Genomic DNA, 144,179 nt, shown 5'->3' with positions numbered 1-144,179 from the left:
ATAGGTATTTGTTCTTTTCTTTGTTTTGCTAAAGAAAGCATGCAATTCACTCCACAAAGACAAATTTCATCTTAAAGCAAAATAAATGCAAATTTGCTACATAGGTTCTCTAATGAGTAAGAGAGTAAGCAACATCTTAAACCGTAATTTAACAAAATATACATATACATACATATATTTACATAAAACTGATGATTTTTTTATGAGCTCTCTCAAAAGGCAAAATGCCTAATATTAAATAAATATATGTTAAGTCCCACTGGATACATAGTAATGTACTCTGTATGTCTCTTTTTTTAAATTAATTTTATTTAGTTATTTTTCAAGTACAGTTTTTTGTCTATTTTTCCCATCCCAGCCTCCCCCGTCCCTTGCTCCCCACCTCCCTCCCATTTCCACCCCCCTTAGTTCTCGTCCCTGTGTCCTTCCTATGTGTTCCTCCAAATCCCTCCCCCTTTTTCCCCTTAACTTCCCTTCCTTCTCCCCTCTGGTCACTATCCCCTTGTTCTCTATTTCAGTGTCTTTGGTTTTTTTTTTCTGCTTGCTTGTTTGTTTTGTTGTTTAGCTTCCTGTTAAAGGTGAGATCATATGGTATTTGTCTGTATGTCTCTTTTAATTTCAAGCAAATCTTCATCATTTTCTGCTCCATTACATCCCCGCTTTGTACTATGGCTTGTCTTGAACATCTTAAACAAATACAAAGCACAAAAAATTACAAATTAGAAAGAGTTTGGGTGTGCCACAAATTGGTTTGCAGTGCCTTTGGAGGAAAGGTTGTTGAGGTTCTATCACAACTTTTTAAATACTTTTAGAACATTATAATTAAATGTCCAGAAATGCAGCCTTGTTGGAAGTCATGTGTCTGAATTGATCTTTACCTTTGGTTTCCTCAACCTGACGTTACTGCTTCGTATTTTTTGTTCAGATAACTGACAGCTGCTACCTGTAGATACTCTGATCTATAAAGATTTCATCTTTTTCCCAGCTTCATTGAGGAATAACTGGTAAATAGAATTGTATATATTTAAAGTGTACAACATGATAATTGATATATATATATACATGATGAAATGATTCCCAAGACCAAGTTAATTAGTACATGCTTCACTTCATAGTTAACATTTTATTTGTAGTCAGCATATTTCAGATCTACTTTCAACAAATTTCAAATATACCATACTGTATTATTAACTATAGTCAGCACACTATAAATTAGATCTCAGAACTTATTCTTTTTACACCTACTTTTTTTGTATCTTTGACCTACAAAAGTTTGTATCCTTTGACCTAAATTTCCCTATACTTCCCCATCTCTCCAACCCTTGGCAACCACCATTCTACTTTGTTTCATGAGAGCAACTGTTTTTTTTTTAATCTCATATTTAAGTAATGTCATACAGTATTGTTCTTTGTTGTCTGGTTCAGTTCACTTAGCGTATGCTCTGCAGGTCTATCCATGTTTCCACAAATGGCAGAACTTCCTTATTCTTTAACACTAAATAATAATTCCATTACATTCCTTGACACCATATTTTATTTATCCATCCTTTCAGAGACAAGTAGGTTGTTCTGTATCTTGCCTACTGTGACTAATGGCACAATACATATGGGAGTACAGATATGTCTTTGATGTACTGATTTCATTTTCTTTGGATATATATCTGGGAGTGGGAATTCTGAATCATACAGTATATCTATTTTCACATTCTTAAGGACCTTTTTAGTGGTTTCCATAGTGGCTGTTCCACTAATCATCCCTAGCTACAGTGTGCAAGGGTTCTTTTTTTTCTAGATCCTGGCCAACCTTTGTTATTTCTTGCCTTTTTTGATCCATCTTAACAGGTATGAGGTGACATTTCACTGTGTTTTCATCTGCATTTGTCTGATGATTGGTGATACTGAGCACCTTTTCACAAACCTATTGGCCATTTGTATGCCCTCTTTAAAAAAAGCCTATTCAGCCCTTCGTTCATTCTTTAATGGGATCATTTGGAGGATCCAAAGTTACTGTCATCCGCTATCTTTGTTGCAGATGCATGTCAGTCTCTAGTTGCCTCTCATTCATTGAATATTTTAATCATCTCCTGGAGAGTATCCTTCTCTTAGCCACTAACTCGGTGTTGTGTTTGATGATTTCAATACCCATGCAACACTTGGTCACTTGGCTCATTGACTACCCACCCACTGGGTGGTGTTCCTGGACCATAATTTTGAACTAAAGTAATCTATGTAATGTTTCCCAATTATGTCCTATGTTATCCAGTTTCAGAAGATTCACCTAAGCTCTTTTTCCTGTTATGGAACACCATCCTCTTTCATCTCTCTGGAAAACTACTCCTTATCAACAATCGCCTGCCATAAATGTCATTTTTCATGCAGCCTTTGTTGATCATCAATTTGGCTGTGAAATCTTCTTTCTGCAAATCTTGTGTAATTCTTATGATATTTACTTTTAGTTCCCTTTTTTCCATATTTGTACCATATCCCCTATGTCTTATACAGGTGTTTGTTGTTATTATAAGCCCTTAGAAGAGCAAGGACTGCTTCTTACCCATGGTGGAATTATTAATTAGTATAACACAGCCGATTTCCTATGTTCAACAATTCTTGTTTAATTGAAGAATTACAACTTTTTCATGATTGTTAACAGATGAAATGATTTAATCTCAATGAGTTACTGTTTTCCTTAAAGTATATAGAATTACACAAAGGGCTAGAGTAGCATCATTTTGGATTCTGAGTACCTACAACAATGATTTTATATTCAAATAATTTTCATTGGGTGAATATTTTTTCTATTTCTGTAAGTCAATATCCTATGCATTAAATATTTAAAGCAAGACATCCCAACTCAAGAAGCAAACAACTTACAAAAGTCTGAGGACAATAATCCTGAGCAGGTCTCTAAAATTGTAATTCAAAATGATGACTCATCATAAGAATCATATTTAGAACATTTTAAAAGTAGGAATCCCTGAGCCCCATCCATTCATAGTAATTAGAACCTCTGCATGTGAAACCAGCCATCTGAATAATTTATAACCTGACAGTGGGATAATTTTGAAAACACTTCTTGTAGGCAACATGGCTGAGAGCAGGTTTCATCTCTTCCTAGTAGATATGACCTTTCTATTCCAACCACAGTGATTATACATGATATATTTTTTAAAATCTGAGTGTTTGTAATGTTTGCACTGAATAATCAATTGCAAAATATAATTGGACAACCTGTAGGTTTCAATAATAATTACAGGTAGGTACAGGAAATGTGGGTAAGTCAATGTGAACAAACTTCACTTAAAATAGATTTGTATAAATTTATAATGTAATTTTTTCATGTGAAAAAAGTTTCTAATTTAGTGTTTTTCTTAAGATTTCTTGAATACAAAAAGACTAGGAAGTGTTCATATGTACTTGATATTGTCTGTTTTTGGCTCATCATGTATGATTGTGTCGCATGAATAGGTTCAAGGCCAGCAAAGAGAATCTAGCAGTGTAAAAGTACTATGACAGCCAGAAAGATTACTTAAGGTCTTACAAGGTAATCAGTTGAAGTTTCTGTTTGTCAATTTTTGGGTTAAATGCAGTGGAATAATAACAACTTTTACTTAGCTAATTCATATCTCCTCCATTATCAGAAAAAATGAGCAGCCACACCTTGTTCTCAGAAAAAGACTTAGTAACTGAGAACTAGAGTTTGAAATGTCAAGTTATATTTTTCATATTAAAATAAAAAACATTAAGCAAGGGACGAAAGCACTAGACATTGTTGAGTCAAGTGCACTAGCTGTATTATTGAATGGCTATGGGAAAAACAAAAGTTGTCCTTTTAAATATACTGCTTTTAAACACTGACAATAATTTTGTTGAAAAAGTAATTAACAAAAAAATAATTAAAGGCAAAGGTGAACCCTTGCTTTAAGAGTGTTAGGCATAAGAAGCTCTGAGCTCTAAAGACAGAATACAAACTATTCACAAGAATAATTTGAGTATCAAAGCACCATTGCAGGCCCTCAAGAGAAAAAAAATGGATGCTACGCTAGCCATTTATGTTCTAAAAGAGAAGGCAGAAATAAAAGGTAAATATTTTTATTAAACATCTATTATATAGTTCTTCTCTAATCTAAGAAGACTTCTCTGTGGGCTTTTGTAACCATAAGAAATTTTAAGAAAAAGAGAAAATTTGGTTGGGTTTGGATAATAAATTGAGAGCTAATAGGCATGGGAAAGCTTTCTAGGAAGGGTTCTGAAGCAGTATACACCAGTTTTTTCAATCATAAGACTTTGGGTCCATTGAGAGGCATGTGATATTTGCAAGCCAGTTAACCTTTATAAACCTTAGGTTTCTCATCTGAAAAAGAGGGGAAATACTAATACCTGTGTATCTCTTATGATTATAGAAAACATAAAATGAAATAATGCGTATAGAAGTGCACTGGAAACTGCAAATAGCCATGAATGCACTTCGGGTGCCTTTTAGGTGGGAAGATGATGTGAGAAAGATCCAAATGCCCCTCTGAGTTTGATACACAGAGGGAGGAGTGCAGACAGTAAGCAAGCTAACTTGGTTGAAGTGGAAGACTTATTGGGATTAACGTGAAGTCAAGTTACATAATTAGGGTCAACTGATTCTGCTAGCGATCTTCAAAATCTGTTTGGAGTTATTTTAGCAGGCATTGAGGAGAAAAAAGGCAAGTCAAAGCTGATTTTTTTTCCTGCCAAAGCTACACAGATGAATCAAAGGAGGAGAAACCAATCAAATAGTGAATAACTGTAACATTTCAGAAATGATTTGACAGCAATGGGTGCTAGAATACTGGCTATCATAATGGAAAAGAAGGGTTGCATTTCTTGGCTTTATGATGATAGAATTAACTTGGCAGAGTAGCTGACTTGTTGATAAAGCGAGATGTTCCAAGAGGTACCTAGATTTCATATTGTTGCTGGCCATGAGCGGAAATGGAATATAAGAAAATAAAATTACTTGAAATACTTAAAGGAGTCAAGAGCCAAAGAGGCAAGAAAAGAACAAGGAGAACTGGCAAAATGACAACTTTTTAATCACATTCAGATACTTAGAGAAATGAATGTAAAATTTGGGTAAAATAGAAGTACAATTTTAAGTCATGACTATAAAGTTGATATGGAAATGCTAAGAAACATTTATGTATTTGTATAAGAGAAAGAGACATAGATATACCTATGTATAAGGGAGTTAATGAGAATAAGAACGCATAATAAATGGATGAAAGATGAGAAATTGGGCAAGAGGTAAAAATCACTATTCTCCCAGTTATTTTAGTAATTTAATTTTTTATAATATTAAAATGAAGTGATATCATTTTCTCTTTTATTTCAGAGGTATAGAATACCCAATGTTTGCTTTAAGAATTCTATATTTTGCAACAAAATTTTAAAAAATTAATCATACCTACAAAATGACAAAGTTTGAAGAAACTTCATGAGAATCTACCCTAATTCTTCCATTTTACAGTTGAAATAAGATATGGACACATTAAGGAAATAGAATATTCAAATAATTCATAGCTTTAGAGTAAGACTGGCTTTTAACAATAGTTTCTATGTTGGATTCTTTGATTCTCAGCCACCTTATCTATAATGGGGGTAATTATAATACCTACTTGATAGAGTAGTTAAGATGATTGAATAATTTAATGTATATAGTGCATTCAACATAGTGCTTGACCCAGAGCAACTGCTCAATAAATGTTAATGTTATTACTGTTATTATTTTCAACCTCATTATTACCAATACCATCATCATCACCATCATCATCATCATCCTTGTTTTTTGTTTGTTTGTTTGTTTGTTTGTTTGTTTGTTTTCATCATCCTTGTTTTAAGGACTAGTCAGAGGCAATACTCAAACCCAGGCTTCATGAGTCCTAGCTTAGTATTTTTTCACTTTCATTTCAAGGTACTCCACAGAATTTCAACTGAATGGTACTGAACAGGACTATGGTTTGAAAAATGCCTTTTTGGGGGTATCTCTGTTAATGATGGACATTCTGCTTCAGCAAACATCACCATATAGATACTTTCCAGAACCTAACCCTTACCACAGTCAGGATGAGTGCTCTGATCAAAAGGCAGTAATAACTCTCCATCACAACTACAAATCACAATATTACAGAACTGAAATAATTAAATACACAAATATTTGGAGACAGATTGGAGTTGACATTTTTCATAAGTCTGGCTGTCTATGGAAAAACTACTCTAATTCTTTCACATTCTTCGTAACCAACAGTGATGAATTCTATTTGCACAGGATTATACAATTTTTAGAAAAGCCTTCAGTCACATCTTTCCATTTGGTTTTCACACATTGTTCTATAGCACAAAGAGCAGATATTATTATTATTATTATTATTCTATAGGTGAGAACAATAAAGCTACAGACTGACTTGCTTGGGATAACTTTACCAGTTGGTAAGTTAGCAGTTGAGTCTTCACTCAAAACCAGAAAATTTGCCTCCAAGTGCATATGTGCTCTTCCTACTGCAGAGAGCACACTCCCCCGATCTTCATTTCTATATATATAAACAATTATTTATACGACTAGTGAACATTGATTTTTATTTTCATATTGCATTCAAGTACATAAAAGTTGCCAAGTGAATACTTAGAGTAAATGAAGTGCACTAGCAGCCTGTGAAATAGTAGATCTATAGAAATATCCGTCTCCTCTTCTGGAGGGTCGGTTGCATTCCTGCTGAAGAGAATTAGATACCTGCGAAGATGGAGATAAGAATCTTTCCCTAAGGCCTGGAAGCATATGTAGTAAAGTTTTTTTTCCAGTGTGGGGGGTGATGTGTGAAATACAACAGAGCAAGAAGCAAGCAAGCAATGGTCATCTTTCTAAGTTGTTATCAAGACTTCTGTGCAACATCTGATTCTGCAATCTGTCATTGCCCAAAGCCAAGAAATGAAGAAACAGTGGGAGTCAAACCCTTTGTAGAAAGCAGTGGAGTTGTTAGGCGCTTTGTTCCCTTCTTTCTGCCAAATGAGATGGGTCTCTGGCAGCAACACTTTGAATAAATCGTGAAAACAGTTCTAAGGGCCAAGAAATTACTTCATAAGGGAGAGAGAGAGAGATGGAGGCACTGGATCCCTGGAGCAATCAATTTATGTGCTGCGGTATGAGATTTGATTATCTTTATCTCATTTGTATAACTTCAAATGCTATTGTTCACCTTTTAACCTGATGATCTGTCTCTCTGTATTGGTTATGAGTTCAATTTCTCCCAAGTAATTCAGTATGCATTTGATCTACACTTCTTAAGAATATTATCCTCTCTTATGTTAAGTAGTATTGTCTTTCATTTTTTAATGTTTCAATTCTGATTCATGTTTCAATATCAGGCTAAAATAATCTCAACAGGTTATAGTGGAAAAGATGTTGAATTTGACGTAGGGAGATCTGAACTGAGATTCAGGCTTTGTCATTAGTTAATTGTACAGCATCCATAAAGCCGTGTCTCCCCCCGGAGCTCAGTTTTGTCCTTTGTTCAGAAAAGTGTTTTAATTTCTAAGGACAGAATATATTCTATAATTCTGTGACTTTCTGACTTCCAAAGAATCCACAACATTGCCTTTGTTGCCAGACACCAAGGTGCTCATATTCGGTACCTACAGCTAAAGCCATGTTTTAACCCAAAGTATTCTAATCCAGGTGAATTAAATACAAAGAAACAAAATGCGTGAAGATTTTATGAATATTGTGTTCATATCTTGCTTTAGTTCACAACATAAAAGAATATACAAAATAATATGGAAACAGAAAAATACTAAAAAATTTAAATGAGGAAATTGTGAGGTGATCAAGGCCATGAGGTAAGATAGACCAGAGCTGCGCAGGTGGACATGATGTGATACTGTTGTCCACACTGACCTTCACGTTTGTCTGCACACTTTGTTTTCCTGTGCTTAAATATAACAGAAGTTTGTGTGAAGTCGTAAAATTACAGTATTTATTATTTTCAAGATTGTATTTTTTCAAATATTTGTGGGGTTTTTTCTTTCAAAATATCCCAACCAGAAGAAGCCCTGACACACACCCTACCTCCTAGGTCCCAGATTATATTTGAGGCACTCAGGGCTGGGCGATTCTATATGTCTTAGGAAAATCGTTATTCTCTCTAATTTTTAATGTGTATATATCTGATCCATACTGCAAGAGGTTTTAAATTCAAGGTCTGAATCTTTATTGAAATGGTTTTCAAATATATAACTCCCAGGAGTACCTTACTATATGATTCTTTTGACTGCACTGTCAACGCAGAAGACACAAATCAAGTACAAGCTTGATGACCATCTGGTGGGAATCTTACAGAGGGTGTTCATGCTTTGGGTAGAGTCTGGCTTCTTTTCATAAAAGCTGGTGAAAACTGGGTGTGGACTTCAACCCTGTGGACTAGTTCTGAAGCACAAGACATAATCCAGGAGGCCTGGCTGGATCAGATTTGTTTTGCAGAGCACTAGACAGCAGATGTAAACCAAAGACCAAGCACTGGTATTATCGCACAGATTGTTGGTCACTATCAGAGGAATATTATTAGATGGAGGATCCAGGAAACAAATGTAAAGCCAGAGACAGGAAATAAGGCCAAAAGTCAGAAGCTAAAAAGATGGTGAGCAGGCCAGAAATCCAAAAGGTGGCATGTAGTGAAATGTTTATGATGCTGCTATCTTGCCTATGAATAAATGAAGTCATTCTGTTGGGACCTTTATAAAAATTATTTTGGATGTTGAATGGTAGGTTGATTGGTCCACTTGAAGAAAAATCAGGCTGGATACTTAACCACCACAGCTGTCCAGTAGGAAAGACAAAAATGTCCAACCCTCCTAAAATATTCTGGACCCTCTGTGAAACCAATTTAGCACCATTGTTCTGATAGAATAAAACTAATAGGCTTCTCAGATCACTCAATAATTTAACTGTACAATATCTAGAGAAGAGTCATGTTTTTGTCAGTTTCGGGGGGTAGACAATTCGCCATGGCTCTCTTTCATTTTTCTACTTCTTGTGAGCAGAGGCATTTTCTGTCACTTTCCCAGACTATCTTTATAAGGATGTTTGTAAAATGAAGAGCCTTGAAAGATAAAGAGAGCATTTCCCACCAAAGCAAAAAGCAGGCTCGCCGACTCTCTGTATAATAAAAAGTGTGTTTATGGTTCCTATCTACTGTAACAGATTCAGATTGCCCAACCTCAGGACCCCTCTCCTTCCGTACCACGCCTCTGCATGGGCGGGTGTGCGCTCTCTTTGCACTGGGGTGTCAAGGGCAGTATAAGAAAGTGTTCTGGCTGATAATATGGTCAGCTTTTTTTCCCTTTTTTTTTCTTGAGGCAAGAATCTTGTGTCTTCTGCCAACATCTATGAAAATGCAACAAGATAACATTTTTAGCTTGTAAAAAGAATATAAAATCTCAAATAAAATAAAAAATAATTTAAAAATATCGTACTTGTAAAAGAGCTACCTTAAGAGAGACTCACCTCTGTTTACTGCGTCAGAGTAAGAAGTGATACTTTACCACTGGCTTGGGAAAACTTAAAGGCTGGACAAACCATTGTATGTACATCATGCCGTGTTTAAATTATATCCTGGGTACCAAAAATTTTAGCTTTATATAACTTTATTAAGGAGCCTATGCATACCTATTAAAAGTAAAGCCATTAGTACCTAAAGATACATTAAGTACATTGTCTATCCTAAGTGATAAGATATATCCCATTCCCCTAAATAGGGCATAAAGTGTTGATAACGCTTAATTGATAAACTGTAACTTTGAGTTTCACTTCAGTTAACCTTCGTCTCTGCTCCAATTCACACTTAGTTTATATTTGTATCTTCAGGATATTTAGTACATCTGCCAATCTCAAATGGTTATAATTTTTAATTGAATGGTGTCTGCATAGTTTGTTCAGTTATCACTTCCATAATATTTAATTTTTTCCAGGCCAGCACTGTAAGCCTTTCATGAAAAACTGTAGGAAATATGAATTATATCTACATGGTATTCTTTATAGAGCCACCTTGGGATGTTTTAATTCATTTTTTAATGTTACCTTCATTATATTTGGATTAGGGCAGTCATCCTAAAATATAGTTTGAGAAAGATGCTGATAGAATGAAGGATCTTAATGTGTAAATATAAGAGAAGAAACAAAATGTGGAGACTTAAGTTGAATTTCAGTCAAAGGGGTAAAGAGATCAGTAAATTCCAGAGAAGCCCCCCGATGGGAGGAAATAGAAGAAGCACTGGGAGGTGACCCGAGGCGGCACGCTAGTGTACCCTGAGCGGACTCCGTTTTACCACTTTAATGTTCCGAACAACTCAGTCAATACAAAGGCACCACCCTATTCACTTCAACAAATCCTTGCCAACACTCAGTAAGTTTCCGTTTAAACACATCACAAAGATGTTTACATTCAGTAGGGAAATTTGAGAATTTCCAGCAGGATATGCAAAAATTGAGCCTGGAAGTTTGTGGTCAAACAAGTCCTCCTACTCACAAGCAAAGGCAATACTGCTTTAAAGAACAAAAGGTATTCGATGGGGACCAAAGGCCTAAGAGGTTTCAGAGATGATGGGAAATAGTGCACCCGCCCCAACTAATACATACTATGAACTAAGCTCTCTTTCTGGCCACACCAAATTGGCCAAAACCAGGTTTGTGTGCTTATTTGACTTGGTGTCACAAAAAAGAGAAATTGTTTATTTCAGTAAGTACACACTGGAATTCATGGTTTTGGTCTTTCCAGGACTGCCTGATAGGACCCTGGGTAAGCAGGATTCTTATTTCTATTGATAGGAGTCTTCCCATAGTTTACCTGGGTATATCTTAAACTGTAATTTTTCTTTTAGTTTATAATTTTTATGTTCCACTATTTATGCATTAAAAGTCATTGATCACCTACTGTATTTACAGCATTTCACTCAGCACAGAATAGCAAATGATGAACAAAACAAAATCCTTGCCCTAAAGGAACTTAAAGTGGGCAGTTATCTTTGGAAACAGACCATCACAGAAGCAAACACATATTGCCACTCTAACAAAAATATTTAGGTTGTTAGCTGGTTTAACTGGCTATATGTATTAAGTGATTTGACCTATCAGAATAAAAGACATTTTATAAATATGAGTATATACACAAACATACATATATATATAATTGTTACTATGCCTTTGCAAAGTTGAAAGTGAAGCAAAATTGCAAGTGGCTAGGCTCATTCTTATCATTATTTTTTTAAATTGTAAGGTATTAGAAGCATAAAAACTAGCTTGAGTTAAAAAAATAACAATAGTAACTTTGGTTTTTCTAGAACCACTATAATCCCCATTCTCTAGCCATGCATCCAGCACTTGGACTTGGTCACTGTTTTCTGCCTGTGTTAAGGAGCTGCTACATCACTCTCATCTTATTGTGAGTTCACTGCCATCATGAGTTGCTTTTTTAAAAAAACTGATGCAAAGAAAGTAATTTAAGGAAAGTTTCAGATAACATGGCCAGGATAGAGATAATGCAGGTGTTGAAAATCCATCCTAGAATCAGACAGTCATCTGATTTGTTTATAGTTGGGGTTCATCTTTATGACAGCCATCTCTGTTGTCATACACAGGATAATGATCACATTGACATGTGGAGCCATAGACAAACTGCCACTAAGAAATCTGCCAAATGTCAAATGTCAAAAATGTCCATGCTTAACCTGCCTGAGGTCAAATAACCCATAGTGTTTATTCATACTTTCAGTTTACAGGATTCATTTATAAAAACATCATGTTGTATTGGTCTAATAACTGTTCTGAGACTTTATTGCCAATAATATCCCTTCTTATCTTGGTAGCCTGGCTAGTAATGGCACATGGAGTGAGATGGATGGGTTGACACTGACCAAATGTCTCCGTAGATGACCAGGACAGGACCAAGTATCAAGGACATTTTGGACAGGACCAAATTTTCACTGATCAGAAAACCTCCAAAATACATCAGTGCAACAAACCAACCCACTTCCTTCTTAACACCCAAGAAATATAAAGAAAATTATATATTTGTGAAAATTGTGGCCCCTAAAATTTTCTGATCTCTGGCTTCACTTGGGTCTACAGTGTATCACGTGGCCCCATTCTTGCCTCTCCCTCATGTTGGCTCATATTTTCCCACTTTTCCTGAGGCTCTGTGCTCTGCCCCATCCGCTGTAGTCCCACCAGATGATGTCTTCCAAATGACCTCCCTGCCATGTTTTTAGTTGTACAGTCACAGTGAGCTTCCTAAAATGTGATCTTTCCCTCCATTTGCTTTGTTGATGTTCTAGAAAAGCAGTGATCATTGCTTTCCAGGACTATTGCAACTTTCTAACTGATTTATCTGCCTACAGTCTTGCCTTCCTCCATCATCTGCCCTCTTAATATACAACATTATTCATCCACTCTAATCCTACTTTCATATGCTGGTAACTCCCAAACCCACATCTCCTGTCCTGACTGATCTCCTAAACTACACATCCATAATTACAACTACCTTCTCAATATCCCCAAATGGAGATTCAGCAGACTCCATGTGATTAACATGCCAGAAACTGATTTTTTTAATTTCCTGCCCTGCAATCTACTCTCCCCTGCACTGTTATTGAATTAATAGTGCAAGTTAGAATCTGTTACTTATTGTAAGCCCTTTCCTCTTACTCATTTGTCTCCTGCAAACATCACATATAATTTATTGCAAAGCATTGTTACTATACCTCCCAAATATCTCTTGAATCCTTTCTCTTCTCTGTAATCCTCTCACTAATGTACAAGTCTTCATCATTTGGGGTTAGAAACATGAACGTAGCCTACTAATTCTCTTTGTTTACTCAACCTCAATCCCCATCAATGCACCTGCCCTAATGGCACCAGAGCAATAATTTTAATACACACATACACACTTCAGTATAAAAAGGCCAGAAGTCTCTGATAAATCTCACTATTTACCATGTAAAAATCTGAAAAGATGACATAACACTGGGAATTAAGACTAACAATAATACAAGAATTGAATAAGCATCTGGAAAAAATACCCACTAATGAAAAGTAGCTGGCACTGCTCACCCTAAAAAAGGAGGAAGGAATATATATTTGATGATCACCTACCATGTGTCAAGTAATCTATCTAGTAGGTACTTTAGGTAGGAAACTAATTCATCACAGCTCACTGGATAAGAAGTGAACCATCCAGAGGGAGTCCCTATACATCCCTCCTGTTAGGTGCAGGTTACTGAAGCAGGCAAAGGGCTTTTTTCCTCCCAAGACCCTATGTGGACCTTCCTTCTACATCTGGTCTAATCCAACAAACCCTAAGCAACTAGGAAGAATGGAGTGTGAACACAATAGTAATGACATGATTATCTCCAGAAGGTATACGTATTACGAATTGAGTCAGTACAGGTACAGGTAGAAACAACATTTGTGGAAGCAAGGTACATTGAAGATTATAGTGTTTAATATATTTATGTACTCAAAATGGCATCCAGCAAACAGTGGGATGTAGAAGTAACACTAGGTTAATAGTTGCAGATAATGAAAACTGAGAAAAAACTCTGTGTCAACCCACCATTTTAGCCAAAAATTTAAGAAGTAGACTTAACCATCACTAAAATAAACACACTCTAAAACCAAAGGGTAACACATACATGCAGTGTTTTAGTAAAACCCAACAGTGAATAAGTAAAAAAATAGGAAAGAAAGCTGGATCTCTGAGAAAAAAATCAAAAGTAATGTCACCTGTGAAAGGTTACATTGAATGTAAGGACCAATGGCAGAAAGAGAACTTTAAAAAACTAAATATGAAATGTAGGTATTTTAAGTAGGACACAAGAAAGTAGAGCATTTGTGAAACATAAGAAAAAGCCACAAGAGTCAGATGAAAATCCAGCAGAATCACAAAGACATAGATAGATTTAAGATAAGAAAGTTTTTATTTCTTGAGCTAAAATGCAATAACAGAATTAAAATCCACATTGCAAGACTTAAATGGTGATTTTCACACTGTGAGAAATCAAACCAATGATGCAGTGAGTGGTCATACCTGAAATATTCTCCCATGATATTATGGGGAAAGAAAAAATCTAAATAATGACTATGTAGGTTAGGTAGAAAATACTTAAATATACAACAACAGTAAATATTTACAAAACATTTTTCAAAGGACTTTACATACATTCTACCCTCTAATTCTCTCAAAAATGTATTCTCATATATAGAGATATAGAAACTGTGGGAAAATGGCTAGCTTAAGTCACACAGCTAGAAGGGAGACAAAAAATTACAACCGAGGTCATTTAACATCAAAAATTACAACCAAGTTCATGTAACATATACAGTTACTCACTCTCATCTCCTATTTCTCATTGTTCAACTTTTTCCTCACCAGGTAACTTGCCTGAACTTCTGACATGAATTATTCATCTCATCTGAAGAGCCTCTGAGACAAACCGATCTCACGCCCAAACCTCACTGCTCATCTGAATGCAGAACCCTTGGTAGGGGACAGAACTGGTATGCATTTAGTTGAGTTGAGCCCAATTTAGAGACTGCTGCAGGTCTGCCTTCATCAGGTACAATAAAGCCTGAGTTTCTTCCAAGAGAACGTGAGTGAGACTTGGGATGAGGTAGCTTCACAGTGTGATGGCCAAAGAGCTGCACTGAGCAAGTGTCCAAGACACCAGGAAGCAGAGGGGCCACATAAATGTGGGAGGCTGTATGAATGTTTAGTCTACCACGATACATTAAATTATGTAAATACACTAGTTACAGGATTTAAAATAAATAACTAAACAAATAGATGTTATTAATATATATATATTACCTTCAGTAATAAGTAAATAAAGAAACTAAAATGTTTAGCCCTGGCTGGTGTAGCTCAGTGGATTGAGCGCAGGCCTGTGAACCAGAGGATCGTGGTTTAATTCCCAGTCAGGGCACATGCCTGGGTTGCAAGCCAGTTCCCTGCAGGCCAGTTCCCAGCAGGGGACACATGGGAGGCAACCATACATTGATGTTTCTCTCCCTCTCTTCTTCCCTTCTAAAGATAAATAAATAAATAAATATTAAAAAAAAACTAAAATGTTTTTAAAGTATTTTCATTCTACTACTAAACAACTATTGAAATTAAAACTAGAATGCTAACTTTCCAAATTCCTAGACAAGTAAAACAAAAATATAGTTCATATTAGAAATAAAAGGAGACTCTAAAGAAGGACAAAAATAGAAAAGCATAAAACAAAATACTAAAAAAGAACTATCATGTATTTAAATTATACTAAATGGTTAACTCCCCTATTACAAGACAATGATACATAGTGTTAAATCAAACAAACTAATATCCAAATATTTATTGGCAAAAACTCCTCAGCAATTCTGAGACATCTTAGTGTAGAAACTAAGATATTACCTTCATTTAATGCAAAGTATTTCCAGCTGTAAATAGAAAGAAAGTCCAAAAATGCATAGAGTTTGTGCATCAAACCTGACACTCAGAGCTGAGCAGTTTGGAAGTCTGCATCTAAATGCTTCATAAAATCATTTTAATAGCATTGAAGTTACCCATAGTAATAGATACATGACCCCATTTCTGTGTTTTCTAGCATGAAAAAAAGTTTTATTTTTCTAAATCATGAAAACAACAGTGGCATTGAAATATTTGATGGGGTGAGCAGAGGAAATGTGGAGGAAAAATATGAATCCTTAAGCTAATGGTAAAGCTCTGATTTACTTCTCTACTTTTATATGTATTGTTAGAAAACTTGGTACAATATTGAAGTATAAAGACAAGAGAAATTACTAGCAGTAATTCAGATAAAACTTTCAAGAGAGTTCATTATGATTGAGATAAGTTCTTTATTTCTGTGCCTCTGCCCCAACCAAAAACTTTTTGGTCTCTCCAAAACTTTTTTATATTTTCTTCATTGTTATAAATAAAACCTCAGGGTTTTTCCCTCTCTACTCCAAGGACATTTAATGGGTTTTCCAAAGTCATATCTACATGTTTGAGAGAATTATTACAGTATAGAAATGTGTACATGCCTTCAAAGTCCTTACCATTAATCCTTAGGAAATTGTGCAGTTAAAAGGAAAGATGTTTGTATGATTTTTTTCTCTTCATTTCTATCCTTGATATGAACTGGATCCAGAAACATATAAAATATGAAGAATAAAAAACACACCCAAGATAAAAGCAGCAGTGACTACCAAAAGGCTTTTCATGGCTCTAAGTATTCATTTTAGCAGCTTCAAAAATATTTGAATTGGCTATACATAATCGCATCAATTCATAAGTTAATCCATACTTTCCAGCCATTAAAAGAATAAGAAATAAGTTAATAAAAATTAAAGAAGGGAGGAAGGAAGGAAGGAAGGAAGGAAGGAAGGAAGGAAGGAAGGAAGGAAGGAAGGAGGGAAATCTAAAATTCTGAAATACTGAGAGTGGTCAACTCTATGATAACCTCGTAAAATGTGTGTCTGCTTTATTAATATTGCCATATTTGTTATACTTTACCACCACTTACATAATTATCAATAGCATATAGAGCCAACCTGAAATTGAAGAGAAAAGAATGATACCAACCACATTATAAGAGTACATTGTAAGCCAACAGATCCTTAGTAGAGTCAAAATATTCCTCTGTAACTTAAAGACACATCTCAAACTGTGAAAGAAATTATCAAAGCAGATATAGAAAGTAACTCTCAAAATCATAGATAATGTTATCACTACTATGAAATGCTATTCAGAGTTTTATTATAAAGGATATAATTGTTTTCTTTTCTGTCACATCAGTAGTTTGATTTTATATGAAAAATCTTCATTTTGCAATGAAGACCATAGAAATTAACCTGGAAGATAAGTTATTACAAGTCCTCTATAGTCTGTGTTTTTGTTAGGTATTTCACACTCCATACTGCTCATATGAATGGTATTTAAAAAAGAAGAAGAAACCCAACTTGAACAGAGCATAAACCCAAGGGACAGAACTAAATTATAGACTACCATGAACTCCTACCAGAACTCATCCTTGCTGATGACACTTATCTCTAACACCATATTTCTATTTGGCCTTTAACATCAACCTTTTGATACTTTCTCACTCTGTGGTTAGTCTATAACCCTCTCTGCTGCATCACAACTAGGAATAAATTTCAGGTATATTTTTAGGTGGGATAATCTTCTCACTCCTGTCATCACAGTAGTCCTGAGGAGGCACAAAGGGATGAGAGGAGACAAAAATTAAACAACCTGTCTAGATCTCTGCCTTCACCTTGAACTGAGCTGGGAGGTGAGGAGGCTTGCACCCAAGTGGAAGAGATTCAACATAGGGTACAAGATAAAACACTCCCCCCACGCTCACTGGTAAAGGCACATATATTCTTGGCATGGTAGTATGACATGATAGTATGGACATGATGATGTACAAGGCCTTCCAGTCCCAAAGTCTCAACCCCACCACTTGACATTATATTATTAGAGGTCTATGCCTTCGTGATTATCAATGAAGTGGATCCTACAGTGTAAGCAGATACCCAAGAGGAATGAAATGGCAGCTACTTGAAGGCAGAAATACAGAAAAGCTGAAATATGGGATGAAAATTTTGTGATGAAAAAGGCTACTGAGAGGGTAGGCAACTATAAATAAAACAATAAAATAAACAAATTCTATATATGTCACTCTCCCTCGATAAAGTTCCAGGCCCTTATTAAGGAAAGGGAGCAATAAGAATCAAAGCAAATAAAATATGTATCGGGTACCTAGCATGTAACTACATTGTAGCTGCGGGCTATAAGAAATAAAATGTAAAAAGAAAAGTAGAAATGTAAGAAAAAGATATAATAACAGAAATCAAAGTTACGACAATAACTAAGAGACTGCAAAGCAAATTCCAAATACACACCTTGGACAAAATGTGAGAATTTTCAATTCCATGTTCAGCCCTATCTGTAGACTTCATCCCATTGTTGATAGGATTATAAACTGGTGTCTGATGAGAAAAATCTCAGCTACTCCTCATCTCTGAGGGCTACATTTACAGGTGACTAACTGTGTTCAAATGTTTTTAAAATATTGAAAATTTACGTCTCCTGGAGAACAAAACCGAAGTCGTATGATTTCTTTGAAATAAATATATAAAACACAAAAGAAAAAGATATACAAAATATTGAGCTGGCCAAGAAGTCCATTATGTTTTTTTCCATAAACTAAAAGATATTTTTAAAATTTTCATCAATAACTTTGTTAATTTGGATATTTTGAGTGTGTTGGCTCTCTCCTGTGCAGTAAAACGTTGATTGTTCTCAATGTCTTGCTTTGATCTCTGTCAACTTCAGCTGATCTCCCTGACCATGGATCATCCTCATCCAGCAAGAAATCTCCAGCATGAAACTTCACAAACCCCTTTCGACATGTTCCATCAGTCACAGCACCTTCTCCACAGAGTGCACAATTCCTTTTGTGTTTCAGTTGCATTTTTATTTTTCTTGAAATAATAAAGTATAATATGCCAAAATGTTGTGTACTTTCTTCCATCTTTAATATTAAAATGACTATGCAAAAATTCACCAAATTTGATAAGTGTTTTTAAGTGCACGCTGATGTGACATTAAAGCAGATAATTGTGACAGTTGTCATAATACAATCTAACCAAATTGTTCTGAATTAAATTAAAGACAACTGAGTGCTTCTATAGCCATCTTATGGAATAAAACAAATGAACATTTTGGCCAACCCAATATTTTTTCCTCTCTCAATTCCTAGAGTGAAAACTTCCTGAAACAATTCCTCACAAACACAGCAGCTGTCTCAGCATTCAAGTGTGAAGCCTGAACTTTTGCAATGGGTGATACCAAAAAAGACTCCATGTCTCCTTAAACAACTTTTTAAAAATCAGGTTCTTTTTCAATAGCTTTTTTTATCCACTGTCAGCAAATTTTTGTTGATCATCTCCACTGAGCAAACCAATTAGCTTTAAATAAAGAATGTGAAGTTTTGATCACTTGATCCCTTTATTCAAGGAGCTTGAGGATTGTGGAAGAGGTTAAGACATGACCAGAAAACACCTATAATGCAAGTCAGAAAATAGTAATGCCAAAAGAAAAACTAAAGCAAAATGCTAGGAAATTTCAGAGGAAGCAGAAATCATTCCCACCACATTGGGGGGGGACAGGTAGTTTTTCATGGAGAACACAGCAGCTGCATCAGGTTGGTAGAAGCTGAAGAAATTCCAAGGGAAAGAACTAGTTCAATGAAAGTAGCAAATGTGGAAAAAAAACAGGATGTTTATGAGGAAAGACATGTAGTCTTTCAGTATGTAGTCATGCAGTCTTTCAGTTCTGTATGTTCAGTATATTAAAAATGAAATGCTAGACTTCCATGGTTTTCTAGGAGTTAGTTGCTTATATTCAGATTTTCAAGACACATTTTTGTACAAACTATAGGCTATCTTCTGTTGAAATAATATCCTTAAATTTACATCTGGGACCTTCTAGCTCAACCCTCTATTTTAACAGAATTGAAAACCTGAATTTGGAAGAGGATAAATGACATTTCCAAGTCCATAAAGCTAAATTAATGGCAGCACTGATACCCATGTCAAAGTGTATTATTCCAGTCTTGGAGGAAGGATTTTCCCTGGTCCTTGAATACTCTCTTTACTCCATACCCTACCTGTCACTCTCTTCCCATTCATGCCAAATTATGCATTGGTTCAGAGGCTAGTCCCAGCAATCTGAACAAGGAAGAGAGTATTGTCTGTGTAAGAGGCTAATTGGTCCACACAGAGAATTAGCCTCTACCTTGGCTTCATTCACTGCAGGGTCCAACAGAAAATCCTTACTGGACCCTTATTAAAAGATTCACGACAATGTTTTGGCCAAGGAAAGGAATTTCTAAAAAAAGAACCAATAAACTATGAAACGCCCTCAAAAAATTAAAAATGGAATTGTCTTTCAACCCAGAGATTTCAAATATACCCTAAGAATCCCAAAACAACAGTTTAAAAGAACTTATGCACCCCAATGTTCATGGCAGCATTATTTTCAATAGCCAAGTGCTGGAAACAGCCTAAGTACCCATCAGCAAAGGAGGAGATCAAAAACCTGTGGTACATTTACACAATGGAATACTACACAGCAGAAAAAAAGAATGAACTCTTACCTTTCATGACAGCATGGATGGAACTGAACAACATTATGCTAAGTGAAATAAGCCAGGTGGTGAAAGACAAATACCATATGATCTCATTTATGAGAGGAGTCTAATGAACAAAATAAAGTAATAAGCAAAAAAGAACCAGAGACATGGAAACGTGGAGCAAACTGACAACAGCTTGAAAGGAGGGTATAGGAAGATAATGGTGGAAAGAAAAGGAAGGGACTATCAAAGAACATGTATGAATGACCCAAGACATGGACAACGGTGAGGGGACTGACTGTGGGAGCAGAGGTTGGCTAGGAGGGCAAAGAGGGAAAAACTGGGATAACTGTAATAGAATATCAAGATTTTTTAAAAAAGAAAATATTTTTTAAAAGAAGAACCAATAGCAGTTGAAATGCATTAATCATAACTTTCTTCGATTTGACTCCCTCTAGAGTATGTTAGAGGAAAATACTTGATTCACTGAATTATTTTTAATACATATTTTAAAACATGTAAAGTACTTGGCTATAATACTCCCCCTCCCCTGCAAAATCTACCAGTTTTCTTTTGTAAAAAAAAAAGCAAAATCAATTTAGATTTTCTTAACTTTCTTAATGAACAGAGCTGAATGTTTCTATTGAGTAAACTGCAAAGTTATATCTCTAACTCATTCACCTAGGGATATCAGGACCAGAGATCTCTAAAATCAAGTCATTAAATATTGGTTTTGTGACTTAAAGTACCCAAATTCCAAATTCCAAATAACTTTAGTGTGAGGCAGATAGTGTTTTTTAAGAAGCTAGTATTTAATAAATGCTATCAAATCAAATGAACTGATCACAAAGCCTTCATTTATACAATTTAAAGTTCACTAACAAATTCAATTAATTTCAGCTTTTTACATATATAATGACCATACATTCATTTGTAAATGTGCATATGCATTGTAAAATGCCCTTTATGGTAAGATATGCATGCATTAGTTCCATATTGCAAAAAAAACAAAATCAGGGACTTGTTTAATTCTCCTAGAATTTTAACATTTGAATATATTTGAGAGATTTCTTCCACATGTTTTGCATTCTCAATCTCAGGTAGATTTATTCAACATGATAGTTTTCTCAAGGTCACTGAAGTATTAAGTACCACCCATCGATAATAATAGAAATATTGATTAAATCCCTCATAGGAATAATACTCATGCTAGGAGAATCAAGCTGCATCAGAGTTTTATCCTTTCCCATTCTAGCAGAAAACCTGTATAAAGTATGTGTAAATACACACTTTATAAATGTATATATGTGTACATACACAGGTATAGACATAGTTCTGGATGTAGATATATATTTCTGTGAGCTCTGTTAGTGAGCTTCTGTGCGTCTATGTTAGGTAGACATTATTACAGTGTTATTAGCACCTACCCCCTCAAAATTTAAATAATGTATATATAGAAACTTGGAAATAATATGGAAGAAGAAACCATGAATTACTTGAAAATACCTTAACACTTATCTGCTTTTATGCAGGAAATCTACTGTACAGAGAAACACATTCCATTTTAGACAGCCCTCACGGTCCAAAATGTATGTCATTCTTTTTCGGTAATGTCCCTCCCAGTTAAGAAAGCTCTCATTACTCTTTGGGTCCCAGCTATTAGTTGATTAGTAAAGTACTTTGGCTTGTCTATTAATATTAATAATTAACTTGATTGATTAATATCTTCAAGGGTCAGCAGTAAGTCATGCTGGTGGGAACCTGTAACAGACTGGTTATTTATTTGATCACTATGGTGCATTAAGAGTTCATTTTGACTTCCTTGAATTCTGTAAAGCAGAGAATTGCTCACTTTCTGTAAGATTATCACAAGTTGCAAAATGCAGTGAGTAATCCTTCTTATATTGTATTACATAGTTGTGGGATGATTCCTGATGTCAATAGACCATTTCCCATTCCCCAGACTGGACTCACTTGACTTTCAGTTTATTTAACTGACACCCTTGTTTGAAATTCTGGGTGCTTCTTATCCCTTTGAGTCACACACAGCGTCTGGGAACCTCTGCTCTGGCACTTTTAGCACCTCATTAATTACTAACTGTGGCAAAGTCCTGCTGTTTTGCAACTCCTCTGCCTTTGTTGGGAAATCACAACTGCTTGCTAGAATGAGAAGGCAGGACAATAGTTATCTGCCAAATGTCCAGTTTGGGTGCATATTACAAAGACTCCTTATCTTAGGGTCTTGTAATTTTCCTAGGTACTCAAACTTGATAAGATAATACATTGTGTTTCTAAAGTATCTTTAAGTTTAACACCAGGGCAACCCAGGAAACATTTGCATTCAGCTAATATTCAGAGAAGTCAGATCATTGTTAAAGTTGTAAGCGAGAACAGGTGATGAGATAGAAGACCCTCTCCTAGTCCACACAGACATCTTTCAGATGAAGAGCCCAAAACAAAATAGCCAAAGGCAAACAGCACTCTCAACCTCTTCATCCTTAGTGCTTACTGTCTGAAGCTCCCATTTGGCTCTCAATACGTGCTCTGCTCCACTGTTGTTTATTTTTTCTGCATACAAGTTCTGACCCACCCCTTCAATGAATTTTAAGCCTCATGTATACAAGTGTGTATATATGTATACATAATATTTTTATGTATTATCATTAGCAACTAGCAGAATACTCCACATATTTCCATATGTAGATGTTTAAAATACATGTTATTTTTCTACTATGAAATATACAAAATAAAAGTACAAGTCATTCTATAAATCAGTGCAAGGTCTTGAGTAACTGCTAACATAATTTGATAAAGAATCAATATGTTAAACCAATCTGATGACCAATGTCAACATGGCAGATATAGTGAACAGATGCAGTAAGTCTAATCCGCACCAGTATAGAAATGTGTCGTTGTCCTTCCTAGTACATTTACTAATAAAGAGATTAAACACTTTTGAAATCAGTATTCCTCCATCTGAGGGGTTAAATAAGAGTAAAAGGAATCTAAAGGATAGCTTCCCACAATCCTGAAGAATACCCATTCATTCCTTTCATATCGAACCCTAAGATTCTCAATCAAGTTAACTATTCAGATTTGCTTTCCATCTTCCTCTGAAGTTTTTAGTTATCTTTGGTTATCTGAACAGTTACCTTTCACACCAGCTCTTGCCCAAACAAAGATTTAAAACTGTTGACAATCATTCACTGATCCAGGTGGGTGCAGCACCTGATAAAGGAATGCAGACTGATTGGAGTTCCACTTCCACTTTGACTCCATCAGATATTTTAAACCTCTGTCTCATCCCATAGTCCCTCCTTTCCACGTGTCCCTCCCTTCTCTGTGAGTCTACATCCTCTTGTCACCTGGTAATAGGATATAGGGCCACTGAGACAAAAATAAGCTCCCACAAGGTCACTAGATGAAAGGGCTGGGACATCATGGGATTAGCAGTATTTCCTAGGCTTCCCTGTTAACAAAGGGCATCTGGGTTGCATGTTAGATGTGTAAATGAATAGGTGTCTCACCTGGAAATTAATTTCTGATCCGGTGGGTTATAAACCAAGACTGGAATCTATTTTGTTAACAAATGCTCTAAGTGGGTCATATCTTTACGTACATTCAGGAAAGAGTAGAGTAGTGTGTTCAGCCACAATGGTATACCAGAACCTCCTGAGTCATGTTTAAATCATACAGATGCCCAAACACCAAGAGATTCTGAGTTACTTGTGTTGAAATAGTCTATTGAGCAGTATATTAAAAGCTCCTTTAAATTATTAGTATATCATTGAAGCAGCTTCTCAAGCTTTTATGTGCATGCATATCACCTAGAAGAATGGTTAGGATGATTCAGTAGATAGTGATTCATCGGGTCAAGGTCAGGGCGCTGGCATCTGCATTTCTAAGAAGATGTTCTCAGGGATACTGCTCTGTGGACCCCATGAGAGCAAAAAGGCCAGTTTAACTGATATCTTTGAGAATGGAGCCAAAGCTAGAGCTAGGGCTTCCTCCCTCATCTTCCCTCTCCATCTCTCTCTGCCACACACACACACACACACACACACACACACACACACAACTTATTTATATATTTTAGATTCCAGTGGTGAGTGAGATGAATAGCACGGAAGACTGAGAATAACATGCAAACCTACATAGATGAAAGAATTGTCAGGTTGACAACATGCCATGGTGCCTTGCATGGAGCCTGGAACGTGAGCTCTCAGGAATTGCGGTTGGATGTGGATCTGGACATTCTAAAGGGGCACATGAACAAAATGGGCCATTCACTTGGTCTCAAAGAAGTGAGGGGAAAATTCAAGCCTAGATGTTTCCTTTGAACAATAGTAATAACTTCAATACCTGCCCTGCCTATTAAATATGCCCCAAAATCTGGCTTAACACTCAGGTATTCGAAGACTGAACTAACCTAGTTCTGCTCACTTTTGTGTATTCTGAAGAGTAACTATTGTTATGGATGAAAAATATAGAGTATAACATTTTCATTGTAGATATATTTCCTTACATCTCCTTCATGACTAAATTATGAGTTCCTGGAGAACCATGCCTTTCAATGCTTTGTTGTTACTCTCACAACATTTAAAGAATGTATGCCCATTGCCCACATAATAGACACTCAGCATGATCCTTAACTGACAGCATAGAAGCAGAATCCAAGAAGCATGTATACACAGCAGTAATTTGAAAATAAATGAGTAAATTTCTGCAGTATTAGTATAGGGTAATACATGGAATGAATATGTTGTCTTATTTATTTGAGAACATCAAAGTTCTTTTCCTTTAAGAATGACTAAAAAAAAGAAAAGAAAGCTATGGCACTGACCAGTGCGGTTCAGTTGCTTGGGTGTGTCCCACAAGGCAGAAGGTCACTGGTTTGATTCACAGTCAGGGCACGTGCTTGGGTTGTGGATTCTGTCCCCATCTGAGGAATGTACAACTCTCATTGATGTTTCTAACTCTCTCTAAAAATAAGTAAGTAAAATCTTAAAAGAAAAAAAGCCATGGCCACTTGTATGGCAAGTTCATATTCAAGATCCCTATTATAAAAGTAAATGTGGGCTTCAGTTAAGAATATGTATACAGAATATTAGATCTCCCTTCTAGTGTATTTGGAATTCACCTGACCCTGGACTTTGCAAATACATATATATGAAAGTCAATGGAAAATTATTAAAAGAACCAGAATTAAAGTATTCAACTCAAAGAAATGAGTAAATTCATGATTATTTTAAACTATATAAAGGGTTCTTCTTTTGAAAATGGTAATGATGATTAAATATAATGCCCATAGAAAGGAGTTAAAGGGATATTGAATAGATGTGAATGAGTGAATTAAACTGGTAAATGAATAAGCTGTTTGTAAACATCTTTGGTATGAAACAAAAGATATGGATGGATTTCGAAAGTAGCGTGACTGATGAAACACTGGATGTTGAATGCAATGGCATTCAGAATCCTGGTGTAGTCACAAATATCCTAGAAATGAGAAAGATTGAGTTTTAGCCTCCTCTTTGCCAGTATGGCTTCAGGCAAACCACTTAATCTTTCAGATATCATCTCCAAAATAAAATAATACATACTGGATGACCTTTAAGTGCCCATTCAGTTCTAGAATTCTATGAATAGAGCAAGTCAAGTTAAGCTAGCACTTTTATTAAGAATCAGATGTTTTATCAGGTTTTAGGCAAAGATTCCGATGTGCTTTAGGAATTTTCATACAGAATCTTTAGGCTGGCATAACTTGCCATTGAAAGGAAATGAAGTTTGTTCTATATTTCTAAAAGTTTGCAAAGACTGGAAATTCCCTCCTCCAAAGGTCTTTAAAAAGAGTACACTTTTGCCTCTCAGGGATGCTTTCAGTGTTCTCCTGTCCCGAGCTCACACGGAAACAGGTTTCTCCATTGTACTCCTGCCCCCATGTACCGGCAGTGACAGCATAGAGCCCTGTGTGGGAAGGACCCTAGGCCTCATGCGTTCCAGTGCCACTGTCACAAGGATAATGTACACGGCAGAGGGAGGGAGTGGTGGCACCTTAACAGAATATTTGCTGAACATGCAAGATGTGATTAAATACCAAACCCTTCACGTTCTCTAAAATGTATGTGCTTCAACTGCTATTAAAGGTAATCATTCTTTCACAATAGACATAAAATAATCCATTCTTGTATGCAATTTTTAAATACCTATTAATCTAACAACAACAAATATATTTTATTCCAAAAGATCCTGCTGCTCCATTTTTCAATCAATCTTACCCGTTATCAATAAGGACCTGTCTAATCTTGCACTGTAAATTATCCATCACTTCCCTCTTTGTTATTTTGGTGGAAATTGTCTATTTTTATTCCCTTATCTATTCCCCTTTGGCCCACATATCTTGATTCATATATGCCAGGACCTATGCAGACGGATAGAATCAGAATCTGACCTAGGAGACATCTAGCTCAATAACCACCAAGTGTATTTATCACTCAGGCTGTATGTCCAGCACAAGCAGCAGTGGGTGAGGAGGGAGGGGCGCTCACCAAACTCCCACAGGGACCTCGTCTGATAGAAGATTCATTTTTTTCCATGTGCTTCTATAACCATCGCAGCACCAGAAAGAGAACATTGTAAACCTGTCCCTGGCTCTTAAAGCTTTTATCTTGCAGTGACCTAGTATCACTTCTGCTCTTATTTCTTTCAGTTTACATATTCTATGCTAAATTTTTAAAAGCGGAGCAGCATGGAAATGAAATCTCTACAGGTGTCCAGAAAGCATAGTGGAAAGAGATTATTTGCTGAACAGCCCAATAGCTACTCCATAAGGCCATGGCAGGGCCAGCATTATAGGGGTAACTCCTACAGTCATTTTCACACATACTTGAGTATTGTACGAGATGTGTCTGGCCCCCAGGCCTTTGAATCAATATATTAGGTCCCACCAATACAGGGAGAAATATTAGTTCATTCCTGAACTTTTATTATAATTTCCTTATAGGCATTGTACACGAGACCCTGGATATCCATAATCATTCTACCCCTACACTATGAAAAGGGACATGGATGATGAACTGTGCAAAGGAGACTAGACTATGACTTCTTTGTCCATCTCTCCCACTTTCTTTCCTCCAGTCCCAGAAGGATTCTTTACATCTTCTTCCCTCTGACAAGGCTATCTTTTACATCCTGATTACTCAGTACATTGTAACTTCCAATGAAACCCTGTATTTAGACTGCCAACTGTAGTTGTATATATGTATTTTAAAAAAACAAACTTTAGCATGTAGAAATTTCTTGTCTCTCAGCAAGGCAAAACTAATACTAAACAGACATTCAAGAAAGGCAGCTTTGAAGTTCAAGGCAGAACAATACAATTATGGTCTAAGTAATATCTGTCCTTACCCCCAACTAATAAATGGTCTTGTTTCAATGTATAGAGTAGCTGTAGGGAACATAACATTCAGGGAATAAAAAATGCATCTGCTTAACATTTTCAAAACTGTTATCTTCAAATGAGCAATGGAGAATATTGAACTTCAGGGTTATAGTTAAACAAAATGTTTGTCACCAGCGGGGGCTATGTTAAAATGTAGCATCAGTACTAGTATCTAATCAGAAATACCTGTGTTGTCACTGAGGGCTCCTGTATGAAGTATTTAGAAGTCAGTCACACCAGAGAAATAGCCTTTCATACAATTCTCAGTAACAAGTATCAATGATAGTAGCATTTTCAATAACAATTAATTTTAAAAAGAAAATGGGTGAAGAGTAAAAATGGCACAGTGTGTTTTGCTTCACCTTCTTGTGTTTGAAAAGTATATACTCCTCTACTTTCACCTTTAAATGCACTTTCTGGGTAATTTTCCTTCTTTCTTAGCTCGTAGAACATGCCAACTCTCAGGTCAATCTGTACCAGGGAACTTTAAATTATTTTTATAACAATCCATTGTGTAGTATTTATACAAGTTACTCAAATGTTGTGAGAATTGCAATGAGGTGTCTACTTCAAATTTTTATTAGTGCTTAACAGGACCATCCCTAGAAAACTGAGTTCACCCTTGAATCACTGACTCCTCCCCTTCTTCTGCTTCTCCTTGCAGCTTCTATTTCTGCCCCCACCTGTCTACCTCCCATAATTACTCAGCACCCTTATCAGACATGTCTCCCATGTCCATTTGCAAATGCCCTGCACAGACCGGACCTTCTCCTCTTGCCAAATGCCAGGGATCTGTTAAAAAGAAAAAAAGTCTAGTTAAAGTAATTTATTTGATTCTTAATTTTCTTGGGAACATTTGCATTTAAAATAAATTTCTAATTATAATGATTTCAAGTAGTAGTACTTGCATATTAGAAGTTATTGTCTATTACTTAAAGTTTGTTATTATTGCTTAGCTCTTAGAAGTCAAACTGGCTTTGAATTTCTGACTCTTATACCTTGTATCTTTAACAAAACACAAAAGATAATGTACTTTACATAACTTACAATGTGACTAAGTAAAAGATCGACTCTTATCACAAATAATGAAAACTCACCGTAAAGCCGTGCAAGATTGATGTATCACTTCTAGGTAAGTCAGAGTAAACATGAACACTGAGGCAGACACCACCAGTTTATTTCCCTCCTTTCTTAAACCCTTGGGGTAAATCTATTCTGTAGGGCAAAATTATCAAATCCATTTTATTAACTCTTGGAATTTTGAACTTTAGTAAGATATTGACTTTATATTTCTGCATGTTAGAATGGTAAGTTCTTCTGACCATTTTAGTAGCCAAAAAAAGGACTCCCAGCAAGAAGGCATTTATACAGTCGTTCTTTTTAATGAGAAGACTTCTAAGTTGCATTCACAAATCTAAAGTAATGCTATCCTAGCCCTCGAGACAAGAAAGAATGGAGGGAAAATAACAGGCTGAAGTTACCTCTATATTAGGGAAACCCTTGTGACTTCCCCCAAGATCAGAATTCCCCAACAATTTTTTTCTCAATGAGTTCCAAACCATAATGGCTTTCTACTTATGGACTTAAGGCCAAAAATTTATCCCAGAAATGGCCTGGAACTTTGTACTGATTTAATATTTTGAGGCCTCAAGACATTACTTGAAACTCAATTCAGAGAAAAAGACTAAACTAGAAGTGCAACACTCTTCACAGAGGGGGTATATAGTAAACCTTGGTATTACTTTCTTGTCTGAATTCACTTAGTTTTTTTACTTCAAGGGGTTCAGAAGCTTGACTGTATACAGATAAATAAACTGCATATTAGCTCTGTAACGGAATAAAAAAACCTCCGATAACCTTTGTAGCTCCTCATATCAAAAGGTAGAGACTGTTGAGTAAACCTTGGAACCTGGTATAACCCTATAACTTGCTTTAATCAACAGAATGTAGTGGAAATAAAACTGTAAAACTTCCAAAGCATCTTTCAGCTTCCCCTTTCATGTATCTAGAACCCAGAGAGCTTCACGCTCAGAGCATGAAAAACCACCTGAGGAGGGAAGCCTACTTTTCTGTCAGCTCAGCTGAGTCTAGATCTACTGACCTGACAGCCAGCTGACGTAGCACATGAGTGGCTCACCCATTTGAGCATATAAGGGAAGTCCAAGAGAAAAATCAGTCAACTCACAAAACTGTGATCTGTCTTTAAGTAGTTGACATTGGAAGCCACTAACTTTAGGGGGGCTTTTTGTATAGCAATACGTAATAGACAGAAGCTCCCTGGGAAGAAAAGTCCTTTGTCTCCCTCCATCTTCTTGTAGAATACTTCTCACTGAGGCAATGTCACCCATGAATATAGAACACCACCGATAAGGTTGGCAAAAGTGGAAACAAAGCTAGCATCCAAGTGTCAGGACTACCAGGCAACCAGAGCCTTTTCTATTCCTCATAACGGCTTGAAATTCCCTACATCTGGGACACAGCCCACAGGGCAATGTGAAATCAAAATATATGTGTAAGAAAGAAAGTATTATATGGGGAACAAGAAGGAGAGAAGGGCAGAGCTAAGCTAACTCTTTGTCACTAATAAGTGAGCTAGGGTTAGGTTCCAGAGTAGGAAGCTTCTAATAGGGGGAGGGTCATACACCCAAATGGCTGAGACACCGCAGGGAACTTTTGGATAAGGCTGGGTGCACAAAACACTGTCGGGGGAGAACAAATTGCAAAGGGTACTAGAATATGTGGGGAATGGTGGAGGGTGAGGGTGGGCTGGGAGAGTGAAAGCAGAGCCACCCAAGAAGGCCAACTCTCATTACTCTGGTTACTCTAAATACTTGTAGGAAAGAAGAGAAATGAAACATTATTTTTTTCCTCACAGGAGAGGAATTTACTCACAGTGTAGCTAGAGTAAATTGGTCAAATCACTAACTTACATGGACATCACACAGGTATTAACAACACTCCTGCAAGGCCAGGCCAGTAATGAGCCACACTGAACTGCGGGAGGAGGAGGAGACCTGATACCTCTCCCAGACTATGGCTACCTCCCTAGCAAGCAGTCACATGAGCGTGACCACTGACCTCCACAAGAAAGATAGAAGAGCTTATCCCTCCACCTCTGAATCAGGGCCAGTCTGAATCGAAGGAAGAAATCCTTCCTTCTCTGCATTAAGACTCACCAACAGGCCTTTCAAAACTGCAGATCTCAGACAGAGCTTATCTTTCCTCCCACACCCAACCATTGTTCCTCTGTCTACAACATACCACACACAGTCTCTATCGTGCAACATTTATCTGTGGAAGCTTAAATGGTTTATATGCCTGCTTTCCTCCCTCACTGAGGGTGTTCTCCTTGGGGGCAAGGCCCTAGTATTCATAGTTTTGTATCTTGAGAGCCTCGCATGGTATTTGCCACATGTTCACTAGCTTTTGAAATAAGAATAACTTGCAGACAAAAACTAGCTACTCAAATGCATGGGTAGGGACAAACGTAAACCATACTTATAAATGATAGGTAAGCATATAGATGGAGAGAGGTTTTTAAAAAAAATATAGCTGCTTTGAAGAGATGTTTCCAAAGCTTATTGAGCATGACCTTATATGCCTCTTCGTGCTGTTTTATTTCTTTCATAAATTGTAACATTACTTTTAACTACACACCAACACACCCTATAAAGTCATACCTTCAATATTCTTCTCTTCAAGGCCATGCATAAAACTCTGCTTCTTTGTCCAGCCTGGAGTCACCCATGGTAGGCACCGTCAACAAACACCTGTGAGATGAATGGATGACTGATTTACCTTACTGCCACCCTTCACTATCTTTTCCAGTAAGAAGGTACCCCTTACTCACCTATCAGTTGTGTGTGACTGGTTTTAGACCTAGCAGGAAAGAATAAATAAGCAAAAAGTGACTTAGTCAAATAGCCTTAAAATCAATGTCATTTTTTGCTATTGCTGTATCCTGACTGCATTGCTCCTTCTTTTCCTGTTTTACCACCTTGTTTCTGATGCTTGCTTATCATTTTGAACATGAAACTGGCTTTGCTCTTTGCCATTCTAATTTTAGTTATTCTAGAGTTCTTCACTCTAGTTTAGCGCATGGCCTTGCTCTGAAGTCTATCATGTGCCCACTTCCTTACTGGATAAGCTTCCTAACGGAAGCCCTGCAGTCTCTCTAAATCCCTCCCCTTCACCCTTCTTGGTTTGAATCAGTGTGTATTCCTCTGGAAAGGCCAGATGACCTGGGAGGAAAAGCACTGGCTTTACATCAGACAACCTTGTTTCTAGTCCCAGCTCCAACACTTTTGTGACACTTAGGGACCCAGCAAGAATTTGCGGAAGACACTTGTACGAAAGGACTACTTATAATAATGCAGAGTTAAGGGAAACAGCATTTGACATGAGGCCCCCAGGGACTAAGAACGGTGGGCAGCCATTTCCACTCTTAGTCTAAAGCGGCAGGAGGGTCAACAGTGAGTGGTATTGAAACCTGGTTGGGAGCTAAGCAGTAGTTTTTACATAAGCTCAGGCAAGTGATCTCACCTTTCTGCGTTCAGTTGTCTCATCTAGAAAACACTGTGTTCTGAACTTGTTCTGAGAGAACACGTGCAAAAGCAACTGAAAAAGAATTACTCATTAGAATTGTCCCTCATCTAGCTTCACATTCTCCCTTTTATAGTGTTTTTATGTTTTTGCTAGTAATCCTTCAACCTAAAGCTGTGACTACAGCCACTTGGTCTTCACTGTTGATTTTCTGAAGAGTTTCCTGGGACAGTAGAGAGAGGGATAAAAAGCTTCACCCAAAGATATAGACAGGGAAAAAAAGGAATAACAGAATAAAAAGAAAAGTCCTCACTAAATGAAATCCACATTTCTTCCTCACTCAGGACTTCTGATAACAATCGGAGATGGAGCGGTGCCTCCAGGGGGTGCAAAAGGTTTTTTCTCGACTCTCGCTAGACATCTGCCTAGAATCCGAGATTTAACATTTGTTCTTCCTTGTCTCAAAGTCTAAAGACATTTAGAAAGATTAAAATAGTCCTGGACCAAGTCATCAAGAATTCCTTTAATAAGTTAGACATTTCCAGAAAATTAACGAGTTTCCAGGCAGATCTCTAAGCCTGAACGTATTCAATTAAACACAATTCCGTAAGCAAAAGCTGTGATGTCATGTAACTAGAAATAGCTTTGATATTTACAATCGTAAATCTGTCTTTCTTTTTTTGGATATATTGCCACTATTCTCAGAGCTGAAAGTGACTTTGGAGATAACATAGTTGAATTCCATCATTTTTCAGATGAAGAAACCTGAAACACAATGACAAATACAGAGTAAGGATTCACTTTGATCCCTGGATTGCTAGCCCGGAGCCCTCCTTGATGTAACACACAACTTCTTTATGTTAAAGATCTACAATCAAACAAAAATTTTGAGGCATTACTTTTTATAGGAAGCACTATTGGATATTCAGTTTGTAAATTTGCTCAGCAATGAACTGATTTGTGAAAAAAGAAGTTATTTCAAATAGGCATGCCAGACAATGCTCACCACAGTTTTACGAGTATCCCATAACTTCATCGTGGAGAAAGAACATTCTTTCTTGTTGACAGAAAGCAATCTATCATGCATATTAATTTTCTCATTTTTAATGCTATATAACCATTTAATCATTTTTTTCAAATTGCTATAATAATTCTGTCTCCTCGATTTCTCTAAAAATAGCAGTTTTTCTTCATCTCCTAATTTCAATGGCTTTCAAATGCTGCTGTCTGCTCTATATTTCAGAGATGACTTCTAGCTGCTTCAGTTACACAGACCCCGCCAGCAGTACCCTGTTTGACTTACTCACGTGCCTCCAGATCAGAGTAACTGGAGAGCGGAGCATTTTCAGGATCTGCATGTCAGCTCTGTGGTATAATGACTGATGTCAGCCCCAACTTTGCCAAACATCTCTCATCACTACTAGTTATATCCCATTCCAAACTATGGGGCTTGCTCTCTCTTTTTGGAGCACACCCCCTTTTACATATTTGCAGTATGGATTCAACAATATGACAATCATTTTCTCTTCTTAAAGTGCCACTGCTGCAATGGACAAAAATAACTTGTTACTGTTGTCACTGCCGGGAGGGGAGTGGGGGTGGCGAAGGAGACAGGAGAAGTTTCATTAACTAATCTGGATGTGTTTAATCCACTCTCTTTGTTCAGCACTATTCTATTCTTCTGGCTTGACTTTCTTAAACGCCAGGTTATCCAAACTCCCTGGGACTTGAATGTTTTCTGGAGAAAAATAACAAGCAAATGTTGACTTCTATGCTGAGTCTATGGTTTTTAACTTGCTTTAAGCTTAGGCCCTGGAAATCATTGGCAGCCACAGACTTCTGTGAGTGTTGCTTTCTTGATTTAAAAAAAAAAAGCTGGGGCGGGGGTGGGGTACTATGTGGCACAAAATAGACATGGCACGCTTTCCCTAAGCTGCTAGGACAGTTGAGGGAATGTAAAGCTCAGCCAGGCAAGTAAACACACATTTAACAGCGCAGTAACATAGATCAGGAAAAAGTTCTAAAGCATAGCATCAAGAGAGAAAGAATACACTCGCCGTTTATTTAATGTTTTCCTTATGTTTCCTCAGAACAGCACTTACTCCTTGACAAGCTTTTCCTGCCCACTGCATCTAGTACGTTTTTTCTGGGATGGCTCAAAAACTACAGCTTCTCACTCTGTTTGTTTATTTATTTACACTACCATTCCCATTCTCATCCAAACTAACATATGTCTGCACAGCACACACAGAAAAGTCTTTCTTCATGTTCATTTCCCTGAAATTGTTCACCAAATTGCTCTTTTACATCCCTTTTGCAATCTCATCCCATCCAAGTCTCCCCGGTGAGAATGGCCTCCTCTGGGGTCCTTTTCAAAGGGAACCTCCCACAGTCTTCAAACCTCAGATTTTACGTGCAGATTCAGGATCTGAGGTATTCAGTGAGAAGGAAAGGGAAGCTGACTGTGACCAGCACAGAAACATAAAGTAGCTTCTCTTCTGGATAAGAATGATTGACATTGCCCTGTTATCTGTACCTTTTCTGGTTCACAGTGATAAACCCAGTCATTTACAACTGGACATTATGCAACAGATAAAGGAGGAGAGTGTGTTCATGCTTTGTGGGTATGTATGTGATGAATAGAAAGAGAAATATTCAAATAGGAATTCTTTCAAATAAGCCAAAAATCATAATCTTAATGGGATTATCGTGGTTGTTGTCTTCCCCATAATATAAAACCTAAAGAAAACTATTTCCTACCCTCCAAATTCCAATACAGGCTTGCAAAGTAATAAATGATACTCAATTAAAGAATCAGCATGGAAAGGCCAGTCTCTCAGATTCTAATTTTTAGCACCTTGACAAGAATCCATATTTTATGTTCCTTTCCTTTTGCATCCAGGGCACTTCAGTCCCTAGTCCTCCCTTTTGGGGTGTGTGACAGCTACACCATTACAGACCTCAGAGGCACAAAACAATCTGAAACACTGCAAACTTGCAAACCAGGGTGGACACGGGCAATGACCTTTTTTCTCCTGTCATTTATCAACACATAAATTGAAGGCAATCCAGTAATAGGGGTTACAAATGGATGAAGAAGAGAGAGGAATGCTAATCTTACTGCTTTCCCCCAGGGCTTTAGCTATTTTCTAAACCTAAATTATTTAAGCACAATAATGAACAAGGTGTGTATGAATCAGAGACTTTTTCAAAGTGACCTCTCCTTAGTTCGGGGCTGTGTAAACCGGTGAGGCCACACAGCGTAGTCCTGCAGACATCCCGTTACAATACACAGGGCAGTCTGCATTATAATCGCTTTGGAGGCTTGTGACTTTTAACTAAACACTTCAGCAACTACTGGAAGCTCCTCGACTTGTGTTACTAGAGAAAGGAGCTGGGAAGCTTACCATTGACTAATAACAGCCAGAAGTGCTGGCCTTTGGTTTCCCGCCCCTGGGTGGACCAGAGAATCTTATTTTTCACTGCCATGGGGCCCCTACCAGCACGGAAGGAAGTAGTAGACCCTCCTCTCCACCCTCAAGACCGGAAAAGTCTTTCCCAATGTCATTCCAAGTCCCCCAGATCAGAAACCAAATTGCACAACATCTCAAGATGGGGAGACGAAGGGTGAGGGCGCAGAGGGAGGGTAAGTTACTAGGAAGGAACTGCCTGAGGGGAGGAGGAATCTTCCAGGGCCGCGGCCAGGCTCAGTCTGGAAGAAAGCCGTAGTATAATTGAATTTCCAAAGAGATGGTCCTGAGCGCACACACTTCTGGGTCCTACCCCTTCGGGCAGGTAGCCCGTGGCCAGGCTGACCGCTCCCGAACACTGAGCTTCCTCGGGACCACCCGCCCTACGCCTAACTGCAGCTACTTTTATTGAAAGAAAGGGAGAAAAGCAACAGAGGAAAGGCTAAAAAAGAGGGAAAAAATCCGGGAAGTTGTCAGCAGCGAGAAACCCTCCAGCAATCTGCCAAGCACTCAAGGGGCAAGCTGCCCAGAGTCCAGTCGTCTTGCGCCGGCGCTGGGGGTGCAGGCGCAGGGATGCAGAGCTCTGGGCAGGCGAGAGCAGGGTGCACCCATTTGGAGACTGTGGAGACCAGCGAGACTCCGGAGTAGGGCGCCCGGGTCTCGCGCCCGCCGCGAGCGCCCACCTCTCTCGGCAAAAGCTGTCCTTTGGAAAGCTCTGTTCTACTCCCAGAGCCTCCTCAGCTCCCCCCCGCTTCTGTCCTCCCGCCTTCTCTGCAGCGTCCAGAGATGCTCCGCCGCAGACCCGGGACCCCTTAGGCGCCTCTTCCCGTCCCTCTGCCAAATCGCAACGCCTGTACTTTTCCAGCTCCCTCTTTCCCTCTTGAAATTGAAAGTTATTGAGGTCGCTCAGGGTTGTTGCTCCAGCAGTTTCCTTCTCCGCCCCCGAGCTCCCCCCGCCCCCCGCAGCCATACCCCCTCCCCCTCCCTCGCCCCGTTTTTCCCTCCCTCTCTCCCTCCCTCCTCCCCTCTGGGGTTCTCCTGGCAGCCCAGCCCTACTGGAGCGGCTCCTGCTCGCGGAAGGCAGAAGCAGCTCGGGGTCTCTCCACCGCCCCTTGGCCATGGCCGCGGTGCCGACGGCGCCCGCTCCTCTGCGCTCCGGGGGCCTCCGCCGCTGCTGCCGCCGCAGCAGCCGAAACCTCTGAGCCCCAGGGGTCGCCGCCACCAGCCCGCCCGCCCGCACGGATCCCGCCCGCGGCCGCCGCCGCCGCGCACCATGCTACCTGCGGCCGCCCCGGCGAGGCCGCGCGCTGCTCCCGGAACCCTCGCTCGCGGCGTTGACAGCCACCCCTGCGGAGCCGCCGCAGTTCAGGGCTCGGACCATTTGAAAGTACAATAGTTGGTTTCCCTGTCCACCCGACCCGCTTCGTTTGCCATCCCAGCACGCCCATCGGATCTGAGTGGAGAAGTTGTCCGCTGCTTGGGTTGTCTTGCTTTCTCTCTACACGCCTAACACCTACATATATTTCTAAAACATTCGATATAATTAACAATCAAAAGAAAAAAGGAGAAAAGGAAGGGAAACATTACTGGGTTACTATGCACTTGCGACTGATTTCTTGGTTTTTTATCATTTTGAACTTTATGGAATACATCGGCAGCCAAAACGCCTCCCGGGGAAGGCGCCAGCGAAGAAGTAAGTGCAGGGGGTTTTTACGCGTTTGTTCCCTTCGGCCCCGTTCACCTGTCGGGTCGCTTTGCCTGTGCGGAGTCGGCTCCCAGCACGGCGGTCCCCCCGCCCTGCACCCCACGCCTCCGAAGGGGGTAACAGTTTAGGCTCCGGCACTGACGGTGTCTCCCACGTCTTCCTCTCCACATCCCTCTGTTATCCCGCAAACACGCGGGTGCGAGTCTGGCGGACCGGGCGCTCGTGTGTCTCCCGCCCCCTTATAACTTCGCAGAAAAGGTTCGCAGGTTCGCAGAAAAGTTTGGTCTTTCGTTTGACTAGCTATAGGGATTGGTGCTTTTCTTTCGAGACTCGGACACGGGCCTCGAATCCCAGGGATGCCTCTGACCACTGAGGAGAAGCCAGTGGAAGCGCGCTCGCATGGCGCCCGCTCACCTTTGGTCTCAGACTCGCGTGGAAAAGCCTGGCTGGGACCTTCTGGGGCGATCGGCTGCTAAAAGCCCGCAGGGCAGCCAGGGAATGAGCCTGCGAACGCCTGCGCGGCCGTTTCCCCTCTCCACGCGCGAGTGGAGCAGGAGGCTCGAGAGGCACTCAGGGCGCGCGTGTCTGTGTCCTTCTGAGCTGCTCGCCGTCCCAGTGTCCGGACTGTGGGGACCTCAGAACCCGCCCCTGAGAGCTCAGTTCACAGTTACACCCTTGCCTGTCAAGCGTGAGCGCGTTTACCTTCTCAGGTTCTTTCAAGGGGGTCCCCTTGGGCAGACAAAAATCGAGAGTGGGTTTCCCCCTAAAGGCTGAAGCTCGCCTCCTGCCTGTCTCTTCCTCCGACTTCTGTTACTTGGAAGATTGGCTTGTGAAGCCTATTAAAACAGTGCCCTGGCCGCAATTGTCAGTGGGCGCCCCCAGAGCGCCCGCAGTCCTTGCTCGTCTACGTGAAAGGTAGCGTGTCCCTGAGACGAGGGGACGGACGTGAGAATGTCACCTCTCTCGGCTCCAGGTTAGCCCGCCGCGCGGGCCGCCCTCCTGTCTGTGCCGGTCCCCGCAGTCCCTTTGCAAATAAGCGGAGGTGGGGGCGACCCTAGTTTTAGTGTCAGGGGCGTTGCTGGGGAGACGGAGGGAGAAACCTTCCGCCCCGAGCTCTTGGGGCGCAGAGCGCGACGCTGTCTCCTTTGCCCTTCAGGTCTCCTGGGCCGCAGAGCAAAGACCTGTGGCGGTGCTGAATTCCGCGCGACAAGCCCTCCCTGCCACTCGGGACAGGCGCTGGTGTCGCGCGGAGGACGCGGCACAGGCTGGTGTGAGATGGGGATTTAGTAAACGCTTCTTCGCCCCAGTTTGTCTCTGCCCTACCCCTGGACCGAGGGTCCCCTGAAAGCTGCCTTTGTGTCACTCGCCTCCGGCAGACAAGGTTTGATTCACCTGAAAATTGCCTTTTATAAACGTGGCGGGGCCAGAGCGCCAGGAGCTGAGGGCCAGCATCGCCGCCTCCCGGATCGCGTGGCAGGGGGCAGGGGGACTAAGCTAAACATGCCAGGGCATCCCACTTAGTATTCTTGGCCTCTGAATGGTTTATATTCTTCGTAAATCCACCAACCACCTTTCACTCAAGCCTTGCACTCACGCCTGGCGGCCCCCCGCCTCTTCTCTCGTGGGGTCCAGCCGTGCAATTGAGTCACGGGTCCGTGGGGAGCGGGATGTCGGGCGCAGCACAGCCTCCCGTTTGCCGTCACTCTTCCGGCCCCTGGCCCACCCGGCGCCCATATTCCATTCCCTCCTGCACCCCACTGAGGACCCTAAGGACAGGACTGGAAGCCACTCAATTGCTGGGGCGGAACAGGGACCTGAGTGTTAGTGTTTTCAGTGTCTCCGATTGAACTTTTGGGGCCCCCGTGTCTGAAGGAAGACACAGGAAAGAAAGCTGGCCATCCATTCATCCCCACCCCCTCAGCGAGGACAATGACCTGGGAAGCTGTCCTGTGAAGCTGCCCCAAGGCCACGGGCAGCTGTGGGATAGTGCACCCCTAGGCTGGGACCACAGAGGAATTGCGGAGTCGAAAGGAGAACTGCTTTTCGACCTGCCTAAATGGTCTCAAGGCCAAGTCAAAGGCGCTCCCTGGTTATGCAGCGGGAATAAGAAAGGGAGTAGGTGGAACTGGTCGAAATTCCAATTATTCTGCGGGAGTGGGGCTGTGAGAGAGCTCGAGTGGCTGGGGATGCTCCCTGCTCCTCCGCACTGGAGTCTGCCCCTGCGGCTGGGTTTGCTGGAACAATCCTGGGAGAGGGGCGACCCCTTGCGTCCTCCGAGGGGACACACCAGATTCTCTCGGCAGGTGCAGGAGGGTTTTTTGGAGAATGGGGAAGGGGTGGAGGGTAAGGAGAGAGCTGTGCTGAATGTCCAGAAACTCAAGGCCAAACTGCGTGCGCACGTATTCATCTCTTTGGAAATCTCTGAGAGATTCATAAAAAGAGACTTTTTCTCAAATAAGGACTAGAAAAGTTTTTTTAATGAAAAATAAGGGAATAGTCAAAGGTATTTTAGAAAGAAGCAGTCTTACCTGTTTTTTTTTAGAGACAACTAAAGTGAATATTTAACAGTATCTCTTCTAGCCTGTAGTTAAGTAGCTTAACTTTCCTAAACTATTAAAATCTAAACTAATGATCTGAGAAGTAGAAAATGGAAGTGTAAGAACTTAGTGGTCTTTTGAATAGTTTACTAGAAACATGTCTTGCAAATAAAGATATTCACTTGTAGTATTAAATATTGCCAAGCTTAAAGAGCCACCACTAATCCTTAAACAGCAGGTAAAGCCTATCACACATTCCACTGTTTTCCTAAAACAACTGCTAGGCCATTTCTCTATGCTGTTGAAAACTAGTGATCTTGTTTCCTTTTTTTTTTTTTTTTTACAAAAGAAACATTTTAAACAGGGATTTTATACTTTAAAATATAAACTGAGTTATGGGTGGATACATACACAATAACTTTTTCACCTATTCGGATTCATATTCAGTTCCTAGCGATGGCTAAACTAAATTTATTCACGATCAAAATGAAATGCAACCATTATTTAAAAATTCCCAGGCAACAATGTTTTCAGAGGTAAGCCTTAGCTTTAAGTACAAGATGCTATATCAAGAACCTGAAACCTAGCTTTTACCATAATCGAATTCCAACTCAGTCTTCACAACTTGGTACAATCAGCTTCTGAATTCCAGCTAATCTGCTAATAAAGGGAATGATCAAATTTGTCATGATAATAACCACACACCTTACTATTACACCACATTTTCACTCAAATTATTTGTGCCCCTAAAGAGCCATTTGAACTAAAGAGATAGGCTTCAATATTCCCATTTTACAGAAAATGAACCCAAGAAACAGAGGCTAAGTAACCTATAGAAAGCCATACAGCTAGTTAGTGAAACTTGTCTCCAGCTATTTATACTATGTGCTGATTCATGTGCGAGAGAAGCTGCCGGGCGTGTTGAGTAATAAATCCTATGACCTCCAGACAAGTGTTTACTCAATATGTTTGGAGAATACGCTGTCCTGGTTGACTGGAAATTTTTGACATGATATTCATATGTATTATACATTAATGACCAATATTGAAGAGTTAAATACCCAATAATACTAATAGATCCTGTTAAATATATTATTTGGTTGTTCAGAAGAAATGGTAAGGTCACATCGTGCCAGAAGACTATGGTTAGAAACATTGCTTGCCATTATAGGATTCCTTATCTTTGTCGCCACATATTAATTCAGTGTTAATTGTTTATATTTCAGTTAAATGCAAGATTTGAAAAGCCATTGCATGTGTAATAATTACAAAGTATTCATTGACCAAGGTATAAAAATTTTAAATCTTTCCTAAAGATACTTGAAATAAAGGACAAATAATACAAAGGAAATATTTCAATAGCAATGAAATAAAAACTGATTTATCAGAATATACTGCTTATTGCTCATGACATTTTTTCAGATGTTGAGCCATTCTTTGAGATTCTGAGGCACTCTTGGTGTTTACACTCCAATCTTGGAAAATAAGAAGTTAACAACAGGAGGGAAAATCTTTCATTCTGCTATGCATTTTGTAACCACAGTTTTGAATGAAAGTATAGTTTGAATATTGGCTACAATGCATTTTATCACCTGTCTGTGTTTGTTACCAGTCTACCTTGTATTTGAAAGAAACATTGTGTAATAGATAGAGACACGTGTAAAATTTGCTGGAGAAAGTATGTTCGGCAACATATCGGGTGAAATCAAAGCCACATATTCAAAATATTAGACAGTAAGAGCAATATCTAAATATAAGAAAAAGACACTATTGTTAATTCTGATTTAAGCATCATTAGACTATGAGAATTGTTTCTTAAAATACCCGTTCTTATACTATTTTAATTCTTTTATACTTCAATAGAAGGATTTCACCAAGAACATTAAGAATGATAATTTTTAATCCAGGGATATGTTTATTGAGACAGAGAGAGAGAGAGAGAAGGAGCCATCAATATGAAAAACATCGATGTAAGAGAGAAACATCAGTCGGGTTGCCTCCTATAAGCACCCAACCGGGATCAAACTGGCAACCTAGGTATGTACCCTGACCAGGAATCAAACCTGCGACACTTTGGTTTGTGGGATGATGCTCCAACCAACTTAGCTACCAGGCCAGGGCAAGAATGATAATTTTTAAATATTGTCTTTTATTCCCAAGTTATTCTCTGAGAAGTACTTGATAACATAAGTTAGTGAAACTTGTCTCCAAGAGTGTGAAATTGATTTCATGTCATCATTTCAATAGTACTTTAAGCATGAAATATGAACAGTCTTTCAACTTGTAAGTAGATAAGTTTTGCTAAGTCATTTCTCCATTAACTATTTTCCTGACATCTAATAGTCTAAAAATTAAGTCCTCGGAAAGCTATGAATGGAAATTACAACATGTAGTTAAATTTGATATTCAAGTAATTTCGGGGAGACCCTTGCCACACTACTATAAAATAAATGTATTAGTCATCTGATCATTTTAGACTATTTGAATCTGAACAAAGAGCTTCAGATTTCTACTAAAGGTCTAAAATATTTTAAAATTAAATGGTTAATCTTTTTAATGGAATAGTTTCCAATTCTGTGTAATGCTGATAGAATACCACATTGAGTTGTCTGACTGCATATAGGGTTAAAACCAAATGATGTCTCTGCAGTTATTAGAACGATCAAAAAATATGACTATTCTACCCATAGTGACTTACTCAGTCATCTTTCCCCTCCTTACCTGTATCCAAATGTTTCACTTTGGATATTGCGTTAGCCTTTTCCCACTTCCTTACTATTTACTCCCCTAACCCCCACCCCAAAATCCTTTTCCAAGCAGTGAATTCTTGAAATGCCATCAGACTGGGGATTGTGTTTCATGAAATGTAAGAACCAACTTTGGTTACCGTTAGGAAAACATCACTCAGTTTTGAGAGCATGGTAAGGATCATGCAAGACAGTGTGTTGAAACTATGTTTTACTTGGTTGGGACTATTTCTTCTCCGAACAATGCATTGTACACTGACATTCTTTTGAGAACGATCATTTGAAAAAAGTGTTGAATCATAAATTACATAGATTTTGGGGTGCTTACTTTGATTTGAGGAATAATGTGGGATTGTAAAATTTTCTTCTTAAGTTATAAAATGATTAGAGTGTCTTAAAATTTACCATCTGATGAACAACTTAGTAAATTTGAAATACTTTGCAACTATCCCTTAACAAAATTATATAAAGTAACACATATACATCTGCAGAAGACGATGACTGTTTTTCTAGTATTCAATTCTGCCCATCGGATCTCTCCGTGAAGGAATATTACTAGCGTTCTGATCAAGGTAACTCATCCAGCAACTGTGGCAGTGCTGAGAATGTTTACCATCCAGTGCCACTGAGTGCGAAGTGAAATCCCATGTTCTGCTCCCAAGGTGTTTCGACGACATGAAACTTTTAGGCAAATCACCCGAATCCTTTTTATATATGAAAAGTTTGAATGATTTAAAAAATTGATTTCTAAAAGCATGGTTACAGGTGCCTCTTACCAGTTAAGAGTATTCCTGCCTTAGGTATAATCTTGGCAAGGGACTTAGTTACCATCTGCTGTCACTGAAATTCTTCTGGAAGTTTTTCAGAGAAAACTGGTACTGAAGGATATGAATGCCCAGTTAAATATGTATTTTATAACTTTTAACTGTTTTTATGTCTCATGCAAGAATCAGATCCACTATTCAAAACTCTGCCTTATTAAGGTTCTATATGGCCTTCAAGGATTTGACGACTTGCATCATAAGCTCATGTATAGACTGACTGAGACCTGAGCAGCCATTGGGGGAGAATCCCCAGTGTATGTCGAGAAAAGTACACTAAGTAGAAGACCTCTAGATCCGGCACTGCTACTAATGCCTGGATAACCCAGTCAAGTCCCTTTAGCACACTAGGTGCAGGTCCTTATCTGTGAAATGAGATGGTTGGTTAAAATGTTACATGCAAGTGATTCCTATAGCCTCTTCAACTTTTAGTCTTTTGTTATGCGGATATAAGTCATGACTACGGAGCTAAACAGTCCTTCTGAACTTGGCAACCCTCCTATAATAAATAAGTATTATTATAAGTAAACTCATCAAATAAAAAGTAGTTAATAGGTAACTTATCAAAGTACACACTGAATTAATTATATTCCCCATCCGTCCCAATTTCTAGTGCCTGAAAACTTTAGCCCCGTAGCCATCCCATCAGTCAGTGTACTCAGTCTTTTGCAGGGCCGTCTTGTCCTTGGGCCTAGGGTCACAGGTTTGGAACACCAGCTAGAGGGACCCTGCAGAACTCCCCTGCTGTGACAGGTTTCCAGAAGTGGCCTGTGCTAGGAGGAAAGTGGCAATTGCAATGGCCCAGGTTTCCGGTAATAAGGCCCCGTGCTACAATAATTACTGATTAAGCAAGAGAGCGCTTACGGCACATAATCTGTGTGAACATATCCATTGGTCTTGGCAACAAATTGGATACTAAGTGAAACGAGGAAGAGTGCCATATTTGGTGCCAAACTTTGGAGTATAAAGACGCAGGTCTAGGTGAATGGAAGAATGATAGTGATAAATGTAAAGATGGGAAGGAAGAAGAAGCATATTTGGTAAGAAATTTGTTTTTCTTTTCCATTAACTTTACTTGGAGGATCAGCAGGGTACTTAATAACTCCAAATCAAAGTTTCAGAAAGTGTCAGGGAGTGAAGATCAGTATTTTCAAGTCACTCACATAAAGGGGGTAGAGTTGAATATATGATACAAAATCCAGTGGTGCCTTGTTCGTGACTCAAAGTGCTTGCAGTGATGATGCTGAAATGAACCCTTACTGGTAGCATCAAAATAAGATTAACTACTTTAAGTTGCTTTGTCTGTTTTAAAGAGTCTAACATAATTTTTCAACTGTGGTTTCTCATTTTTATGTACGGTACTCTCTGTATTATATGAGAATGGTCACTGACATTGTGAGATGTGATTTTAACTTGCCAAATCTTTGGAATTACCTGTTGGACTACATTACTTTGCCACAGATCATAGGAAACGTGAAAAACATTATGGTAAAGAAAGATAAGTTTTCTTAAGATGTAAACATGATTTTTTATATCATTCCATTTAAATCTAGCACCTACTTAGATCAGTGGCATTCTACTTTCAAGATCGTTTCTCCACAAAGTGTGCTCCCTTAAAATAAGAGAATTTCAAGATCAGATGAAACTGGAAGGAGTCCAGCTCGTCTTTACAGTGCATGGATTACCCTGCACCATCCCCAAGGAGTAATTGTCCAGCCCTAGTAACAACTCCCCATCCCCTTCCCCTCCCATTCCTTTTGAACCTTCTGCATCAGAAGCAGGTTCTATTTTCTAGGGTGTCTATCCTCCTAGTTCACTTCTGAGACCTTGGCATAAGCATGGGATTGGATTTAGTTACCTTAAAATGTATTTCTAAAATGAATACACAATAATGCAGCGCACCGTATTCACTCCCAGAAATTGTCCTCAGAAAACTAGCTGGTAAGCATATTTATAATTATACCCCAATACAAAGCACATTCCTGGGAGTAAGTGGTAAAGCAGCCCCCATTTTATAACCACATGATACAAACCACCACCACACAATATAAAATAACAGAATTTGTGAGATGCTTATTTTAGAACACTGTTTTCTTAACATATGCTTGATAAGTTGGTAACAAAACCAGCAGCTAGTTCTCATGATTATGTTCTCTCGTACAAAGGGAACTCACAGATGTGAACAGTCATCCCGACAGAGGCTGTCATGTAAGGAGAGGACTTGCAGTCACGTTTTGCTACTAGGAAAGAGGCAACATGTGCCACAGCGTGTACAAGCTGCAAGGCAAACTATAGCGTCCTAGTTCTCAGAGCTGCTGCTGTCTTTATATACATTTGTCTTAATATGTATTTGTCTTTACTGTTTGAAGTGAGTGTTGTGATAATGGTTATTATTTAAATAGCTGCTTGGCTTTAACCCTCTGTGAGTGCCAGACCCTGTACTCAAAGTGTCTGCAAATATTATCTCAGGTAGTTCTCACACTGACCCTGTAAGTTAGGTGTGGATAGTCCCGTATTATATTAGTTGCTTCAGATCAGTCAGTGAAGATGTGGTGGAACTTGAACCCAGGTCTGACTCCAAGGCCCATGTCTTCCCTTGGTTCCTTCTTGTCACCTCAGTTGTTGGGATGGGGGTCGAAGGCAATCGTGGAAACATCTTCCCGAAGCCCACCCTCCTCCTTTCCCCCCTTACCCTCTCTTTGTGCATTATTCCTTCCTCCCCATTTGACTAACCACAAGTCTCTTTCAAACATTTACTATAGAGGCTGCTTTTGGTATTCTGCTATTCTCTCCCACACCTCTTTTCTGTACTCTTTTTGTCTTTCTTTTTTAAGCCTGTCCTGTTGATTGATGGTTTTATAAACATAAAGTGGCTGATATTTTTAATTGGAAAAAATAAAATAGCACAGTTTATATGAAATGCTCTAAGATTTTTCTTCCCACTTACGGTGTACATGTCCAAGAGAAGATTAACTTAGGCATGAGGATGTGGGCGAAGTCTATAATTTTGCAGTTAAATATCAAAATCTTTCTATGTAATTTACAACCACAATAGATATTTCACTGGCTAGTTTTTGTTATCCAGAAAAGTTATCTTTATGGTGCTTCATAAAAATCTGTTATTTATATTACTTTTACCATGAGCATTAACAGTGACCTCCACTCCAAATTCTTGTTTTATGAGCCTTTGTACAGCGATTTTCAACCCTGATTTCAAATTAAAATCACTTGGGGATCTTTTTTTAAAAGGCAAACCAATGCTAGAATCTACCCTCAACCAAGAGAAACAATTGCCGGCGCTGGGGCCTGGATATCTGTATTTTCCAAAGTAGTTCTGGTGACTCCAACGTGCAGCCAGGGCTGAGAACGACGGCTGGATCCTCAATTCGAGAATAACTATTACTGCGGGGCAGTCGTTGAAAACAGTGCCAGTTCATGGCGGTCAAATAGAGGAAACAGACTTCTGCGGCCTGTGATAAGAGACGAGATGTTAGATCATTTGAACGGGTAGTTTAAAATAGAAAGCAGCTCGGTAGTCCCATATCGTTTATCAGTTGAGCATAGTTAAATTTGTGACGCTGACTAGTGCAGGCGAGAAGACCAAGCTGGTAGAGACTCGTCTTCGGCCAAAGAGTCTAAGAAAAGCGAGCGAAGGGCCCCCGTGAGACAGTGAGTCGTAGAGACGGGCTTGGGCTTCGCAGAGTAACACACGCTGCTGCGGGGGGCGGTGTGATGCGGCCGAGCTTGCCCTCTTGTCGACTCTACCCCACCGATGAGTGAGGCAGTAAAGCGGGTGGGAGATAGGGGGTCAGCTATACCCAAAAGCTTTTCAAAGCTACTTGATAATAAGCAAATGTCTTTATGTCTTAGCTGAAAACTGGGTCCTCTTTGTTTTTAGAGAAAACGTAATGGTTAGAAAATTCCTAAGAAGAAATGAACATTTCTTTATAGTTTCTACAATTCCTGACCAGCTTTAGATTGACTACTGGCAATCAGTAAAACTGCTCTGTAAATAGCATAGTTTTAACGTTATCGTAATGGATTAAGTTTTGTGGTAAATTACTAATTCACGAATTTAGCGTTTTTCGTTTCCCCCTAACATGATCTTCTTTGGGTATCTACCTTCATTAAATCTTGCTTATTATTTTTTTCGTGCCCAGGAAGGATTTTCAGTCCTTGTCATAAACCAGGGAAGGCCCTGTGTATACTGAAGTGGAAGTGTGGGCTTCCTGTCAGACTCGATTTTGCTTGTTAAGGTGGCTTCTTGGGAGAATTTGGGTTCTAGTGAGTCACTAGGCCAAATCCCAATGGCCGCAATTGCCAGAAGTAATTAGATTGAGGAAAGCCAGGCTCCTGCGGAGGGGAGTCATCACAGCGCCTGAGCTGTTGCTCCGTGGTCAGGCCTGGTTCCACGTCCCTACGGAAGGGGAACAGTCATGAGTTATGGAGAGCAGAAAGTCCACCAGAAAACAATGCTTCCCACCCGGTTTATTTTTCCCTCAATAGCTTATTCACCCTAAGCAAGCAGGAGATGGAACTGCGCCACTGGTGTTCGTGCACAGTTCCCGTCGCCCTGCTCATACAGACCCCTCGTCTGCCGGCGTGGGTACAAACACACAGGCAGAACTCCTGCTGCCGTCATTCCACGTTCTGCCCGCCTCTCCGGAGCAGATGAAAAGAACCCAAGGAATGTGGTCTACGTCTTTGTAACAGAGGCGCCAGATTAGGAGGGAAAGGGAAGGGAAGGGACTCTTGTAAACATCCCAAGGTCAATTTACACACACTGTTACTAACGTAACCCTTGGAAATAAGAATGTGGTAGTACAGTACACCCATCAGGGCTGGAGTTTTAAAATCTCTGGAGCTAGCAAGAAGCCAAGAGCACACTTAGGATTTCTTGTGCTGAAAAGGGCACCAGGTTGAAACGTGGTGCTATCTCTGGCCAGGTAGAAATTACCAACAACTAAGTGGTGCTCTAATTTTGAACTTGTAATATGGTAAAAATCATAAGGGTGTTAAATCTTTCTATAGGCAAATGTTCAACTGGCATGAATATATGTAATAAATAACCTAAGTGAAAGTTCGCCTTTGAAACGATTGGCATTACTTTCATATCAAAAAAAGATGCTCTCTCCCTTCCTAGGTCTTTAAGAAGGGGAGACACAGAGCTCCCCCACGGATGATATTTTTCATGCAGGAAGCATCACGCACCTTTACGACTCGGATGACTTCAGTATATTTCCGTACTTTTATGACCTTAGACTCCTAGTCCTCTTTGTTTAAACATGTGGACAGATGATATTGCTTATTTTAAATCCACTGACAGGCAGGCAGATTCACTTTCTGGCCAGCTTTCACTGGCAACTGGCAATCTCTAGGTAATCTTTGGCAAATAAACTCTGACCTTGCACACCATGTACACCAAAGAGTCATAAGGAACCTGCTGCCAATATATTACCAAACTAATTGAAATGCTTGTTTTTCCCTTGGTCTTGAACTTCACCTTGAGATAATCTAATAGAAGAATCCTAATTTTTGGAAACTCAGCAGCAAAACTGTTCCCTGTGTTTACTTGTATGGCTACTTTTCCATGGCATGGAGTTTCCGCCATGAAATCCTAAAGATATAGGCAAATGCTGCTTGGCCACAAACCAAATGAGCACCTACAGAGCAGCTGAATATTTGTTTCTTACAGAATTCAGTTTTGTTTTCCGACTTAGGACCAATTTGTTTATTTAAATCTAAAAGGACCCTCACTACATTTGGTAACAAAAAATGAAGCCAAGAGGTGGTGTCCTCAGCCCCTATGGCCTCAATTCCCCCACTCTTTTCATGCCCTCCTCACAAAGATAACTCTTAGCCCCCTCCACAAAGGCTAATGCAACTTAAAAGATGCAGTTCCTCTTTCCTATACCACATTTCTAAGACACCCATCCAACTCTTCAGTCTGTCCAGAGCTTGATGCAGATCCGAGCTTTTAACACAGATCAGTGGTATCCCCTGGAAGCCGGTGGGCTTGAAGGGAACCATGTGGACGCACTCTGGGCCCTAGCGCGGATGGCAGCACCTGCCCTTCCACCCAACGCAGAGCCCAGGACCCAGCCCTGGTTCACATGCATTTTCAGACTTGTGAACATTACATGCTCATACCTCAGAATTTAATTTCTAAGGGAATAAAGTAGAGTTTCAAGAAGAGGCATTCCGAACCACTTCAGGTTACCGCACTCATTTTCAGCACCCTTGTGGACATCTCACATTGCAGAAATTCATTATGAAGTATTTGCCTCTGAACTTAATATATTACCCACGCTATACATGGAGAGTTTACAGTCGCAGGAAACTTTATGTAATACTTTTTAACCAAACTACCTAAATCACTGGCTGCAGGCAGAAGTGCTATCATTCATCAAATAACACATTTCAAATGAAAATTGCCAAGATTTTCCAGTTCAGGATATTTTCTCCACCCTTCCTAGCCCAAACTCACTTCCTTACCCACTCCCTGAATTCTAAACCGCTACTCAGATAATTGAACAGTCATGATTTTAGAATCTTCCAAAGAAAAAACAAGCACACTGATAGCCGAGTTAATTATAAAACACTGCTGCATTTGTCTTGGCAGCTCTTATCTCTCTCCTTGCTAACTCTTGCCTGCTGACTCTCACTCAGCAGGTTGTGGGATGAACAAGTCATTTCTGTGTATGAAGCACCTTGAGGACCATTGCACAGAATAAGTTTGGTGTTTATTCACATTTCTTGAACAGGTTTCTTTCCTCAGATGCAAGTTATTTACTGGGTCTCTGAAACCTAAATTATCCCTTTAAGTCTCAGACAAACAGAATCATTTTTATAAGAGCAATAAACGAACATGGCTGTTCAGATACTTTCCTTGAACTGCTCTGCACACTGAAGTAAGTACCTTTTGGTTAATACAAACCCTTGATATATCCAGCAAGCTGCTCCCTGAACTTCTAAGGCTGCATGGAATTATGTGGCCAGGGACCAGGCGTCTCCCCTCCCCCACACACCAGCCCCCTGCTTCTGGGAGTGTGCCAGCAATTTTGCATGATTCATTCTGACAACTGTTCTGGTATAAATATTTAGAGAAATCCTTCCATTAGAGATTAAACAAAGTGTAAGTAACTGTTCCTAAATGATAGATCTTATTAGTGTTTGCAACAGCAGGCTTTATGCTATCTGATGGGAAGACTCCAGTGTTGCGCACTGAAGTAGAGGCCAAGGGAAAGAGAATGAAGGCAGAAATTGCATTGAAATGTATGTAATCTGAACTGCAAAATATTATTTTAAGTTATCACTTCAGAGATGACTTATCCTTAAAGTGCATGGAATATAGGGGAAATGAGTTCATTTAAACTGAAAATAGCAAAAATTTGCTTCTGGTGTCTTAATGGTTTAAAATCAGTGAGAGGCAAGTACAGGCCTTGATCCCCATGCCAGTTCAAATGCAGTTCGTAGCTCATTCTCCATATTCCTGCCAAATGAGGTAATATGTCTGAGATCCTGTCTGACATAAGTTCTGGTTTCTACGTAGTTATTTAAGGACTATTCAAAGAGACAATGGGTGAGCTCGTCATATCAAATACCACGTGTTAGAATAGGGTGGTACTCGTATCTCGAGGGGTGGAAGCTCACCAGTGTTCCACGTGCTTCCCAGGTTGTATGGCATTATCATGTGCTGGTTACAGACTAGTGGACCGTACAGCAAATAATACAAAGCATCAGAGACTCAACTGGCAGAATTTCAACTTATTTATGCAACATTAATGGTTATTGGGATACTTGACTGGAATAGATGCATGTCGTTTAGTTATTGTTTCCTCCTTCCATTGACAATTTAAAGTCGATACTCAAAAATGGAAGGCCATGAATTTTAATTCAACACCTTTATTCATGTCACAGTCTAAGATTTCTCATTAATGTATGCTGTTTTTTTCTTCTCCACAGGAGTAGGAATTCTTATTTTACTTTAGATGAATTTTTTTCAGTAGAAAAGCATTTCAGAAAAAAAGATGTTAAAATAGCCATAGTAGGATTTTCCTTTTCCTTCAAACATATAATGACAGTCATTCACTGTTGAGTCTCTCATTGAATCCCGCTTGAATCCTGCATTTGTTCATGGTTTAGCAAAGAAAATAATAAAAATAGATTTAAGGGAAGTGAAATGGGAACTTCATAAACTTCATTGCAGGAGAATAACACCTTTCTAGTTGCCTTCTTAGAGTCTAGATCTTCTTGAGTTTGGACTATAGTTAGAGAAATCCCACATTAAGGGGCAGGTGGATTGATTTCTAATTAATACTCTGCTGTTATAATTCAGACAAATCACTTAGTCTGCGATTCAGTGGCATCCACTGTAAAATAGGACTCATAATTTTTCATTTACCTGAAAGCAGGAGACTGATCTCGAAGGCCCTCCAACTGTAAGATCAAAGAGCCTTTTGCCTTCCCTTCCTGCAGCTCTAACCTTAGATAGTTGTCAGAACTTCAAGAATGTGGAGTTAGGGCTTGAACTCAAAGGCATAAGTTTCTGTTTCTACTTTCATGGAATGTTTAAACCATATTTTTAGAACATTAACAAGTGAAAAATAAGTTCTGCTGGGGATAAAGTCCTGGGAAAAACTGAAATGAAACTTAGCCCTAACTAACACAGCATAAATTCATTCATTCAGCAGCTGTTTATTGCATTTGGTATGTGCTTGTATTACAAAAGTGAGCAAAAATCACACATGAAATCTCCCCTATAGCTTGTCACAGTGGTTAAGGATAGAAAATATAAAGCCAGAATTAAATAGTATTTGGCTCAAGATAAACTAAAACTGTTGGATACTCTTTATAAGCTGTATCACATTTTTTAAAAGTTTGTTTAAATAAAATTACAAATTAATTGGTTTACAAGTGAGCCTAATGCACACCCAGATTCTTCTCTGGAAAACAAGGGTACTAGACAGCACAGGGTTCAGGCAGGAAGGTGGAAGGAAGATCAGCTGAAAACACTGACGTTTATTGGGCCTCCCAGTATTTTCTTGTCTGAGAATTTATGGCAAGTGAACAGGAGTCATCATTTAGCGTGACGTTTGTGACAATCATAGGAAGTACGCCATGCGCACTATAAACGTAGTTGGCATTGTTAGGTAAAGCTTGTAATGGAGTAGCATAGTTTGGCTGAGCGAATTTCCATTTTCAGCACATTGAGTCATTGCTATAGTTGAACTTTCACTCTAGTTCATTAAGTGGAATTACTTTTACTAAACAAACATTAAAATATTGATGTTTTAAAATAGTGCATTTTTCTCTATCTCTCCAAGGCATTTTTTCAAATCTTTTATGATAAACCCTTGACCATTATTACATGGAACATACAATCCAATCTACTTAAAGCACCAGTTTGTCAACCACACATCAACAATTTATTTGAGTTTCTTATGTAAGTCTCTTGGTGACATTTCCTAGCATCAATTGACAGCTTTAAAGATGTCAGCTGCCAGACTTCCGAGTTTCAAAAATAACATGATCCAGTTCTTTTCAATGTGTTATTACTCACTTGTGAAGGGTGTTGAGTAAAGAAAGGTAACTATCAGGTGTTTTTTAGTTGTTATTTCATGTGACCCTTACAACAATCTCGTGATACATTGATAAATGTTTTATAAAAAAAGAAACTGAGGTTCAAAACAATTAAAGAACAGACCAAAACAACATAGCTGGAAATGGTAGAACTAAGTGCATACCCAGATCTCTATACCTAAAGCACAGCTTTGCCCATTCCGTCCTGCTTTTCAGTAAGTTTGCTACAGAAGAATGCCAGAGGGAGGTTAAATGATGGAGAGTTCCCTTTGTGCAGCCCACAGTGAACTACTAGTGCCTCCCTAAGCAGAAGTGGTTACGTGGAAATACAGTGAGAAAACTTTGAACTGTTTTTAAAGCAGGAGCCTGATCAGATCATAACTGTTACTCTGAAGAGATTACTCTAATTGCTAAATGGTAGCAGCAGTCATGAAAGTAAATGGAAAGTCAAAAGGTCCATTAGTTAAAGCTGTAGAATCCATAGGAAAGGGTGACTGGAGATGTGGGTGAGGAGGGCTCCTAGATTTCTGGCTTTAATAACTGGATGGTGTCATGTAGTGAAACAAAATATTAGAGAAAGAACACATGTGGATTCAGCATTTGACATGTTTTAACAGGAAGATTTGGGGGAATAATTTATACAGCATAATCCCCTCATGTTACTTTTCAGGAAAAAGAGAGGCCAGAGAGGTTACTTGATGGAAGTCCCTGCTCCGGAAGGGGAGTAGAGCAGAACCAACTCTTGTGGCCATTCTGTAGCACCGAATGCCACCTAGCAGATGAGTGGCTCAAGGACTGACCTTCCAGAGAGTGACCTGTGAAGTTTCCAGCAGTCTGATTTCTTATTTAATTAGTGCTCATTTCAAAGAGAATTATCTGCTCACTGGATGAAGATTTATTTCCCGGACTCTTTATTTCCTTACTCCAAGAGATTAAAATCTTAAAAAGTTACTATAACCTGTTGCCTGTTCTAACATGACTCATGATAGAGTACAATGAAAAGACAATCAATTACACATACTCTCATCAAATACAGATGTCAGCTTTCTCATCAAATAAATGAGTTCTTGTTCTATTCTTGGGAATGGTTAGGTTCAAATCTCTCCCTGAGTTGTAAAGCATCATTATGCCTATTATTAACAATAACACAACATCATCACTTTATAAAGGTTATTTGATTTTTTCAATACCCTTGTGAAATGGAAAGAACAGGTTTCACCATTCTAATTTTACAGATAAAGCTCAAAGACATTAAGTGACTTATATAGTATCACAAAGCTAGTTAAGTGGCAGAACTCAGCCTCGAATTTTTTGTTGGGGATATTTGTTTTGTTTAATTAGAAGTTCACGGCCTTTCCTGTATTGCCACTGTCCCAATTACCTCCTGTGAAGTTCCTACTATTAGTATAATTCCTTTGGCTTTGACATTAGAAGCATGTAAAGTAGGGGAGAGCTTTGTTCAGATGAGGTTATTCTTACTGGCTGATATGGTGTATTGGTGAGTTACTCCTTTCTCATTGGCACACCTATGTGTGAGCCCAACACAGGGAAAGGCCATATAGGAAGGATAGGGTGCCAGATAAGCTGTTTTAAAGACTGAGAAAAATGTTTACAAATCTAAGAATAATATTTTAGGTCCAGCCCTGGCTGATGTGACTCATTTCTTTGGAGTATCATCCCATAATCCAAGGGTTGCAGGCTCAATTCCCTTGGAATCGAGTGGGGGCACGCGGCTGGGTTGAAGTCCTATCCTCAATCCAGGTGCTATGGGATGTTTCTCTCTCTCATTTCCTCTATCTCTAAAAGCAATGAAAAAAAAAATGTCCACAGGTGAGGATAAAAAAAATTAAGTGCATGGCTTCCCTAATAGTCCTTTTAAACAAAAAATAACTTTAAAAAAGACTCATAATGATACATTATTTTGTAAAATTATTAAGAAAGAAAACTTTCCCATTTTGTTATTTCACTGTCTTTAACCATTATTTCTGAATTAGGATCCTAAAATAAACTCCCTAATTAAAATTCACCAGGGGCCTTTTGGTGATGCAGTGTCCAAAGCAACATGTTTGTTGGAGTCATGTGGAAAGTGAGCCATGTTGGATCTTTGTGTAACAAAAGGTTTGGGCTATGTAGTCTCAATGTACAACGGTCATTTGTAAGGGACCACAGGAAAATCGGTTCCATCCTGTGGGGAAGATGGAGAATCAGAGGAATTACTGTCAGGTGTCTCTGCTCCTACTTTGGGCAGTTTTCATGATTAATTTTCCACACCCTGTCTCCACAATGACTGCTCAGCCAGAACTCAATGTCAGGAATTGATCTCAAACATCACAAAACATAACGGGATACTGTTGCTTTAAGAAATTAAATTTAGCCCTGGCTGGTGTAGCTCAGTGGATTGAGTGCGGGCCTGAGAACCAAAGAATTGCTGGTTTGATTTCCAGTCAGGGCACATGCCTGGGTTGCAGGCCAGTTCCCAGCAGCGGGTGCACGAGAGGCAACCATACATTGATATTTCTCTCCCTTTCTTCTTCCCTTCCCCTCTAAAGATAAGTAAATAAAATCTTTAAAAAAGAAACTAAATTTAGCTCCTGCATTATAGCTCTGTGTGTCTTTGGAAAACTTGGGTTCTCAGCCTAAACTAGTGCATATGCTCAGCTGTGATGGGTGAACTGCTGAGTTGAAAGCCTCCCCTCAACTTTGTTTTCTGAACTCCTATAACACAGGAACACCTTTCCTTAAAATTCTGTCACCTTTCAAAGCAGTGATGTTGCTTTTCTATCTTTACAGTAAACTTTTTAAGCAGCCTCTTCTATTTTGTCTTAACTTTTCCTCCCCTCTGTTTCTCTCCATCAATTTTACATTTCAGACAAACCAACCAACCAACCAACCAAACAAACAAAAACCCAACCTGAAGAGGGACACTAATGCTAGTGCTAGGTAATCCCAGTCAAGGCACCCAAACCTCATAAGCCTCAGTTTTGGTTTTGGAGATTTCTGAGGGTTTTTTAAATATAAAATGAAGAGGGTTATTTATTCTTTGTGATTTATTGTAAACCTGTTAATGTGCCTAGCCCTGGGCTATGTGTTTGGGATCCAAAGGAGACATAAGGCAAGTCCAAGCCCTCGGTACCTCAAAATAATCATTTTTACCTGCTTTCGTCCATCCCTCAGTCAACTCTCTTCTAGTGTGATATCTGAATCCCCTTTTCACCATTAATCACATTATTTTGTGCCTGGTCTCCCAAGTTACTCCTTGTTTGCTCATATAAATTTGATCATCCAATCCTGTCTACTCTTTTTTGCAAATAACTTTGAAACCCATACCTTCTTTTTCCATTCCATCAGTGCTCTACTTATTCCACTAACAATATCTGGTACAGAACATCACGTCCAATGGACTATCTCAACATTTAGTTTCTCCTCCATTGATTCTTTTCTCCATCATATCTTACAACCAAACTAGATTGTGTCACTGATTTGCCCATAAATACTTCCTCCAAATTGCATATAAGTTTAAACTCAAACACCCACTCAGATTCCCCTTATTTTTCAAAATTCAACTCAAATGTCAGGTCTTCCAAGTGGTTAACTTGCCTCCTTTCTGCCAGAGTCTTGTACATAATATTCACCACATTGGCTTCATTTTGTTGATTATCTCTCACCATACTTTGAACTCCTAGGTCTTAGACACCTTTTCTAAATCACCAAGCACCATTTGATAAACTGTCTTAAGGAAAAAGGAGGAAATGTGTTGGGTGCATTCTGTGGTAGTAGAACTTCCTGAAAAACAGGTTTACATTTGATATGGGGAGATGTTTTAAGATGTTCAATATAAGGAGATGCTGTAAAATAATTATATTGGCTACCTCCAAACACTATATTTGTTTTACTAGACACGATTAAATACACTGTTCTGCAGAAGATGTTTGAACTAAATTCCTCTGAAGTTCCAAAGGTTTATGACTCTATTTGCTGGAAGCTAATTGACTGAACAGGTGTCAGTGTTCTCATCTGAAATGTAAAAGAGAAGGAAGAGCTCTAAGATCCTTTTAAATTCCATGTCATAATCACCATTCTCCCAAATCTTCTTTAGGTTTTACACAACCACTCTTGTTCGAAACATTCTCTGTCTTTCCTCCTTTCCATTTGTCTAAGTTATTCTTGCATTTCAAGTCTCATAACTGTCCCTAACTGTCCTCTATAGTCTTCACATACCTCAACCATCAGTGATTGCTCCTGCCTCTGAATTTCTGTTGTGCTAAATTTGTAGTCTATATACTCGTTATCTGTGGTCCTTAGAATATAAAAAGTCTATTTTACTAACTGTATTGTAGGCTTCTTTATCAGAGACCATTTTGTACCTTTTAGCCCCCCAGAAGAGTATTTCCCGTAATCACAGAATACTTATTTGTAAAGATAGCAAAGATGTGGTAAGTGTGGTGCTTCTATCAGCCGCCTCACATTCACCTGGGGTTACTTTTTATAAATGCAGTTAGCCTTATTAAAAAGTACTCCAGGTTGTTTTTACACATAGTACAGGTTTAGAACCACTGGTACAGCCCTTCAGGTTCTGTATGCTATTTGGTATCATTTCTCTAGCATGCTTGACCAGTTTCAGTCTCTTTAAGCAGGTTGCCATCTTCAGTGTACAGTCCCAGAGGACTTTTTGCTCAGGATGCTCTGTAAGACTACTATCGATACCCATTAAAATCTGTGTCTACAGTCCTTAAGAAGTAACCCCTCCCTATGACTATGAATGAGTCCCTGGCTCCCTGAAGTTCCCCAGATCTCCTGTGCAAGAAAGAAGCATTTGCTCTCTCTCCAGCCTCCTCACTTGGAAGTTTCTGAGTGAGTTATTATTGACTGCAGCTCCCAGCTACCTCTAATGAGGGGACATGGATTAAGGTACTTCTTGAGTAAAACAAAATGTCTTATGCCTACTGACTTGTAATAAGTGCCTGCAAGTGTACTAAGATGCTTATATATGACTTCAGTAAATTTCACTCCCCACCCCAGTATCTATCAAGTACATATTCCCATGGTACAAATGAGGAAGCGTATGCTGAAAGAGGTCAGCAACTTTTGTGTAAATAAATAGACTGTGAACTCCTGGACACAGATTATTGGTTTTATTCATCTTTGGATGCCTACTAACAAGCACAGTGTCCGGATGTTGCATAATTTAATGATTTAAATGAATAGCGAGGTGAAGTGGTAAATTTTGGCTTTTCAACTAGGAAGTGTCAGAGCTCTGTATGAGTCCAGAGCCAGTTGTCCACTACCCAGCCCCTGCACTGCTCTGGGAAGTGTGCAGGGCCCATTTTGGAATAAGGTGGCGATTCAGTGAGTGGGCACGTAAGTACAAAAATGCATCACTCTCCCGAAGGTGCATGTCAGCACCTCCTGTTCTCTCAGCAGTTCTATGAGCCTAGTAGAAAAACCCACTTATTTTTCAGCACATGGTTTTAGACGTGACACATAAAGCTGCACTTATTTCATGGTATACCCACTATTTGCACATCTCCTTGTGCCTGTTAAAATACCGCAAGTCCCTTGCCTGCTGTTTGCTTATGCTAAGACTTCAGCCATTAGATATTCTCCTTTAGCAGGCTATGTGGCAAGAAGATCCAAGTTTATTCATAATATAACAAAGTGGAGTTTGTTTTTAGCACAAACTGAAGTTTGTTTCATTCAAGAATGCAAACTTACTAGTTATGGAATCACACCCATGCAGATTCATTACCATTAAACTATCACATTTTCTGTTTATGTTGATTTCTAATTAATTCTCTCCTTTAAAAAAAAAAAAAGGAATGGCTCTTTCAGCCAGACCGGAGCACATAATGATTCCTACTGTTGGATGAACACTGTTGGATCTGTCTCATGTAAAACGCTGTTATTACCACCCACTAACTCATCAACAGGTCCTGGCTCTCTACAGAATCTGGGTCTCCGTCACCCCTGTCCACACCCTCTTGTCCTCTATTCACCTCCATTTGGGAACAGAGCCACTTGGAGAAGGGGAAGCTTTCCCTCCCTTAGCAACAGCTGGAGATGCTGATTCGGTACCTTACATTTTACACCCGTAGCAGAGTGCATTGACTTACGATAGAATTTCTACTTGTGGTTAAGAAAAAAACACTGTGTTTGGCTCCACAAATGCTTTTTGTTACAGTTTCAGCTGCAGAATCAACTGTATCTATCTGGTAGGTCACTGGAAAACTAATATGGTTTTCAATACTTTTGAAGAATCAACTTTGGAATTAGCCCTTAGGTTATTAACTCATTTGCTGGAAAAAAGAACATAATTTTGAGATTTTAAAAGGAGATTTATATATTAGAAGGGAAACTACAGTGTTGTTCTAAATTATTTAAACTGTGTCAATATGCATCTCTAATGGCAAGAATTCAGAAAAAAAATATTGTATACAATATTGCAAATTGTTTTACTTTTTATTCTCTGCATGCATTCTTATAACATCTTATATACTTCACAATTTTCCTGTTGCTCCTCACCACTACCGCCACCACCACTATCCCTACACACACTACATACAGGAAGAGAGAATGAGAATTTGAAACCCCAAAGCAAATTACAACTCCTGCTAGAAAAAGATGGGAGGAACAAAGTGGAAACAAAATGTTCCTAAGAGCAAAGAACATGTAGCAAGGCACAGTCTCTTCAAAGATTGCAATCTGAATGTAAAATCCCAAGTTGTGGCTAGTTAGAACATACTCTAATATAAAAATTAATAAGAGAACATGTTTTCATGGGATCCAAGATGCTGGTCCTGTTCCATGACCCATAAATTCAATAAAAATGAAAAGGAATAAATAAATCAGGCAAAATGTGTTCTTGCCTTTCCTCCTGATATTTACTCAGCAAGGCAGAATCTGAATGCACCTGGTATAGAATTGCAGGTATTCACTTGTTCTGCGATGGTGGACAGGACCTGGCTCTAACCTTCTCTAACTCCATCTCGTTCTGCTCACAGTGCCACAGCCTCATTGGTTGTCCTTGTGCGGCTCCTTGAGCCCAGTTCTTCCCCAAAGCCTTAAAATGTTTGCATTTCCTGATGTTCCACCAGGAGTACTCGTTCTCATGTGTTCATGGCTGACTCCTTATTCTGGTCTCAGTGAAAGGGCAACCTTCTCAAAGGAGCCTTCTCTGAGCATTGCATTTAAAGGATCTCCCTAGAGCTGCATTCTGGCTTATCCACCTGTTTATTTCCTTCACAGCACTCCACAATGTTTAATCAATTATTTACTTGCTTATTAATGGATTAATTTCATGAGGAATGGAACTGAATGTCTTTTTCAGTCCTGCATTTATGCATCATGAGTGGTGTTGGGCGTATAGTGAGTTATCTGAAATTTTTGTTGAAAACATTAATTGTAGTTTTCACAGTGTATTTGTGATGCCCACTTTTGTCTTTTATTTTTAGTCCTGGTTCTATGGTTTGTGGATGGACACAGCACAACCATCAGCCACCAAGTTGGCATCCAGCTACCAAATATTCATCCTATCCGAGATTTCAGGAATTCTGTATCAGCCATCATTTGCTAGCCATTTTCTTAATATTTTGAGCTGGCTTGATTTTAGTGGAAAGTCTAGCTAATTACTACCTACTGTTAGGTCTGTTTCACTGCTGTGGTTTTATTTAAAGTATTTATAGGACATAAATATTAGACTCCCTTCAGGAAATTATTATTCAGTAAGAGAAAGAGAAAGATTTTCCAAGTTCTGAAAGAAATAGTTTCCATTAAAAACAGTATGTTTCCCCACATAATAATGGTGGAGCCCTAACTGGGCTGTATTCGACAACTAGTGAATACATTCCTCCCGGAGACTGTTAGGAATTTTGTGGAACCATTGGTGTGGGCACGAACTTTCAGGGTATTCAAGGTTGATCGGCTGGGACAAAAGATGTGACAGACTCTATTATCCTAATGGCTTCAGGTCAATTAATGCCTGGCTCTTCACTTTGGTAAAAGATCAAATATGGTGTGAGTGTGTCATGTGTCTTATTCTGTTTATATATACACATACACATTCATATTCATATGTATATATACACACACATATATATAGCATAGGTGAATTTTAATTCATATAATGATTAAAACATTGGTATATTAACATGATTAAACCATCAGAAGATACACAGTATGTCAAAAACAGAAAAGTTTATATATATATATACATATGTATTTGTATACATAAACATGTGGCTCTTTCAACAAATTATTAGCCACAAATAATAATGAAGGAATATGAAATATCTCCATTCATCCAGATATCATTGTTTGAGAATGTAAACCAGTGTTGAATGCCAGTAAGCAACTCTATTCATTCAAACAGCTTTTGATATCTTGCTGTCTACACCTAACACTCCAAACTGCCCAAATGGCTGTGGAGATTAGCCATGGTCAGTTCTGCTTGGATGTTTTAACTTAAGAACAAATAAGAAACACTGGCTCTTTTTGTGTGTTGGGGTTGATTCAGTAGAATTTGAAAGAGACTGCCAAGTAATTCTAATTTTTAACATTAGATTTTTCTTAAACTGAATATTGCCAAACATTCCAGAGGAATCATGAAACATCTCTTCCTGTAACTATAATGTTATCTTAAACTTTAAAATGATTCTATAATAATCAAGTCCCAAAGTATGATAGAAGTGTACTGCCCTAACTTAGGCAGGAGAAAAAGGCTACATTTTCTGTAGGTGAATGGCTAACTGAAATAAACAGCACTTAGAAAAGCTTTTGTTGTTTTGTTTTGAAAGGTTTATTTCATAATTAAGTGTCCTCAAAGTGTTATATGATTAGAAGCTTGTTTTTTCCAAATGTTTATAGGCACAGCCTACTCAAAAATGATTTTTTACATATGTCCTATCAAGTATTTACCAGTTTGACATCTCTATTATTTAAAAAATACAAATAAATAGCTTATTTTTGTATTCCAATCATCCATTCAATAATCAAAAATTCTTTAAGAGAACCTATTCAACAAGCAGCTGCCCTGTGTAGAAAAGTTGGAAATTATCAAGAAAACTATGAAGAAATTATTAAGAGAAACCAGACTTCTGCCTTCATGAAGCTTTCAGTCAGTGTAAATGCTCTTATAGAAGCTGAAGATACAGAGGAAAGAACAGGTGTAAAAATCACTTTGATTATAGAATTTTACTGGCCTCCTCTCCCTACCTTGTCTCTTAAAACTAATCCATAGCCCTGGCTGGCATAGCTCAGTGGATTGAGCGTGGGCCTGCGAACCATGCGAGCACGGTTTGATTCCCAGTCAGGGCACATGCCTGGGTTGCAGGCCAGTTCCCAGTGGGGGACACATGAGAGGCAACCATACATTGATGTTTCTCTCCTTCTCTTTCTCCTTCCCTTCCTCTCTCTCTGAAAATAAATAAAATATTTTAAAAAAACTAATCCATAGAGAATAGCAGGCACTGAATGCTGTGAAGACAAGAAAAAATAACTTTTAACAAATTGTTAGGTTATTGATTTTTCATTACCAGAATTATAAAATCAACAATTAAATTTTATGTATTTAGCATGTCTTTTAAACTTAGTCAAGCCAGTTTTATAAGACCAAAGTCTATTGAATTTCTGCAAATGCTCTGGCCACAAAGAAATGATCACCAGAGGTAACTGGCAGCCTGCAGCGATGGCTCTCTTCCACACGGCAATTCACAGTAGATGTCAGGACATGTGCAGTTGGGCTCCAGAAGGGGGTGACGGTGAAGCAAATTCATGAAGCCTTCCCCTCAGTTGTCACAGAAACAGAACATAGATTCCAGTGCTGCAATTAATTGGGCCTATCATAAAAATGAAAATCACGACCTAAATATTGTGTATTTACCAAATGCTCACATGGTCTGGATGTGTTGTCAAAAAACTTGAACTAACACTCATGACCATAGCTTTCAAGGACTCTTGCTTCAGTCATTTATCACAAGATTTTTAAACAGGGAAGTCTTGTTTAACAGCTAAAAAAATTATGAAGTCATTCAGAGTATCAGAAGTTCACATGCTGGAAATTTATTTGTTTATCATTAATACGTACTTACCCTTTATGTACAGGTTTAAAAAAAACCACTTTCCTCTTTCCCAATTTTGAGAAAAGTCATCCTAATTTGACCATGTATTTGACACATTTGTAATCAGAAGATTCTAGTTGAAAGTTTCCAGGAGTTCTGCCCATTTTTCCACTTATAATAACCCATATTACACTTCCAAAATTTACTTACATATAGACATCAGTATGAGATATCAAAGGTTCTAACTTTTGATCTTAAGTTAGTGCTTGTCCAGTACTTTACAGCATTTCTTTAACTTCTAGTTTGGGGTTTTAAAATAAATAATTGTTGTAGCTCCTACCATTACTAGCAACCCTTACTACAATTTATTTAGCTTTCTTTGAAAGCAAAAGTGATACTGAAATACAAAGTAATATTTAAATCAGTGGATATATATCTTTTTCTCTTACTAAATGTACCTATTTGAGGTTCTGTTTCCTTCACTGACATTTTTCAGCACCTCCCTTCTCAATATGTCTTCTCTGATTAAGTACCTACCACCAGAGACTAACATGTATATCTCCAGCAACCATCACACTATAAAGCTCTATCTATTGAGCATTGCTTTCTGGAAAACATATAAAATCTGAAAAATCAATGATCCCAAGCCATGTTTATATTTTCAGACCTTTTTGTTTTATATACCTTGCTCCAAACTGCCAACAGAAAATGTTCATTCCCCTAGCCATCCCTCTTTCCTATTCACTGTTTGGAACTCCAAACACACCTTCTCAAATCCTCTTCCTTATTCAGACCACATTCTGTTGCTCACCATATTTAATTGATTTCTTCTCCTAAATATCCTTGGAATATGCCTCCCTTCCTCACCCATCACATTGCTCCTGTTATATTTTAAAGTATCACCAGTCTTTTACTCGATCACATTCGTTGTCGAGTTTCCATGACTGCATGCTGTCGAGGAAAATCACCTTCCCAATACAAATGTGACCATATTGTTCACCAGATTGAAATGCCTCATATCTACAGAATAATTTCCTTGGCCACAAAGGCTTCCATAATCTAGATCTACCCTGTGCTTCCAATCTCCTTGATGTTCCTCATGCTTCCGTTAACCGCTACTTAAGCATCAGTTGCACTGAACTCATGCCAGTCTCCTTCTTGATGCGGTAATTGTGGTGTTTGCTACCCTATCCCCACAATGGCCACTTCCATCCTGATAACTTCAGCTCATTTTCTAAAGTTAAGTACAAATGGTAGATAGTCTCTGAAACTTCCCCACCACCAACGCCTCCATTGATTATATGAAAATAGTGCAACAACATTGCTTGGAAAAGTGATTCCAAAATACAAAATGGAATATTATTAGAATGGAACAAAGAAGAAGCATGACAAAGTGGAATTCTATTTTCTGTCTTACAATCATAAGATTTGAAGGTTGAAAGGGTTGTTACAGTCAATTCAAACCAAAGTTTTCTGTGGTTTCCATATAAAAAGTAAAAACTCTTGCCTTAACAAGAAGTTTGGGAAATTTGTGCCTAGTTGTGTAATACTGACTGTATAATTTGAATGATCATTGTACAGCTTTCAAGAAAGTAATCATTATGACACTCAACTGTAAAAAATTAGAACCTTAAAATATGAACTTCTTAGTCTCCATTCTTCTTACTTCCCACAACATAATACTGAAACCTTCCTGAAGGAATAGTTTGCCATCAGATTTATGCATGGCCATATCTGATGTTCCCTGATTAAGAAAAACAGACAAACAAGGGTTTCTTTGCCAGTTAGGACAACTATGTCTTACCTCTTGCAAAAGGATATTCTGTTAAACATTTGTGTCTAGAAAGGAAACATAGTTTGAAAAAGCAAGCAAAAAGAATGATCGTTGCACACTGTGTGGGTGAATTGTGCTGCATTTCATCAGTAAAAGCTTTAAAGAGGGAATTGGGCACCCCCATAATGTTGGTGCAAATTGTTACCAATCATGGGACCCATACCCTTCTTTCCTGGAGAAGTTTCCAATAATCAAAACTCAATTGTTAAAGTGAAATTTATTTTAATGTACATCGTTGGTTTTTGAGGCTCTGAACATGTGATTCATGTTTATGTTCATAGCAGATTTATTTAAAGTTATGTCATCATTGACTTTTGAGTTTCGAGGTACTCAAAAGTATATTATGCTTCCTCTGAGCAGCTGCGTTTCAGAGACGGGGACAGATTGGTGTGGACTGAGCCAATCCATCCTCGTGTAAACCCAGAGTCACTCGGTGCCCTGGGTTTGAAATGATTTTCTTTCAAACTGAAGTCCACTTTTCCACAGACTTTTATAAAAGTTTCATGAGTTGTTTTTGTTTTTAATCTACACCTCTAGTTTCTTAAAATGGGTCAGTTAGATTCAGAACACATGGAGCTCTCTTCCCTCCTGCCCAGTTTAGGGTCTTTTCCCGCTTAAAATATGCACACATTTTCTGTAAGTCTCCAATGCTGAGTTACTGGCATGAAAAATGACCCTGTTACTTGGAAAGCAGTCTTCACTTACGAGTCCCCCTGGTCCTGTAATGTCTAAACCTCCTGTGCCACTTTATATGTCTGCCCCGCCCCGCAGAGGAGCATGTGCCGGAAAAGCAGACTTCCCTTCCCCCACACATTTCCTCAGTTTATTTACAAAACGTCTTGGAATGAGAATGAGCTGCTTGTGGTTCCTGCGGCTGATTCGGGGATGGTTTCCTCCAGGCAGAGGGTGCTGGTCAACTGAGTGACCTCTCTGTAGCTAACTCGTGCCTCCTGTGGTGAGACTGATTGGGCTTATGGGTACCCCCTCCAAGTAAACCTGGTGGGATCTGTGTTTGTGGTAAAGAACTTAATATCAGAAATCACTGTGAAACAGACTAATGATGGCAAGGTCCTTCAGAGCCTGTCCCTCCCACCGAGACACGAAAGGCCAGAAGTATACCGGGATGCATTTGCACACTTATGTATCCACCTTTGCTTCTCATAAGGGTCAGGATTTTTCCCTTCTAGACTCCTGAAAGGCCAATAAAGTTACTAATATTGTACTGAAATAGAGAATACATTAGTAGAATAAACCATCCTGAATACCAGCTCCATGAGATTTAGTTGCAATTTTCCAACAGCTCATAGGAGTCATAGACCAGGTAGTTGTAGAAAGGTCTAAAGTTGTGAAGATGTCAAGTAAACATAAATCTCCCAATTGTTGGTTTATAATGGTTCTGACTTGCTAATGGATAGCCTCATCACATAACTAAATGACTCTTGAAAGCCTTGGAATTCTCAGGAATGTGTCTACACATAGTCCTTAGTGTGGACTGGTCAGGTCCTCATCAACATGCGTTTCACTGGAGTAATGGAGGATGAGGACACAAACTCTGTAGGACTTCTCTGCCAATTGGTAAAATGTTGAACTTAAGTTCTTTTAAATACTCACATACGACCCACGTGGAAACAACAGTAAGTGGAACATCGCATTTTCACCATGTGTCAATTTGAACTGATAAATATTAAACTCATTTGAGGAGGAATATTTCAGGGAAGCATTGGCAGGTGGGGGCCAAATAGCTACATAGTTTCAGAATCAATTCGCATTGGATCAAAGAGTAAAATTGTGTACTCTAACATACCATAGTTGAAAAAAGATATCCTAGAACACAGTGTCCTTAACTCAAGTTAAGCCCCAGTCCATGTTGTCATCCTTGCTTGGGAAAATGAGAGATGGGCTTATCATGCACCATGCAAATGAAAAGCAAAATTAATGTGCATTGATTTCAATGAATGAGCACAAAATTAGTATCTCCGATCTGCCAGAGCTCTGGTTCAGTTGGGATATATGTAATTATAAATAGTGTGAGACAATACATTATACATTACATGGTCAAATTTTAAGACCTTTTGAAACAGAAACAAGGTATGTATATATTAAAAGGAAATATCAGATCGCAAAAAAAGAGGGGAGAAATCCCAGTTCATTCTCCCATTACCACCAAATTGAAAATTAATGAAAAAAAAATGTATGTTCTCCCCGGAGAATGTCACTGGCCTTCTGTATTAACAAGTTAACCTTTGTTTTTGTCTTTCCACATGTGCCCCCCAGTGCATCCTAACGTCAGTCAAGGCTGCCAGGGAGGCTGCGCAACGTGTTCCGATTACAATGGATGTTTGTCATGCAAGCCCAGACTATTTTTTGTTCTGGAAAGAATTGGCATGAAGCAGATTGGAGTGTGTCTCTCTTCATGCCCAAGTGGATATTATGGAACTCGATATCCAGATATAAATAAGTGTACAAGTAAGTGCCTACACAAAATTGTGTTTTTATCTCATCCTTGGGGACTTTCCAGGTTTGAAATGCCTCTAAAATATTTGTGATATTCAATGTTAAGTAAATAATAATATTTACCTGGTAATTAGGAAAACCCTGCTTGGACTTTACCCTCTGAAAGAGGCAAAGGCTGAAACGTTTTCACTATTATTGAACATAAGTAGACATTTGGTTATAAACATTCTTGGTAGTAGACTCACTGCCAAAATTGTTTTTCATAAGACAAACAATACAGCAATTCTAAAATCAATGATTGATGTACGCCAACCAAATGACTGAGGGAGAATCCTTAATTTAGTTTGGCAAGATAATTGTGAAGCCTGAATGTTTGTTTGGCACAGAAGTCATACATGCCAGGGTCGTAAGTGCACAGAACTGGACCGACAAGAACTGAGTGAAGATGATGAAAATTTGTTTCTCACTTTTTTTTCTCTTTCAGAATGCAAAGCTGATTGTGATACCTGTTTCAACAAAAATTTCTGCACAAAGTGTAAAAGTGGATTTTACTTACACCTTGGAAAGTGCCTTGACAATTGCCCAGAAGGGTTGGAAGCCAACAACCACACCATGGAGTGCGTCAGTATTGGTGAGGAGAAGCATTAAGGTTTACAAAGGATGGAAAACACTTCCGGTGATAATTCAGCCTCCATGGAATGCTCCTCAAAGTGGTATTTCACAAGCATCTGAGGGACTGTTCCTAAGAGGCTCTCTCCATCCTCACATCTCAGTGATGTTCCTATAACTTTACCCAGCATGTATTAGAGCACAGTTAACACCCTGTGGGAGCTCCATGGTTTCTTAGGGACCGTTAATAATTATTTCAACTATTCTTATCAGTATAGATTTGTTTTGTATCTTTCTTTAATGAGGTTTTACTTATAGTAATATATATAACTTTATATACACACTATGTGGATATAGAGATAGAGATGATAGAGATAGATAGAGACAGAGATAGACATAGACATAGACATAGACATAGACATAGACATAGAGATGATAGAAATAGAGATATGACCATACAAATATTTGGTCTTGAACTAAATTTCCACCTTAGGGCAAAAGCTTCACAAAACACCTAGGTCTAATCTCATTCAGTGACCAAAGTGATTTTCCAAGGAAAGAAAAAACATGCCCAGTGGGTAGATCAAATGCCTGGATAACTGGAGCTGATACAGTTAAAACTCTTACTCTTTCCTTTCACACTGCTTTGCTGAAATGACCTGCTAAGCAGATATTGGGAAACAAGGGGAGATTTTTGGACTTACTCACACTGACGGAGGAGGCAGTCCCAAGGTCTGATTAATTGCAGGCTGAGTTTCCTGGAGGGGAGGTCTCTCAGACAAGTTGTTTGTCTAAATAACAGATCACTGTCAGGCTATATTTTCCTTCTTTTAAATGCTGCATAGCTACTACAGCTACAAGTTTGATGAACACTTGGGGAGCAGATGCTAAACCAAATGGGAAAACAGTGTACTAAATCTCCAAATCCCCTGGGCTAGAGCTACAAGAACCTTTGATGCTGCGCTGATGTTGGCATATGCACACAAATGTCCTCCTGATTCAGTACAAGATAGTCTCCATGACTCTCCTGGGGTGCCCACAGACAGATCCGTTAGAACCTGGAGTGCTGGAGTACTAGCTCTGGAGTGGTGGTTTAACCATTTCCGGTCCACACAGGACATTTATTTCTAAACAAGGCTTCAGCAGAATGAAATAAATGACATGTTAAAGATAATTTCAGAGAATCTAGAAAACAACAGTCCTGAACAGTTCATGACTTATTTTGGCTCTGTCTCTTTTTTTTAATTTAGCCAATAAAAACACAGAAAAACACCTTAAAATAAGGTAAAATTACAACCTTATCTTTTTGTAAGTACTGAGTGCTGATTAGAGGTAATAAGTTTGAAACTGTGGAAATAACAGGAAACAATTCTGTGGAATATCAAAGTACAGAAATTCATGATGACTTGCAGAGAGTTTGTGGTATTTCTCCACCCAGAAAAAGGGGCGCCTATTTAGATTTTTCTTAGTTGTTGAAAGTGTAGTGTTTAGTCCTTGAAAGGATATTCATTTTAAATTTATCAATGCTTTCTTATCAGAGAGAGCATTTAACAATTAGGACTATTGGGTGAGCCTTTACAGCCTACTGGAAATTTATACTGCCATCAAAACAAAAACTATTTCTTAACACAATAAAATTAAAGAAGTTCTATATTGTAGAGGAAGGTTAGCAATATAAAACCCGTTTAGTAAACCTGGCTCATTGACCTGGGACACTGGTAATGCACGTCAGCAACTTTGGTCCAGGACTGGCTCTTGTTGCCCACATCATGTGAAGGGTCTCCCGTCCTGCAGCGTCTGACCTGTAAGTACTGTGCCGGCCGTGCCAATGGGCGTGCCCCAGAATTCTGTGAAAAATGATGACCTGCTTGATTATCACAAAGGACTGTTAAAGCCTGTCCCTTTAACAAATCTGAAAACTAGGACTCAGAGCTGAAATGAGGATCTCAAGGATGCAAGTGAGTTATTGCCAGTGCTATAATTAGTACCTTAACTCTAGCTCTCCAGAGCTCACCCAACAGGTTGAAGAATGTGTTTCTCCCCCTCTTTGCTAAAATCTCAGCATATGGCTTGTTTCTTACCCAGATTTTCAACTGGTAGGGAAGTTCATAAACATAGATACCACCACCCTGATAGAGAGCTGGGATAAAGGCCTCACAAACATATCCATTGCCACTGTTTTCAGGTCAAGTCAGGCACAATATCCTCTGAACTCAATTTTATAGGGGAACATATTTCTGCTACTTTGTACTCCAGATATTTGCTTCCTTTCTGAACTGTCATTCCATTCTCTCATCCTTATTGCTTCTCTTGGAAAGTTGGCCTTGTTAAGTAGTCAAAGAGGGAAGATATTCAGCTCCAAGAGTGACAAGTAAGGAACTTGCCCTTGCTATGTTCTCTGTGGAACCATGTAGTTAGCCAACAAGAATGAAAGCAAACAAGTAATAATGTTATAATGGTGTTGTAAGTACTGGTGGAACATCTAGTTCAGCTTTCCTCCCAGTTCAAGAATCCCTCCTACCGCGTTCCTGACTGATGATCACCCACAGCATGGCCACTTCCTGAAATAGGCAACTATTTACACTTGTGAGACATTTGCTTTATTAGTGAATAGTTAATTTCCTGAGCTAAGATTTATCTTAATACAGGAGATAAATAAATACAGAAGTGGAGTAGTCATGTTTTTCCTTAATTAATGACCTGAACAACTTACTACCCTTGTTATTGTCCTTACATGTTTTCCAAAGTTTCTATTTTTCTCAGAAATATTTTTGGACACTAATACTATAGATTCATTCCACAGTATTTCTCCAGGAGAAATTTTCCTTCTTTCAAGGCTTTTTAATATACCATCTTATTAGAGTTTTTTACTATCTGAACTCTTTAGTTTTGAATATTTTCCTTCCTTTATCAATAGAATGATCTATTATTATATATTATCTATTATTAGAATATTATTATTGGAATTCCATTGTTAGAACCATTTATCCTCTTACAAGGGCTTATAGGTAGCTAGCTGTAATTTTTACAATATTTTTCTGAAGTCTAAATATACATTTTCCTAGAGCACCTTTGTTATTGTAAAAAGCAACAAAGTTGCTGTTCACTTCCACATCATATACCTTTTTTCTCATTTAGTCCTCTTAGTTCTTATATTAAATGAATACTAGACAAAATGATAGCTGATAAACTTTGATTTTTATTTTTCCATCTGGTTTCTTGGAGGTCTTTTTATTTGTTGTGCTGAAGATCCACTGCTTTTTAATGATTAATATTGGGATGGAAGATACTTCCTTAACTGGCAAGAGATTACAATATCATTACATGACTTTGTTGCTCTAACATTATTATAACTGAGCATGAAGACTATTTTGAAAGTGGTTCAGTAAAGTTCATTTGAGTTCATAGAAGCTTAAATTCACTTGTCTAATCATTTCCATTTAACTCTGTGTTGTATTCAGATACCCGAGAGTGACTGAAAAAGCATGTGAAAAAAATGTATGTCAAATGGACTTAAAGTTCTGTCTCTTTAGGTTGTATGAAATATAGAATAAAATTCTATAGTAAGAATTCTTTAAATCAGAGTGCTGTAAGAAAGCTTACTAGAAAATTGTTTTTGTGGAGAGAAACTTGTTTTATCATCTGAAAGAGTTACTATTACAAGCCGTTAATAGTTGTTGTAAATTAGGAAGTCTGTGGACATAAATATAAGAATAGCGCCTTACAAATATTTATTTTTATTAGAAAGTTCAAAAATCTGACCTTGAAAAGCCTTGATTGAAGAGATTAACCCATAAAGAAAAGGACCAACTCTACAAAAAAAGCTTTAGAAAAAGTACATCAGTTGATCTTAGGAATCACTTGGTCAAGTTAATTCTAGAATTGGTCTAATAGCTGGAATTGGCCCAGAATTCACTCAAAACAGATGTTGCCATGTTTGAACTATACCAATTAAAAATGATAATATTTCAGTACCCAAGATCACTGAAGTAGAAGAGATAGTGAATTGTAGGCTAAGGAACTGGATTCATTTTGGGGGGCTTTACCATTCTGTAATGAAGTTATCAAAGTGTGTTCTCAGTTGTGCCAACAGTATTGTATGCATTGTTAGTAATACAGATTCTCAGGCCCAATCCTAGAAAACCGAATCAGAAACACTGGAGGTAGGACCTGGGCTTCTATGTTTTAGCAAGCCCTCCTGGGGATTCTGTATGCTACAGTTTGAGAGTCAGTTCTCTAGCACATAATAATGACTATTCTATAAAATTATGGTCAGAATCAATGACTGCCCCATCAAGTCATGTTCTGTGTTTAGAAATTGTAAAACATTGGTCAACTGTGAGTAATTATATTAGTTGCTGGTTAATCAAATCTAAAGTGAAAAGTAAACTAATGTAAGAATAAGTGTACCTGATAATATGAGTACTGAAGACCTGAAAACACTCTATTCTTGCCTTTCCCTTTACATTCATTTTATCTTTAAGTCATCTTGCCCGACTTGGTTCTGCAGGATTTGCGCTCAGAACTGGGGCCCGTGTTGATGAAAGCAAGCTGTTTGGTTCACATAACGATGGGGAAGGTACCTGTGAGCCCGCTGAGTCTGTGTCCCCTGTTCTGTTTCAGTGCACTGTGAAGCCAGTGAGTGGGGTCCCTGGAGTCCATGCACGAAGAAAGGAAAAACATGTGGTTTCAAAAGAGGGACTGAAACAAGGGTCCGAGAAATAACACAGCATCCGTCAGCAAAGGGCAACCTGTGTCCCCCAACCAGCGAGACAAGAAAGTGTACAGTGCAAAGGAAGAAGTGTCAGAAGGGAGAACGAGGTACAATCATACTAAAAAACATGTTCTTATTTGAATCTTCATAACTTGATGCAAATTTTACTTTATTTCTTAAGACACATTTAGTATTGTCACTCATGTCTAAAACCATAAAATACGTAGCAACTGAATATGTTAGCTGTAAATTACAGACATAGATGTGCAGTTTTTTAAAAAAGATCCTGCTATCAGAACTTCATACTACTATAGAATTATGCTAATTGAATCTGGATGAAAAAGGTTGCATCGTGGGAATTTAGGCTTATTTGGGGGCCAGGAGCATAATTTTTTCTTTACTCCACCTTCCTAGTACCTAGAAAACATTTGAGTAGCCTCATAAACACAAGGTCTCATGCCATGCAGCCCCAGACTATGGTGAAGAGACACTAGAAAATAAACTTATTCCTTTCTCCATTGCCTACCAACCAAAGTAGTGTAATTATGGTGTAAGCTTTTTGTAGGTAAACATATTTTAAAGGTTATATGGAATTTTTAAAACAGGTTGTGCATGTTTTCAATACTGACTTTTGAGATAAAGAACCAAGCCATATTTTATAAACGTAATATAAGCATCAATGACATTTTATCCTCCATTTTTTCATATTACACTAACTTTATATACCAGATTACAGAACCTATTAGATTAGTATTGAATAACTCTGGGTGAGGTCTTGTTCTGAAGTCTTATGATTGCCCAGGAAAAATGTACCACTTAATGTGATACTTTAAGGTGATTAAATTTCCATCTAGAAGTTTTTGACCTTTAAAGTTTAACCTTTTCATCTTTCTCACTGTCTTGAGCACCACTGCCTACAAATATGTTATATAGGTTTATATAACTATACATGGTCAACAAATTATCTCAATTAACTTTAACTTAAAGGAGTTTGGCTGCCATTGTAGTTCAGATTCCTTTGCTTATTTTATTCATTCATTCATTCGTTTACTTTATAGCCACACATGGTGCTTAGCTCTGGAGATTCACAACTGAATAGGATGCGATTTCTGTCAGAGTCCTATGGAGGTTTGAGATGTTCAAACACATAATCACAGTATCATGTAATAAGGGAAATTTTATGTGTGTGAGCGAGTTCCACAGGAACATTGTGGAGGTCGCCACGTAAACAGGAACGTTGCCCATGTGAGGAGGAACAGGAGTCACTGCACTCTGCACAGTGTCTCCCTGCACTGAATGACCTGGCCATCATTAGGCTGTATAAGGCTTATTGTTGTTTTACTGCAGTCAAGTAGTTAATGTGATAAAATTTTTGAAGACATGGATTGTCTTAAGGAGAACTTCAAGCTTTTGTGAATTTGTAAGAGGTTTTGATTAAAATTAGGTTTAAGGAATGAAAGTTGGCTAGTGAAAAAGGTCTTTCTGGCATTTGTTACCAATTAATTTAAAACATCTTAGATTTTAAAATTTGGATTTAGAAATCAAATATTTCCTCACTATACTTGCTAGTAAGTTCCAATAGTTGTGCATTTACTTATGTTTACTATATATTTTTTAAATTTAGTGACTTACAGTTGATCTTTACTCATATTATTATTTCTGTAAAGATTCTACCTTATTAATCAGTATTTAGTACACTTGTCTTTTCAAATATAAGTAAAGAAAACATTATCCAATAAAAATTAAATTATGATACTAATCACTTTTTTTACTTGAGAATGTGATCTAATATATTTTGCTAGCACGTGACTTAAACATTAACATTGAAAATATCAGTTTTCAAAACTAAGAATGGATAAGACAAATAATGTAACAAGAAGCTTAAAAATAGTAACCTGTGACATAAGCTTGGCTTAAAAGTTACTTTTTCCTCCTCTCTGATAGGATATAGTGACATTTTATGTTTGTAAAGGAGCACTATACAACCATAAAAATGTATGTTTTATTCTTTTTCAAGTTTGATAATACATAAACAATCAAGTAGGAAATATAAATTGCATTTATAATTAAATACCAGATTCAGTTCCACTTTTATTCATCTTCATACATCTTTTTATTTGTCAAAAAATTTTCTCAAGTAGCCTAAAAATTTAAGTTACAAAGGAAGTCACTTTTTTTATTCCTTGCCTCACAAACCTAATAGTTTTCTTAGCTTCTTTTAATGGTAACTTTAAACATGGACAAACCAAGTGGAAAAGTATTTATAACCTCTAGACAGGCCACTATATTACATCAAAATAATATAACACAGAATACTCGATTTAGACTCTGAGATACTCTGATATATATACAGTGCCCAGCACAAATAACACCCCTTTTCTATTACAAAATCATTTATTACAAAATCATAAGCATGTAGTTCTGTAAGATAACAGTATCACATTTAAGCACACCATATGACATTTTAGGTGAAATGTTCAAATTGCTGTCCATCTCATATGAGACATTCACGTACCCTACCAACCACACTTGAGCAAGCTTTACTTCTACTGTACTATATAAATATAAATATGAATATAAATATAAATATAAATATGTAATAAAGTGTTAAGGACAAACACAATAAAGTGATAAAGACATGATATCTCCTACCATTAGTATAGCTATTACTGAGTTGTTCTTAAATGCTTATAGATTCATAAAATAAAATTTTTTAGGTTCATGGCTGGAGTACTTCTGAAGGATAAGCTAAAGGATAAGGTGTTTTAAAATATAATTTAGCCTGAAAAATCTTGAATTTAAACTTACACCTATCATTCCTGCCTAAAAGGTTAACAATAGACAGAGGCCGATAAGTCATATTTGGAAAAGGTGTAGAGCATGTGTTCAGGATTTTTTCTGCTGTGTTGTAATTGCCAAAGACAAGGTCTCCAGGGAAGAGTGATAAGATCCAGAAATGACTTTTCAAAATTTACACAAAGAGGTTGAATAGAAGAAACTAGGTTTTCATAACAGGATGGATTATTCTAGTTGTGAGATGCATAGATAGATAGATAGATAGATAGATAGATAGATAGATAGATAGATAATAGATAGATAGATAGATAGATAGATAGATGATAGATAGATATATAGATACAAATATACACAATATATGTTTGAAAATTGCTAATCTTATACATACACACATTTTCTTTATTAACATTCTTCTCATGCATAGAATAGTTACAATAAATAAATCTGCAAAGAAAAATGCAATTTCTTCAGTCCCAAATCTGAAATTTTATCTGATATACTCTTCATACCATTTAAGATCATTTCCCTTTACCTGACATGCTACCTTCTAATCGATTTGAATGTCTCCATTAATTACTAGCTTTAATAAGTTATTCCCATTACAATAGTTTCTAGCTTGAGCTTGTTTAAATTGAATTGTATGTTTAAAAGGTCAAAAACATATAACATTTTAAGAGATTATAAAGGTTAACATACAGACTACTGTCACAGTGCATTATAAACAAGAGAAAATGTACTGTCAGTGGTTGTAAACTTATATTTATTGACTTTTTTATTTACTCAGTGTAACCATCTTAGATAAGGGGAAGTGAAGCAGGGCAATGAAATATACATGTGCCTGCATTTGATGCAAAAGGGTGATTTTTGTGTGTATTCAGGGGTTGGGGGACACAAAGGGAAGAGGATCACCAAACATGTTCCTTATTCATTTGCATATTTTAACTGACTGAAGAAAATCTGCTACAGATATTGGGTTTTCAGGCAATTTGCAAAGAAAGAAAGAATGAAGGAAATTTTGTTGCATGAAGGACATACTAATTTATTACACGCAGTACATGATCTTAGGGTAGAAAGGAAGGGGAAGAATAGTCACAAAAGAAATGGTGTCTGGTCTACTTTCTTGACGTCAGCAAAAAACAGCATCCCTCCTGCCAGGGAAGGAGAACAGGAATCTGTTAAAACATAAATAAATAAAATGTCCAGGGACATTTCCAGGGAAGAAACAGTGTGGGAGTTACTGCATTATTTGGACACATTGCAGGTTGCTTTATGTGCCCTCCTTAAATGAAAGTAAAGTAGTAAAAGTCCAGTTTTACACAAAGGAAACATGTTAATGTTAATTTATAAATGGCTATTAATCACATCCTCAAATACCACTATTATAATGTGCATTATATTTATCATGAGTACTATATTTTATTTTATTTTTTAAAGATTTTAGTTATTTGTTTTAGAGAGGGGAAGGGATGGAGAAAAAGAGGAAGAGAAACATCCATGTGTGGTTGCCTCTCTCCTGCCCCCTACTGGGGACTTGGCCTGCAACCCAGGCATGTGCCCTGACTGGGAATCAAACCAGTGACCATTTGGTTCACAGGCTGGCACTCAATCCACTGAGCCACACCAGCTATGGCATATCATGAGTACTATATTTTAAACTACAGCAAAAAAAAGTTTAAAAAAATCAAGCAAATAAAAAATGAGTCTGTTTTATTGCTAAGAATCCTCCCCTGTTAGTTAATTTACTTCTTAAAATCTTTATGACAAGTATGCCAGTAATGAATAGTTGAGTTTTCTACAGGAAGAATTTATATTAAATATCCATTCAAATTCAAAACAAGATATTTAGCCAATATTCCTAGAACAGTGCTCAAAACCCAAATAGATAGATTCATTAACTCAAAATTATAGGAGGCCAACTGGCTTAGAGTATGTGGATGATGTCCTCTCCCCACCTTCAGTTCATGGAGGAAGACCAGCCGGCCTGCAGGCACTCATCCTGTTTAAGCTCTGAAGGGTGGGAGCTTTCTGCTCCTCCCCTGCACCCAAGCAGTGGACTAGCCCTTTGACATACATCAGAGAAATTTTCAAAAAGTACAGAGCTAAGATAATAATAGCATGGAGGCTGTGGTTCTTTTTTATTTTTAATTATTTTATTGTTGTTCAATAACAATTGTATTAATTTTCCCCCATTGTTCTCCCCTGCCCTGCCCAACTCCCCATTCCATACTTATCCTCCTACCCCATTGTCCTTGTCCATGGGTCCTTTATACACATTCCTTGATTTGACCCTCCCCCCTCTTCCCCCTGTCTTCTTCTTCCCACCTCCCCTCTGGTCACTGTCAGGTTGTTCTTTATTTCCATATCTCTAGTTCCCTTTAGTTCGATTATTTGTTTTGTTGATTAGGTTCCTGTTAAAGGTAAGATCATATGGTATTTGTTTTTCACCCACTGGCTTATTTCATTTAGCCTAATGCTCTCCAGTTCTATCCATGCTGTCACAAAGGGTAGAAGTTCTTTCTTTCTTTCTGCTGCATAGTATTCCACTGTGTAAATGTACCACCATTTTTTGATCCACTCACTTACTGATGAGCACTTAGGCTGTTTCCAGCACTTGGCAATTGTAAATAATGTTGCTATGAACACTGGGGTGCATAGATTCTTTTGAATTGGTGTTTCAGAATTTTTAGTGTATAATCCTAGCAGTAGAACTACTGGTCAAAAGGCAATTCCATTTTTAGTTTTTTTCTAGGGAATTCCATACTGTTTTCCACAGTGGCTGCACCAGCTCGCATTCTGGCCAACAGTGTACTAGGGTTCCCTTTTTCTCACATCCTTGCCAGCACTTGTTGTTTGTTGATGTGTTTATGATGGTCATTCTGACAGGTGTGAAATGGCATCTCATTGTGGTTTAAATTTGCATTTCTCTGATGGCTGGTGATGCTGAGCATCCTTTCACATGTCTCTAGGCCCTCTGTATGTCATTCTTGGAAAAGTGTCTATTCAGGTCCTTTGTCCACTTTTTAATTGGATTGTTTATCTTCCTGGTGTCGAGTCGTGTGAGTTCTTAATATATTTTGGAGATCAAACCCTTGTATCATTGGCAAATGTATTTTCCCATGCATTTGGTTCCCTTTTCATTTGCTGATGTTTTCGTTAGCTGTGCAGAAGCTTTTTACACACCAGAGACAGAAAACTACAGGCCAATATTGCTGATGAACATAGATGCTAAAATTGTCAAGAAAATATTGGCAAAACACATCCAGCAATACATTAAAAAGATCATACACCATGATCAAGTGGGATTCATCCCAGGGATGCAAAGATGGTACAACATTTGTAAATCAATAAACATAATACATCACATAAACAAAAAAACCAAAAATCATATGATCACACCATTAGACACTGAAAAAGCATTTGATAAAGTATAGCACCCATTTATGATAAAAACACTCAGCAAAGTGAGAGTAGAGGAAGAATACCTCAACATTATAAAGGCCATATATGAAAAACCTACATCTAACATTATACCCAATGAGCAAAATTTAAAAGCTTTCCCCCTAAGATCAGGAACAAGACAAGGGTGTCCACTTTCAACACTTTTATTAAACATACTATGGGAAGTTCTAGCCACAGCAATCAGACAAGAAAAATAAATAAAAGGCATCCAGATGGAAAAGGAGTAAGTAAAACTGGCATTGTTTGCAGTTTATGTGATAGCGTACATAGAAAACCCTATATACTTCACCAAAAAGAGACTGTGGTTCTTAACCAGTGTGATTTTGCTCCCCAGGGGCTATTTCTGATGATTACAACTTGCGGGAAGGGAATGCTAGAGACATCTAGTGGGTGAAGAGCAGGGATGCTGCTGAATATCCTACATTGCCCAGGACACAGCCCCACACAATAAAAATGATCTCCAAATGCCAAGGAGGAGAAATGTTATGTAAATTCAACAATCTGTCTTCATTATCCCTTCTTGGGGATCTAGTCAGTTCCTACCCAAATGTGCTGTTAGTTCAGATACTGAGAAGGACCACTTGCCCCCAACAAAAGAAAGCCTGCACATGGTATGAAGCTTTGGTAACAAGGACAAGATGGTGGGAGAGAGGGGAGATTTTTTCTCCAATGAATATAAAAATAATAGCTGTTTATTAAAAATTAATCTTTTAATTTAAAACATTTCGGGGTCACACAAAAATATTCACCTATGTTAAAACCTCCAAGAAAGGTAGCCCATTGCAGTAAATAAGACCTTTCACTCTCAGAGAGATAGTCCCTAACAAAATGTATGTATCCCCTATTTTACAATCATTATGTTCTTAAATGTCTCAGTCTTAAAGAAAAAGCTCAGAATAAAGTAAGAAGCCTTTTATTTCGTCCTAGGTGCTATACCATTTTCCATAACTCAACCATCAGTTCTCCATAATTAATACCAAATGTATGTTATACCATTTTTGTAGGCTTTCTAAGACCTTCGGGACATTATTCATGGTGGTCAAAATTCAGGGTGAGAAATGTCTGTGTTATCATTGTAGTCTTTTCCTTGCTACGGTGATAGAATAATCATTTTTAGGTTTCTCTGCTGTTGATGTGCACCACAGCATCCCTGTTCTAAAACCATCATATAATAAATTATCCTCATAAATACCTTTATTTTCTCAGGTTTTTGTGGTTTATAAAAATCTAATGTTTGTTATGATATTTATAGATATCTGATATTTTTAACCTGACCCATAACGTTCATGGGTCAGGTTATTAAATAAAGTGATGGTTGTAATATACCAAGCATTGTTCAGCCCTTAAGCAAACAATGATTTTGCCATTATTTAGCACATAAAAATGAAGTTGTTCAGTTAGCTTTCACTGCATAACTAATGACCCCAAAACACAGAGGCTGAAAACAACAATAGTAATAAATGTGAATGAGCAATTTAAGCTAAGATTCGCTTGTGAATTCCATCTGGGCTCCTTCATGTGGTTGGCTGGCTGGGGACTAAAAAAACTGTGCAGTTTCTCTCATTGTCAAGGTGGCTAGGGCTCTACAAGGTTTGAAGAGGGAGAGGAAAAGCAGTTTCTCTTGAAGAGCACATGGGGGAGGGGTATAAAATGCTGGTGGAAGAAACATGGGGTAGTGACACAATACAACACACAGGTGATGTATTATAGAATTGTACACGTGAAGCCTATATAATTTTTTTTGCCCTGGCTGGTGTGTCTCAGTGGATTGAGTGCCAATCTGCCAACCAAAGGGTTGCAGATTCAATTTGCAGCCAGGGCACATGCTTGATTTGCTGGCTAGGTCTCCAGTAGGGGGTGCACAACAGGCAACCACACATTGATGTTTCTCTCCCTCTCTTTCTCCCTCCCTTTCCTTCTCTCTAAAAATAAGTAAATAAAATCTTTTTTAAAAAAGAAACCTACATCATTTTATTAATCACTGTCACCCCAATAAATTCAATAAAAAGTAATAAGTAAACAAATATTAAAAAAATAAAACAATGTAACTATAATTAGAGAAGGTAAGGCCATTTGCAAAGGTTAAGGGTGCGTGTGTATGAGGGGTAAACAAATAAGGAGAAGGTAAAAGGGACTGAATTGAAAATATAATGGAAAGAGAAATACATATGGAAAAGAACAGAAACATAATGGATTAAAGAGGTTTTGAAGAATTTGCCATGTACACACATTCTGCCCACATTAATAATGATAGCCTACTTGTGCCAGACACTGTGCTAGAAACTTCACGTTTGGATATGTCTATCAGTAAAAAATATACCTCTTTCTATTTGGGATCTGCTTTGGGACAACAATGTATAAAAATTAAACCATTTGAGTGGCGCATTCCCATTCATGATGCTAAAAGTGATATAGTTCAAACGTAAACAAGCTTGGGAATGTTTCTGTTTCAATGATGTCACAGAATGTGATTGGAACCTGGTTGTATTTGTTTGGTCACCCCTCTTGGGTGGCGGAAGGACAAGGCATCCAGCCCTTTAGCCCTGCTCTAACAATCTACAAAGTTAGTCTGTAACGCTGCTATGAAGAAGTTCCTGGAGTAGATAAAAGGAGAACAAGAGAATGATCTATGGAAAGAATAATTCTTTTGTGCCTTCAAATGTAGGTGTCTTCTCTGCCAAAGTGGTTTCAGCAACACCAGCAGTTTCAAGGAGCGACTGTGTTAGGGAGGTGGGAAAGAGAACAGGAGCATGAAAGGAGGAAGTGTCTTTGCAGGGGAAATGTTTACTTTGTAATTAGCAAAGGACAAGAAGGCCCTTTTGGAAACTATATTTGGGGGTCCAAAATTTAAATTTATGCTGATGCTCTCCCAGTCTCTCTCTAGGGAACCCTCTTAATTGGCAGGGATCTCAGTTGGCTAGAAAAGGCTGCAAATGAAGCCAAGGTCTTGGGGTCATTTTTCCAAAGGGCCCCTTAACTCAGCTCTGTTCCATAGCCACAAGCTGTATGTTTAACCCTACTTAACCATCTTGAAAACACATATTAGCACATCAACATGGTGGTCACGGAAAGAAGTACATACGTTCACCTTGAGACCAAAACTAAAAGTATGCAGAGATAGTTTATTTTTGCCAGCATAAGCAACTGTCTTCGTAAATGTGCTAGCAAACGCTAATGAAGACGTCAGTTACTGATGGAGCAAACTGAAAAGCTGAAAACTGTCCACACGGTTATATATTATAAGTGAGCAGATCATCAATGCTTGTTACCTTGTGAACTGACATAAACCATGATGCCAACGGCTAAAATATAAGATTCATAATGGCAGGGACTCTTTTTGTTTCTTTGGTTCATTTCACATCCTAGAAACCTAAGAGTATCTAGCACATAACTGGTGCTTTAATAAATATTTGTTAAGTGTATGGAGGGATCTTGGCCTGGCCTTTTTTTTTCCAGTTCTGCCCTTTACAAATTGTAAAGTATAATAGAAATAATCGTTGCATGTATTTTTACAAAGGAAGAAACAATACTTAAGAGAGGAAGAGAATGTTGAATGATGAGTAATCCCATGCCTTTTAAATTTCATTTAAAGTGCCCCACTTTTTATGTTCTGAATCAGAAATGCTTTTTTATCATTTTTCTTTCTGTCTTTTCATTTCTCCAAATACATTATTTTCAAATATATGCCATTATTGCTTGAACAGAAAAAGAATATAATAGCATTTATCCCCCTTTGATAATCCTTTTTCACCAAGCTCAATGTTAACTTTGCCAGTGTATTCATCGGGCATTTAAGTTGAAAACGGCAGATTCCAAATTACCTTAAGCAAAAAGAAAACTATCGTCCTCAGGCACAACTTGCTTCAAGTCCTTAAACAACATCACCGGGCTCTTTCTCCCCATTTCCGCCCATCCTGCCTCTGTTCTCACTGTGGATTGGCCGTGTTCCCTGCCGCACCGAGCCTTTCTTGAGGCTGGGGAGAGCTAGCGCTGGGCAGCCCAAAGTCTACATCCACGTCAATCTCAGTCTGAACAGATAGTTCTCTCCCTGAATTTTCACTCGTCGCCTCTCGTGAGTGGACTCAGATGGACCCTGCGTGGGTTGCATGTCCATCCCTGAATGAATCACTGGGGCAGGGGTCTAGAGTGCTATGACTGGTCTGCCTGAGTCCCAGGCCATTGTTGAAGCCAAGAAATATGTGGGTCACCGTGAGTGGCGATTCTATGTGGAAACTAGGGGGCTGGGCTGAAAAAACAATAGCAGTGAATGACCCCCTTCCACAAAGGAAGTTCGAAATTTATGAAATTTAGAAACTTACACTCCTCTATAAGGTAATCCTGCCCAATATTATTTAAGGAAAAAAATTAATTGAGCAGGAGTAACCAAAGTGTTTGTTTCTCTATCTATTTTACACTAGAAAGGCATGTCCAGCATAATGCTAATAACATTATAACCTGTTTTCTTTCTGATTTCTCTGGTTTGCTAAAGACATTTTTATGTAAGTAAACTGGCTCTGAAATGAATAGAAAAAGAACCCAGTGCTCAGATGAGTGGTTTCTGGGACTGATTAGTGCAAGCTTAAGTAAAGACACGTCCATTTCCATTTCTAGCTGCTGCGTGTTCTGTGTGAAATGTACCAGTGTGGGTAATGACCTTTTGCTTGATTATGCACCAGGCCACTGGAACTTTAAAATTAACTCAAACCTAATTACTGAACTCTTCTGTTTACACTGTTTATACACTACGCGGTCATAACTCTAGCCCCTGTGAGCTCAGGCTTCCATAATTGAGAAATTTGCCTTGTAAAGGGTTGTTTTGTTTATTTGTTGTTTCTGCTGGAAAAGCCTGCTTTTACTATTTTTGCAAAGAATCAAATTTAGGAAAGAGTTTCTGAACAGAGTCCAATTACATTTCGTATCTCAATGCAAAACATGTGCATTTTAGATATTCCTTTTACTTTTGCATTGTATAAAATCTAGAAGTTTAGAAACACAGTGCCACTTATTTTTTATTGACGTTTTATAAAATATCACATTTTTGGCAAGAAAACATCAACATATTAAATTCACACTTGGGAAAAATTAATAATTGCTAATTCCCAGAGTCAGACTGACACAGTGCTATACTCAGACTTAGGACCAGCAGTTCATGTCTAATTAATTGCAACCTTATTACCCCAATTGACAGAAATAATAACCTAGTTTTTCATAAGGTAATTAGTAGGATGCTAATTGGCCAATTATTTTTTATGGAGCACAGACATGTGATAGTCTCTCAGAATAACAAACACTCACTGTAAACATCTGATATACGTATCTCCTCTCCATGCAAAACCGGCATCACGCAGGAATTTGGTCTTATTTCAGATTTGGTGTGTTTCAGTAACTAAGACAGCCTACCAAAGTATTTTGTTGGCAGAACGAGGGTGGATTCACACTTGCTCAGTTCATCAAATTTGGCTCCGAATGCGCAGGACAAAGGAGAGTCTCTGTGCCGTTTCTCCCCCTCAGCCCTTTGGTTTCCTTCCGTTTTACGCCCTTAGCGCCCCGATTCTCACTAGGTATCTTGTCGTGCTGTCCTTTCCCACCACGCCTGCGGGTTTTCTCAGTTTTCAGAGAAGTGTCTGCTCATAGACTCATTGTTTCTTTTTGTGTTTAAAAATCTTCAAATTATAACGTTCACTTCTTAAAATATCAGCTTAGTGAAGTAAAAAAGTACCAAAATAGTTCGAGAGGCAGAACTATCTCAGTTCAACTCTGGATTAGCTGTTTATTTGTTTCTTTGTTTAGTTTTCTACAAAAACATTATTTTAAATATCAATAATGGTATACATTGCTGTGGTATGTGTAGATAACATAGTGGTAAACATACAATATACCATAATGGCATACATGGATAGTAAATTTTTTCCAGACTTTGCTCTTACTACTATAATAAAGAATCTGTATAATATTAATAAATCGATGCACTCACTTTCAACCAGAAGTAAAAGAGTTGACATGTCACAGTATGTAGAATGCAGGCTCTGGACCCACATGCCTGTGTTCAGATCTCAGTTGTGCTTTTAACCAGTTCCATTACTTTAGGCCGATTACTTAGTCTTCTTATCCCCTGTTTTCCTCATCTGTAAAACGGGGACCAGAACAGTAACTACCTCACAGTCACCGTGAGGAGTTGCGTAGGGAGGCATTGACAAGTGTGTGTAAGACTCTTAGGCTTGTGTCTAGCCCATGGTGAGCATCCGATAATGGTGACACTTCAAGTAAAATGGAGTCCCAAACATTGGATGGGTAAATAAAATGACGTGCAAGTGTTAAATATTAATGTGTTCTGCCAAATGACTTTCCAAAAAGATTTTAACAGTTCACATTGGTGGCATATCGGAAATGCCTGTTTTCTTATAGACTTACCAGAACCGGATGTTACCAGTTTTTCAAACTCTTGCTAATTCAATGCCTTAACAATAGTATCTTACTGTTTTATTATTGGCACTTCGCTGCTTACTAGTAAGGCTAATCCTGTGTTCGTTATTTACTTGGATTTCTGTAGGATAGCTACTTATATACATCGCCCATTTTTCTACTAAGTGATTTCCGAACCAGTTGTAGGAACTCTTACAGGTATATTAATCTTTTGTTATGAGTATAGCAAATGTTTCTTATACTCTGTTATTTATTTGACTGTTATATCTATAGTGTTTTTTTCCTATAGTTTAAATAATTACAATCTTTCCTTCAGGGTTGCTGATTTTTTAAAAGCTTGTTAAATACTGTAATCTTACATGTGTGGGTGTTCATTCAACAAACATCTATTGAGCAGTAGTTGTGTGCTGGACCGAGTGTCAGGCACACTGGTATAAGAGTATTTATTTATGTGGACATATGATGATCCATACATTGAAGCTCTCTTGCCCTGTATCTATCATAAGCTCACTCCTGCCTCTACCAATGTAATTGAGAGGAGAGTCATGTTAGGACTAATCACATTTCTCTTGTATAGCAATAACAACATGAGAAAAATCAAAATGAGAGAGTCAAAGGGTATCTTAGAGAAGCAAAATTCACCTGTCCTTTTTTCTGGTAATAAATAACACTAACACCTAAAGAAATTAGATGACTTTGTCCAAGTGACCTTATCTCAGTCCTAATGCATTGCAGCTACTATACTGCTTTACGGACACAATATTTCCTGTAATATTGTTTACTTTCTTTCCATTAACAATTATGTTGCTGTTACTAATTCAGTGTGTGGAGCTATACAGGTATTTAACAACGTATTGTCATACTAACTTTACTTGCTTTCTCCTCTTTTTGAATCACCTTGTATCAGCCCTATTTTTAAACAGCCATCTGTTTCAATGTTATGGTGGAAAAGAGACAGTCTCCCTTCAATGAAATAGGGCTCTCTCTCGCTGAGTTTGTTCTCATTCTGGTGTAGCACAGAGCCAGGCATTCCAGAAGGCAGATTTGAGCATTAGGCTAGAAGGGTGCTACCTGGAAATGTGGTCTGGGAAAGGACACCAAAAGAGGGGACCAAAAAAGAAGAGGTAATGAAGACATGGGCAAGAGATTTCTTATAGGGGGAAGATCAGCCTTTTTACTAGGCTTTTTACTGAGCAGTCTTGCTTTGCTCCTGGTGGTACAGTACTGGGCTATCTACAGATGCTTACAAGATGAGAAGATTGGATGAGCAAATCATTTAAAATGGGTTTTAGTAACAGACCCCTCTGCTTATTGAAATCATATGCAGAGCTCAATATATAAAATAGATAAAAATAGAAGTGCACTTTGGTGGGGAGGATGTGGAGAAATTGGAACCTTTGTGCACTCTTGGCGGGAATGTAGAATGATAGAGCCACTGTGGAAAACAGCATGGTGGTTCTGCAAAACATTAAAAATAGAATTATGACATGACCCACCAATTCCACATATAGTTATATACCCAAAATAATTGAAAGCAGGGTGTCAAAGAGATATTTGTATACCCATGTGCATACCAGCATCATTAACAGTAGCCAAAAGGAGGAAGCAATCCAAGTATCCACTGATAACATTTGTTTATCCAGATGAAATATGATATATGTGTGTGTGTTCATGTGTGTATGTGTGTATATGTGTATAATCTCCACAATGAAATATGATTCAGCTTTACAATGGAAAAAAACTATGTCACATGTTACAACATGGAAAACCCTTAAAAATATGATGCTCGGTGAGATAAGCCAGTCACAAAAAGACAAACACTGCATGATTCCACTTACATGAGATACCCAGAGTAGTCAAATTCATTAGCGTTGAACAATAGAATGGCGGTTGCCAGGGGCTGGGGGGAGGGAGGTGTGGGGCGTTATTATTTAACAGATGCTACAGAGTTGCAGTTTTGAAGACAAAAAGACTTGTGAAGATGGATGGTGGTTATAGTTGCACAACAATGTGAACGTACTCAATTCCCATGCCATGGGCACTTAGATATGATTAAGATGGCAAGTTTTATGTGCATTTTGCCACAATTTAAAATAATGAACAATATAGAAGTACTTGTATTGAAGTAAGGCCTACCCAACCAATACCCCTGTGCTAGAATACTCTATATAAAACCATTAAAGAAGATAGTGTATGCAATCTCTTTTACATTTTTTAATTAGATTCAGATAAAACCTGAACTTGCTATTCCTATAGGACCTTTACTAGGGTAGAGTACAGTATTTTGTCTTAGGAAAATTGCTTGAATCTCAGGAGGGAGAAAGGTTCGATGTGCCCCCAAGGCATCGCTCAGAGGTTATGTCCGATGTCACGGCATATTTCATGCTGTGGGATGTTCCGGGTGACGAGAAATAAGGTGCCGTGAACACTAGCTCTCTATAGATACATTGACATGCTGGCCTTTGTCTGTTGTCTTGCTTTTCTCCTCAAATTCATATTCATTTATATTAATTTATGGAAACGTCACTTCCCCATTTGTCATCTATAGCAGCAACTCTATGGAAAAAAGCATGCAGTTTTGTAGCATTTCATAACAATTACAGTGTACACATAACCTTTAACTTGTAACGTTTAATGCATGGCACATATAATGTTTAATGCATGGCACATATGATTTTAAAGAACACCCTTTCTCGTTATCTGTCCCACCTAATGCTTTTTTCAGTGTTTCTGTCATTTATATCTTCTTTTTTGATTGCTAAATACAAAATCTAAAAGACTAGATTGCAAGCCATCCTTAAATTGGCCAGGAGCTTAAGAGAATTGCTCTGAACACTTTTTATATAAACTCTAAGGAGGTCAAATTTAGAAAAATCTCAGCTGCTGCATTTGGATCCCATGAGCCACTGACCATTTATAATTAATATTAATAAATGGCAGATGACAGATGTTTATTGCTTAACAAAAATGTGTGTGCAGTACTAAATTTTAAAAAGTAAGTTAGTTTAAGACCCTAAGGGCTTGAATATATGTATTCAGAATAATGAAAAGAATAAAACTACCAACATGTGATCCAGAATCCTCTAACTGCAAACACCACAGTTTAATAGGAGACATAAAAGTATTTTCAATTCATCATATGAAACATTGGATTGCCGTGAAACTCTATCCCTTTAAACTAAAATGCCTCTTTTACAAGCCTCGATTATTCTAGAAAGGAGGCTTATGAATCATTAATATGTCCTTAACTATTGATCTCACCGTCTAAAACTAAACTGTTGAACATGTACAGCTTTTATAATCAGAAATTTTTTAAACATAATATCCAAATCCTGAGTTGCTTTAAATCCAAATGTTCCATGGATCCCCACTAAATAGTTTAACAACTAGAAGGGGATTTTATTCACCTCTAGACACTAAGAAGTTAAAACACAGTAGTTTAGTTACATAGTTATATTATTTGGGGAACCTAATAAGATCATTAAATTGGAGACTACGATAAATTCTAGTTTTGAAGAAGTAAAAATCACTTTCTAAGGGAATTACATTGGATCCCAAAACATCTTACAAAAAGCCAAAAGGGCAGGAAAATAATTTACTTGGATTGTGTGTCCTTACTCAAATTCAATAACCATATCCACAGACATAAATTCTTTCTAATTGGGCTGTGATTTAATAATATGATTTGTCTAAAGCTCGGCGAGTTGCATATCTATCTCATGTAGTCCTTTAAATATTCTGGGCATCTGTGCATTATAGTTATCAACTCCATTTTAAAAATGAGGGAATTGAGGCATCAGGACTGGAACCCGGATTTTTTGTCTGTTAATCCAACTCTCTTCTCATGCTGTCTCTTTCAACACTTGAAAGAGACATATGACCATTAATTTTTATTCGTCTGACCTTTTCTAATGATACCCACTACACATGTGGTTGGCATTAACCATTATTTCTTATTATTGTTATTGTCGTTGCTGATAAATTTGAGAACATTCTATTTCTACTACCAAATCTGCTGTCTTTCTTTGTAGTTTCCAACGATTCTGGTATTCAAAGAACAAACTTGAGCTTAATGAGCAAATTGGCCAATGATTTCCCTTTTGCCTCAAATCACAAGGCTGTTTGGAAGCCAAATGGTTTTCACAAATTGCCAACATCATATTTACATGCAGTAAATAGTTATGTTAGCCGGCATCACTTTGTCTAAACAAAGACACTGTCAATCAGCAGAGCCAGTGACCTTCAGGCTCCAAGTGCTTTACGCAATTTTCACAGGGTTATGTTTAAATGTGAATCCTAATAAAGATCCTTGCTTGACTTTTTAAAAGGTCATGAAAATTAAGACCCCTTCCAACTACTATAAAATAACATTGAAGACATAAAAATGAAATTCACTAAAAATATGCGTTTCAAAGGTTCAGATTTTCGACTCAATTTATGAAGTACCGTATATATGGTCTCCTAAGTGTCATGTGAATCAGTGGATATGCCAGACATGGAGCAAAGTTCCAACCCCAGGAGGCTTCCAAAGCCCGAAGCAAGCTGTAAGGGGAGAGAGTTCCAAGAGAGAACACAATGTGCGTGTGCGAATAAAGCAGATGCAGCATGACTTTTGGTTTGTTCTTTGGGAATGCACAACTATATGGAAAAATCACACACTGCTCTCAATTGCTGTAGACATCTGTTGAAGGCACATGAGATTGAAGCGAGGACAGTGGTGCAAAATTCCTCCTAGAATATAGTAGCTTAACTTTAGAAGCAAGGGAAACTGCTCACCGAAGAACAGATTCATTCTAACATTAGAAATGCACAGCATGCTCCTGGTGTACGAGGTGGCAAATGGAGGGCAGTAAGCTATTTGTTTGCAAAACGATGCGAGCATTCGTTTGCTGTATAACATCGTTAGATACCTACTTATACAGCCTTTCATGTGGGATGTCCAAGACCAGCTCCTTTCTAATGGCACGTGTATTTGTACTACCTTGCTCTTAGCAGACTTAAATATTTAAAGAGGCTTGAGACTTTTAAATATTTTTTAGACATGAAATTGAGCTCACAAAATAAGTTTAATGGCAAGTTAGTCAAAAACACATGGATATGTTTCCTTTAAATTGTATACAGATTTTTAGAATTAAGATGTGGTAAAACCTACTAGCAGTCCATTAAGCCTTCTAAAGCACTTAAAACATAATTAAATATTTTTTTTCAAATTCAGAGATGTTCTAATGGAAATAGCAAATTGGCAGTTGTCATTCTGGCATTGCCTGTGTATTTTTACAAACGCTTACATTTAACCCCGTCCTGGAGTAGTGGTTATTCTCCCGTCAGGGAAAGACCTGCCTCTGTGCTCCATCTTACTTTGCTGCTGTTGTCATGTGGGAAGAAGAGGACCTTCGCTTTTCAGGGGGACCTCACCGCCACCATACTCTGTAGCACCAACGGAATGGAACATTTTCCTCGAAGATTAAATGTGTGTGCTACACAGTATTTAAAAATAATACATTTGGAGTCAGAGAACTAGAACTATAGTCACCAACACCTTCTTTTTTAAACAAAGCCTATTTTATGATCTATTTGTATTCATTATCAGCTACTCAATAAATTTACATTTGAAGTGCTTGATAAAAATTTCCTAAGCCAGTTTGATGTGGTGTCTGGCACAAATAGTGTTTAGATTCATCAAGAAGCTTTCTATCTTTGGGCAGGTTTAGCTTAACTTTTTAAACTAGCCATGAAATTATATGAGTGAGGAACTCTTAGGCTTCATTTGTATCTCTGACTTTAGACACAAATATGTGGAAATTTACTCTATTTTAAAACTTTCTAGTGAATAGATTGCGTAGTACATTTATATGAAAAAAGGTGATTTTCCCAGCTTACTGAAAACATTCAGTGCTCACTTCTTCATTCTCTTTATGCTCTTTAATTCAATTGTCTTCTAACATACACATTTTCCCAGTATACATTCATTAATTTATAGTTTTATTTCTATATTTAACTCTTAGTGTCTCTTACCTTCTGCTGTGGCCATTTTTTTCTTTTGTTCATTTGTCTAACTTAAAAAAAATAGAGTTTCTCTCTGAAGATAAAGTCCCAAAGCACAATATTCAGATTTTGTTGAGGTGGGGGGTGGGGGAATGCATCGTTCTTAATATTGAAAACCTAGATCATTCAAAGAACTCTTTGAATTATAGGATATATTTGAAAGATGTACAATTCTCTTACTTTCTTCAGTTGCACGTGGTTAGAATCTGTTGCTGCCAAGTACCAGATATTAGTTAGCTAACTGCTTCAGTTATCAAACAAAATGGCCTGGTGACATTGATTACTTTTTTCGTAAATAATATAAAGTGCTAGAACACTTTACACCTGTTGATAATTTAAATACCGCTGAGAATAACTGTTTGTTTCCATTTTACATCTACTTAACAATCCTTCTTTCCCCTGATGATATTGCAAAGGTCAATTTTAGTACAATTATCATGGTGCCTTCACAATCATAGACTCCCAGTTTGTAGATTTATAGCTGATTTGCTTTTATTACTCAGCCTGATTTTGGTACCTCTATACTGGTCTCAGTCTAAAAACTAGAATAGATCTCTTACCAGATGTGAATATCCTTAAAGACTGTATTCTTTAAGACTTGTTCACCCAATTTTCTAATATTGGTGAGGACACATTATGTTGAATAAGGGCATTAGTAACCATACTCTAAGGTTCATCTTAAATTGTTTTGTTATAAGTATTATGTATTTATCATATTTAACATATCTATAATGCTTATAACAAAGCATCACTCTCATTTTAAAACCTTATAAAGTGCCCATCCAAAAATGACATTCTGCTGGATATTTTGTAATGTTAAGCAGATGCAGACATAAATGCAAAAGCAAGTTCCAGAGTATTTTTGTAGCCATGAAACCACCAGAAAGAGAGGTTTGTGACCCCAATGTTACCTTAATATTGTCTTCAGCATTTCGTATTTAATTATAGTCGATTACTCACCAATATAATAAATATAGATTTATGAGATACTTTAATGTTTTTAAAACAAATGAAAACCACCCAAGAGGAGCCTCACCGAACCTGAGGTTGTCCAGATTGCATTGGCTAAGATCAAGTGGAAGATCGTTCATCTCCAAGGGTCACGCAATTAATCTCAGAGTGGGAGTCAGGGCAATGACTAAGCAAAAAAGGAAGCTGCAGTACAAGCCTGTTACAAAAGCAGTTGGAGCTCCGATGTCAGAGAACTTACTTCCTTTTTTTGTGAATAGACCTAAAATATCACTTCTTACTCTCAGCTTCTTAGGGCCCTAAAACCCCACCGGTTTGGTCAGCTATTTTTCATGACTATTATTGAATCGGCCAAACACATGAAAACAATAAGTTTTCAAAAGAGCAAATGGTTTTTAATTTCTAGGTGGAAAAGGCCACTTTATCTTAGAAGTCACCAGAAAGTAATTTTAAATGAATTTACGGTAACACAGTTTGGACAATGAAAAAACTCAATATTCTATTTCAGGGTGTGTATATGAATTTAATTTCAAATAAAAGTTAAAGCTCATTTTCATTTAGCACAGGTGACACCTGTTAAAATAATGAATTTCTTATTGCTGAATTATTATAGTCTTGATAATCCCTACGATTCCTTGTCGCAGTGAATGTTTATTTCTTTTTTCTTTTTTAATATTTTATTTATTTATTTTAGAGAGAGGGGAAGGGAAGGAGAGAGAGTGGGAGAGAAACATCAATGTATGGTTGCCTCTCATGTGTCCCCTACTGGGGACCTGGTCTACAACCCAGGCATGTGCTCTGGCTAGGAATCGAACCAGCGACCCTTTGCTTCACAGGCTCGTGCTCAATCCACTGAGCTACACCAGCCAGGGCACGAATGTTTATTTCTAATAAATACGACCTTTCTCCCCTCTGTCCTCCACTTACCAAGATTGTCAAACCTTACATTGTAAGCAGGACTGCTTTTGAACTTGGTCCTTCCTTAATGGCAGAGCCTTTCTCTAGCTGGGGACGACTCTGACACAAGGTTGGCTTGCCTCTAGGGTTTTTAATGTGATGTGCCACAGCTGATGGCTTATTCAGTCTATTGCTCACATCGATGTTCCCTCTGGATAGTTTTCTCATTCTTTGGGAATTTAAAAGAATAACAAATAACCAACAAATCATTAAAAACTATAACATGTTACCCAATTCTTGGGAATAAGCCAATGAGCTTAAAATCTGCTTAAATATCAAAAATGTGAATTCCCAGTCTTTCAAGCCACCACATCGTATCAGGTGCTTACCAATGAGAACTCTGCATCTCGGCTTCACAGAAGTGACACTGTCATCTGGTAGCTGCCAACTGCGAGGTTCTGCCCCCTGAAACCTAGCTGGTCATGCATCAGCCAGGAGCTGGTGTTTGCCCCTGAGAGAGCAGAAGGTCATGTCAGAAAGAGGATGTGAATGCAGATGTAATCTGAAATCAATTTTAGGTCGGCAATAATGTTTCATGCCAGTAGTAAGTGGAACTCATTACAGTCATAAGAACTTTGTATTCTATTAGAATATGGTGTGAACTTAATATGTCATAAGCTATAGGAGCAAATAGAGCTGGGGGAGAAACTAATGTGAGAAAACAAGAAGTGAAATGGTTTTAAAAATGTAAACTGAAAAATAATGTAAACTGGAAAAACTCACAAGAAGCCAACCTTTTTTACAAATGTATTTGTTTTTCCTCAAAAGTCAATCGTAAGTGCTATGCAGGGAAGGAAATCAGACAGAGCCAAATGGTGATCTTCAAGTTTTGTTTTTGTTACTGGGGTTTTTTTTTGTTTCCTTTCCCTCAAAAAAGAAAATGGTAAAATAAATTTATTATGCTAGTATAAGTCTCATAATCTGTGGGATATAGTCCTTCTCTGACTCATTTATGAAATAAAAGTGAAGTGTGAAATGAAACTAGAGTTCATTGAATGTTTATAGGTATTTACTTAGCTGTTCTTTAAGGTTATGCATGTTAACTAATTATATTTCACTGAATAGGTTTTTAAACAGCTTAAATTGTAGTTGACAAGCAAAGACATTTTGTATACTTTGGGCTACACAACAACTATAAATGTCACCGACAACTCCTTGACTTTCTCTCAGATAAGCTTTTTAATTATACACATAAGCTTTTTAATTATAATATTTATAATTGACTATACATTTTAAAGCAGTCTTAATTTGGGCCCCATTTCACATAAGCATAGAAATTAAGAAGTAAAATTATTAAATTTGGGGCAACTTGATTTTAGTTTTTCACCCACCTCTTCAAAGATTTTTCTACAACTAAGAATCTGATAAATATGTTCTCTTAGCTACACATATGCTCAGTCATAAGTCAGAATAGATAATAAAATATCAATTTGCTATCAATATTCAAAGAAACACATTCTGGGATAAGAGTCAGCATTAACATGATAAATATTTGCTGCCTTGCATTACATATAGTATATAACATAGCAATAATATTACATACCTAATATATATGTTCATTCCTAGGTATTTTCCAAAGGCTGTTTTTATTTTGTAAACCTGTATAAATGAAATTAATAAAATACGTATACATATGTAAAATATGTATTGTTCTAGATTTCAACAATATTTTTTCATATTACACTTCAAAAGAATGTAACCATTTCTGTGAAAGGAGCCTCTGTGTCTTTTCACGTATAACTTTTCTTGATTATTTCTAGGAGAGCAGACTAAACATGCAGCTATGACATAATGCAGTGTCCCGTTCTGATTTCTGGTTAGCTCAGAAGCCTTCAACAACTGAGAGAAGTGTCTGAAAAAGGCAAAGCTTTCTGACCTCAGGAGGTTCTGATAGGAAGAACTGAAGCAATGAACACTGAGAGTAGAGGAAACACTGGAATAAATTCCCCGAAGTTCTGTAACAACATTGGTGTGCGTGCGTGGAGAAAGGCATAATTTCATTCTCAAAGAATCTCCCTGTGTTCACATTCTTTAGTTTCTCTCAAAGCTGATCTTGTAGATGATATAGTCCAGACGAATTTCTGCTTAATAGGAATTCTTGTTCACAAATCGACACTGAGAGTACATCCACCATATTATCCAAAAATAAGACGGGGTGAATCTACCTTGTCTCAAAATTTGGCTAATCATTTACCAGGTCATTTTAAGCCGTTATTTAAATAAATTCAGATGCAGCTCTTTCTGACACTTTGGCTGCTTTCCATCTATTATTTTGCATCTGGTCATCAATAAATTTAATTCCTCCAAGTTTCCTGAAATGAAGTTTCCAGAAATGAAATTAAGATATCTTATATCTTAACAGTCTGTGTAGAGAAGTTAGGTGCTTTTCATAGCCAAGGTGATCTATTAGGTTACCTACGTCATTTGAACAGTGGCATACTGATCTCCAAAACTGTTTTTGTCATCTGTTTATGAACAGAAATATAAGAAAACAATCACAGAGTTCATGCTTGCATTAATCCTTTATGGCTGTCATGAATTACCAAAAATTTAGTGTCTTAAACAAAAAAAAATATATCATCTTTTAGTTCCATAGGTCAGAAGTCCAATACAGGTCTAAACAAGCTAAAGTCAAGGTGTCCACAGGGCTGGTTCTTTCCAGAGGCTCTTGGGGAGAATCCAGTTCCTTGCCTTTTCCAGCTTGTACAGTCTGCCAACATTCCTTGGCTCATGGCCCCTTCTTCGTCTTCAAAGCCCCAATGGCAGGTTGAGTCCTTTTCACACAATGTCTCTCTGACCCTTCGGCCTCTTCTTCCACTTTTAAGGACTAAACAATTAGACGGGGCCCATAGGAATAATCCTGCATAATCTGTCTCAGAGTCAGTTGAGGAACAACTTTCGTTCTATCTGCAACCTTAATACCCTCTGCCATGTAAAGTAACATATTCACGAGTTCCAGGGTTAGGACATTGTCATTTTAGAGAGGTTATTAGTCTGCCTACCATGGAGTTATTCCAGAAAAATAGGTTATGCTTCTTAGAAATGTGAAGGGCCTCCCAATTTGCATAATACTCTCTTAATGGACCCTAGGTGAATGGTCACCAAGCCAAGGACAAACATTAACTGGCCTTGCTCATTTTTACGAATTGGACACTCACAGTGATGACTTCCTCTATGAGAAATTGTTGACAGATTCAGCTAAGTCTGCCCAGTTCTTTCATTACTCTCACAATTCTCCCTACTAATAATCTTTTACTGATTTAAAAAGGAAAGTTGATTTTTCTCACAAAAAACTGCAGAAAATATTAATAAATCTTTCATCCCTAATGTACGCATGTGTTTGTTGTACTTAGTAATCAGAGGACAAACTGCAGCCTAGAAATTGGAAGCTGAATGCAATGATACTATGAGTAAGCCTTGCATCCTCACTACTCCCAGCTGGGATGATGTAATGCCACTATGCCTCATATAGATCACATCATCACCAAAAGCAAAGATTCTCTTACTAAGAACAGCATAAAGAAACAAAGCAATATAATTGTGCCATTAAAAAAGTAATCTAATAAAAATAAATTGATGTCCAGCTAGCAAATTTACCTTTATATGTAAAATTGTCACTAAATTGTTTTGTTGTTTAAGCCTTGTGGTATCATCACTCATCTTGCTTTGCATGATTCTGGTGTTCAACATTCTGTCTTTTCATCTTTTCATTTAACTTTGTGTATTGAATAATAGTGATATGCCAGAAAAAATACTAGATGCTAGAAGTGAAAAGGGCACGGAAACTATACAAGTATGTCTGAGATTCATAACTTCATGGAAGAGTTGGCTGGAAACTAATAATGGCAAAGTAGATGGATGGGAATGGTGCTCTGCAAATGGTGGAGGTGAACTGTTACAGCCTCTTACAGGCCAAGTAAAATTTTTTCATTGAGGAGCAGAGTCTAAGGCGCAAAAATAAGAAAAAGCATGATGTGACCAAATAATAGTGAGACACGTAGTATGTAGAAACAAGGACAAATTAGGGAGAAATAATGTTTTATAAAATCGGCTAGAGTCAGATTCTGAAGGGCCTTCTAAGCCATGGAATCCAGACTGCGGGAGGACTGGCACTGGGGAGACTCAACAACAAGAGATCAGAAGGAAAAACAGACCAGCCTGCCACACTGTAAGGAGGTAACCTGACAGGAAGGTGAAAGGCAACAGGAAGCAGACAAAAAACATTACTCGGCTTTTGCAAAAAAAAAAAAGATATTCTGGAGACAATTGAGACTTAACTAAATGAGATAGATGAGGGAATAACACACTTGAGAGATATGTAAGAGGTAAAACTAACAAAATTTTGCTAAAGCAGATGGACTTGAGTGAGTTAAGGAGTTCCACCAAAAGTCTTAAAGGAATTAAGTACCTTCAAGTTATCACCCTAGTCAGAGTAAGCCTGTTCTATGTTCAAAAATGGTATGTTTTTCACTCAACTGTTTTGTATTTTCATAGGCCCCATCATCATCACTATCATTGTAGGGATTATAATTTCACAATGATTTGCATTTTCTAAGTATTTATGTATTATTTACTCTTCACACTTGCCCCAGATAGTGAGAATAACAGGAATCCCCCGTTCTGGTTTATAAATGTGGCAACTGAAGCAGAAAGGTCTTCACTTAAAGTCACGTTGCTGGTAAGGATTATAATATAAACAAGTCTAAAATGCACATTTTCTGATACCTATTGCAGACTTTCTTCATTTAATGTGATGTCACACAAATTTTTAGCATATTTAAAAAAATGAATTTCCAAGAGTTTAGTAACCACCCCCAACAAGAGCCAACGATAAATGTTTTAGCAGAGAATCAGACTCATCTTTCTAACTTCAGAATCCATGGTGATAGAGGCTGTACTCCACTGCATCTGTTCTCACCTGGTAGAGAATGACAGGGAAAACTTCGTGGAGAAAGCCCTTCAGGAAACACCTTGTAGAATGTGTTGAATATATAGGCAAAGTGTGATTTTCAAAATATTTAACAAGGATAGTAAAATACATTGAGTCCAGTTATAAATAAAAAATGTTAAATTATGACACACATGAAGAATGGCTGACCAATAGAAAATTATCTGTTATATCATTCAGTGGTCTCTGCAATAGTTGCTGGTTTATAGAAATCACTGGAATCATTTTTTGCACAGTGAGATCCATACACCCACACCCAGACCTATTCACATGCAGGGAAGGCTGCCCAGGAGATATTTTGTGCTTAACTCCTCAAGTCCTCTGCAGCTAAAAAGTACCAACAGAGTTTGCAGGAACCCAGAAAGCGCTTGATTAAGGTGGCCAAGATGTAATGGAAAAGAAAAGATTCTCCTTCTTATTGGACACAACCCCCAGCACAGCAAAGAGACAAATCTACCACTTTTTAAGTTCTTTCAATTTCCTTAAGGATTTCTACTCCCCAGTATTTTTAATCACCTCCTGACCACTACCCTCTTTCCTAAAAATTCTCTGCAGATAAGGGAAGAGCTATATACAATCATTGTTCACATAGTCGTCTTTCTTCCTTAACACGGTCTTCTGGCACACAGGAAGATTATTCACTTTGCTCAGAAAATAAAAACCAAAACCATTGTTATTGAAAATGATTTATTCCTTTAAAACATTTTTACGAATTTCATTTGGCCTTTTTTTTTCCAAGACCATCTTATTTGACTCTTTAATAAATACTCAACTGAACTTAAATACTTATGTCCATGGAAATTGACCATGGCAGGGTCCATTTCTTCAGAAATTATCACAGTTTCTTTTTTTTAATTTGCTCTTTGTGGGTTTTATATATTTTTTATTTTATTGTTTTTCAAGTACAGTTTTCTGCCTTTTTTCTTTATATTTCAACTCATTTGCTTTAAGTCTTTTGTAGGACTCTGTCCCCATTAATTCTATAACACATGCGTCTCTGCCCGGGCTTCACCCTCTTAAGTTAGTTTTATCAGAGTGCACAGTGGCCCTTCATTTTGGTAGAATTCCACTGAAAGCAAGGTTCAACAGATTACAACAGAAGCCACAGTCATTCAGAACTCAAAGGGAAACCAGGCTTCTGAGACTGTGGTGTTACTTCAAAAACCCCCAGATTGGGCCAAGCTGAGCCAAGGTCATATTTCATTATTTTAAAAGAAGACTGCATTGCCAACCCCTGCTGTAAAAGATAATGTAAGGCAGAAAAGATTATTTTGCCATCATTAAACTCTTCACAATCACCCCGAGTTCCTTCCTCTCCTCCTCCTTCCCCTCCCTGTCCTTTCCCTGACCACCTCTGATTTTCCAGTCTCAGAAATGTCTTGTTAGGCCACTGTTTTGCAACCCTGGGCTGGGAGGTGTACTCGAGTTCACACTCCCAATCTCGGTGAAATTTTTAGGGCCTTCAAATCCTCCAAACTGCTCTAGAATTACAATTTCTTCTGAAAAATAGGAGGAAAAAGTAGAATCCTCTATAACCTCTCTGTTGCAACCTGGACTTTCTAAGCTCTCTTCTTATATAGCAGTCTTAGAATAGTCTATATGTTCATCTTTGGTTTGGTTCCAAAGGTGATCTTCTAGAGCCTGACAAATCCAAATTATTTCCCCAAGACCATGATGTAGCTCTCTGGAGTAGGCAGTAGCCACTTGAAGCTGATATTGGAACAGAAGTGGCTAACTGACCGAGGACTCCACAATAATAATGAGTCACTAAGATAAGTTGTTTGAAATCCTAGGTAATCACAGCATTCTTGCATGGGACAGAATAATACCCAAAGCCTCTCTCTCTCTCTGCCTGTCCTCCCCCAGCTCTTCCTCAAATAGAATGACAGGCATGAAATCAAGAAAAGAGAGCCTTAATCATAATTATCTTTTTAATTTTTTCAACAGATATGTATTCATTAGCTGCTGTGTACAGGCTTTTACCAAAGAGAAAAGCAAAGGGCCACAGTCTTTGGAACAATGATAGTAAATGCTGACCAGATATGTGGGCCTTATATGCTTCTGAGTTTCTCTGTGTACAAAATGAATCCATAACTTACGACTACAAGCCCCAGTCTTATCCACCCCAAAATAACCTGTCCTGTGAGTTGTGTTTTGTCTTTTAAAGTTTTTATAAGAAATCAGAATTAAGGTTGAGTTGCTATAAAGACAAGTTGATCATATGTACAGTTATTACATTGTTCTTCCTAGTATTACAAAAACTAGAAACACAGTTTAATATCATCTGATAAACTGCAAAAGGGCCTATAATATAGATGAAAATTCAGTAGATAATGTATTATAATACATTTAGGGACCCAAACAAAACAATGGAAGGAAATGATCTCGTTAACAGAGAAAGAGGAGGAGAATTGGGCTTCTGATGATAATGTCACTATTGGGAAACTCCACATAGACAAGGCTGAGTAGCCAAAGAAAAAATGTAATTCTCTGATTTCTTCTGCATTAATCAGATGTTTATTGTAGGGCCATATTCTGTCTACCCCACAACCCTTTGAAAATTTTCAAGGAAAAAGATGGAGAAGATGCATGTATTAACATACAGAAAATATGTTTCATAAGAAAAGTTAGAAGTCATATAACCTAGCAAAGTCTCTTTAGAATTCAAATTTCTGGAGAACTCTTGTAAATGGGATGAATCTCCTTTCAGACTTCATTCAAAATTAAATTGGAAAATAGGTTCTTGGTCTTTTCATTGATATTTTTAAATCAACCAGGAAAATAGAACTTAACCATCTATGGAGAGAAGGGACCTATAAAATATGTGCATATAGGTTTTATATATACACACACAAACACACATACACAGTTGTTGTACATGTGTCTTTTCCCCACCTCTCCCCCTTCACTCTAACACACACCAACACAATGAGAAAGGAAGTACAGGGAGAAGCTGCAAAATGAGAAGCAGTAACAGTTTACTAAGCTTTTTAATTATAGGGTTGTTATTTCTAGATTATTAAACTTTCAATTGCCAAAAAATTAAAGTCATTAAATCATTTGTATTCCATTCAAGTATATGTAACCACTACTGATGATGTAATTACAACGAGCTATCTTGCTGGTTGTGGAAAGCATTTCTAAGAACAAATATTTGCACCAACAAATACAGTGGAAGAAAAAGTATTTTGAAGTTTGCATTGTCTTCTGTAGGTGAAATATTCCCCTTATCATCTTATTTGCCACATGAATAAAATGTATTGTTTACAAATTTTGATACAGTAGAGGCTAAGTGAGGTTGTCTATGTTTTCCAATCATGTTATCAATAGTTTGAAATAGAGTTTGTGGTAAAAAATAAGAAAGAAAATCCTGAAACATCATGAAAACATTTGAGGAAGTAATAAAGGTACACGAAAGTATTAGCTTTACATAAGTAATTAATAGCTGACGATGTTAAATTATAGCTATGACAGTGTGTGACATCTTTACTAAAAATATTATAGGGTAGAGCATGCTAAGTAAGTGATTTGATTTTTCCCCCTGCAGTGTAATTCCTGATTAGTTATATTTTCCCCCCACAGAACAGTAAAAAGCTTCAAAGAAAAGAAAGAGTGGGATACGGTAGGATTAGAATTAGCAGCAGCAACTAGAGCATAAAATGATGAAAGGGACTAGAATAATATCGACATTTTTTGTACAATCCATCACTGCAAATGTGTCAGCAAGTATGAGGCCATCCCCTCCTGTCACTACCACGGAGCAGACGGCGGGGGAAGGACGGCACGGTCGAACATGGTTATCAACACTTCCTTCTCTGTCCCAGAAGAACAAAGTTCTGAGACAAGTTTTGGAGCAAATGGAAATTTATCCAAATGAAAATCAAATGATAAATGCCAAGAAAATATTCTCTCTTTGGAATTCTTTCAGTTCTTTAATTTAACCAGCTGGGATGAATTTTCAAGTAGCATTCTGTTCAGCCTTTTGAAATGAAGGACTTTCCTGTTAATTGGAAAGCTATATTTCATCAGCAATGAAGACAGTGCTCTTGGCTTAGTGATTCTCTTTTTCTTTCAAAAAAGGATGGGAGGCATTTGGTGGATATTTACCATAAACAGGTCCTAGAATATGAAAGACTTAACTGTGTGCCTACACATCTAACTAAAGAAAAATTAGGGAAAATTCAAATACCAGTGATATTCTTAAAAAAAAAAAACAACTATCTCTGTGCTCTCTGGTGAGAGGAAAATGTGGAATACATAAGGATGGAAAAAAATCAAACAATAGTATTAACTTGCAGAATCAAATATTGATACAAGTGAGGTTTCTGGTTTCTTTAAGGTTTGAATTGGGTAAGTCAACAAATTTAAACATTCTTTACTATGTTACTTTAATATTTGTTATTGGGTCTGAGGTAATGATTGTCAACTCAGATTTAGAATAAGAAAATAAAAATTTCCCCAGAAACAAATATTTTTAAGACTCAGATTTTCAAAAAAATCTACTTTTTAGACAGTACTTTCAACTTATTTGTTGATTAGTGATATAGTAAATAAAATTGTTGGTTAACTTTTAAATTGACACAAAATTAGGCAAAACTAACTCATCACAAAATATGCTCAAAGATTTTTTTAAATAATTGTAATGAAGTACTGAACACATAATTTATCCAGACTTCTTGAAGAAATTGCTTGATACAAGGTCTGAATGATAATTGTGTATTCTGCTTTAAAATAATTTTATAGGAAAACCTATCCATGATACTACTTACATACTTTAAGTTTGCCAATATGGTATGATGGTAATTTTCAAAAAGTCTATTTCACTAATTTTTCTTACTATGTATTACTGAAATCCAATTTTAAAGGGTTATATGAAAGAAATAGTTGACATAAACATTTGGTAGACTCACATATATTCTCTACCCTGAGATATAAGGGGGCAGCCAGAGGGAGTCAGGGGTGGGCAGTGAGGAGGAGGACCAGGTAGAGTATGAGTTCCATAAAAGGTAACTACATCAATTCATCTTTGATACAATCATCAATACTTTGAGGAGACTGGTCTAAACCAGGGAGAACCAAAACTTCAGGGAGAACACTTGACAAGTTTTGATGGGTTTTGAAATAGTGGTGGCAGCCGCACAGCTGTCTAGAATGAAGGAAGATAAGCAGTGCACCACACGAGCCTCTTTATTACAAGTTCATAGGCAGCACATCATACAATCAAACTACAGAATCATTTTTTTCTTAAAGGAGCAATAATATTCATTTTTACATCTAGTCATGAGTTTTATGGCAAAAGTAATGAACAAAATTTGGACCTAATAGGTGAAATTTAGCAACACACCTTTAACAGTAATTAAAAATCAGGATATTACATGCTTATTCAATAGATACAATGGTCTCAAACACAAGATATAGTACAATATGCAAACATGCGTCGATCCAGAAGTTCTCAGCACATAAAGTAATGTGCATGATTTAGCCTCAGAGAGTTTTGTAATATAGCCTAATATGGTGGATAGAGTTTCAAAGTCAATTTAAGAGATTTTTGCGTTGAAAAAAGAAACACTGAAATGACAAACTTCAAATAAACTTTTAAAACAAAAGGCAGTTGATTCAAGAGAAATAAGCCCACATAAAGAATACTCAACTTTTTTTTATAGCACATTGTAGCTGGGTTAACAGGTAATATTTTTTAAACAGATTATAAAGGATTCTAAACTTTAAGTAGTTATGCAATATAAATTATAATGCTGTATGTTTAAAAAATATTATAAAATGAAATACAGGAAATATAAAATGAAATATTATAAAATGAAATAAAAATATTTTATTTTAATAAAATAATATAAAACGAAATATAGGCTTTACATATAATAAGTAAATTATAAATATTACAAATAGTAAGAAATCTTGGGATACTTTTCCTCTTTGCACTTCTATTTTTTCCTGTTGATTTGCAACAGGGAGACAGTCCAGTATGCAATCAATGTTCAGTATCTTTAACAGTTTCTTTGAACTCTAGTCAATGTCCCTTTGGAAGGCAAGGAGTCCAGACCAGAATTCTGGACAGCAGAAGCAATGAGGGGGGAAGCAGTTACCTTGGGTGATAGGGCCATGGAAACTCCTGTCAGGGTGTCAGACTTGGGATCGGAAATTCAAAATTTTAGATCCTAAGGCTTCGTTGAGAAATGAAATTACTGTTACAAAAGAGGGAAAAATTCTGTAAAGACTTAATGACATAGTTGATTCATAAGTATTTAGTGTGGCAAAAACAGTTCATTATGCTAAAGCAGATTATAGAAATATAGTTTCTAAAAATGTGATTATTGATATTTAGGATGTTTGTTATGAAATTAATTGATAGAACTGCATTTAAACCTCAGTGGGTTTTAAACTTTAAATTCACAGTTTCTCTTTCTCTTTTTTAGTAATAAGTATAATAAAATGCCTGATAATTTTATTAGGATTTCAAAATGTAATCGTTGTTTAAAGGTAAAATAAGTTTCTAAATTAGATACTCCACATAAATAATTTCAAATTATGTTTACATTGTTCCCTACCGCTGTCTGACGGGTGGAAGGGAGAAACACTGAAAAACAAACACACTTGTGGCCATAAGAAAAGAAGAAATGGCAAGTGAGGCAACTGAATGGCACTGACATGCAGTGGCATTGGGCTCTGAGGAGCAATCTGCTGCTCAGACAATTCAAATTCCAAGAGGTTGAGTATGTTCTCAACCTTGATTTTTATAAAATCCATGTATGTAGTAAGTTCACTCCTGGACACTTTCCTTTTTTCCTTTTTTCTTATCTGTTGTTGCTATTGTTGTTTTTTTCACTTGGTAGCTTCAGTGCAAAATCCAACCCAGGATGCCACGCCACACCGTCCTCCACCGTGACGTGAGGTGGAGGTGGGAGGGTGCAGGGGCTGAGCCCTCAGTTTCCTCCTCTTTCAGAAGGGGTTCCTGGTGGAGATTGTAGACACGGCGCTCTTGCTTGGGATTATGCCTGGCATGTATAAGTGTTTGCTAAATTTTTGTTGATATTACTCTTCCCATTTTGGTCATTTTATTCATTGATTGATTGATTATTGTTCAACTACAGTTGTCTCCATTTCCCCACCACCGTCCCCCCACTCGTCCCCATCTCCTACCCTTGATCTTCCCCCCATTTGGCTTTGTCCATGTGTCCTTTTCCTATTTTTAAAAGCAGATTACTAAGTCTTGGCACTATTGCAACAAGCTACTTGGAAGTTTATGGGGCAAAGAGAATAGAATCATACATAACCTAGTGTAGGAAAAGATGAGGGTTAGAACAAGAGATAGAGAATACATTTTAGGTAACTATATCCAGTATTTGGGATGAAAGAGTACTGTGGGTTGAGGTGAGTGAAGTGCAGAGGGACAAGGAGGGGACGTGTGAGACATCCATAGAAATGGATGACGAGGGAAGCAAGAGGCTGGGTCACAGAGGGCAAGGACCCAGGGTGCACGTTAAGCAACTTGGGTTTATATCCTCTCACCTCCTAAAATTTACCCTCTGTCTTATAGTCAGGACAGTCTTAGTTCAGAATTTTGAAAAGAATGGGACAGAAATAGAATACATCTCTTAAACTGGCTCTGCTCAGTGGGTCACAAAATGCTGTTTCCATCTTAATACATTTAGTATCAGAGCTCTCTTTGCAAAAAATGGGTTCAAGGTAATTTCCAGAATTAACAGCATCTAGCAAAGTGTGATGATGATGACATGTCAGACTATTTTTCTGTGAGTAATTATTCAGAAACATCTTGGAAGTTAAATAGAAATGCACCTGAATTAATTCATGTCTTAAAACTATGGAGTAGATTTATATTTAAATTTAGGAAAATCAAGTGTGCGTTTTAAGGCTATTATTTCATTTTCATTTATAATAACATTTCATGTTATAAATCTCTAGGTTAAAATAATAACAAAGAAATAAGCATTTCTATTTTATTAAAACAAACACACGAATGAAAGACAAAGGGTTGAGTACCTTTCTCAAATGAAGTCCCCTCGGTAATAATACAGCTGAGAAGGAGGTGAGCCTTGCTGGCTTTCAGCTCTGTTCTTCACCCCTGGTCAGGCGGTTCTGTCTTTCCACAGCCCACAGTTCAAAGGCCTTTAAATATGCATCTACGTGGTAGATCATAATGGTGAAGGAGTTATACTGCAGCAATTGGCCTGCCTTTGTAAATGTTCCCTAGTTTTTAATCTCTATACATATAAACTAGGTCCAACTTTAAATCGAAAATTCATCAGACTGTGTTTTCACACGATTTGTGCCTATTTGAAGGTATAAAGCAATGGGTTGCCAACTGCATTTCATTCCACACCCAGTAAAGAGAAAAGACCTAGCAAAATTTGTCCTTTTTAATGGAATAATTGTTTAATTGGTTTGAGTTGTAGAGTTGGTGATATTTAATGCTCAGTCTAGAGTGTGGGATACACGTTCAGCTTTTCAAGAAAGTTTTCTCGGAAGTGGAGCTACTTAAAGCTCAATGGCTCCCCTTAGTGGTGTCTTTTAAGAATTTCACTAAGCAGCAGCTTTTCTAAAGACCAACATGCAGATGTTTCTAAATCTGGAATATCATACATACACTGATTGTCTATTTTGAGTAATTCTCAATAAATGAATTCAGCTTGTGATTATAGGGAGGCAACTTTTTATTCATAACCTCATTACATTGAAAAGGGTAATGGAGCATTTTCTATAGTTTTTATTTTCACTTGGAACTTAAATTAGTATTGTATAATTTAGGAAAAATAATGCAGGATCATTTCCTTCTCTCTTTGTTCCCTTTTACATGTTTATGATCAGGTTGACTGCTCAGTCACCAAGGGTGGGGCTTCACACTATGAAGCTTTAAAAGTCATCTACGCTTGGAAACCTGGTCTGCAGAAGGCCCTGCTTATATAATGACTCTTTTATTATTATTTTATTTTATTTTATTTTATTTTATTTTATTTTATTTTATTTTATTTTATTTTATTTTTTTAAAATCCTCACCCAAGGACATTTTGTTTATTATTGATTTTAGAGAAAGAGGAAGGAAGAAAAAGAAGAAAAATTAATATGAGAGAGAAGCATCGATGGGTCAGAAGCACTTCCCGTGGGTGCCCTGACCAGGAATCAAACCCAAGACCTACTTCCCATCGGCCAGGGCTGATTCTATTTTTGTATTAATGGAAAATAATTTCAGAATCCCAAAAGTGTCAGTTGCCTGTTCAATTATGTAATACTGTTTTGTAACAAAAATTTTGAATAATATGTGGCTCTAAACAGAGATGTTAGCTACTCGTAAAAGTTGCTGTTCAGAAGTAAATGTCAGTCACTGTCTATGCCCCCTCTATGGGTTCGTATTACTTACAGAGGTGGTTTCTGAAATAGGAAGTAAGGCGATATGTCAAAACATCTTACTGGCCTTTCCCAGCTAGTCACAGAAACACTCAAACTCTCTCCTGCTCTCAGATTCTGGTATGAGCTCTTGTCTGGTTTTCAGCACCACTGGTCCTCCGGACAAACTCCCAATATAGTAATCACACTCTGCGCATCCTTCCAGATTTTCGCGTAATAGCCTGTATACAGACCCTGATCAAACCGAGGAAGACTACTTTCAGTTCCCCAGTTTTACCATGTCCTTGCATGCCTTCATGCCATTGAAGTATTGTTCGCTGCCCCACATACCCTTCTTCCCCCTCAGCCTGGTGACCTCTCATTCATTCTGTGAGGCTCACCTCCAAGGTCACCCCGTCATGGGCAGTGCGTCTCAGTCTCCACTGGCAGAGTTCAATGTCCTCCTTTCTGTGCTCCCAGTAGGATCTATTTGAGTATTAGCTTGTGACTGTAATAACTGTGTCTGTCTCCACATCTCACTCAGGTTTTGGGACAATTTGGGGCATGGAGTCAAGGCTTAATTCATGTTTGTGTAATGAGTTAATAACATTATCTTTCATTTCCCCCATGATTAATGTGTGCCAGGCACTATGCTGAGTGCTTTACAAGCACCTCGTGTAATGCTTACCAGGTCTGACAAGTAGCAACCATTATCCACACTTTAAGCATCAGACAATTAATTCTTTTTTTTTTCATTTTTTAAAAAATTTATTTAGTTATTTTTCAAGTACAGTTTTTTTTTGTCAATTTCTCCCATCCCAGCCCCGCCGCCCTGTCTCCCCACCTCCCTCCCATCCCCCCCCCGTCCTCATCCCTGTGTCTTTCATACTTGTTCCTCAAAATCCCTCCCTTTTTCCCCTTAAATTCCCTTCCCTCTCCCCTCTGGTCGCTGCCCACTTGTTCTCTATTTCAGTGTCTTTATTTTTATTCTGTTTGCTTGTTTGTTTTGTTTGTTTAACTTCCTGTTAATGGTGAGATCATATGGTATTTGTCCTTCAATGCCTGGCCTATTTCACTCAGCATAATGCTTTCCAGTTCCATCCATGTTGTTGCAAAGGGTAGTAGCTCCTTCTTTCTCTCTGCTGCATAGAATTCCATTGTGTAAATGTACCACAGTTTTTGGATCCATTCCTTTACTGTTGGGCACCTAGGTTGCTTCCAGCTCTTGGCTATTGTAAATTGTGCTGCTATGAACATTGCGGTGCATAGGTTCTTTGAAATTGATGTTTTAGGATTCTTGGGATATAATCCTAGCAGACAATTAATTCTTAAAGATAGCAACAATGTGCCGAAGTCACACAACAGGTAATGGCAGACCTGGAATTGGAACACCATGTGACTCTGACTCCAAGGCAGTGGTCTTAAACACCCCACTGTAGTGCTTCCCTGCAGAAGCTCGGGTTGTACTCGATTGCCCAAGGCAATGTCTCTTTACCCAAACACCATCCTCCCAGCTGGAACTCGAAGAGAAAATGAACTTTCTTTTCATCAGAAGCATGGTCCAAGGCCCAATTCCGGGGCACATGTGCCCGTGCAAAGGCACATAATCAGTGAAGGCCCACACATAAACAACTATGTGAGATTGCGATAACTGGGCTGATTGGTTTGCAAAATTACAAAAAGAAGTATTAAAATAACTATTGACCACATCAATGAGAAGTCATCAGCATAGCAAAAAGAAGTCCCCGCTAATGAAAACCTTGCAGAATTCCCCAAATGGCACATGATTTTTAATGGAGTACAGCTACTCTTAGGCATTTCTATTTTATTTGTCGGACAAGAGGAAAATATATTATTTATGCAAAGGGGTAGTTAGTGTTTCCAACCACGAACACATGGCCTGTAAAAAATAATAATCCCCTTTTTCTGTTGTGTAACAGCCCTCCGTTGGGCAACAAGGATATACAACGTGCTAGTTTTCTGTTTCTTTGCTAGAACCCTCCCCTTTCACTCACCGCCTGCGCTTAAATAGCTGTTCCTTGGGTAATAAAAGTACAATACTGAGTTTCATGCTACTTTCAAAAATGTTTCTGCCTGTCTTAAGAAATAATCCTATCAGTTTGCTAATAAGCAGAAATGCACTGTGAGCTGAGTATGTTGTCACATGTGGCTAAAAAACATATTAATCAACCTGTGGTCTGGAAAAAAACAATGTATTTCTTATGTGTTCAAAACATTTTGGTCCTCGTCACAGCTGAAAGGTGCTGGACCATCATCAAGAGAACAATGTTGAACACTGAACTTTTGGATCATTTCCATAAAAGTTACATTTTGTTTGGGGTCAGTAGTTCCTATGAAACTTTGGAATGATTTTCACTGACAATTTTTTTGGAGTTGAGCTTAAACTACTCCAGAATGCTTTTTAAAATAGAAATATTATGTGACCTAACCTCTTAGCCAGGTCCTTCTGAAAACCGAACCCATACCATGAAAACCAGAATTTCTCCCTTTTAGTTTGTGAAGCTTTATGAAAATTAAAATATACTATATATTCAGTAAGGTAAATTTACTCTTCAGTTTTCTCTGTTCAGCTACCAAGTGCAAGTCAACACTTGTATAGTAATGAAAGCCAATGTCGGGGGAAAACAAGACAAAACAAAACATGGATTTCTTCCCTAGGAATCTTATCATTCCAGCAGCATTCTTTTAAGTGAAAAGAAAAGTGGAATTGGGGATTCAGTGTACAAATAGTTCGGCCCTAGGCCTAGTAATCAACTTCAATATATTTTGTTCATGTCTACATGTACAGAACAATTTGATATTTGTTTTACAGTGGTCAGAATTCTCATTATTGGTTAACTATCCTTTTACAGTCCAGAATTTGGAGGTGTGTTATGTTGAGCCCAACAAGGCAGGTTTTCATAAAGTAACTAGAAGCTTCTGTAAATAGAGTCTCAGACAAAGCTGGTTGTGGCAAAATATCATCAATCCAAGAAGGCTGGATTGGCCGGGGCCATGGATACACTATTAATAATATTGCTCCTTGGGATTCTGAAACCAGAGCTCAGGCAAAGGAAAGCCAAACCACTGAATTCAATATTTGCAGACTATTTCAGGACATGAAAATATTTTGGTTCTCTCATGCAAATCATTTCCCCAAAATACCTTTGTCCAAAATAACATTTTGTAGACAAAGACTAATATCAGATTTTGCATGGCTTAGTAGGTGGGGATAGGAATTATCAGAATTTGTTTCATATCAAGGAATAGTTGGTTCCTGGTTTTCATTTACTAAGATATTGAAATAATTAGTAGTTTCTCATTGAGATATGGCTATTAATGGATGTTACTAAACTCATGCTCTCTGAAATTACTTTACAGTGTTTGACTGTATATGACAAATGTTTACATGATAGTAAAACATCCAATTAATTCACTATTTAGAGATAAATTTTAAAAAAATCCATTCCAGGCTCATACACTTTGGTCATATTACTTTTGGTTAAAATTCTCAGCCATTCTCCAGTGCCAGTAGAATGGAATTCGGTTCTTCACCCTGGCTCCAGTCTATCTAGCAATGTGCCTTTCCACATCTAAACCTTTAAACTCCTGTTGAAGCCACTTCATAAAATGCCTCACAGTGCAAATCTGACTTAGTGCAACTCAATGCCTGAAGCCCAGTTTAAAGTCAGAGGCTCCCATGGAATCCAATACAGACACAATAACTATCTGCTCATTCGATTGATGGAGACACAAAATTCCTGCTCTTGTAGCTTCTGCTATGCAGTTATTGATGGTACAGTCACCACAGCTCCTGCACACAAAGAAGTGGCCATGGAAATTAATACCAACATGCAAATGTGTATGTTAAAATTGTCAGTCAGAGTTGTCTGTGAAAGCAGACAATTGTCCTGGTATTTCTCATGAGCCATTATTTGCATATTTTATGCAAATAAGTTTTGTTCTAAATAGTAGATGGCATGCAGATATATTGGCAGGTTGCAGATATGTAATTGCTACTGAGAAACTTCTTTTTTTTTAAAGATTTTTTTATTTATTTATCTTTAGAGAGGAAGGGAAGGAGAGAGGGAGAGAAACATCAATGTATGGTTGCCTTTCATGTATCCCCTGCTGGGAATTGGCCTGCAGGGAACTGGTCTGCAACCCAGGCATATGCCCTGACTGGGAATCGAACTGCGATTGTCTGGTTCACAGGCCCGTGCTCAATCCACTGAGCTACACCAGCCAGGGCCTGAGAAACTTCTGAACACAAAATAGTGCCTTAATAAGAGCCAGAAAACACATCCTCATTAATAAATTTCTTATGTGGCAAGAAATCTATTTGAAACTTTCTATTAAATATCCCTAAGTATCCATCATGTTAAATATTACCAAACGTATCAATAAAAGCCTCTGGAGTTTTGGAACTATTACCTATTCATTGCTTCATCATATTTTGTATGTTTCATGTTTCTATTGATTGAAATATCATATGGACTTAAAGTAACTTAAGAGTAACTTAAGATATCATATGAACTTAAGAAATATCATATGGACTTAAGAGTAAATGAGTGAATGACTTAAACAGTAAATATTTGGTATCTATGGGTATAGTATGTAAACTAAGAAAAATGTAACCCATTTTTTAAAAATTTAAGATAACCAAATCAAATGTAATTGAATGCATTTTTAAAAGCCTATCTTTTATTTCAGGAAAAAAAGGAAGGGAGAGGAAAAGAAAAAAACTTAATAAAGAAGAAAATAAGGATGCAGTACCTGATAACAAAGGTCTGGAACCAAGCAGAGAAACCCCAGAACAACGAGAAAATAAACAGCAGCAGAAGAAGCGAAAGGTCCAGGATAAACAACAGATATCGGTATCCGTCAGCACTGTACATTAGAGGGTCCCATGAGGTTGTCGTAGACTCGTGATGCTGCTATCTCAACCAGATGCCCAGGACAGGTGCTCTCGCCATTAGGACCACAAACGGACAACGTGTCAGTTACTGCTCAGTCTAAACAACATTCCAAATAGTTGCTATACCTTCATACAAGCATAGTTAACAACACAGAGCCCAAAGTTCAAAGAAGGGATGCTTTCATATGGTTATCTTACATGCTTCTGTGCATTTTTTAAGAGACAAGAAATTTTGTACATAATTACCAATAGGCTATAAGTTGTAACAACCTAATGATGTCATCTGGAGAATCAACATCTTTTCCCTATTAAAACAATATTTTTTCAAGCTTATTGTTTTAAGAAGCGAAAGATAGCCCTGCAAATTCAAAGATACCGTATCCCTTCAAAACAAACAAGAGATCAGGGGAAACATCTTCCAAAGGACAGTGCTGTTTGGTCCTGGAGATCTGGAGAGTGCTCAGATGTTAGGGCCTGGCATTTGGAATCAGGAATTCTCACCACAGAAATAACTGTTGTAAGATTGGTCCTATTGCCCTCATCCCATCTTGCAAGAAGCATGAGAGTGCACATAGGGTTAAATATACTGTATGGGATTGAAGGAAGGCAAAGTGTGGAAGAAGCCATAGAGCTGGAGATGACTTGTGTGCTTTACAAAACTGTGAAAGGGTGTGATCACCTGCAACAGGTCTCCAGTCTGTCGGCGCCGTGTGGTTCAGCCTCTGCTGCCCCTTGGGTTATATAAGTCTGTAACACGTACCTGTAACTTGCTTCCAAAAGCAAAACCATACTTATTAGAAGGAAATTGTGAGTTCATAGAAAACAGAAACTAGAGCAAGGAGAATATAACAGGTTTGCAAAGTCATGTGTTTTCTTTCTCTACAAGGGAGAAACCGTTTTATACCTGCTTTTAATGGTCCACCTGGAACTAAGAGGGATACTACTTTCTAACGAGGTGTACCTAGTAGGGGGGAAAGCCACCACAATAAATATATTTGTTGATAGTTTTAAAAGTTTGGTTTATTTTGTTTTATTGGAAAATTGTTACTCTTAGAGACTCATGAATTGGGAGAGAACTCTGTATCTTATGTCATTCAGAACGAACTACATTTCTTAACGTTTTCTGTTTAAATCTTCCTTGGGATGTGAACCAATGGAGATTTATTTAAAGGATATCAGGAGATATTTAGTCAACCTATTTTATTATCTTAATCAACAAAATTCTTCTTATAGATGTATAGGCCTCCCTAAATTATTTCACTGACCCCCCTCATTGCTTAGAAATGAGCACCTTGTTTGTATGTAGATGCACCTTGAACATTTGGCCTTTTCTTCTCCACATTTTCTCAGGCTGTGGACCTCTTTTGGGGACTGAAGTCACGCTGGCTGAACCCTCACCAGTGTTTCCCAGAGGATGCAGCCAGCCCAGGGCTGTGCACATAATCTTATGACCCAACTCGAGCTTCCTGTTGTAGTGGGAGGGATGCTGTGTGGCTGCTGTGTGCACCGTGCCCCCTCGCCCTTTAAACATCACTGCTTTCTGAAGAATTTGCAGTGAATTGGGCTGCTGGCTCAGTTCTGCTGGTCACTCTTTCTCCACCAACTAACTGCACTATTCATGTGGACTGATTGGCTTACTTCATTTCCCACTTATCTTTTGCTCTTACAAAACACAAAATTTTTTTAAAATTTTTATAGATTTTATTTATTTATCCTTAGTGGGGAAGGGAAGGAGAGAAGGAGAGAAATATCAATGTATGGTTGTCTCTCGTGAGTCCCCTGCTGGGAACTGGCCTTGCAACCCAAGCATATGCCCTGACTGGGAATCGAACCTCGATCGTGTGGTTCGCAGGCCCGCGCTCAATCCACTGAGCTACACCAGCCAGGGGGCCTTCCAAAACACACAATTTTTGAATAATGTATTCTTGTTTCTTACTCTGGTGTTTTCTTAGGCACATGAGAAAAGCGTTCCAACTAAGTAGATATATTTCCAATGTATAAAAACAATTCTATCTTCAACTGCAATGTATGTTACCAAGGATAACCAGAACTTTTTCTACAGAACAACATCAGGTATAAAAGAGAATATTCCCATGTTTCAGAACTTTTTTCTTGGTTTCAAACATCATCTTTGTCTTCAGTCTTACCTAGTCAAGCATAAGTGGCCAAATTATTCTATGTGTATTTTTTCATATTTATCATTGTCTCCATTATTTCAATAAGTAATTACTGGGAAGGTCTGTGCCTACACACACAGTACTGGGAAAGGGTTACATAAACCAGGACACAACACTTGTGGCACATGACTATCATGTCTTCTCATGCGTTTTGACTCAAGACTTTTACCCCGTGGTCATCCAGATGATGGCAGACCGTCTAAGTCCTTGATGCAGTAAACAAAAGTAGAATTATTGCAAAGGAAAAAATGAAAACCAACATTGATATTTACAAATTGGGTGAGGTATAAATGCAAAAATTGGTAGCATCAATTTTAACTCCAGTTCTCAATCTACCTGTAGTAGATCTTTAGGCACATGGAATCGTTATAATCTTCATATCAGCAGCCTACTCAACTTTGAGCAAAAACTCACAATCAGCTTCTCATCACAGAAGCCATTAACTTTCTGCTCTGATTCTGTCTCTAAGATCTGGCAAACTGATAATGGTAAGAGATGGCTTGTCAATTTTGGTACAAAAAAGATCAAGATAACACAGGAACATCAATCTGTCTATGTCCAATCCATATTCTGGAGCTGGCCTCCATGTTCTACTTTATACCTGGGGGGAGGTGTCTGTTCTGCCAGCGTGTTTGGGCTCCAGTCCCAGGTGTTATTTACTGTCAGATCACTAACTTCTCTGGGTCCCCATTTATTTTCTCTTTTAAACATATGTTTTATTGATTGTGCCATTATAGTTGTCCCATTTCCCCCCCTTCATTCCCCTCCATCCTGCACACCCCCTCCCCCTCCATTCCCCCCTTTAGTTCATGCCCGTTTGTCATAGGTTCTTTAACTTCTACATTTACCATACTATGCTTGCCCCCCCTATTTTCTACCGACCATCTATGCTACTTATTCTCTGTACCTTCTCCCTGCTTCTCCTCCCACTTCCCTGTTGCTGACCTTCCATGTGATCTCCATTTATATGGTTCCACTCCTAATCTAGCTGTCCTCTTAGTCGGCTTTTGTTTTTGGTGTGGTTTTAATAACTGTGAGTTTGCTGTCCTTTCACTGTTCATATTTTTTATCTTCTTTTTCTTAGATAAGTTTCTTTTAAGTGCAACATAAAAAAGGTGGGCTGGAGATGATCACCACCATCCCAGTTAGGGGAGGAGCTGATACTCTCACTATTCGGGTGATGCCCCAATGTGTCCTCATTAGTAAGAGTGTCCTTCAGGAGTCCCCAGCCTTGCTTTTCCCAAATGTGGAAATGTGTAGGCTTTTAGGAGCATATAGATTAAACTCCACTGCTCTGATGTTATTGAATTGAAAGTAATCTACACTACTGGTTTTAAAATATTGATATCAATAGCGTTGAGACAAAAAGAAGAAATACATAAATATGGCAAACAACAGGAATTGAGGCAGATTTCCACAAAGGGAGACAGAAAAGAAACAAGAAATTTACCACAGCCAAAATTAGCCCGAGTTGACATCCTAGTTCTGTTATGTGACTGGCTCTCACGTGCGTGACCTTAGGTGAGTCGTGTGGTCCCTCAGAGCCTCTGTTGGTCATCTGCGAAAACAATGTGGAAACACCTCTCTTGCAAGATTATTATGAGAATTAAAAGTTTAATCACTTATTATAATAATATATACATAAATAAATATTGATGGAAAGTGATTGTTCATTCCATAAGTAACCCATAGAAATCAATTTTGTTTATTGATTAGAATATGCAATAATATCCTGTAGGTATGTACATATAATAATTCTACGGAGTAAGCATATATATGAAAATAATGGAAATGAAAGGAATAATGGTAATTAAAATGTAAATGTCAGTTTTGTGTAGGATCTTCTTAAAAGTAAGAAATTACCTTTTTAAACTATGCATTTTTATAAATGGGTATAAATAGACACTCAGTCTTTCCTGTGGACATATTTCAATAGCAGAGGAACTGAATAGACTATTTCTCAATTTAACTGCTACTATTTATGTGCAAATTGGGGATGTGGAGCTTCTTTCTAAAGCTAATTAGGTACAAATAGGGAATTACTTCTTATAATACAAATAGAATTGTGAAGGGATCAACCAAGGAACACAAATCCATAACCCATGAACACAGGTGACAGTGTGGAGATGGCCAGAGGGAAGGGGGTGGAGGCTGGATGGAGGTGGCCAGGGCAGGGACATGGGGGCATCTGAAAAAAATTGAGTTGTCTGGAAGGCAGTATAAATCCATCTCCCTTTGAAAGAATAAGATTAAATGATACTGGTGGTCGTATCAAATAATGTTTTACCCTTGCAAACAGTACTTTATTTCACAAACTTTATATATATTCGCTTTTATTGTATTTCTAGATTTATTAGAAAAAGAGAAACAAAACAAAAACATTGTCTATACCTTCTTTCTGCTAGCTGTTTACCATTGACTAAGTGACATTATGGAATTATCCCGAAAGCCCTCTGAGAGCATCACTGATATTCTTGTTTTTACAAGGAGAAAACTGAGGCACAGAAAAGTGCCCAGAGTCACAGAGCCAGCGCACAGTGAACCTGGAAGTCACTCCCAGCTCTGATGACTTCAAAACCCACATTCCTTTCCTACATCATATTCCTTATAGCCACTTTTATTATTAGTTCCGAGAATGTCCATGACATACATTATGGAAGCATTTTCTTCCCATGATCTGAACCAGACCTCATGAAGAAGCCTGGACGTCAGCTCGCAGAGGCCTCACCCCAGGATAATACTCAACTCTGAATCCGAACTCACATGTGACTCACAGTGTGTGTGAGGGTGTGGGGGAATGTTGTGTGTGTGTGAGCTCCAGAGGGCCCGAGGGATGGCTGGCAGGGCTGTGGATGAGAGAAGGCAAGAGTGCTTGGTGGGAAAAGAAGAAATAAGAATGACATGCGAACAGAAAAAGACCACAGTTCAGACACACAGGCAAAACACATATGACCCCTGGAACAAGTTCTGGATGGCTCTTGCCATTTGTGACATTGGACTGACTCTCAGTTCAGTTCTCTTCCATGTAAGCAGGATATTTTCCAACACTATCATTTCTTCCCTTAGTCCTTGTTCAGAATTGCATTGATACAGTAAGAAACATCAACAAAATCTTTTCTACTGGAACTGCCAAAACAACTTTGTTCAAATAATGCCTCACTTTCTTCCAGCTACTCCACACATTCCGCATCGTTATTTTAATTGTCACACACCTTTTCTTCTTAATCATTCTACATCCCAGGTAATTCAAAGTGTAACACATCCATCATCTAAACAGATAAGAAAAATGAAAGAATGGAAAGGAAGACAGGCTAAAGATAATAACCACTTTTTTCATGTTGACTAAAATACAGTTGTAAGAGAACCTCTTCTAGTAGGAATATTCCATTAGCTGGAAAATTGATGACATAATTTCAGAAGACAGAATTATATAGCCATAAAACAATTTGATGACTAAGCAGTTGGAAGAATATCTTACACTTCTACATCTATAGTTGTGTAAAATGGAAAACATTGTTTGAAATGATGCTCAGACAGTCCAAGATACTGAATCATCTACCAAAGATTCAGTTTTACTTTTAAAAACGGAGAATTGGAAAGTGCATTTAGAAATACTCTTAAACAAAGTTAAATAATTTAATTACCAATGTTTTCTGGCTAATTAAGTGTTAACTGATATACTCTCGAATGATTCCTATTAAATTTTTGTTACAAACAGATTTTAAGCACAAGTCATATTTTGCAACTAATGTAATAATGTTAACATTTTTGCAAAGCCATCTACACTTATAATAAAATCTGAAAAGATATAATACATTTATAAGTGCTTTGAAATTATAAGGCACAATAAATATAAGCTACTATTGTTGCTAACTGTTCACTCACTACAGAGATTGCCTTTCACTTCCCCATTCCTCACACTGTTGACCTCACTGGTGACTTTTTTAGGAGGAAATTATCTATATCTTTCCCTAGAAGGAGTTAATAAAAGCACTAGTTCCTGAGATGAGCACAAATTTGAGAATGCAGCAGGCAGCCTTTCCTTGTGGCATATTTTTCTGTAGCTGCTGGCCCTGGAGATATATCTGTGGTGGAGCAGGAAGCAACACTTCACTTAGTAAATGCCGTGGTGCCCAAACAAATAACATAAGCTACCGCTAAATCTTGATATTATACCAGAGACATTTTTGAGTCAATTGATGCTAACAAGTGTGCTCTCTCTCCCAAGGTCATGCTCACTCCTGGTGGGTCCCAGCCTCTCTAGTGGTAGGGAGTTCTGCAATAGCTCAGCAAACTCAAAGTTTAAAAAAAAAAAAAAAAGGAAGGGAGAGAGGGAGGGAGGGAAGAAAAGAAAGAGAGAGAGGAAAGAGAGAGGAAAGAAAGAGAAAAAAAAGAAAGAAAGAAAGAAAGAAAGAAAGAAAGAAAGAAAGAAAGAAAGAAAGAAAGAAAGAAAGAAAGAAAGAGAAAGGAAGGAAGGAAGGAAAAAGGAAGGAAGGAAGGAAGGAAGGAAGGAAGGAAGGAAGGAAGGAAGGAAGGAAGGAAGGAAGGAAGAAAGAAAGAAAGAAAGAAAGAAAGAAAGAAAGAAAGAAAGAAAGAAAGAAAGAAAGAAAGAAAGAAAGAAAGAAAGAAAGAAAGAAAGAAAGAAAGAAAGAAAGAAAGAAAAAGAAAAAGAAAGAAACCTATGATCCTCCCCCAAAACTGGAGGGCAGGGCTTTTACTTTCCTCGTTACAGCCAGTCAGTGACAACCATGTACTGCATCTCCTCTATAATGCCTATACAAAACAAACATACATACAACAAACAAACAAACAAACAAACCCAGCCATGTTCTTAGCCTGAGGCATTGGGGTCTCCTACTGGCAATCTCAATGGACCTGGCCTTTGACCTCTTTTTCTACTTTGGTCCTCTACTTTGCTTGTTTACATTCTGTGGTTGCCTAGTTTGGGGGGGAGGGATGTACCTAAGGATTTAAAAATTAATCTAGGAGTTGAAGAAATCATTCAGTAAGTTACCCTACTTTTAATGTAAAACTAAGAAAAAATACTGTTTACACCTACAGTAGTATTTTAATAAAACAAAACAAAAGAAAAGTAGAAAAACAAAAATAAAAACACTTTGTATTTAACACCCAGGAATTTCCCTTGTGCAGTACCTATGTAGAAGCGGGGCACATTTATCACTAAGTTCACCCTTACTAATTTTTTCCCATAGTAAAAAAATGGTTATGACTCACTTTAGGAGCACACCAAATGCTACACGAAAATTCACTCTAGTTTTATCCAAACCAGCAGTGAGAATAATTTATGATAGACAAGTAGAGTCAGTTTAGGAAAGTGAGTCATTTTTATGCAAATGAATTCTAGCTTTTCTGATTGCCATCTCTTTTTAAATGCTGGAGTTTCTAGGGTGCTGTGGGGGAGAATGAATTATTGTGGTAAACCAACAGTTCCGCTTGTTGACTGTGGAATATTTAAAGCACAGCTTAATATGCAACATGTGAAAGGGTCAGGAGAATAGAGCTTAATTTGTATTTCCATATGATTCAATCAAATCCAAAATGCTATTTATTTATAGAAAAGAAGAGATCATTAGAATACGCCATTCCAGGTCTCCAGATTTTCCAAATTTATTATGAAAATTATCCTTTCCACAGTCATGAAAATAGATTGCTTCAGCGTATACATTCATTCTGACATGCCTAAGCCATTTGAAATTCAGTACCAATATCAGTTTCCTTGCCTTCACACTTTCCATCCCCCCAAAACAACCAGTCATTTACAAAACAAATAAATATAAACTAAATTGTTAGAGGAGAACTAAAAATTAATACACTTTGCCCTGACTAATGTGGCTCAGATGGCTAAGCATCATCCTGCAAAGCAGTGTCACCAGTTCAATTCCCATTCAGGGTACATGCCTGGGTTGAGGTTTGTGAGGGGCAACCAATAGATATTTCTCTCTCACATTGATGTTCTCTCCCTCTCTTTTTCTCCCCTTCCCCCTCTCTAAAATTAAATAAATAAAAAATTAATAAACTTAAAGAGAAATTACTATAGAAAAAGCATCAATTATTTCAGGTTTAATATAATCACTTTGGGAAATGACCATAACACCAGTTAGTAGAAGAACTTGCAATCCGTCTGAGTCCAATGGGCCTGTTAGGATAAAATACCAGAGACTGGGTAGCTTATAGACAATACTTCTGGAAGACGGAAGTCTGAGGTCGAGACTCTGGTAGACCTGGTGTCTGGTGAGGGCCCACGTTGTACTTCATAGATGCCACACGCTCCCTATGTATATACATGGTAGAAGGGGCTCAAAAGCTCTCTGGAGCCTGTTTTGTGAGTGCACTAATCACAAATATGAGGGCTCCGCCTTCATGACCTAAGTATCTCCTATGGGTCTCACTTCCTACCATCACATGGGACATTAGGATTCCCACATATGAATCAGGAGTGGGAAACACATTCAGATGATAGGATTATCCATTAATGAGCTATTGTTTAATTAAATAATCAAACTATAGATTCTTCTATCCTCATCATATAGCTAATTAGCAACAGTGCTTCAAAATCTACCCAATTAAACTTAGTATTTTCATATCTAACAGCTACATAGATATTTTCCTAAAATTTTCTATAAGGTCTCTAGGTGGAGGTTAAAGGCCTTGTGTTATGTTGTTAAAATTACTACACCAATCCTGGCATCCACAGAAAGTGTTAAGGTTTTCAAGTCTGTAAAGGTAATAAGATAACGTATTGCTTTTGTCGTTACATAATTCCGTAAGTTTTGATTTAAAAAAACAGAAAATGGGAAAACACAGAACTCTGACTTTGTAAGGACACAGTGTTTTAATGATCAGTTTGAAGAAAAATGCCTTGATTTGTAAAAACATTCATGGCTGAACAACTTACTGAGCTACGTAGGGAAACCAGGGTCTTGACCTGCTCCCTAAGCAACGCTCTGAAGGACTGAAAAAAAAATAAAATAATAAAATGTATCTTTGAGTAGCATTTCAACTGGAGAAGTAACCGGTGTAAGATGATTTCAGGCCCTCAAAAAAAAACCGGATCCTATTGTCCCACTTTCTCTTGTGTTAGTTACTTGAAACTCTATACAATACTCAATCATTAAGAGTGAACTGAGAAGAATACTTCAGAAAACAAATTGATTCCCAAATCACTTCTTTAACTGTGGAAAGAAAAACAATGCTAAAGTAGAAGAAAATAATTAAAAGTGGAATTCCCTAGATATTCTAATTTGCAAAAAGAGGCTTCAATCCTTCTGCAAATACCAGTATTATGGTTCCAGCAACGCGACGCTGGCCAAGTCCAAAGCTGCTCTCAGTGCTTCCTTCCTCAGCCTCACTGGCTCTCGCATTCCCAGCTTCGATTTTGCAATGCCCTGGCCTGCACTCCCACAGACTTGGTGCTGGATGTCCCAGTGGAAACATGAAGTACACGCTAAGGGGCCTCGAGAAGGCAGAGGTAAAGACAAACAATTTTTGAAAAAAATTATATGCCAAAATAACTTTAAAAGGAAAAAGCTATTCATATTATTAAAGTGGCATTGAACTAGTTACAATGAGGAAAAGGCGAACTGTGTGGAACTTACTCTTTCTGGTTTTTCAGTTTAATATTGTTTTATTTCATAACACATACAGGAAAAGGATATCAGAATCTTTCAGTGCACGTGGCCTCTGCGACCTCCATCAAGCTGTAGTGCACAAACACAGCCCCCTGTCCGCTAGCCAGGACGCAGCCTGGTTTGAGAAGCACCAGTGCCTCTATCAGAACAGAACAAAGTGCTCTCTATCCTGGGTGCCTTGGGAAAATCTCCTTGCAGCTTTGACGGAAGCCAGTTTTGTAGCAAATGCACCAGGGCTCAGTCACCCATTCTGCCTTGTGCTTCTTTTATTTTTGGTCCAATTAATGGTTCCAAGAGCTCAACTCTTTCTCACAGGGCAAATCACATAAAATCTTAGAGAATTAAGAAAAAGAGAAAGAAAAAAAACAAAATCCTCATAATGAAAGGAATAACAGAGAACATGCTGGAGAAAACCAGCCGCACCCTCTCTTTCTAGGGCTGCGTGGCTTTAACCCGTACACCCAAAGTAAATTGTCCTCATTTCAAGAAGCTGTCTCTCTATAAATAAACTGACCAATGTATCTTTAAAACATAAGCGGCTCAGACTGTCATAATAAACACTGCAAAATAAATATGAAATAACATCTGGAGGCAAAGCTTTGGATGGGTGGGTTGAGAGTGCTAACTTTTCTTAGTTCTGTTAATAAAGTATAAATTTCATTTTTTAAATTTAGGAAATACTTTCCATTATTAACCAAACACAAACCAAAGACATTCTGATTTTGCTTTAAAGTACCAAAGAATGTAATGCTGTCTGTACATAATGTCTTTTCACAAACTGGGTTACTCTTATTATTTTAATGCTCATTTTCTGCTCTTTGAGACTAGGATAATATGTGTCATCACTAAGCTGCTTCAGCAATATATATATAAATGGTTCATAATTAGCTTTAATTATTATTAGTACTGGTAGGCAAGAACACTACCTTCTTTTTGCCTCAGGAAACTAAAGTCTTCAATGTAATGTACTAGAAAAATGCAACACTCCCATTGTAAGATAATATTATAGCAATTATTATATTGAATTGTTATTACTCACTGCAGTTACATGCAAAAAGGCCACCTTTCCTGTAGTTCTTATATGCAACCAACTTCTGTATAGCAATCCTATTCAATTAATGTTTATAGAGAACCTATGGCAACTGGTCAGGCTCTCTTCTCATGCAAAACAGTGGCATGACATGCTTGAGTCCTCTCCTAAACTGCTACGCAGATACTTGCCCAGGAGTCACTTTGCTTACTTTATGTAATACTCTGATAAAATTGTTGTAGGTGACATAGTAAACGCTGTATGTCCAATGCCAAAGAAAGCAGTAGAAACTTCTATCATCTGTGAGTAAAAAACTGGTAGGTCTAATTTACAGTAAATAATTACAATCAGTTAAATTATTCCAAACTTATATACTCTCAGTTATTTCTGTCTCCAGTTTATAAAGTTTGTTTTTTTTTAAAAAAAAGAGGAAACAAACATGTTAATTAGTAGTAGGATACTCAATATTTCTCATTTAGTCAGGTTAGTACGTAAGGATATCTAATCTTATACAAGTGTTTTTTAAAAGTGTACTTAGTTTTCTATCCATAGTAAGTAGTCCGGGCAAAGGAAAAGGGCTGAGATATGATCTGAGATACCGTCTCATCTGCTAACAGTCTGCTCCTCATTTCACATATTTATTGCATTTTGCACATGTGGCCTAACTATACAAGCAAAATGGGGAACTCAATTTTCCTTAAAAGAAAAAAAAGGTTCTGTTTTGAAAATAACAACCATTCATTCCATTCTTTCTTTTCCTTTTTCTGATTAACCGAAATGACAGTTGTACCCAAGCTGCATAAAGGATCTTCTAAATGCTAAATTCTAAAATGTGCATCAAATATTGCAAAGGTTGGAATTATTCCAAAGGTTGGAGCAGGTGATGTTTACCTAGGCTGCAAGTTGTAATAAATTTAAAAGAACCACCCTCCGCTTTGATGACTAATTATTTCCTCTCTTTCAACAAAGATTCATCAAACAAAAATAAAACTTTATTCATATTACAAGTTTTAGAAAGAATATTTTATTTTCATATTACAAGATTCTAAATGACAAAACAAAACATATTTAGCCAAAGTATTAGTAAGTATTATTATTAGTAAGTATTTCAAAACTCAACAGAAAGGAAGGAAGATGAAATATGGGAGGAGGGGCACATTGGCAGCATGTTACACATATCCATTCACCAGTCCCCCAGTTTCCCTCTCCTGGGACTCCTGGCCCTGCCTCCCTCCCAATCAACACACCCCCAGTTGACTGTTTCACAGAACAATCCAAATGTGCTTCCAAAGAAATGGCCAAGATGAATAATTAGAGACATCACTGGAGAACACTAGGATTTAAGCTGTGGTTGCTGCCTTATTGAGTGAAAGTTAGTAGAGAGAGCACAGGCTTTGGAAACAGAAGGAGTTTACGTTTAAATGCCTCCACCACTGACTAATTGTGCCATCTTGGAAATATAAGTCTGTGATTCTCAGTGTCCTCTTATTTAGAGGGAACATATTATTAGAGGACTGGATAGAGTTTTGAAGGTTAAAGGAAACGAAGTACGTGGTATGCCAGGCACATGGCAGATGACCTGTAACTGGTGTTATCATTATTAGATTTTACATATGCTTTGCTTTAAATATTTGTATATGATTTAGACACATACAACACACACATATATCTATCTACACAGAGGTATCTAATACAACACATATACCTCCCTCTATTACTAATCTTCTTATATATTCAATTTAATAAAAGAGGATTTACTGTATACCTACCCTTTGCCAGGACACATGCTTGATACTCTTGATACAAATGCAGAAGACAAAATCCTTATCGCTGAATCTTCCTAGTGGAAGAAACACATGCGCTACTCACATGCTATTAATATGTTTTTGCCTAAATACATGCTTGGTGGTGTAGGGGTCAACAAGAATGAGCCCCGATCTCAGCCATGGGAGCACTGTCGGGGGAGGGTGAGTGGCTAATCCCTAAAGTGTGAGTAACTCTTTGCCAGTGAAACCAATTAGGGGAGGAGTGATGGCATCCCTGCCCATGAGGACAGTCTGGCTAGAAAGAGCATATGCTGTTTGGGGAACTCTGAGTAGCTTTTGTGTACTGTGGCAGGAGATTTGGGAGACATATGGACAGGGAACAGATGACAAATGGCCTTATATGATCTGTGAAAAACTTTGGACTTCATCTGGAAAGCAGTGATGAGTCTGTTAAGGGTTTTAAGAATGGCAATGAAATTATTCTATTTGCCCTTCAAAGATACCTTTGGTGAAAAGGAGAAGAAGGAATTTTTTAAAGAGTAAAGGAAAGGAGACTCAGGTGAGCAGCAGTTGTAACTATATGGGTTTAAATTATGTCACTCAATGGCAAAATAAATAGAGCCTGGCCCTGACCTGTGTGGCTCAGTTGAATGTCGCCCTGCAAAGCAAAAGATCACTCACCGGTTGGTTGATTCTGGTTAGGGCACATGCCTGGGCTGCGGGGGCAGGTCCCCCGATGGGGCCCGTGCAAGAGGCAACCCACTGATGTTTCTCTCACTCATTGATGTTTCTTTCCCTCTCTTTCTCCCTCCATTCCCCTCTCTCTAAGAATAAGTAAGTAAAATTTTCAAAATAAAATAAAATAATTAAAAAAATAAAATAGAGCCTGAATGAATTCAGGGAGAAAGGTGAAGGAGAGGAGGGGACGGATATCAGAGACCATTTGAAGGTAGTAGCCACAAGTCGTGGTGACCACGAGGAGGACGGGGTGAGTGAAATGAACCCCACATTTGTCCTGGCAACTTTGAGGACAACGTGTCACCGTCAGAAAATCACCCGAGGCAATACGGAGGTTGCTTGTTCGCTTTGTTGATTTTGAGATGTGGGAGACATTCAATGGCGGTAAACTCATGGAAGTCTGAAATGGGGGTCTATCCCTGGTTGAAGTGCATGAAATGCAGAGGTTATTGATTTAAGAATAATCATCTAACAAATTAACCAGAGGACATGGGTCAGTGACCCTCAGGAGACTACTACAGTGAAACGAAAGAAAAAAGGTTAAACACATTTAGCAATATTGAAAGAGTGACTGGAGGAAAAGCAAATTATGAAGGAAACTGAGGAAGACAGACTCAGAGGTAAATAACTATGAAACAAAGAAAGCGATAACATAGAAATGTTGAGGTAGGGACTAAAAGATGTGATTATAACAAAATCATTCAATCCAAAGACCTCATGTTCCTAGGATGTGCCAATTGGGTCATCTTCCAGAGCACGTTTCAAAAAGGTTGCGAGGAGGATCTCAGTATGCTGAGAATAGAGTGGAAGGTAGAGAATTGCAGGTACAGAATGTAGGTAACCCGACGGAGGAGCTGCCTCTTTCAGTGGATGAGAAAGGGCACACGGCCGGGGACAAAGTTGGCTTTCCCTGGGTCAGCTTTACCAAGGAAGAAATTAGACTAGAGCTTTGTAACTTCTGAAGCAAAGGAGAAAAAGAAATGTGCCAGTGTAACAGACAAAGAGTAGAATCATGTTAATCTCTAAAGAAACTAAAAGTGTAACTGAATACAGAATATTGAGTGTGGTTGACAAATAGCAATTTAACCCTTGTTTCTATCATAACCTGTGTCCCCCAACACGTCTTCCCACCCTCTCTCAGATGCCCACGCCACTTCACAATTCTCAGCAAGGTAATGATTTTGCCTTCTTCTTGACCTGATTGTCTCCTTTCCTATAAAAATGCATGCAGTAATGCTATTACATCTTACTCGGTGTCTCCATCCGAAATTAATCTATATTCCTTCTCACCTTAACACCTACTACAAGTTTCTAAACTTTTAAGCAATATTGCCTATATAATTTTTTGCCCAAAACTTACTCAGATATATGCTGTATATATTAATTTCCACTTTTTTGTATGTTGCTTGATAGATGAATTACAAATGAAATTTTTAAAAGCATACATTTAATTTAGAATATAATAATATTAATTTAAGGATTTCTTATCTCTTCCTAATTATGTTGTAGGTCAGTTTTTTTAATCATAAATTCACATCTTTGACAAGAAGGAAAACTGTTCAAGTGAACTTGCCACCTGGTAGAAAAATTTTACCAAGAAATTTAGACCTAAGTATATTTTATATAAAGCATAATTTTTTGCTCCAAATTTGCTTTCCTTTTTCAAATACATGCAACAACCTACTATATACAATCCAGTTTGATGACACCTATTATATTTTGTTATAATTAATAACTGTCTTTCCCATATTGACATGGGTTCAGCTATTCATTTAAATAGAGAACAGGCTGATGGACCAGAGGGGAGAGGGGAAGGAATTTCAGAGGAAAAGGGAAGAAGGGTTTAAAGGAACAAGTATAAAGGACACATGGACAACAACTAAGGGGGTGGAAATGGGAGGGAGGTGGGGAGCACTGGGGGGTGGCTGGGATGGGAGTAAAAGAGAAAAAACTGTACTTGAACAACAATTAAAATAAATAAATTTTTAAAAAATCAATTAAAAATTAGATGTTTTATTAATGTGTTCAGTTGCTGATAGGAAGCATCCTGTGCTTAGCATATTCATCAAAAATAGGGCTAAATTGTCTCCATTGGCTTATACAATGTCTAAAACCAGAAACCTAATGTAATGCCTATAGTATAGATCCAATGACGAATATAGATGCTGTCTGTGTGCCTGATAGAAACTCAGATAATGAGTAAAAACCACATATCTTTACAGTTCCCTCTAAACAGAAAAAGAGAGATAGTTGATTTCCAGTCAAATACTAAATCATAAAAGCTGGTATAGAAGGATCAAAAAAGCAAGCAGTTTTCTAATGTCTACTGTATACATTTTTTTAAGATTTTATTTATTTATCTTTAGAGGGGAAGGGAAGGAGAAAGGGAGAGAAATATCAGTGTATGGTTGCCTCTCATGCATCCCCTGCTGGGAACTGGCCTGCAACCCAGGCATGAGCCCTGACTGGGAATCGAACCACGATCCTTTGGTTTGCAGGCCCGCGCTCAATCCACTGAGCTACGTTAGCCAGGGCTATTGTATATCTTTTTTAAAAAGACATCCATTACATTTTTCTACTTCCTCAAAACTGCTAATTATTTTCAAGACATTTATTTTTTGCCTAAATAACAGGGCCTGCCCTGAGCAACAAATGCAGGTTTTGAGGACTATGATAAAGTTGTGCGTTTATACCTGACAAAATTCAAAACCCACTACCAAGCTGTTGATGTTCAAGTGAAGAACAGATCGTCAGAGCGCACTGCTCAGGCCCCGGCATCACCACAGCTCTCAGACCCCGGGCTCTGCCTTGCGAATCACCCTTTTCTGTCATGTCTCTCTGGGTTGGGAGGTTGATTTTGTAAAACAGCTTTTAAAGTAATAATTTAGGGACATTTTAAGAACTGTACCCATCTCAAATGTAACAAATGATTCGACAGAACTTCTTTGCATATATTTACGAATAAAATTTACAGAAGTGGCTACAATGAGATGGATCTCTATCTAGATGAGCAAACCCATGTAAGAAGTATTGAGAAAATGATCTGTGCCAAGCTGCAGGTTCTGAAAGACTGCACCAAAGTCTCTGTCCTTTGTTCTTAATGTTATTTTATCCCATTAGAACAAGCTAATGAATGCATGTTTATCTAAATTTGAAAAAAAATGCTAACAGAAATAAGTCATACTTTGTTTTTCATTTTTTTAAACTTTTAATTGTTATTCAAGTACAGTTTTCTGCCTTTTACTCCCAGCCCAGCCCAATCCCCCAGCCCTTCCCACCTCCCTCCCATTTCCACCCCCTCCTGTTTTTGTCCATGTGTCCTTTATACTTGTTCCTGTAAACCCTCCCCCCTTTGCCCTGAAATTCCCTCTCCCTCCCCTCTGGTCACTGTCAGCCTGTTCTCTATTTCAGTGTCTTTGGTTATATTTTGCTTGTTTGTTTGTTTTATTGATTAGTTTCCTGTTAAAGGTGAGATCATAGGGTTAGAAAGAACTGATACTTTGGATGAGAACATAAAAGTTGTAAAATAGACAAACAGAATGGAAGGATAGACCAGGACCAAAATAAAATCAATAAAATGAGAAATCATTAAAGCACAGCAAATGTCAAGGAAGAAGGGAATTAATCGCCACTGGCATGGGGGAAAAATCAGCTCTTGGAGACAAGCTTAATAGGAGAAAAGATCTGGGCAGGTGCCTAGGGCAGCTGATGGAGCAGTCCTGCTGCGGACAGCTCGTCATCTTCCTGGGGCTGCTGCTGCTTCCACCTCCAGCTCAGGCCCTGGGAACCAGCTAATCTGGGTGTCTGCTAGAGTTTCTTCAGAGGCCCCATAATAAAATCCCCTGTCAGTTAGTCTAATACTTCAAAAAGTGACTGTTTATTCATGATCTCTCAAGTTCACCCCTGACCTCTGTGGGGAAATGTGAGACCAGTGAGTTCCAGAACATGAGGTGGGATTTTCACAGGAGGGGAGAGGATCCATCTGCCTAATTAAACACTTAAGCACCAATGCCCCTCTCCAATCTACTCCTGCCTTTGACAGAATTATTTAAATCTCAGTTAAAGCAAGGAAATGGAGAGATCAATTTACAAAAAGTTTGATAATACAGGAATCAGCACAAATAAGGCCCCAGTATTATTTCAAAATCTTTTATTACAAAATCATAAACATGTAACTCTGTAACATAACAATATCACACTTAAGCACACCATATGGCATTTTAAGTGAAGTGTTCAAATTAAAACCATTAATTATTACACCCACATATTACCCTATCAACCACACACAAGCGGACATTACTTCTGCTGGACCCTGTATGTTGGAATCTAGGTATGGGTTGGGAGAGATGAAAGTAATAATTCAGATGTGAAGCAACGCAGATTATACAAGGAAATAATACAGTTTTGGGGGAATGATCAGAGATGAGAGGAAGGTCCATGGAGGAAGAAGACCAAAAAAGAATCAGATTTTCTGTCCGTGTTTTTATACCTTCACTTCTTTTTTAAACTCAGACATCTAGCTTCATCAAACTTTACAGTTGCATGCAACTGTCATTGTGACTCCCTACTCGTTCCCTTTATGCTTATCCAAGACTTGAGCAAATCATTTGTGAAGTCAGATACGTACCCTTATTTCTACTATACCTTAGACAACTGTCCCATCTGGGCACACAGTGTTTCCAACAACTCCCACCCCATTATCTATATATCTCTATAAGCACATCTCAAGCCACATCACATCCGGAATTCTTCCAGCTCTGGACTTATAATTTATGGATCACCACATTCCACAGTGATTTCCTAAATTTTTCGTTAAATTTCCTAAGTTTCCTGCTCTCTCAACTTGTAGGTCCACAAATAATATTCTTTAATGTCATTAAGAACTCTAAGTTGTTGTCATTCGATTTATCTTAATTCCTTATCCTCTTCCTGAGTTTATTAAATTATTCAACTAAGCTTCATTTTCCATATTTGTCAATGATATGTAAATCATATTTCATCTGAGGGACAAAGATAAATTACATAAAACACAGCAAAGCAGTGCCTACTCTTTCTGCTAAAAGTAGGCACTAAGCAATCTTTGTCAACTTGGTCTTCCTCCACTTCATAATTTATTATTTAAAAACCATCAGTAGATGAGTGTATCAAAGAACAGTGGTATATTTAAACAATGGAATACTACTCAGCAGAAAGAAAGAAGGAACTCCTACCTTTCATGACAACACAGATGGAACTGGAGACAGACTATCATGCTAAGTGAAATAAGCCAATTGGTGAAAGACAAATACCATACGATCTCACCTATAAGAGGAATCTAATGAACAAAATAATGAGCAAAATAGAACTAGAGGCACAGAAACATGGAACAGACTGACAGTGGCCAAAGGGGAGAGGGGAGGGAGTAGTGAAAAGAAGAGGAAGGGACTAGTTCAAAAAGCGTGTATGAATAACCCATGGACATGGACAATGGTGTGGGGATTGATTGTGGGAGTAGGGGGATGGACTGAGCAAAGGAGGGCAAAGGGGGGAAAATTGGAACAGCTATAATAGAATAACAATAAAAAACTCTCTTGCCATAACCATCAATGTCCTTGCCCTTTATCCTTCTTCTGCACCTAATTAAGAAAACTCTAGCCCCAGATCAACCAGAAGTGTGTTTTGCAGTCTTGTATCTGGCTGCCAGGCACAGCTGAAAACAAATGCCACAACTGTGTGGATTGGTGCCACTACAAATTCATGGTCTCCCACATCAGTTGAACTATTAACATTACACAGTAAAATTTCTGACTATCTCTAGTCTGCTTCCTTTTTCATTCCGCACAATATTTGCAGATCTTTGCCACTCTGATTATCTCCATCACTTTCAGAAAAAGAAGTCTACTTTAGAAAGAATATAGAGGCCATTATGGAAGAATGATCTTCACTTCCTGTCTCTCCCCAGAACACCAAAACAATATATAAATATACTTAGACCTTCCCTTCCTATTTTAGTTAAGTGGTTGCTTTGTATTTCAGATATTAATCCCTCCATCTGCTTTTTGTATCACATATGTCCATTTCTTTGGAAACCTTACTTAAATCAAGTGTATTGCCTCTCTTCTCTATCTTTAACTTCTTTTCTTTCAACATCTCCCATCTTGTCTCTTTTCTCCTTCTAGTGATGATTTTACTTTTCCTTTCCCTCTTATAGGAAAGTATAAAAGCAAATATGTACTTACTTTTCCCACCCTTGCCGTCCCATTTCTTAAGACTGATTCAATCAATATGCTTTTTAAAAAATGCATCACTAATTCCAATCTTACAAATTTCTTTCTAGTTGCTTAATATAACAGACATGTTTCAGTCCTTACCTTACAGGACCTCTCTACTACTAATGGTGATATTTACCATCTTTCTCCTTAGGATTCTTTTCTTCTGATGGCTATGATATCAATAACTGTTGATTTTCCTCCTTTATCTCCCATACAGAAAATCTCATTGATTTTAACTGCCATTGAATTTTAATATTCTAACACTTAAATTTTTCAACCCTGGAACACTCCAGATCCAAGTAGATGATAGATAATTTAAGAAAAGCAAACAAACAAGCAAAACTTCTGGACTTGAATGTTCTATGGCATTTCAAACTTATGTTACAAATTGAACTCACCATCTTCCTCCTACCTGCAAACGTGCTTGTCTCCTATTTTTCCTAGCTTGACACATGACCACTTCCCATCCATTTTCTCAAGTCAGAAATTCCATTCGAACTTCACATTTGCCTGATAATTAAGTCCTGTTAAATTTTTCCTTAATATTCCTTAAATCTGTTGCTTCGTTATTATTGTTCTTCTATGGTCACTGCTGCACACTTGGCTATCCTTGTAGTTTTCTACAAGACATTCCTCGTTGTGTCTGCCAAACTTCACTGGAGCCACACACCACTGCCAGGTGTCCTCCCAATCTAAAATTACCCAGCCCCTCCCCTGATGTTCACCATTGCTTTAAAAAACATTAAAAACTACCTTTTTCCTTTAAAAAACTTACTATGTAAGTAAGTACATATGGGCCTCTTTGCCCAGAAGCCTCTGGACAGTCTCAGACTATAAGGGACTTCCTCTCTTACGAACCACTGCCCAAGCACTGCCCACTAAAGCTTGCTGCTGTCTGTTACTACCTCTCATGGGCCTACCTATTCCTTTGATGGGCTCCAAATCTCTTGAACCTTGATGGTGGCCATACCATACTCCTTCCAGGATAAAATCTAAACTTAAAAAATATTTATATTTAGAGAGAAGGAAAGGGAGAAAGAGAGGGAGAGAAACATTGATGCTTGAGAGAAATGTTAATTAGTTGCCTCTTGCACACCCCCAACCAGGGACCAGCCCGCAACCCACGCATGTGCCCTGACCTGGAATGGAACTGGCAACCTTGCAATTTGCAGGATGATGCCCAACCCACTGAGCTACACCAGTCAGGGCAAAAATCCAAACCTCTCATCAGAGCATATCAAAGATTTCATCATCTGGTCTTTGTCTATTCCTCTGGCCTCATTTCCTACAAACATTTTTCTTTATACCTGCTACATTTCAATAGTAACCTATTAATTGTAAATTTTCAAAAGGCCATATTATAGCTCATCTTTGGACTATGATAACTTCTTTACTGAGATAATTAAATAATATTTAAACATAACTAGAAAAATTTAAATCAGCCAGAGTTAATAAGAAGTTAGATAACTGTTTATGCTATATTCCTCAGAGGTGGTTTAAATCAATAATCATTCATTTATTCCTTCAATAAGTAGTTAGCATATACTTACTCTGTATGTGGAATTATTCTAGGTACTCAGGGGAAATCCATGAATAAAATAGACAAACACACACACAAAGTCCCTATGCTTGTGAAGCTTCATTCTGGGGGGATGAGATGGCAGTTGGAAATTTTAGAAGAGTGGACAGAGAAGATTCAGGGAGGTGGCACTTGAGTGAGTTGAGGGTTTTGCTCTGGGATAAATGAGGAGCTACTGGGCAGTTTGAGCGGATAAGTGCCATGATCTGACTAAAATTTCAACAGAACTTCTTTAGCTTCTAGCTTGAGAACAGACTGCAGGAGACAAGGAGCAGAGGAAGCAATGAGAAAAGGAGGTCTTAGAGCAGTTTGATAGCAGAGGAGCTGGTGCTAGAAGGTCAGATCCCGGGATTATTTTGAAAAGAAACTCGCCAGGTTTGATCAGAGGTTATGAGTAGGGTGTGAAAAAAATAATGGAGGAAGGAATGACTCTGATATTTTTTTGTTCTGAGCACCTGGAAGGATAGCGTAGCTGTTAACTTTATGTGTAAGATTACAGTATGGTCTTAGTGTTCATTCTTTTACTTCAAACTTAAGCTTTCTTCTCAATAAACAGTAGTTGTTATTAGACATGATGGGCAAAAGTAAGTTTGTAGTTGTAATAGAAATAAATAACAATAATTAGTAAATAATAATACAATAATAAACTCTGTTTTGTATACACACAACTGTAAACCTACTTTTGCCCATTTCTGTATATCAGAGTTTTGAAGAAAATAATAATTTCTGGAGAAAAAATATCTGAACCAAACAATCACATTTCAAATGTCAAAATAGAGTAAGGACAAGTTGGATGGTTCAGTGTGTTCTAGATATTCTGATATTTCATACCATCTAAGAATAGTACAAGCCAAACTGCATCTGTAATAAATGAGTCACAAACAGGAACTGTTTAAGAATTGCAAAAATACAACATAAATACCAAAGTGAATTTTAAGATTTATTTTGAAAATCTATTATTCTTTTTTTTTATAGACCTTCTTTTTTTCTGTCCTCCTTTTCTTCACTCTTCTTCTATTACCCTCAATTTTGTTATTCTTTTCTTCTCTGTGTACTATTGGGAACCACTCTGCCTGGTTTCAGGAATTATAACTACCCCCCATGGCTAAGGATGAGTGAGTGACCTCCAGAATACAAGCCACAAGAGACAAAGCTTGTCTCTGGTAGCAAATGATGCCTCAGTTTACTCCCCTGCCCCCAAAGTTTGGTCGGTTAGTCCATGACAAGAAGACTCCTCACAGTGAGGGGCAACCTGAGCCAGACCTGATCATTTGGGAGGCCATCATGGAAGGACTCAGAGGGCTGCGACAAAGAGGGAGCAATGGACCCTTGCTCCCCGGCTATGTGACATAGCCTGAGTCCCCATGTCCTCTGGGAGAAGCACTTCCTGGCTCTAATCCACTTAAGCCTGAAAACCTGATGGGGAGGGGTGCAGCTCCTTGCCTTGCTAGAGCATGTCCTGGGGGAAAATCTAGTATCACAAAGACTTCCTGATAAACCTGTGAAATCTGCTCTGCTAAGAGTGCTTTCATTCATATGTTAAGGGTCAGAGCAGGAAATGACTATGTCTCCCAAAGTTCCAGCGACCCCCTTTCCTCACAGGCTCTGACTCAGACTAAGCCCTCAGATTTCTTTGAAATGTTGTCTACTGTTTGATCCTTGCTGCCCTGTATTCCTGTGTATTACAACCCAATTAAAGCCCCTGGAGGAAGGGGCTCCTGGCCTTTTTCCTCTGGGAAACTGGCCACCTCTCCTCCCCAAGCAGATCATGTCTTGGTAGTGTTACTTTCATCCGTAGCGGACGGGGGGACTTGAGGGCAAAGTCACCCCCACAGCAAATTGCATTTTCAACTTGGTTCCTCTTTGGCCCTTTAAAATTTCAAGGCCTTGGTTTTATTCTGTAGTTAAAGTGTGATTTCTGGAGTATGTGTGTGCATTAAAGCTTATTCAAATCCATCTTGTTCTATCTTAATCAACCTCTTCCTATTAGCAATGCAAAAAGATCTAAATCTACTACGAAGTTTAATTGGTACCAGAGGGGAACTGATGAGTCTTTCATCGTGAGTAGGTGGAATACATACTTGCCTCATGACTGCTGGAGCAGTATATATAGACTGCTGTAAAAATAGGAAGTCCTGGGCTGAAGAGAATTAAATATTTCTGTAAGACTAAAAATAAGGACATAAATTTTAAAGCCAGGAGACTTGGGAATTATATCTCGTAAATGGAGTGACTTTAAGCAAGACATTTAACCTCTCTGAGTCATAATTTCTTCATTTGCTGTCACGAGTGTATGTTTGTGATATAGTCTTTCTTAAAAGTCAGCCTGGCAACTGTTTGGCTAGCTGTCTGCTGAGCAGCTCAGCACCAAGGAACAGACAAGAGTCACATACAGTAACTATGCTATTCCCGCAGCTTTCATTAAACACAGGTCCATTCAAAGTAGAACATCAATATATACTAATATCCTACTCACACTCTAACAATCTAAGAGAAATATAACAAAACACACACACACACACACAGCAATCAATGCGGGACAATAAACCGATTCCAGAGTCTTAGAGTTCCAAAATAGTTGGACCCAAGAAAGCACACACCAAGGCACGTCATAATTACATTACTCAAGATTAAAGATAAGGAAAGAAGAGACACATGAAGAGATGCTCAATATCTCTAGCTATCAGAGAGGTGCAAATTAAAAGCACAATGAGATATCACTTTACACCAGTCAGGATGGCTATCATAAACAAAGCAACAAACAACAAATGTTGGAGAGGTTGTGGATAAAAGGGGACCTTGGTTCACTGTTGGTGGGATTGTAGACTGGTACAACCATTATGGAAAACAGTATGGAATTTTCTCAGGAAAATAAAAATTGACCTGCCTTTTGACCCAGCAATTCCACTGCTAGGATTATATTCTAAGAATCCTAAAACATCAATTTCAAAGAACCTATGCACCACAATGTTCATAGCAGCACAATTTACAATAGCCAAGAGTTGGAAGCAACCTAGGTGCCCATCAGTAAATGAATGGATCAAAAAATTGTGGTACATATACACAATGGAATTCTATGCAGCAGAGAGAAAGAAGGAGCTAATACCCTTTGCAACAACATGGATGGAACTGGAAAGCATTATGCTGAGTGAAATAAGCCAGGTGTTGAAAGACAAATACCATATGATCTCACCTTTAATTGGAATCTAAACAACAAAACAAACAAGCAAGCAGAAAAAAAACAAAGACACTGAAATAGAGAACAAGGGGACAGTGACCAGAGGGAAGAGGGGAAGGAATTTAAGGTGAAAAAAGGGGAGGAATTTAGAGGAACAAGTATAAAGGACACAGGGACAATAACTAAGGGGGGTGGAAATGGGAGGGAGGTGGGGAACACAGGGCGGGGTGGGCTGGGATGGGAGAAATAGACAGAAAACTGTACTTGAAAAATAATTAAATTTTAAAAAGATAAGGAAAAAATCTCAAAAGCAGCAAGAGAAAGGAGAGAGTTATTCATAAAAGAGTTCCCATAGAACTATCAGGTGATTTCTCAAAAGAAACCTTGCAGACAAGAAGGTGCTAGAAGGAGGTATTCAAAGTCGTGAAAGGATGCAAAGACCTACATCCACGATTACTATATTCTGCAAAGCTATCATTTAGAATGGAAGGACAGACATAGTGCTTCCCAGAAAAGATCAAGTTAAAGGAGTTCATAAATAGAAGCCTTTATTATATGAAATATTAAAGGGCTTATCTAAAAAATATAAGAAGATCAAAACTATGAATAGTAAAATGACAACAAATTCACAACTATCAAGTGAACCTAAATAACAAAAACAAAAAAACAAACTAAACAAACAACTAGAAAAAGAACAAAATCATAGAAATGGAGATCACTTGGAGGGTTATTGACAGAGAGAGGGAGGGGATAGATAGGGAAAAGGTACAAGGAATAAGAAGCATAAATAGTAGGTACAAAATAAACAGGGGAAGGTTAAGAATAGTATAGGAAATACAGAAGCCAAAGAACTCATATATATGACCCATGGATATGAACTAAGAGGGGGATGGAATGCTGGTAGGTGAGTTGTGCAAGGTGGAGGGGGTTAAAAGGAAGGAAAAAATGGAACAACTGTAATAGCATAATCAATAAAATATACTAAAAAGGTGGTATCTACCATACTTATAGTTTTACCCACACTCATGGGGTGGAGGTTATACAAGGCAATGGGTCTGTGGGGGTCATCTTATAATTCTGCCTGTTGCAGGTGATATGCCATGATACCCATGCCCCATCACTAAAAAAATTAAAATAAAATAAGATTTTATAGCAAATGCTACTTGGTTTAATGTTTTTCATATACCAGAATCTTGACTGTAATAATCAACCCAGTCCAGGTATATTACAGAACAGTCTCAAATTAATTAATTTTTTCTTTATTCACCTATACCTGCCATCTATTTAACAAATATTTGTTAAATAAATGTTTGCTATCTTGTTGACTGTCTGCTCCATGCTATCCGCATTTCTAGGCACTGGTGACGGGATAAGGTGGGCATGGTTTCAGCCTTCATGGAGCTTACCGATTTTCCCAAGAAAATAAAACCAACTAATAAAATCTCTGAACAAGGAAAAAAACAAATAAATACAATCTTTGCTAACTATGGTAAGAGCTTTCAGACCTCGAAAGTCTTTTAGCAGGGTAGTGACCTTATTCAGATGGCATTTTTAGAAAATGTCAGTGAACAATAGTATTAAGAGATTAATGTTTGTTGAGAATGACTAAACCCGTTTATGAAATGAGAATTCAGTACTTTTACCAAACAAAAACATACCTATATTGGCCTTAGGGAGAACTCAAGCCTCTTTCATAAATCTACCATAAGTTCTACAGACAATAAAAAAGAACAACTCTAGTTTAAGTCTTTTGTCATGTGGAAAAAAGAAGCTTGAAGATATGTGTTCCAGGACATGTAGGGGGCTCAATGATGTCACAGATCCAGGTTCCATGGACCTTAGCTCATGAGTTCCACCTCATGGTCCAGGAAAACTGGTCATTCCCAACTGGATTGCATTACAGCCAGCTGAGAAGGAGGCTTGAAGAAGTGGGGCAAAGAGCATACGCCAGCTGATCAAAGTCAGGAAGCTATAAAAACAAAACAAAACCTTCTGCTTACATGCCATTCATCTCGTTTACCAGAACTTAGACACGCGGTCATATCTTGCTCCAAGGAAGATTAGACAATGGAACCTTCTTTCCAGGCAGTCATATTTCCAACTAAAACCCAAGGTGTCCATTACAAGGAAGAAAAGGAGAATGGAAACTGAAATAAGCAACGAGCCGTCTCGGCCACGTGGTAAAAGCCGTGAGGCGAATTTGCATGGAGTAGGCCACATCCACAATGTGTGGCCAGTTTTTTTCTGGGCCTCTCAAGCTAACTTAATGTAGACAAAGGGGTCTTCTGTATGGGCCAGCCTCAACGACTGGAGCTCCCAATACAGAATGTGAAGTCGAAGCCCCAGGTAGGACTGGTATAGCAAATTGTAAATGTAAAACGAAATAAACAGAAGGAATGAAAGTGTTGGTATATCAGTGAGGACTATCAGGCATATGTAACAGAAGCTCACCTTGAATGAGCTGAAGCAGAAAAAGATATTTTATTGGTAAGATATTTGTCTAATACTCAGAACTTAGAAAATTACCAAATAACAAGACTTTGGAAGAACAAGGGTTGAAGTAGCCTCAGGGATAATCCAGTTACTGAATGGATCTTCTACATACGGTCATATCCTCGCCATGTTCTCTCTACTTCTCACCTCTGTTTTAAGGATTGAGGGGACTCAGCTTTATTTTCTTGGATTTACCAATATGGTGAATACATGGAATGCTTCCCAAAACTCAGTCGACAGTTTCTGACCAGGGAGGTGATAGAAAGAGATGAAATTTCTGGAAAGGGACTTTGGTTTGTCCAGTGTGCAAGATATTTCCATCCATGGAACTAATCATTGTCAGCCCCTAAATGAACGAAGTGGATGAAAACATGGATGGTTGGGGGCTGTGCATGAAGGAGGAAAGCTACAGAGCAAATAAACTCCACAGAGGTCTGTTAGACTTGGAGCTGATATAATAAAGCTTTGGAAGTCCTGAACACCAGATCCAACAGCAGAATAAGAGGCAAAAAGAAAATAAATGTTTGTAAACACATTTTAGAATTTTAAAAACTTCTCAGAAATAACAGTAAAATCCATTTAAGGGATTTATCATTTCTTGTGGGAACAAAGGATGTTCTTGATTAAGGGAAAGAGATTCATTTTGTTTAGTTTTATAGAGAGAAAACAATTTTCAGACACTTTATATTTCTGGCCTCATCTAATTGAGCTAGGCTTTTATCTGGTATATGTTGCATAACCCTGGCTAGTTCTTCCACCCAGCTGCGAAAGAAGAGCCAAGGGAGCTCCCTTGAGCTCCTTTCCCAGCCAACCAGAAAAACACAGGGAAAGGGAATCCAACCAGCTCTGCCCTATGGCTTGGGCCAAACACTCTCTTCATTTTCTGCTCTTTCTTCCACTGTTTGTTGCTAGATGGTGTGCTTTCCTTTTCTCAAAGAAGCTGACATTCAGAATTTAGATTTAAATTTTGGAATAGAAGCAAATAAAGCAAGTAGGCCATCCACTGAACTTTGGTCCTATGCCTCTTAAGCCCAAGAAACTCAGATGAAAGAATCGGTGTGTGGTTGAGGCTAGCCCAGTCCAGTGGAGCTCTCCGTGAGAATTTGGAGCCAACCCCAGATAACAATAAAGTGTTCCATTGTTTGATTTTGTTTTTTGTGCATTTTTTTTTGATTTGTGGGTATGGGAACCTGTTAAAAATAGAGTTAAGGTCCTTGTGGTGTTCTGTTTGGACTAGCCATATCTCTTTCCATAAATTTTTTTGCAGTTCACACACATATATATATATGCACACACAATGTACTTATCACAACTAAATACATACATACATATGTGGGGTTGTGATATACTAATATAGTGTTAATTCTTTTTTGCTAAGGAGCTTATGAGACTCCTTTAGCCAGTGTAGGTAAGGATATATAGTATCAATACAGCTTCAGTTTAGAGTCCTCTTATATTCTCTTCTATGACCGTGATCGTTTTTATCATCAGGCCACTTGCATTGGGATTAGTGTCTCTCTTATTTAAAAGCCTTCATTATATTTTCAGAGTAGTCTTCTTTTTCTCATATCTACATGTGCAAATTTCACTATCAGTTGATTTCTGTACAGAGTCCACTTCTCTAATTTGTTCCATAAAATACTTTCAGCCTGCTTTACTTCTTAACCTTGAAATTCTCTCTCTCTTTCTCAGATGGATGGATGGGAAAAGGAAAAAAGTTAGGAAAGAAATAGGAAGAAGGAAGGAAGGAAAGGAGGGGGGAAGGAGGGAGGGAGGAAATTCTCAGAGAGCATTGGTATTATACTTCACAAACAGCAAAAAGACTTATTCCTGGTAATAACTTTCACAATGACTAACACATGAATATCATGTTATGACATGTCCTATGTCAACACTGACTGCAGCAATTGAAGATGTACCTATTTAACAATTTCACACAGAGCTTACAATAAACACAGTTAACTCAGCATTGGTTCCCTCTTTTGGTAGAGGATATCCTCAAAGGTGGTAGATTCATAAAAGTCCCTGAGGGGGTAAAAGGAGTCTCAGAAAAAAGAGATTGTGGCTGCCAAATAAACATTTTACTACCTCATTGCTTAGCATTTTCTGTGCCTTAAAACAAGTCAGGGAAAAGGTCTGCTAGGCCTAACAGTGGGTTTAAGAGTCCATTTGGCACCTCGGAAATAGGAAATCCCTATAAGATGGCCCCTCTTTTAACTCCCACTGTTTCGTGTTGGCCTGGGTCATGTCCAATCACCCAACATAGAGATTAGATGTTACTGCTTCATTTAGAAGTGTTACTGACCTGAAGGAGTTAATAAATTTGTGATATGGATTCACCTAGGAATGACTCTTTTTCTCTCTCTCTTACATCTTTCTTACCTGTGCTAACTTGTTAGTATAGTCATAATATAAGAAAAATAAGTTTAAAATAAAATATAGATATTCTATAGCTACTATTCTAAAAAAAAATAAACTAGTGTCTAAGCTAGTCAGGTATAAATTGCATTGTTGTGACACGGTTACAACAACCAGATGGGGAGAATGCCACCTGCCATGCGTTAAAGCACCAACACCTATGATAGACTTGTTTTTAAAAGTAAATTGGAATCTTGAGAAAGAAGAATACAGTTGGAGGTATCACACGCTCCATTCTCAAACTATACTACAAAGCTATAGCGACCCAAACAGTGTGGTACTGGCACAAAAATAGACACATAGACGAATAGAACAGAATAGAGAGCCCAGAAATAAACCTTCATTTACAAGGTCCACCAATCTATGATAAAGTTGGTAAAAATACAGGGTCTGACAGAAGTAACTCCTGCTTGAATGTGGCTGGTAGGTAATAATATAGCTGTAATAATTTGTAGTTTTAATTTGAACATTTCACCTAAAATGTCATGTGGTTTGCTTAAGTGTGATACTATTATATTAAAGAACTATATGCTTATGATTTTGTACTAAAAGATTTTGTAATAAAAAAGGGGCATTATTTGTGCCGGACCCTGTACACTGGAATAATGACAGTCTCCTCAATGAGTGCTGTTGGAAAAACCAGATGGATACATGCAGAAAATGGAAGTGGGCCACTCTCTTACACCATGTACAAAATAAACTTAAAATGAGTTAAAGACTTAAATGTAAGGCTTGAAAACATATAGCTCCTAGAAGAAGAGAACATAGGAAGTAAACTATCTGACATCAGTGTGAACAATATCTTTATGGACACATTCCTTTGAGCAGAGAAATAAAAAAATAAACAAGTGAGACTATATTAGACTAAAAAGCTTCTGCTGAGTGAAAGAACTCTTAACAAAACAAAAGGCAATGCACTGACTGAGAGAAAATACTCATAGATGATATATCTGATAAAGGGTTGTTATCCAAAATATATTTGCTCAACTCAATAACAAAAAATAAACAATGTGATAAAAAAAAACAGGCAGAGAACATGAAAAGAAATTTCTCCAGAGAAGACATCCAGGTGGCCAACATACATACAAAAAGACACTCAACATCCCTAATCATCAAGGGAATGCTAATTGAATCCACAATGAGATACCACTTCACACCAGTCAAAATGGCTGCTATAAAAAAAGTGAACAAATAGCATGTACATTAGGAGGACGTGGAGAACAGGGAACACTGGTGCAACGTTGACATTAACTGCAAACTGCTGCAGTCTCTGTGGAAAACAGTGTGGAGATTTCTCACAAACCTGAAAATAGACATACCATACGACTCAGCAATTCCACTTCTGGGTATTTATCTGAAAAAAATGCAAACACTAATTTGAAAAGATGTATGCACACCTATGTTCATAACAGCATTATTTATAATAGTCAACATATCGGAGCCACCTAGGTATCCATCAATAGATTAATGAACAAAGAAGTTATGATATATGTACATAAACAGAATATTACACAGCAATGAAAAACGAAATCTTACCATTTGTGGCAACATAAATAGATCTAGAGGGTATTGTGCTAAGTAAAATAAGTCAGACAAAGAAAGACAGATACCATATGGTTTCAATTACATGTGGAATTTGAAAACAAAAGAATCAAATAAAACAAAAACAGACTCATAGAAACAAAGACCAAAGGAATGGTTACCAGAAGGAAGCAGTTAGGGGAAAATGGGTGAAAAAGGAATATAGGCAATAATATTGGAATAAGTTTATATGACAACAAATGATTACTAGAATTAGTGGGCTTATCAGAGTGTAACATATAAAAATGTCTAATAACTATGCTGTACACCTGAAACTTGTGTAAGATTATAAACCAATTGTAAGATTATAAACCATTTATAAGATTATATACCATCTGTGCTTAAATAAAAAATAAATTTAAAAAATTGAACCAATTCAAATTTTACTTCTAAACTATTTCACTCTCATTCTTTTCATTCCTTGTAGTTTGATATGTGTAGGGCTGCGGACACGCTCAGTGTTTTGTCTCTGGCTTGGATCCTCTTCCATCAACTCACCAACCTTCCCCACCAGTTTCCCTCCCTGAGTTTGTGGCCTGTGCCAGAGACTCTTGAAAACTGCCTGAGGAAAACTGAAGCTGTGTACCCACAGTCTCAGAGCAAAATTCCCCAAGGTGCCTGAGGGTTCAAGTATCTTCTACACTGCACAACCCTGCCTGACCCCCTGACTCCCCCGCCTTCCAGCCCTTCGCCAATTACTTACTGACACAGAAGTATAAATGCCCAGTTTTTTCCTCTTCCAATCAGGAAAG

The 144,179-nt window shown here is 37.9% G+C and overlaps 1 protein-coding gene across 1 annotated transcript; it reads left to right on the top strand.

Moving 5' to 3' along the window:
- The first annotated feature begins 36,715 nt into the window (after window positions 1-36,715).
- Window positions 36,716-113,849, top strand: RSPO3 (R-spondin 3). Its single transcript, XM_037139602.2, has 5 exons — window positions 36,716-37,333; window positions 67,193-67,384; window positions 67,857-68,003; window positions 72,605-72,802; window positions 112,363-113,849. Exons 1-5 carry the CDS (start codon window positions 37,237-37,239, stop codon window positions 112,548-112,550), a joined length of 822 nt encoding a protein of 273 aa, XP_036995497.1. The 5' UTR covers window positions 36,716-37,236; the 3' UTR covers window positions 112,551-113,849.
- Window positions 113,850-144,179: the final 30,330 nt, after the last annotated feature.

The sequence above is a fragment of the Artibeus jamaicensis genome, unplaced genomic scaffold, assembly GCF_021234435.1.
Source record: "Artibeus jamaicensis isolate MK-2021 breed Jamaican fruit bat unplaced genomic scaffold, CSHL_Jam_final contig_387, whole genome shotgun sequence".
Lineage (NCBI taxonomy): Eukaryota > Metazoa > Chordata > Mammalia > Chiroptera > Phyllostomidae > Artibeus > Artibeus jamaicensis.
Note: the sequence above shows the minus strand (reverse complement) of the source record. Positions and strands in the feature narration are given on the sequence as shown.

Coding starts and splice junctions, on each gene's coding strand:
- RSPO3 (XM_037139602.2), top strand. CDS start 37,237: ATGCACTTGCGACTGATTTCTTGGTTTTTTATCATTTTGAACTTTATG. Junction 37,334..67,192: donor GGGAAGGCGCCAGCGAAGAA/GTAAGTGCAGGG, acceptor TGTGCCCCCCAG/TGCATCCTAACGTCAGTCAA. Junction 68,004..72,604: donor CATGGAGTGCGTCAGTATTG/GTGAGGAGAAGC, acceptor GTTCTGTTTCAG/TGCACTGTGAAGCCAGTGAG.